At 40.4% G+C, this 119,427-nt stretch overlaps 2 protein-coding genes and 1 non-coding gene across 3 annotated transcripts; 2 read left to right on the forward strand and 1 right to left on the reverse strand.

The window, feature by feature from the left end:
- The first annotated feature begins 20,039 nt into the window (after positions 1-20,039).
- On the forward strand, positions 20,040-33,051 carry tgm2l (transglutaminase 2, like). Its single transcript, XM_033635341.2, has 15 exons — positions 20,040-20,180; positions 21,846-22,016; positions 23,342-23,572; positions 24,087-24,205; positions 25,173-25,301; positions 25,545-25,722; positions 26,400-26,541; positions 26,648-26,751; positions 27,073-27,215; positions 27,332-27,431; positions 29,134-29,279; positions 29,479-29,608; positions 29,761-29,921; positions 31,629-31,765; positions 32,140-33,051. The coding sequence occupies exons 1-15, from the start codon at positions 20,165-20,167 to the stop codon at positions 32,294-32,296; spliced, it is 2,064 nt and encodes a 687-aa protein (XP_033491232.2). The 5' UTR covers positions 20,040-20,164; the 3' UTR covers positions 32,297-33,051.
- A 4,085-nt stretch (positions 33,052-37,136) lies between these two features.
- Positions 37,137-37,219, forward strand: trnal-cag (transfer RNA leucine (anticodon CAG)). Its single transcript has one exon. It is a non-coding gene; the product is annotated as a tRNA-Leu (tRNA).
- A 7,934-nt stretch (positions 37,220-45,153) lies between these two features.
- On the reverse strand, positions 45,154-101,646 carry cmip (c-Maf inducing protein). The gene is made up of 21 exons (XM_033635340.2): positions 100,712-101,646; positions 72,719-72,844; positions 68,363-68,413; positions 67,116-67,277; positions 65,017-65,058; positions 64,585-64,647; positions 64,387-64,467; positions 63,549-63,652; positions 63,099-63,203; positions 59,066-59,518; positions 56,847-56,912; positions 53,681-53,707; positions 53,527-53,575; positions 53,272-53,379; positions 53,042-53,158; positions 51,991-52,131; positions 49,197-49,244; positions 48,911-49,057; positions 48,695-48,800; positions 48,367-48,437; positions 45,154-46,070 (listed from the first exon to the last, which is right to left on the reverse strand). The coding sequence occupies exons 1-21, from the start codon at positions 101,036-101,038 to the stop codon at positions 46,017-46,019; spliced, it is 2,448 nt and encodes an 815-aa protein (XP_033491231.1). The 5' UTR covers positions 101,039-101,646; the 3' UTR covers positions 45,154-46,016.
- Between the last annotated feature and the right edge of the window lie 17,781 nt (positions 101,647-119,427).

Here is a 119,427-nt window from a genome sequence, read left to right on the forward strand (position 1 = left end):
GTGTAGCTCAGCGTGTGATGTAAACAGTGACGTGGGAGGGAAGCCGCGGCTGGTCAGTCCTTTGGCGATTCTCTCATAAGTCGGCCCGTTCTTCACCATTCCCGTCATCTGACGGTTAATGGCCTCGTCATTCGCGAGGGCAAGGAGGGCGCGCAATTCCTTGTCTCCCCAGTTGCTCATGCCTACAGTGTCTGTCAGGTTTGCGTTTCCCTCTTGCTACTAGCTGCTCGCTAATTCCTGCTATCAGCCCCTACCGTTGCGGAAGGCCGCCTCGGTCTGTTTAAACTAAAAGGGTTCCGCCAATATGACTACCCTACGAGGCGGAAAATTGGGCACCTCGGATCAACTCGCCAAGCCAGCTCTGTGTGTCTAAACGCTCGCAGCTTGCCGGCAAAACGGCCCAACATTCATGGAAAATCTGGCAGTGTAAAAGGGGCTTAGGGTTTTAGTTAAACCTGTCATTGCAGAGGTGTCAGAGAAGGCCTGTTCATGGGCTTATTATAAGAAAATGTGCCCCTGGGCCCCACCATGTCTTTCATGGTTTTGTGTCTCTTTGCAGTCTTGGGTCTTTTGAGGTAACTTTGTGTCTCTTTAAGGTAATTTTATGTCATTTTTGGTCATTTTATGTGTCCTTGAGGTTGTTTTGTGTCTTTTTGTAGTCATTTTGTGTCTTCTGGCAAGGCAAGTTTATTTGTATAGCACAATTCAACACAAGGTAATTCAAAGTGCTTTACAGGGACATTAAAAGCAACAAGACACAATTTAGAACAATAAAAACAGTCGATTAAAAAGGGAAATAGAAATTGAGAATGATAGTGATAATAATAAAATACACTAACATAAAATAAAAACAGGCTCAATACATTGAACAGTCAGGATAAGAAAAGAAGTAGAATAATAAAAGGCATAAATCAGCAGTGTGTAGTTAAAAAGTACAGACAGTATGGAGGCAATTTTGTTTCACTTTGAGGTCATTTTATGTCATTTTTGGTTGTTTTGTGTCACTTTGTGGTCATCTGTGTCTCAATGTGGTTGTTGTGTGTCTCTTTGCAGTTCCTTTTCATCTCTTTGTGGTGAAATTTTGTAAGTGAGGGCAAAGGGGCCCCCTGACACTTTGCTACCCTGGGCCTGTGCCCGGCTGGCTCGTACAATAATCCCTCCGTTGGCCTGTGCTACTCTGTCCCCTATGCAAATTTGGAGCTCTAAAGGCTGCTCCAAGCACTATGAAACAAAGATAACATTCAAAAAATACCCTAAATTGAGGCATCCTAGTGCTGTGGGGATGGCATAGAGTTTGGCGGGGGACCTTTTTGCTGCAACACCGCACTGCCTCTCCCGATCATTTCTGCCCAGCGTCTGTTTTATAGCCCAGTGTGCTCTCCCTGGATGCCGACAGTGCTGGAATTACACATCGGAGATGTTAGCATTGGACAAAATCCTGGGTTCACAGAAATGTTCAATATTGACATTTTCTTCTTGACTGTGGGCTGAGGAAATCCACTGTGGGTGTGTATTAAGTGACAAATGAGCTTACATGACCGCACACACAGCAGAAAAATGTCACACCAATAACTAAGTGATCTTTCAAGAATATAAGTATCCGAGTATCCAAAATACAGTTCATGGTGTTTTGCACTGATTGAAATTTGAAAAAAGGTTGGTAGTTAAGCATGTGATCTAGTAACGGTCTTAAGAGTTGAAAGACTTCTAGAGGGACCATGTCTTGACATTTTGGTGCCCCATTTGAGAAGTCCGTAATTTTTTCATTAGAATATTTGGGACATTCATAGTTATTCTATGCTTTATTCTTTGAAGAAAAGATCAGGACAGCACTACAATTTAAAATTTTAATATGATGGATGTTTTGGTCAAGACACCCAATACCACAAACATTGTGCACAGGTAGGGTTAATTATGGGTGACCACAAACAACACAAGTATATCCTCGTAGTGTTTTGGATTAGAGCACTAAAAAATGAAATGACACAAATATGTTCACTTCAATAAAAACACAAATATACTCACTTCATAAAAAAAATGATATTCACTTCATTAAAAACAATTAAATTAAATCTCGTTATTCCTCCTGTTGGGGATGAGGATATCAAGGAAATGAATCCAATATGCCTCCCTTTGGAAAAAGATTCTGTCCCTATTACCACCTCTCTGTGGCGTCCTCACTGTGCCTCACTGCCAGTGTAATGAAGTTTATTCAAGCTGTGGTTCTGGCTGTTAAAGTTGCAAAGCCACAGATGATTTATCATTGTGATTACAAATGGAAAACTTGCGTTCACAGATCCTGGTTTCTAATTCTCATTTTGTTTACCCAAAATAATAGCAAGATGGGTATAATAACAAGATACATGGACATTTTAACAGGTAAAACATACATTTTACATGTGATTCTGCCTCTAACTTTGATATCAATGTCAGACATAGGATGAGTAAAATGATTACATTTGATAATAGAATAACAGTTTATGAATTTATGACCAGGAAATATGAGACAAATATGAATATGAGATGACCTCATGGGCACATATGTGAGACGTCCTCTTGGGCAAATCTGACTTCACTAAGTAATCATGCAAGTTGGAAGACCTCTTATAAAAATTTTCAAGCAGAGTTTGAAATGAACTTGAAATTTGAGGGTCACTTTTCAAAATGTGCTAATATGTACCCACTATTCCTTTTACTGACTCAGATATAGGGCTATAAGTTGATACAAATGCAAGACCCTGTATGGAAGTGTCTCTAGAGCTAGGTTTTAGTAAATCAGACCGCTAAACTTGGCTGAGTTTATTGAGATGATTGTCCAATAATTCATTTCCATATCCCCTCTCTTTAAAGCTGTTAGAAAGTACTTGCTTTGTGAAGTTACAAATTTGTCTAACCGTTAGTAGCTGACTATACAATAGACTTCTTTTTAGTGCTGGTGCATGATGACTGCTGAATTGTAGAAAAGTTCCCTCTTTTTTTCACCAAAACATCCAAAAAAGAAACTTTCCAGATCATTACACGATATGAACTTGATGGATTCTTTTCTGTCATTTATGAAAGCATGGCACTCTAATAAGTCCTGAGCATTAGCACTCTTATATTTATACTTTATTCTTTTAAATGAAATTTTGTTCAAATTCACTCTCCAACAGCACTGGGACAGTTGCTAGTACGCACCAGCTTTAAACACTGGAGTGGCTATTTATAGCACCAGTAACCTTGAATTCATCACATGTACCTGTGAACCATCATTGGCTATGATATTTACATCACCATTAATAAACATCAGAAGAATGATCAATGATTGATTTGTAGCACTCATATTGCACCAGACTTGCTTCACAATTCAGGGTAAATTTCATCACATAATCATCACATAAATATCATTTTAAAATAGGTTTATAAATGTCTCTGTTTTCTTTTTCATATCATACTATGTACACTTACTACACTACCCATACATTATAACATCATAATATAATATCCTGCTTCAGCAGATTAGCTTGACTGAACATGAAAACATTGCATACACAATACTTAAAGAAGTCATCTTAGTTAAACAGAGACTGAATGTATTAAACATTATAAAATATTTTTAAATTGACATTAGAACAGTCATGGTTGTTTAAATAAATAAGCAGCATTAGCTGCTGCTGGAGCTTCCTCTGCCTCTGTAGCCTCAGCTAGACTGAAAATGCTGCTGCACATATTTGCAATTATTTTAAGAGTTTGGGAGTTTTATTTATTTGTTATTCATTAATCATTGTTTTTTTTTGTTTGGCTTTTTTTGTTTTGATTTGTTTTCTTCAACTCAGTAAAAATCTAATGAAATAGATGAGTTTCATTTTTAAAGGCACTTGACATGTTTGGATTCCTTTTTGATTTGACTAAACTGTGGAAGAAATGGACAATACAGATCTACAGAATCACTAACAGATCTAAGACCTGAAAGGACCTGATATTAGGGATAGACCGATATGGATTTTTTAGGGCCGATGCCGATACCGATTTTTTTCCATCACCCTTAGCCGATGACCGATTATGGACTGCCGATTTTCTTGAGCCGATATTTGGGGCCGATACTGCTTTTGCTCCCTCAATTTACATAAAAAAAAATGACACAATGATAACAAATATTACAGGTCTCAAGTTTAAAATAAGAAACATTTCTTGAACAGTAAAAAATACTAAAACAAGATGGAAAGTTGAGGTAGAACAGGTAGAATATTATTATTATTATTATTATTATACATTCAAATAAAAAAAGAGTTTAGTGCTCTTCCAGTCTTCCAGTAATGTCTTTATAAAATAAACAAATATTTAAGCTGAAGCATAAATAAAACAACAACTACTGTACACAGTAGGATTCAACAGCTTTGTTCAACTTAACCACATACTTTCAAATGAAAAAAAGTGCCAGGGAAAAATAAATCCGCGAACCCACGCGCGTATCGGCTGATGCCGTTACAAGTAAAAAACTCAAATATCGGCCCAATATGTTGGCCGGCCGATGTATCGGTCTATCCTTACTTGATATTGAAATGTGCCAATATGGCTGTTAGAGTTATCATTTTCTGTGGTTATAAGTAATTGTGAAGAAATGAGACTGAGTTGTTACAACACTGTGAGTCTGGGTAAAACCCATCTGAAGCCTCCACACTGACACTGATCTGCTGCAATCAGAAAGAAAGGTGCTGACAATGAAGCACTTCCTCTCGTCTAATATTGTCTGCATTTCTGTAGATGTGTTGACCCGCGCGTGTGTGTGTGTGTGTGTGTGTGTGTGAGCAGAGAAAGTTGGAGAAAAATCAATGAAGGGCATGGCACTTTTACTCCCTGCCCGTCAGTGTGTCACTCTGTTGACACTTCGGTGTGATCGGGAGGCTGAGGTCAGGCAAAGACCTCGTTTTCCCGAAACATGACCATCCCAGCATTCCACAGCTCAGCATCATACTGATACAAACCCTGTTTTCCGGTCAGGCAGATGCATTCTCACAAAGGCAAATATTTACTCTGTAAAATATCTGCTCAATGACAATGCTTGATCGGTCATGGGTATGTAACAGGAAGTGTTTCAGAATTAGAAACAGTTTTAGTTTAGGTTTAAGTACAAAAGCCAAAAGACACATAAGATAGAAACTTTTATAATGATTTTTAAAGTGAAGGAGCTGCACGGTTTTGGTCAGGAATGTGCAAAATAATGACCAGGTGAGAGCAAAAGTTAACACTATAAGTCTAACAATATGTGCATATGAGGAGATAGTGGAGGCAGCATCAGATGTTTAGGATGGTCATGATGCATCCTCGCACAACGGTTTGTATATTGATAAGTGGAGCTGGTGGAGCTTTATTTTCCAGCCTCACACAGATGCCCTTTGTTGAAAAGTATCATCATGCTAAATACTAACTCCTGTGTATTACATTTTGACTTCCGAGCTTGCATGTTAGCAGCTAAATAGCGTGATAATGAGCTGAGCTAACAAGCATGGGAAAACAAGAATACCTGCTTATTAGTGCTAATATATGAATAAAATAATAACAGAATGTTACTTACCGAAAAACTGGAGCACTGGTGTCTTGGACGGTCTGTTGGTACAATGATCTGTACAGCAAGCCTTATTATTTGTCTGATATTTATACAAAAAAAATCCCAGAAAAGTTCCGGCCAGCCGGGTCCAGCACCTCAAAACACGGCAGGGAGGTCAAGTTCAGTGGCCTGAAGCCAAACAGACAGCCTCAGTCAGTCAAAGTGACCACACCCTTAATTATGCAGAAGTTTAAGCTTTAATAACATTGAAACCGGATCGTTATAAAAAAATCACCCCCGTACAGTTGTCATGAATGATGAAATAAGCCATAGAGACCAAAATCATTTTTGAACCAAGCTGTAAACATGTTTGTTTTAGCTGTAAAGTCATGGGAGTCTACAGGGGTTTGCTCTGTTTTGGAGCCAGCCTCAAGTGGCCAGTCGATGAATTGCAGTTTTTGGCACTTATGCATTAGCTTCAGTGTCCGCCCTGGAGGTTGCCGCTTGGTCATTACCAACATTTCCTGGCTTCCTCTCTGCTGCAATCGCGTCTTAATACAACTCATTGCAAAATCATAATTTCTATTCAAACACATGAAGGAGGCATGGCACCCTACATTTCAAAGTCAGTTTAGCATTCATGGGACAAACCTACTGACTGTGAGACCAGTTACATCATATATTCTGTTAAGAAATTATTCATGTCAGTTCAGGTATCTCAGGATGGGCTTGTAGTATCCAACTCCAAATCATAAACACTGAGAGGACGGAGTTGCTTTGTGGGAAGTTTAGTATCCACCTTCAAATTTTATGTAAGTGCAATTCTACCTTGCTGGAGTATTAAAACCATATCAAATATTGTTTAGTCTGAATAGACAGTCTTTATCATCAGAGGACACCCTGTGTCTGTGTGAGTGTTTGTGTGTAACTTCAACATGTGTAAATTCAAATGTTGTCTTTCCACTTCCATCAAATTCATCTCAATCTGTTTCAATTAGGACCAAGTTTACACTAAACAGCCATACTGAGGTCATGTGGACTTGTATCTTCAGTTGAGTTGGCCACCTTCTAGTTCGTATACGTATATGGTACATCACTTTATCAGTGAAAGTATGTGTGTGTGTGTGTGTGTGTGTGTGTTGCCCTCAATGAAATGTAATGTGTCGGTGTATGTCACTGTTATAACACTATAGTGACAACCTTCAGGTAATTACATGTCTGATTATGCGTGCACTTGGTGCTTGTGTTTATCGTCTAGGCTATTTATTGTACTGTTCTCATTGTGTGTGTGTGTGTGTGTGTGTGTGTTTATTCTTAGTTCTATCAGTCTGTCACAGACCTCATTATCTTCCTGTTTCTGCTCTGAGCCAGACAATACAGCTGCCATCACCAGCTATCTGTGGGAACTGAGATATGTGACACAATGCAGTAAGCTCTCGAGTCACACCAACAGACTCTATTTCACTCAGTCTGCAATCTCACAGTCTAGTTTACAATTTATATTGGAGCCAGGCATCACAAAACAAAAAGGTACACTGACTATATATATATATAGTCAGTGTGCCTTTTTGTTTTGTGTATATATATATATATATATATATATATATATATACACAGGGTCAAAAATTAACTAGCCAAATGCTAGTAAAATAAGCAAGTGGCCAGTAACCTTGCTTCACTCACCAGCCAAAAAAAAAACAATGGTAATCTATTGAGTGGCTGGTAAAGTTTGAACATTCACAAGCCATTTGGCCGGTGAGTCAAAAAGTTAATTTTGGACACTGTATATATATATATATATATATATATATATATATATATATTAATTTATTTTTATCTTTTTAAAGTGACAGCTACATTTCAAGAATACAACATGAATTACCGAATTGTTTTGGAAAGGAGGACAGGGGGCTGTGAAGTACAGGATTAACGCTGGAGGAGGAGTCAGTCTCCACAGACCCCCATGTTAAAATGCCCACATTTATAGCAGAAATAAACATGTTTACAGCCTGGTACAAAAAATGGTTTTGGTCTCTATAGATAATTTCCTGGATAATGACAACTGTACATGGTCTAGATTTTTATATAACTCACCTGTCTACATGATATTAAGGCTTAAAGTTATGCATAATTAAGGGTGGAACACTTTTAGTGATAAGCTGTCTGCTGATAGTGTCCTCGGGCTCTCAGTCAGATCCACCCCTCGCTCCCTCACAGTGCCAGTCTTGTGTCCAAATATAGTCATTTCTGGCATCAAAAATTCAAGATGGCAACTGCCAAAATGCCGAACTCGAGGCATCAAAAGTAGTAAAAAAAAAAAAAAAAACAGTGGGTGATGTCAAGGTGGCTACGTCCATTACTTTTATACAGTCCATGGCCATTACACACAAAGTTTCACTATGTTTACATTCATTACATCACTAATGTCAGAGGCTACAAATTTATCAACATTATGTGTTCTGTTGCCTTCAGAGGAGACGGTAACAAACACCAACCATTCCCACATGCAAATGGTGACAAATAGGTTCCCCATGAGGGTTTTTTAATTAAATTAAATTACATTTTTTAACTAGAGTTTGCCTCTTTATTAGGAAATGGATGTGCATAACATACTGACACAGTCAATTAATTCATAACTTAGTATAATATTGCAGTATTGGATTGGCACCATGGCACACCAGTGTGCCACTACACACTATTTCAGAACCACCACTTTACATGATGTAAAGGAGTGCACTCATTCTTTTGGTCCGAAATAGTCATTGACTCTTTGACCCAAAAATCCCATTCCCACTTGGCTTTCAGGTCATCATCCAGTTAAAGCTAGGCAGGGCGTCTGGCTCACTAGACTTCTTATCATAAGACAATGTGAAATATCTCTACAGCCATCCTAGCAGCTGCTCTAAGCTAAATATGAACATCAGCATGCTAACATGCTCATAATGACAATGCTGACATACTCATGTTAAGCACATATGTTTGCCATGTTCACCATCTTCCTTTAGCATGCTAGCATTTGCTAATTAGCACAAAACACAAAGTGCAGCTGAGTCTGTAATGTTTTTAATTTGGCTGGTATTTGGTCATAAGCCAAAGTATTAGAACTTTAACACAATGATGGTGTCAGAGGAAAAGTTAGCAGTTCACCTAAACCATCAAGAAGTAGCATTTGGCCACCATGACCAATGCTCAAGGATAGGGGACATTGTTGATGTGCTGGTAGTGGAAAAGTCAGGAGATCACCAAGGATTCATCTTCTAGAGATCATGAATGTCTGTATAAATTGTCAAAGTAATTATCTAATAGTTGTTGGGATGTTTCAGTATAAAGACCTAGAACCTCAGAAAGACCAGATTGTCTACCATCCCAGAAAGGTTTTATTTTCATGCAACCTCAGAAAATGTGTGTGTGGTTTGGTTCCATGTGGTTACATAATCTCCAGCATGGTTGTTGAAACTTTCTTTGTTTACTTTAAATTTTAGGTGTGATAAAATACTGAATCTGGTTCTTCCAAATAAACTCTCTCCACCCCTGTGATTGTGCTGTGTTCAGTTGAAATTTCCATGTCATACCACATCTTTTCTGGGATTTCCTCACCCATCTCTCTTTCCCATTTGCTTTTTACATATTATGTTGAGTCATTGAGTCTAGATTCCATCAGACAGTGGTACAGGATTTACACTACTCTGGGTATGGCCTTACTATATGCTTATACTTATATCGTAATGATTGGCTGAATTTCCTCCTCTCCTTTCTTGATTTTTTTGTGTAATAATCCCTCATCTGTGCGTTTCTAAATAAGTCCTGATTTACTAATTGATATGGTTTTTTTTTATATTGAAAGCTTATCATTCCACTCTTTTTAATTACTTTGCATATGACTGTTATGCCCCTTTCTGCCCATTGCTTAAATCTGGTGTTGGTTCTTTCTAGTTTGAATTTATCATCAAATGCTCTCCATCTTAATAGACCAAGTTCATGTCCCAGTTTTTGTTGTTTGCCAATAGAGTTTCAGGAGTAAATGCTGTTATCAGGTTTATGTCTAGTAATCATTTTTTTCACCTGTAATTGTTTGATTTGGGTATTTATTTGCAGACATTTCAATATCTTTCCATCGAGCTACATAAGCTGCACTGCACCAGTGAATAAGTGGACAGAGTTGTGCCACATGAAAATATTCCTTCAAGTTCGAAAGAGCCCTTTCTCCGAGAGTGGAATAACATGTTTTAGGTCTTTTACCTTCCCAAATAAATCTTGATATGAGCTTATTCCATTTAATAAATTGAACTTATGGTATACTCAAAGGAAGAGATTGAAACAAATCCACATCCATAGCTGCATTTATATAACTTTGCTAGAGTTTTTGGTATTTTAACTCTCAAGTATATGATTGATTATGCATCCCAGTTTATTTTTACTTTAAGCTTTTGAGTTGGTGAGCAGTTAAACGTTCGTATTTTTTATGATAGCAGGTTATCTAGCCAGAGCTGTGGATATATGTCCATGTACTGTAGAGTAGGGTACCGGCACATTCTAATGAAAGATACAGACAGTCTTGTGTACACTGTAAACATGCAGATACAGCCATGACAGGACAAGTGCCAATTGAAGAATACATAATAGGCAGGTCTAGAGAGACCGAGATCCCATGTCCAGAGGGATATAGTTTAGATAGGGATGTTTATGCGAGTCTAGAGAAAGACTGCACAGACTTTGTCAGGTTTGAGTGAAACCTGAGGCTTCTTGCTATTTCCGGCAATTGGAGAAATAGCCTCCCCCACTTTGACAGTTTTGAGTGAAAACTGTGGCCAAGGTTCGGGCAATCGCAGAACTAATTCACTGTTGAGCCGAGTGTCGGCAGTAACGATTAGTGGCACAAATTGATGACTCTAAATTCAGAAAGGGTGCCAAGAGATAGGAGCACCGAGAGAGGCAGTTAAGCTCCTATGAACCAGGAGATGGTCTGAAGAGAAGAGATCATAAGCTGATATAGACAATAAAATATAGAAAAAGGCCTATAAATAGAGAAAATATAAATGAATCCAGCTGGAATAAAATACGGATAACACCAGTATTATTAAGAAAATAACAGGAAAATTACAATTTGCTAAAAAAAAGAAAAAAAAAAAACAGGAAAAGGCTGCAGTTGAATATAGTAATCGCCTCATGCGCATGAATCCAAATTGAACAATCTAAAGATACAAATTTCAGATAAGGCAAAGTATTTTTTGTGTGTGTGGAAAACTGTCTAGCTACTTGGAGGTCATATGAAATACTGTGTAATTGTTTGAACGGTGTGTTGAGCTCATGCGTGAATGTGTGAATTGAAATATAAAAGCACGGTGTTTGAAGCATAAGTGTGATAACTGAGTGTATGGACTGCAGTATGTGTATGTGTCTGTATATGTGTGTGTAAGAGCGCTGAGCAGAAGGGTACTGTTAACCCTTAGGTGTGTGGTATCTGAGAGAAGCGTAGGAAAGCTGTGTCCAGAGTGTGAATGCGTTTGTGTTGAAGTCAGACAGAAGAGAGTGTGCCTGAGACAATAGTAAAGTTGGAATTTGCGTTGTGTTGAGAGGTGAAGATTGGTGTGTGGTGTCCGAGCAGAGGCTAAAAGAGAGAAAGGAATAAGAAAGTGTGTTGTTTGTCCAAGGCTGAAAGAGAGAAAGAGAGAGAAAGTGAGTTTGAGGAAATAGTTGTATAGTGAGCTGGTCTTGTGGAGAGAAGTTGTCCCATAGACAGCTGAGAACAGAAAGAGACAGTAATAGATCAGTAAACTAAGGGGGGAGGAGCCTGGGGACACAGACACAGGCTTTCTAAAAATAGTTTAGGTGCACTACAGTCCCCTCCCAGCCCCTCCTTTCGAGAGCGCCAGCAAAAGTGAAAAGTTTGAGGTTTGATATGGTGGTTTGTGAGAGTATGGAAACTAGAATAAGAGATTACAAACCTAAAGACAAATCAAGGAAACGTCAAGAAAAGAGAGAATTGGAATTGAAACTTCTGAAGATGTTCAAAGCTGAAGGTCAAAACTATAGGGCAAAGTTGAGACAGGGACTTATGAAACTAAAAAACAACATGGGGAAAGAGAAGGGTCAGGAAAACAAACAACTTAACGTGGCGGAGGTCGCAGGGTTGTATCCAAATTTGGAGGGTTGGCTACATTTTAACGGTAATGTTAAAGAACCAACAGCAGAAGAAATATCCCAGATCATTTCAAGTGATGAGGCTAAGGATGAGGACAAGACCACCACACTTAGGGAAGATAAGAGTCCAACCCCTAAAAGTTCAAAAGACAGTCCTTCGGGCACGAGCGACTCACAAAAGTCAGTAAAGGTTGTGATAGCAGAGAAACGTAGAAGTACTGAACACAATTTAGAGAAACAAGTGCATGGAAACGCAACTCAGAGTACAGATACAAAAACTTCAGCTAGTGTAAAAGTACTGAATCCAAAACATTGTAGCACTGCCAGGAAAGTGAGATGTAGCTAGTATGCCAGCCATGCTGGATTGTTATGAAGGAAGAAAGAGTGCAGCAGGGGAGCAATCATACAGTTATTGGCTTGATCTGCCAAATGTAGGAATAGACCTAAGATGTGAGCTTAATCGGTCTGCCATTATGAAGTTTGAGGAGGAGATAGACAAACAAGCAGCTGAGTTGAGGGGCTGCGAAGATGAGGAGGAGATAGAGGAAGAGCAAAAAATAAATCTTAGAAATAGAGCACTACTTAAAAAAACAGACAGATATAATAATAAACATTATATGGCTCCAATCTTAATAAAGGGGACCCAGGGACATTATATGCCGTGGCAGACCCTCAATCTGACCAGCCTGGTCTCCAGACTCCCTGATATTCATGACGGGGCCTCAAGGTGGATTAGAGCTTTTGAGGAAGCTACTACTGGCAAATTGTTGGCTTTGGGGGATGTGAAGGCGGTGTGGGCTCAGACTATTGGAGCCTCGACAATGGAGAGCATGCTGAAGCACAATGGGTGTGAGTGGATGATAAGTCCCATGTGTTATGACTGTGGTCATTTACTTGGTTGTTAATGTTGTCTGTACTGACGGCTCTCTCTCCTCCCCTCTTCTGCAGTAGCAATCAGCCTGCCTGTGCGTGTGCGATGAGCTGCAGGTGTGTGTGATTCCCCAATCAACCACGTGATCGGGTTGCTCCCGCTGATTGGCTGACTGCTCAGTTTTAAACTCCACCTGATGCCAGCCTTCGGCCTCTCACTCTCCCCAACATGACAGCAGCCGGTATTCTGTGTTATGATCTTGTGTGTTGCAGTAGCATTTTTGATTTAGAGCATCTGCCTGTAGAAGCTGTTACCTTGAACTTTCGTTTTGTGTGTTAAAGCTACCTGTGGCTGTGGTTAGAACAGCTTATCGTAAGCGTTGTAAATATTGTAAATAATCTTGCTCAATTCAGTAGCAACCTTAAAGTAGGAAGGAGAAGCCATTTTTGTTGATCCCTTTTTCTCCTGTTTATTTCAGTTGGGAGGTAGGTTAGTTTGATTGTCTTTTGTTTCCACATTTATTTTCTGACAGGTAAGGCAGGGATCTGGATTTAGTTGTTTTGTTTGTTATTTTTGGCATTGCTCCTCTCTGAAGCTATAAAAATAAAACTGCTACTTTGAACTTTTGACATGGAAGGTGGCTGACCTTCTTGGGAGTGGGAAGAGTGGGGGCACTTTATCATGTGTGGCCCAGGTGCCCCTAGGCCTGGGTCATAACACATGGCTGATGGAACTGAGTTTGATGCCTATCGTGGGAAACTGTGGGCAGCACTGAGGACAGAGTACCCTACACGAGTTGACCCTAAAGCATTGCAGGGTGAACCTTTCACAGAGACTGATAATCCTGTGACATACATAAACAATCATTTGAAAAGATGGAGACAAGAGACTGAGCAAGACATCGGGCAGAGGTGCTAACGACTCTGTTCAGAGACTCAGTCACTGACGCGCTCCCCACCCCAGTCCCAAGCAAACTGAGAGACGTAGTGGCACTAGCAGCGATGCCACACAGACAATTTTGTGACAATGTGATCCACGCAGTGGAGAGACACAGAAAAGATGAGAAGAGGATGAAGGAGCAGGATAGAGAAGTCCAGAGGAAACTAGCACAGCTGCAACTAGGCGAGCTGCAGAGCAAGGGCAAGGCTAACACCCAAGCGCCAATTACGGCTGAAAAAACGAACCACACGCTAACGAACACACCCACCGCACAGCCAACACAACCACCGCAACCACCCCCAGTTGTCAATGTCTACATGCAGCCATACACACAGCCATATCCACCGCCTGGAGCATGTTGGCAGTGTGGTGAGCTTGGCCACAGAGCAGTAGCCTGTCCACAGGTGGGCCCCAGACCGGTAGAAGGAAGGGGGGATTCGGAGCCACTCGGAGAGGGGGAATGGCACCAGTGGTGTCCCTGGAACCTATGATTACACCAAAAGACATTATACTAATATGAGAGGAAGCAGGTCAGGGTGAGCATAGTCTATGGCTCAAGAGAAAAGCAGCAAAGGACGAGAAAGGTCTTTGGAGGTCCCATGAGGGACTTATAGTTGCACCAGTGGCTCGGTTAACCATTTTGATCTGAGAAACCCTCGGTGCCGCATACATTTATGTATGGACTATGTAGACATGATAAAATCTGTAACATGACAAACAATACATGCTGGTGGTAATTGATCGCTTTAGCCGAGAACTGCAAATGGAACTGTCTGAATATATAAAACAAATAACTGCCTTCCATAGATCTATATATTTGCAGGAAAAGGTGAAGGAGCCAAAGGGCCAATCAGGAGGCCGAGAGACAGGTGGTGCCAGGCGATCAGGTGTACGTGAAGGTCTTCAGGAGAATGTGGCACAAGCCAAGAAGGGAAGGGCCATAGTGAGGGTGAATCCCACAACAGTCCAAGTCAAAGGAAACACAACGTGGTGTTTTCTGAACCAATCACAAGGCAAACTGAGGACGAAAGAGACTGCTCCAAGGAGCCCGAGTCAGACTCTGAAGACGAGGTGCACGAGACATCTGCTGGAGTCACAGCCGCTCCAGGAAGTAATGCACAACCATGTTCAAGATAAGAGTGATGCAACCACCAGGGCTGACATCAAAACCCGGAAGTTTAGCATCACGCTGGTTCCCGGAAGAGAAAGTGAATGTGATTTTTGCATTGTGTTTTGGATTATGTCAGAAAATAAGCTCTGCGGCTAACACAAGTTTATGATACTTACAGGTTTTGTTCAGCGAGATAATCTTCACACATGCTAAGCTAAATAAGAAGCTGTAATGGCGGACTGCCAGCACTCTCGCCTGTTCAGGGGTGATGACGTTTAATGTCCCCGACAGGGTTTGTAGTCATATTGAGCAACTTCTTAGCAACTGCCTTTTTTACGACACGTAAAAGCTTCAAAATTCACAAGTAGGGTATTTACTGACGTGTTTTATGTCGTAGAACAAAACCTGAAACTCGCTTAAGCTTTTGTTAACCACAGACCTTATTTGAGGCATTTTACTAAAATCCCATTCAACAAACATATTGACTTGTAGACCAGAGAACCGGAAGTGCTAAAAGCGCTAACAGAGTTCCGGGTTTACTGGCACACTCTATTCGGACGGGATTAGTTTTACATAGGTACGTGGGGTAAAGTAATAATTACCAGAGATTTTAGTCCCGTCCAAATGTGCCATGTCAGTAATCATTACCGCACGATGTCAGTAAAGATTACTGCAACTTTTACCTTCTGTAAAAGGGTCCCGGACAATTACCTCAGGTAATACTAATCCCGTGCGAATAGACCAGCAGTAAACATGTGTGTTAGGGCTGTCAACAAAAAATCGAAGTTAGAAATATATTCGAATATATATATTTTTTTATAAGTTCTAACCTAAATTTGATAATTCAAATATCATTAATAATTAATTAATACTATTAATACTGTTGTATATCATGGCGAATCCCGTTCGGGCGGAGATGGCTCGCGCACGAGCCGGGCCAGAGAGGGATGCAGCAGGAGGGAGAGGTGCCGACGGAGGAGCCCGCTGCACCAACACGACCCACTGCGCTGTCCGCGTTGTGTGACCTGTTCGGGGAGACATACAGGGAGAGTGTTGCACCTTCTGCCTCCCTGCCTACCCTTTTTGATATGGCTGAAAATAACATCACTATTTTGCCACATTTAGCTTCAAACAATGTTTAAAAAAGTATTGTGAATTTTTTAACGTCACCTTTTACCACATTTACAGCAATATTTGTTAACTTAGAAATATATTAAATAGTTAAATCTAAATATTAAATGTGGCACCTAAATGTTAAATGTTAAATCTAAATATTAAATCTAAATATAAATCTAAATGTTAAATCTAAATGCTAAATATAAATATAAATATAAATATAAATGTTAAATCTAAATATTAAATATAAATATACATATAAATGTTAAATCTAAATGCTAAATATAAATATACATATAAATGTTAAATCTAAATGTTCTGGGTCAAACTAAATATTTAGCTAATATGCAAATTCACACTGCCGGTCACCGGAAGTACCAAAATAAAAGCTCGAGATGGTCAGACTGTGTTTATAGAATCAAATAACGAATTAAAACCAACTTATCGGGGGAAGTGAACACTTGAATATACATTAGTGTGATAATAACTACCTAAAATAACAAGAAACATGTTTGGAGAAATTTTATTTGACGTGTACTTTGAGTTGTTAGTGTCCCTTCGGAGGGACTAACAACCTAAGCTAAGCTAACAACCATTAGCTCTTAGCACCGTTAGCAGTGTCTGTAATGACTCATTAACTCTCATTAACGGTCCGTGAAAAAAATATTTTTTTTCCAGCGGATGTCTTAGTTACAACATGATTAAGCTAGCAAAGCAGTTTTGTGTTGCGATGTGTGGTATTTATTCAGTTTTGGGAAATCACGATGTCTAGAAAGCATCAGTGGCTGCAGCAGCAGCAAAGCTAACATCAGGACGTCATCTGTTAAAAGCCTCCCGTTGTCGGATACGACATGAAACTACTCCAGTTAGCTCAATCATGTTGTAACTAAGACATCTGCTGGAAAAAAATATTTTTTTTAAGGACCATTTAGAGTTAATGAGTCATTACAGACACCACTAATGGGGCTAACAGCTAACGGTTAGCCCCGCTAATCTACGATAACCATGTTATTAATTTCAGAACGTGATAGTAATGTTTGTTCAATCATTGTGTTTATAGACTTTACAAACACCAGATTAGTCTAAACGGTGATATAGTGACGTGAAAAATGTGAGATATGCATATATATATATATGTAGCTAAACTCTGCTGGTTTTCTACCCGGAAGTATTTGTAAACAACAAGGTGATTCCCTCCGAATAGACACTAACAATTCAAAGTACACATCAAATAAAATTTCTCCAAACACGTTTCTTGTTATTTTAGGTAGTTATTACCACGCTAATGTATGTTCAAGTGTCCATTTCCCCCGATAAGTTGGTTTTAATTCGTTATTTGATTCTATAAACACAGTCTGACCATCTCGAGCTTTTATTCTGATACTTCCGGTGACCGGCAGTGTGAATTTGCATATTAGCTAAATATTTAGTTTCACCCAGAACATTTAGATTTAACATTTAACATTTAGATTTATATTTAGCATTTAGATTTAACATTTAGATTTAGATTTAGATTTAACATTTAGATTTATATTTATATTTAGCATTTAGATTTAACATTTCGATTTCGATTTAATGTTTAGATTTAACATTTAACATTTAGGTGCTACATTTAATATTTAGATTTAACTATTTAATATATTTCTAAGTTAACAAATATTGTTGTAAATGTGGTAAAAGGTGAATTCACAATACTTTTTTAAACATTGTTTGACGCTAAATGTGGCAAAATGTTGATGTTATTTTCAGCGTGAGCCACTTTACAAACGGCACCCCATATTTTGAAGAAGAGATGAAACGTTACCAGAATGAGACACCACTACGAGCCGACCAGGATCCACTGTTGTGGTGGGAAACTACCGCACTGAAGTATCCAAACATTGCTCAGACAGTGAGGCAGAAGTTGATCATACCTGGCACTTCAGTGAGGTCAGAATGGGTGTTTTCATCCGAGTGTCCCGTTCATATTGCGTCTGCAATAAGCGTCTTATTTTTTGTGTTGTTTTTTTGTTGTAAAAAAAAACAAAAAAACAAATAATAATAATAATAATAATAATAATAAATTCTAATATTATTCGAACTCTACTAAATTCATTCGAAAATATTCGAACTCGAGCTTTTGACAGTCCTATCATACGCACATGACGGCAGGAGGGGACGGCGTGCGTGAATGGATTTACCCCTCCCACTTGTGGTAGATTTACTTGCGAATCGGCCATTAATATTACTGACGTCCCGTGGTAAAGTGACATTACCCCACATGCCCATGTAAAACTAATCCCGTCCGAATAGTGCTTTATAAAAGCATTTGAAGGGTGACTGTCCAGGGCTGTTTCCATCTGTTTTGCTGTGTAGACTAGTATACTGTTGTATGCTGAGTTCTGCGGTTAAAGTAACCCCGTTGGCTGTAACTTTTCTCCGTGGTTCTCCGAGTCTCTTCATTTCAGTGTTTGCTGAAGTTGAGCATTTTCCTTACATTTACAGTTATAGTTAGGATTTCTCAAGTTAAGACAAAATAGGTCTGAGATAGGAGAGGACACGGCTATGAGTTTTGGAATTACTTGTGTAATAGGAAGATAGGTAGATAGATAGTTTTTTTCTATCTTTGAAATTGAAGTCAATATAAGCAGTTATTTTTCTGTAATGATGTTCCAGAAATAGATGAGTTAAATACTGTATAAGTAAAAAATGAAAAAATAAATAGATAATACTTACCCAAAAATATTCCTGATTATTAGCAAGTATTCATAAAGGAAGGGTTTTTCTACAAAATTTGTGGAAAAACCCTTCCAGTCATCATTTAATGATGACTGGAAGGTAGTTTTAGGTCACACTGTGTTGCAATTGTGATACTGGCATTCTGCAAATATTTGGGTGATAGGGGTATGTGTGTGTGAACGATAAAAATAAAGTGAAAGTAGGTGGTGAAAAGAGAGGTGGCCCAGACATTGGTGACATCAATTTGCCCAACCTAACAACTGCTCCAATTGCATCATTACTTTATTAAGACTCTGATAAGACATGTTACTTCTCTACTGTGCTGGAACAGTGACGAGGCCACATTCAATGTCAGATAGATAAGATAAGATAAGATAAGATAATCCTTTATTCGCCCCACGGCGGGGAAATTTGCCATAGCCCCAGGGGCAACCCTGAGTGGGGGGGTACAATTGCTATAAAATTGCTTGTCCTCCCACTGGTCTTCTATGCTGCCTGTTCAAGGAGGGAATATCATGCGTGCTGTTCTGTATATAAGGTAAGGTATGATCACGGAATGGTTGGATAGAGAGATCTCACCTTTAATTTGCTACAGGAGGTAGTAACAGCGCCACAACTGTGTCTGTATAAACAGGAAAGTTGGCGGGACGGAATCATGGGTAGGATGGGTGTGACGTTTTGACGATCTGTTATACGTGTGACCCACCGCGGGAAATTTAAAAATTAGCAAATAACAGTTGGCGGCTAACTCAAAGAAGAAGAACTGCAGTTGTAAATGTCTGCAAATTGGGAAAACAATGACGTCTGGGAGCTCCTTACCTATGAGCAGAGGAAGAGACCAGCTGCCATATAACGGAGAAGGTAAATGGCCTATAGTGCATTCTCTGTTTTAAAAGGGGCTTTAGAGGCTGTGGCATGCCTGTTTGTTGAGTCTCCCCTAAGCTTCAGAAGGCTTGTTCTCAGTAAACGTTTAATTTATTTTAATCAAAGTGCCCCCTCAAATTAAAGCTGAAATCTGCAGTATATGTGTCTTATAGATGACATGTTTAGATACATAACACATTTAAACAGGATTGTTGTGGAACTCAAAATGTTAATGGTACCTGTATTAGTCAGTGCACATCAGATAGGTTAATTAGTAATATTAACTGTAAATTAAGAAACCAAAGTATATCAGTGTGGTTCCTTACCTTTCCATACTGACATAGTTTTGAACTAGCTAATATACTTCAACAGCATTATCAAATTCCTGAAATTTAATTATGGCTTTAAGTTTTCAAGGGCCACCCCAAGATTTTCAGAGGCCCCATCTGGCCAACACTGTGGAAAAACTGCGCCACTGCACAGCCCTCTCTCTCAAACACACAGGCATGCACAAATACAGACAGACATGCAAGCAGCAACATTCACCCTTCATCACATAGAGCAACAAAGACCCCAGTGTCTTAGAAGGGGCTAAGGAATTCACTTTAAACTATCACTCACACACTGCAAACACACACACACACACCCACAGAGAACTGTGGGTTGTTGGTAAGTGATGTCAGAGTTCAGCGAGGGAGATGAGGTGGAGTGAATGTTTTGGGGTGAGTGTGTGTCAGAGAGGTGGGAGGGACAACCTTGTGTGTATAAATACAGGACTGTGATGGACAACAAGCATGAGAAGAAGAGTGTGACGGACACTTGAGGGCACTTGGAGCAATAATTTAGTGGACTTGAATAAGATACGATAAAATCTACGATGGCCAACCACAACGGTAAGTGATTTTCCTTGTCTATCTATCTATCTATCTATCTATCTATCTATCTATCTATCTATCAGTCTGTCTTAAATGTTTGTTGTCCACATCTCTTGCTCCCTTTCTCTCTACAGTCCATATAACAAAATTTATGGGAGTTTGTGATGCATGTAAAAAATGTGCTGATGCATGACTCAACACTTGGATGCGATATGACCCATCCTAATTCCTGCAACAAGTACAAATCTGGCTAGGACGAGGACCAGACTGGCCAAACAGGGCTACATAGTTCAACATTGCAGGAAATACATTTATTCCCTTTGTTGCAGCAAGGTAGATGAGAGGAGGTCTAAATAATTATCATGAAGCAACAGCACGGAAAAATAACTACCGTGGCTCTGTCCAGAGGTAACAATCTGCCTACCAGCACCTCTAAACCTCAGTAATTACTGTAACAGGTCTCTTTGGGGTCTCCCCTAGTTGTCTGGCAATGTCATGGTGACGACAAGATTTTCTTGACCTGGCCAAAAAAAAAGTCTGTCACATAAACTCCTGTAAAACCACAGCTTGTCCTTTTTTACAATTTGGTTTTTGTACAAATTAAACAAACAAATAGTAGCATATTAATCAGTGAGCTTTGCAGGCAGATCTTATACCTTTGCTGAGAGCCAGACGAGCTGATTCCACCTCTTTTCAGTCTTTATGCTTACCTAAGCTGTCTCCTGGCTGTAGCTTCTGTACAGAGTTGTATTGATCTTCTTATCTATTTGTCTATCTTAACCAAAATGTCCAAGTATTTCTTTAAAAACACACTCAAAAAAAAAAAAGAAGATACGTTGGATTTACTTAGGGTTGCACTTTCAGAGCATTCTCAAAACAGTCCATACAAAAAACAGTACAAAAACTGTACCACAGATTTAAAGAGCACCCTTACAGTTAGTACAATTTTTTAAACATAACATTATGAAGGCTAGAGCCACAAGAAATTTGTTAAATCGTGTTTCTTACCATCTCATTAAACATATTGCCAATAAACAAACATTTTTGGGGCTCCAACCAAGTTTTAGCTCCAACCATGGCAGGGGCTATACCTCAAGCAAGGGTTACAAGCTTAAACACCATGAGGTTAACCAGAATCTTTTACCCAGTAGGGCCGACAGTGGCTACATGAGAGGCAGCTTATACCAACCCAAACTGTTGTACACACAACAGTTGGGAGAAAACAAAAAATCAAAACAGTTTCATCATGTTTGTGGGCCCAATTAACAAAATCTTACTGGGGGCCTTTACAAAAGCATCAACAGGTCAGGTCCCTGGTCAGTAGTTTAATACCACTGCTTAAGAGTTCAATTTGAAACTTCTACCGTAAGAAATGACAAAAAGGTTAACAGACAGTCAAACTCACAGCTCAGGTGAACAGGATAACAACACCACACATTTCAGCACATTGAATAGCCTCCAGGACACAACACTGCAGCGGGTTAATGCATTCATTCCATCAGTTTGTTTTTGAGTACCTGGATTTTGGCTGACAGCCTGTGTGCAGCATATGTACCGAAGACGATAACTTAGTCCTCAAGTCCAACTCGGGACATGTGACAACCAATATTTTATTTAACACAGCGACAGACATCCCCTGACATACTTTATTGCAGACTGATTGTTTATGTTTGTGTCTGTTAGGTTTGATTTTTGATGTGGATCTGAGAAGTCATGAAAACAACTTGGCTCACCGCACCCGAGAGATTGACAGGGAGCGCTTGATAGTGCGCAGGGGTCAGCCCTTCTCCATCACTCTGCAGTGCTCTGAGTCTCTGCACCCCGAACACCACCTGGAACTTGTCCTGCACCTTGGTGAGTACAGCCTCTCCTGGGTTTCTGATGTTAATCCAATGTAAGTGATTTACTATTTACAAAGGCATGGTGCGCCCAAGCAAGGAGAAATTCACAAAAAAAAACTTACCTGCTAAGTAAACACACACACACACACACACACACACACAGAGTCAGTTGTGGTGTCCAGTCCTGGGTCCATCTAACATCGACCCAATACTTGTTAAAGTTTAACCCATGAGCATGAAAAATTGGGGGCGCCAATCGCACCCAAAAAATTGTTGTTTTGAACCCGTTTTAGTGTTTACAGTGTTTCTGCTGACTAATCCAGCCCTACCAATATGTGGTTATTTTGAGCCAGTAACAATGTCATATTTACAGTTATGTAGGGTCATATCATAAGTTGAACCAAAAAGTGTGACTACTTTTACCCATGTAATGTTATTTTTAATCTTTTTGTTAGGTCATTAATTAAACTAAAAGTGTGCAATTTTATGACCCAGTATTACTATTATTGTTGTATTCCCACTGGGTGAATGACCAACAGTAAAAAATGGTTATTTTGACATCATCTTTATATTTCTGCATCTTTCTACCAAAAAACTATTGTTGTTTTTACCAGTACTCTTTTATCTACATAAAAAAAAGACAGTTCACTCTACATACACTTACTATAGAGACACAATATGTCTTCACTTGGGACAGATCATCCCAATTTGTAATATTTCCAAAACAGTTAAGAAAAAAACCCCAGACACAAACAAACAAACATCTAAGAGGATATCTAACCTCTCCTAAAAAAATTTTTTAAACAGCAGGAATGTAATGAATTTTGTCAGGAATCTAACACTGCAACCTGCAAAAATTCCCAGACTGGGGAAAATTGCTTTGGGTATTTTACGTCAAAGACATAAAAACATTTAAAGCACACATCCACTGCTTCAAGCAGAAATTGACAATCCATTCACAGAAGTGAAAACCTGAGAGATGTTGGTCTTACCTCCAAGCAGAATGATGGAAGGTTCAGACGTCATGGTCTGGACTGTCTGTAGATATATAGTGGCTGGTTTGTTCCAATCTGTAGAATGAGTAACAAGGGCACAAGTTTTGTTTCAACCTTTTGGGGGGGGGGGGGGCATATGAAACAGGGGGTCTGCCCTCAGGTAAGATTTTCTGCACCAATTTGTGAGTTCTGGATCAGTTTCCCTCACAGACTACTAATGTCATTCCAAGACACCATGCTGATGTCACACTACTTTGTGATGCTGAATTAGATAAATTGCAAGAACATCAAGTGATGATACAACAATCCGTTTTATAAATCAACTTTTTACATATTTCTTCAGGTAAGAGAGACGAGGTGATGATCAAGGCCCAGAAGGGACGTGGAGCTGGAGACAAGTGGTGGTTTGACCACCAGGGAGCGCAGGATGAAATGCTGCTGACTCTGCACAGTCCTGCAGACGCTATCATTGGCCACTACCGCCTTGCTGTGTTGATAATGTCACCTGACGGACGCATTTTAGAGAAGACCGACAAAAGTAGCTTCCACCTGCTCTTTAACCCGTGGTGCAAAGGTAAAACAGAAAGCACAGTGAACACACTCTTTGTAATGTGCCTTCTCAATAAGGTCAGACTGACTGCATTCACATGCTACAGCTTGTATCCTTAGTATGTGCCTAATTTCAGCAGAAACAAAACAGACTGGATGTGAATTCTCCATAATTTACATTCAGAAGATGTTTCTACCCACAAAAGTTTTAACAATACAACAGGTCCCCCGACATCACTTTTCAACCCATTTGAGCATTTATCGTCATCATTAGTAGCATCAAAACAAATGATGAAACTTTTCTCATTGTCATGTTATCTAATTGAGGCCCTCGCACACTTTAAAAAAATTATATTCACAGTTTATGTTTATGTTTCTTCTTGTTGGTTTCTTCTGTTTCTGTGTGAATGTGTCACTCTTTAGAGTTTCTAATGTGAAGCATGTTATAAGGAAACAAATCTTTTTCATGAATTAATGATACAGGATGTAAGTGTGCTCATGGTCTTTTGTGTGTCCGTGTGTGTGTGTGCATGTACCAGATGATGTGGTGTACGTTCCTGATGAGAGTCTGCTCTGGGAGTATATAATGAATGAGGATGGAGTCATTTACATGGGCACCTGGGATTACATCAACAGTATTCCTTGGAATTATGGACAGGTAATTCTCTCTTTCCCTCTCTCTTTCACACACACAGACACAGACACACACACACACACACGCACGCACGCACGCATGCATGCACGCACACACACACACATGCACACACACACACACACACACACACACACTTATTTTGTGTACTTTTTGGGAAATCACATAGTCTTACTTCAACTTCTAACCCAAAAATCAGCTGTTTCTGAAATGGGGATGTAACTTTTGTCCATTGGACAAACTGTTTTGAATTAACTGGTCTTTAATCTGAAATATGTCCCTAACGGTAGCCTAATTGTTTTTGTTACGGACCCAAATTGATAGTTATGTCACAGACCCCCATTTGATAAGATTTTGCTTCAGGGACTGCCATCTGAAAATATATTGTTTGTTAGATATGATTAAGACCAGAATTCTATTGTGGTCAACTACAGCTGAGGAGATAGCTGTGGAAGAAAAACCTATGACTCTTACTTACATTGGGCTCACTTCTAGAGTGAATTAACTAGAACTATTCCCCATTTTTCTGGGGAACCCTCGGAACTCCCTCAAGGACTCCTACAAACATACATACACACACACTTAAGTGAATGGGCTGAGTATGTGTGTGTCTATCTGGCCAGGTGGCCTGTGTGAACTGTCACAGCAGTGTTAAAGCAGAGACTTGGGAGCTTCGGCTGGATCAGGAAATCTATTTGTTGGATGGAGAAGACTTCTGGACAGGAGGTGTCAGAATGTAACCAAACCACACAAACAAGGGCTTGTTCCTTCACAGCTCGCTGGGAGGACAGAGAGGAAGACAAACAGATAGATAGACGGCAGAAAGACAGTCAGGAAGTGGTATAACAGATACATACACAGACCGACCAATGGGAGACAAATATAATCTCAAATCTGTTTTCAAGAATGGTTGCAAAATATCCCCTGTTCAACAGCCAATCTTTTCTTTTCTTTGCTCCTGTCTCTGTCTCAGTTTGAAGACTATGTGATGGACATCTGTTTTGAAATCCTGGACAACTCCAAGGATGCCCTGAAAAACTCAAAAATGGACATCGAGCACAGATATGACCCCGTCTATGTCAGCAGGATGATCACTGCGATGGTGAATTTATCTTCTACTCCTTGCTCAGACAACACTGACAGTTTGACAACAGAACAGAAAATAACATCTGCATTTAGTTATCTTTGTCACTGTGGTAGCACATATGATACTTTGGTGATTTATCAAAATACAGTTCATCAAAGCATTGATATTCAGTGTTTTAAACACTTAGTATCTTATAGCTCTTTCCCAGTGATACAGCTGTAAAGATGTCTCCTCGACGTGTTGTCTCCACCCATCCAGGTGAACTCCAACGGGGACAGGGGTGTGTTGAGTGGTCGCTGGGAGGAACCGTACACTGACGGAGTCGCACCGCACAGATGGACTGGCAGTGTGCCGATCCTCCAACAGTGGAGCAAGGCCGGGGTGAGAGCAGTGAAATATGGCCAGTGCTGGGTGTTTGCTGCCGTTGCCTGCACAGGTGAGGCTTCCACAGATTTCACTGCTGCATGACTGAATGATCCCAAAGGGTAACAGTAATGAAGATAAAGGAAAACAAATGTTTTCTGGAGTAATTGCTACCGCTTGCATGCTTTTTATAGGAATAATTCAACATTTTGGGCTATACACTTATTTGTTAGATAAAAAGACTGATAACGCTGTCTGTATGGTAGACATAGCTGCAGCCAACAGCCAGCTAACTTAACTTAGCATAAAGTGTGTCCCCGTTTCTCCAAAAATTTAAAGGAATATTTCACCCACCAAATGGCCATAATGTATATTAAACACCCACTGCATGCTACCTTAAATTTGTGAAGAAAACTTTGTTTTTCTTGCATGCCTCCAAGGAAAACCGAGAATCCAAAAAAGTTGAATGTTCTTCATGAATTGAAGTCATTGGGGACCACGTCTATCAACAGCAAAAAATCTGTTTACAAACCCTCAACAACTTGCAGTGTAATCCAAGTCTCATTTATTAAGTAATATGCTCAGTACACTCCCAAACACATGCTTTTTCGCTAAAATGTTACAGTATAAAACTTCCCAGTCCTGGGTATTCCTCTAATATTATCAGACTCAAGCCAATTTGGGTAGGAAGTAGGTAGAAAGTGGGTGAGAACAAAGGAATGAATTGTCTGATGTGTGCTATCTTCACAGTGCTGCGCTGTTTGGGAATCCCAACACGCCTCATCACCAACTTTTCTTCAGCCCATGATGTTGATGGAAACCTCTCTGTAGACTTCCTGTTGAATGACAGACTGGAGAACTTTGACAGAGGAAACAAGAAAGACAGCAGCTGGTAGGAACACATGCACACACATTGATTTTGAATAAGATTTAGTAGAAGACATCACATCAATTAATGTGACGAATGATTGCCTTCTCTCCTCTTCTTATAATTTTAGGAACTTCCATTGTTGGGTCGAGTCGTGGATGAGGAGAGATGATCTCCCCAAAGGAAATGATGGCTGGCAGGTTTTGGACCCCACCCCTCAAGAACTGAGTGATGGTACATTCCTAATTTTGAACCTAATCTATGTTATTCACCTCTCTCGTTAATTTATCAGTCTATTCATGCTTTACAAGACATTTCTCACCTAATCCACTTTGAAAACTAAAAAATTGCACATCCTACCTGTTGACTGTCATCTTTCATCACTATAAACTACTGGATTCCCTTGGTATCATATAAATGTGATCATCAGACAAAATTAGCTTTTTTTTAAAAAAAAAAAAATCAAGTTTATTTCCTGTCACTGCGTCAACTATCTAATGATGCAGGAAGTGCTTAATAAGAAACCCACGACAAGATGAATTTTTGACTCTACAGGTGAGTTTTGCTGTGGTCCGTGTCCAGTGACAGCCATCAAGGAAGGAAATCTGGGGGTGAAGTATGACGCTCCGTTTGTATTCGCTGAAGTGAATGCTGACATCATTTACTGGGTTGTCAAACAAGATGGACAACGGCAGAAGGTTACTGACTCTTGTTTTGTCTTTAATATTTGCTAAAGTTAAAAAGCATCTGCAATTTCTAAGAGCAAATCATTAAAATGATTCAATGATAATGTTGATTGTTATTACTGTTATAGATCAGAGTGGACCAGCGGACTGTGGGGAGGAACATAAGCACCAAGAGTGTTTACGGTGACCACAGAGAAGATGTCACTCTGCACTACAAATATCCTGAGGGTTAGTTTGAAACTTGAACACAGAGTAGATAAAATAGCATCAGTGTTTACACAAACGTATTGCAATTATAATGAAAAACTTGAGTATAACACATTTTTTTAGTTCAGTTTACAGCATTTGCCAACAATATGTAGCCTACTGATGTTTATTGTAGGTAGGCCTGTCACAATAATTACATTATTTTCTTATTGTACCATGTACAGACATGACCTTGATCATTTTGATGACCTCAACATTGCCCGTTGTGTTTATGTGGGTGTTGACTTATATGAGAATGTCACCATTTTAGCCAACATGAGAACAGCAGGGTTTTCCCAGCCATTGTAAGACTTAAGCGCAGTGAATCTTTCTTATTTTTCTCCCCACCCCTGCCTACTTAAGCCTAATAAAACAACACTTCAAAGATGTCACAGAGTGGCTTAGCGGTAGCTGCACTTTTGGAGTGGAAGACATACAGTCCTGATAGTTGTTAGCTTGCCAACCGCTGGCAATACTGAAAGCTTTTTCCCCCCCAACAACTTTATCCTCCACTCCATAAATCCACCAGCAAACTGCCCAGCTCTTAGGCTGGCCTTGGGGGCTGACTGCAGCACACTGGCCAGATTATGGAGGTAACTGCTGTGTCTATTAAGGTCCAGACACATCAAACCGATTTCAGAGAACTAGCAGCAATGAAAGCCCCCTGCTGTGTCACCTGACGTCGCCGTGTCTCAACCAAAGAGTGGCGCATGAACACACTGCAAAGACAGAGCAGACAGCCAAGCAGCATGTACATCCTGTGCCTGCATGAATGAGAGGAAATAATTCTCCAAACCAGCAGATGGCCGTAGTCGTAATCGTCATTCAAAAAGAGATCCCGGAAGACCGTCTTGATGCTAGGTAGCCAGTTAGCACATTAGGAACACAATCCAGTGTTGTAAGAACAGAGCATATTTACCGTGCAACAGTCAACAATAACATGAACCATCACAAAACATTTCTACTAAGAGCTCAATGGCTAAAAGAGGTAATCTCACCTTGTGTCACAAGTTTGTTTTTGTGTCATTTCCTCTGGACTTTAGCTCTTTGTTTACTTTCCTCACTTAAATTTCTCTTCTTGTGCGCTGAGCTGAACTGCCAGTCGGTAATTTCTTTCACCGACGGGCTCTGCTGATTCAACATGCTGAATTGACAAAAAAAAAACAAAAAAAACAGCTAATGGGTGCCAAAAAGGGGCAAAGGTACAGAACACGCTGCACTGACTAGGGCAACAAATGCTCACCTGACACTCCAACAATGACCGATGGCCAACCGTCGCTTTGGTGTGTCACAGCCTTTAGTTGCAAGAGGAATTACTTGGGGTTTTTTTGTTGGCCAAATTTTGCATAGTTTTGGGCTACTCCTTTAATGGTGATTTTATGTATACTTTATTGTATATATTAACAGGGTATTATATTCTCATTATATCAGTGGCATAAAATGGTCTCAAAATGACGATAGTATCGTTTATTGCAATCAGTTCTGGGATAATATATATTGCCCAATCAAAGTAGTTATCGTGACATGCCTAATTGTAAGAATTTGTTGTATGTGATATTAAAGAAATCATACAACTGATTGAGCATGTTACTGATGAACACTAATTTGTGTAATATCTGCTTAGAGTAATCTGTTTAGACTCATGATTAGGGTTAGTTGACATGGACCAACATCTTCTTCACAGGCTCCAAGAAGGAGAGAGAGGTGTATGAGAAGGCGGGACGCCGGGTCACCGAGCCAACCAATGGGAGCATAGAACCAGGACAACTGAAGCTGTTAATCAAGCATGCTAAGCCTGTTTTTGGGACAGACTTTGATGTGATTGTTGAGGTATGCCATGGTCAGACTGCAGCTAAATGAACTGATGGATGGATGAAATGATAAAATGAGTAGATTAATCACACAGTGAATTTTCTCATGCGTCCTCTTGAAGTCTGTTTGATTTACGGGCATTTAATGGAACAAGATCAGAGTGATCATCTATAGTGGTTAATCCATTCATCCAGTCATGCATCTATTCTGTCTACAGGTGAAGAATGAAGGAGACAGAGATGCTCATGCTCAGCTGACCGTGCTGGTCATGGCTGTAACTTATAATTCTCACCACCGGGGAGAGTGCGAGAGACAAACAATCAGTGTGACTGTACCCGCCCACGGTGGTTAGTAGCTCAAATAAACCTACAAAAGTCTCTGGTGCAGAGTAGTGTAAAACATCAGTGATCAGATATCTGCACACTTTCTCCTGTTCTCATATTGCAGCAACATGATGTAACATTTTTCTGTTTAACACTGTGTGTGTATGTGTGTTCAGCGCACAAGGAAGTGCTACGTCTGCGCTATGACGACTATGTCAGGTGTGTCTCTGCGGATCATCTGATCAGGGTGAAAGCCTTCTTAGAAGCTCCAGGGGAGAGCGAACCCCTCTTGACTGTCGCCAACATCCCACTGAGCATGCCTGAACTCCTCATACAGGTAGGTGAACACTGACCACAGCCAGAGGTCATAGTTGGACCATGAAAGCATTTATAAGGTTTATAATGCTTGTCTAATTTGTGTCTACTATTCACTATTCAAGTGTGCAGGTCCCTTTCAATCTCAGTTAAAACAAGGTATACGTTAAGCTAGGAGAGCACTGACCTAAAGAGTTTGATGTTTCTTATATGAGATTTAACTGCATAAGAAACATCCCACAGATCATCAATAGACAAAGATTCAACAGCCATATGGAAAATAAATAAATATGTGACTACAAATTACATAAGTTTTAGCTTTTAAAATGTTTTTCCATACCCATACCTAGATTAGGTTAATGTGTAAAACAACACCAGGATGTATTCACAATCACCTGAAAGCTCCTTGGAGTTCTAAGGTAGTTTCCATCACAGGTACCATTTTAAGAACTCAGGATACCTGGAATTTCCTAGCCCCAAAAATTTCCTGCTCTGAGAGAAGTATTTTTAGATTTCACAATGGCTCATGTTGTTTCCTTATACGTGACATTTGTGTCAAACAGTGCTGTTGTTTTTATGTTACTGAACTAATTTGCCAGATTTTTACAGTTCTTCAGATGCAGACATATAAGGACATTTAAGGCATTTCTGGACTGGAGGAACTTTTTCAAAGTTCAAAGAACATAGTTCTAAGAACCCCACTTTTTATTGTGTTCACACCACAAGAACTAGGAACGCTTGTAGTTCTTAGAACACCGTTTTGAGGAACTTAATAGCTCCTATTTAAGAGCAAGTACTCTTCCAGCACAAGAGAAACTATGAATGACGTACGTATATGTTGATCAGTCAAACCCAAGCCAAAGCAGCACCGGAAACTGCCATTTTTAAGAACCTGTTAGCCAGATAAACAACAGACAATACAAAACACAAACAACAGTTTGGAATGAAAAAGAAAATGGGTCTAGAGTGATCATCAAAGCCAAAAAGGCCAGCTTAGGGTACACCACTTCACTAGTACGACTAGCAGTGTGAATGCATATAGAAAAAAGCCTTGAAGGTATGTCGTTGTCAGGGGAACTTCCCAGTGGGCCGTTCTTCACAGGGAGTCCCATAGATTTAATACCTAGATACCAGATGGCAAGATGGTGCCTAGTCATTCCAATAGAATTGCTTGCGAGTTTCTGGGTTTACTTCTGTGGTATGCGGCCCCGCCCACGAGTCTCGCTTGGCTCATAGACTTTACTTTGCAATGATGTTGTGGATTTTTAAATCGTTTTTTCTCGTCTCCGGGAAAGTTTTACAAATACAGAACGTCCATTGAACAAAAATTCACAATAGACAGAGTCATAATTGATCTTTGCAGTTCGACATGTCCTGTCAACGGTTTTACAGATATCTTTTTTTATAATAATAGTCTATGGGGAAAATGCTTTTTGGGCCATAGAGATTTTTCACTGCAGTACCGTGAGTGACCACTGGCAAGACTTTGTTGCAAGGCTGAGCAGCGTTCCTTGGGGCCTGGGGAGTCCCCAGAACTGTTTGGTTCAAAGACGACTTAAGTTCTTGTTTAAGTCCCTGTGGCTGTGTAATATCTGAAAACAGGCATTGTCCCCACAGAATCCACCAGTCTCTGGAAGCCTTTTAATGTTTTGTGTTTCCAGATTGGAAACTGTGATGTCCTACACTGTAACTTGTAATGTGAGCATAGAGCTGTCTCCTTTTTCTTCAGGTGCCTGGAAAGGCTGTTGTATGGGAACCAGTGACAGCCTACATCTCCTTCACCAATCCTCTACCAGTTCCTCTGAGGGGTGGTGTGTTCACTGTGGAGGGGGCTGGCCTCCTGTCGGCCACTGAGATTCCTCTTAAGTAAGTACTGAGTTAGCCACCTTCACTATGATGCTTGTGCAGAGAACTGACAGGAGTTAAGCCGACTTAAAATATCTAGCATACATTAAAAAATGAAGTCTAGACTGGCCTCCAAAAAGTGTCAAGTCTATGTTGGAAGCCCAATGAATCAGAATGGGAATTTTCAGTTCAAGAACTAGCTTTTGTAGACAAACTAACAGTGTTTGATCAGTTGGTCTTGTTGTCTGGCACCTTCCAGAGTGAAACAAACAATTAACTGTTACCTTCATTGCCATTCATGCTCCCCTGAGGATGACCCTCAATTTGTCACTTAGGTTCATGACAGAACCTCAAATTAATACAATAAAATAAAGCATTGCTGTTTTTTCTTTCAGTGGTAATATATCTCCTGGCCAGAAGATTTCTGTCAAGCTCTCGTTCTCACCTGTGCGCACCGGGGTCAGGAAGCTCCTGGTGGACTTTGACTCTGACAGACTGAAGGACGTAAAGGGAGTCGCCACTGTGGTTGTCCGCAAGAAATACTTCCTGTAATTACTTGACCTTGTATGTGAGATAAAGTGACATTTCCCAGATGTGAGAGGAGGAGCTCTGTTCAAATGCAAAAGTATTTCAAGTATAAAAGTGAAATGTTTATGCACATAAATTCTATTAGCTGTATTGTATGTATAGTTGTATCTTCCAGGATGAATGTGACCATGTCCAAAAAAGAAGTACCAAGCACAGTATTAGTTTAATGACCTTAAAGCCACTATTTTTCAGATCTGAACATTTCTGACTTTGCATTATGCCTGGCACCACAGGTTCCCACATGGAAATGAATAAAACACAACAGGTGACAGCCTCTAGATGGCAAACAGAATGGTTTTTATTTTTTCATTTTGCTCCTTTGTACCATTTTATTTCTTGTATTTCTTACTTGCACCAAATTTAACAAGTTTCCCTCTCTTTGTACCCTCCTCCAAATCACTGCTGTTATTTGTGCCTTGTGAAATGAAATGAAAACCATTAGGACCCTCAGCCATGAGATGCAGGGTTAAAAAAAGTGCTATATGCTTTATGCATACTTGTTGAATGATTTTACAGAATCTGTTGTTGTATGTTTTGTTACTTAATTACATCTTTGCACTGTTTCCAATCCCATTTTAGTCAAAATATGATTGGAAGAAACTACATTTTTTTCATACAATTTAATGCTAATATGTATGCATTTTTTGAATAGTTCTGTGTGTTCAAGCTGATATAAAACATTTGCGCATTATGCTTTCAATAAAAAACATTTCACCAGTGTTCATTTGACCTGACATGTTATTAACGCTGATGTCTGAGCGAGATGATGTGTTGGCTGTCTGCAACATTATTTAAACTGTACAGAGCAAACTATTCTACTAAGACTTTCATAATGTCAGTTGAAGAGACGGAATTAGAAATAAAGAGTCTAGAAACATAAGACTTACAAGTACACTGTACCTCTGTGATTTAAAGGATGCGTTGCCATCATCTGCAGGGACTGGATTAAATTAAACTGTCAGTATTGTTTTCGCAGTGAGTAGAAAAGATTGTCGCCATCACAGTGATCATCCTCCTGACATAGACAGGGTCAGACCTGTGCTCCATGTCCATTTCTGAGCATTTAAGGGCATCCTCAGAGCTGTCTAGGACTTCAAGACAGACACTGCATGGTCTCATAGGCTTCTCAACCTTTTTTAAACAGATTTCAAATTACATTTATTTCCCTTTGGTTGCTCTGTGAGTATGTGTGTCTGTTACGCCGCCTCCTGTCTGTCTGTCTATCTGCCATCTATCTGTTTCTCTGTCTCTCTGTCCTCCCAGCGAGCTGTGAAGGAACAAGCCCTTGTTTGTGTGGTTTGGTTGCATTCTGACACCTCCTGTCCAGAACTTTCCTCAATCCAATAAACAGATTTCCTGATCCAGCCGAAGCCCCCGATGCTCTACTGTCACACTGCTGTGACAATTCACACAGGCAACCTGGCCCTGACAGATGCACACATACTCAGCTCATTCACATAAGTGTGTGTGTGTACGTGTGTGTCTGAGTCTGTGCATGTCTGTATGGGGTGCCGTTTGTAAAGTGGCTCATGCTGAAAATAACATCAACATTTTGCCACATTTAGCTTCAAACAATGTTTAAAAAAGCATTGTGAATTTTTTAACGTCACCTTTTACCACATTTACAGCAATATTTGTTAACTTAGAAATATATTAAATAGTTAAATCTAAATATTAAATGTGGCACCTAAATGTTAAATATTAAATCTAAATCTAAATATTAAATCTAAATCTAAATGCTAAATCTAAATCTAAATGTTAAATCTAAATATTAAATCTAAATCTAAATATAAATGTTAAATCTAAATGCTAAATATAAATATAAATATAAATGTTAAATCTAAATGCTAAATCTAAATCTAAATGTTAAATGTTAAATCTAAATGTTCTAGGTGAAACTAAATATTTAGCTAATATGCAAATTCACACTGCCGGTCACGGGAACTACCAAAATAAAAGCTCGAGATGGTCAGACTGTGTTTATAGAATCAAATAAGGAATTAAAACCAACTTATCGGGGGAAAGGAACACTTGAACATACATTAGTGTGATAATAACTACCTAAAATAACAAGAAATGTGTTTGGAGAAATTTTATTTGACATGTACTTTGAGTTGTTAGTGTCCCTTTACAAACGGCGCCCCATATGTCTGTGCAGAATTACCTGTTCACAATCCAAGGGAACATTGTTGATGTAATGCCAGGTGCCCAAGTAAATGATTCCATTTTTAATTATAATATACTCCTAAAGCAGAATCTCATCAGGGAGACACACCACCATCATCTGATACACAAACACAAACACACACCAAAGAATACCATAAGTACACTTTTGTTGTATTGTTGCTTTCAGTTTTCCCAAGAACTGTTCATCCAAACTTTACTTTCGACACTGCTTATTTGAGTCCTGAGCAATATACCTGCCATAACATAGTTTTGTCACACACCCAAATCGTGGCTACTTGTGTTCAGAAACACCACTAACACACACTCTTGTTCGCTGGAAAAATTATAGGGGCAGACTTTATCATTAGGCAAGGTTCACAACTGCTTGGGGCCCTAAACAAGTCATAGATTTATTATCTTTAGATGCAAGAAATATTAAATTATGTTACTACTATAAGTTATTGTACCCCAAAATAACATACAAAAGGCCCTCACGGCACTTTAAAAAAATGAAACTCAACTATACATACTTACTGTGCACTTCTACTTCAGAGGAAAACATTGTACTACATTTACCTGACAGAGACATATTACTGGTTACGTTGCAGATTCAGATTTTACTCACAAAATATAGCAATTAAAATATAATACATTATTTTTTATTAAACTATCCAGCATTTCATTAGAGATTAAAACTCCACCTTAAACAGACACTAAGTAAATGTGCAAGTCAAAATGTGGATTCATCAGACCACACACCTAATTCTCAGGGGACATAGTCTTATGTTCTACAAATATAAGGGCTTAACTAAACTAACCCAAGAAATTAAGTTTGCAAGCACAGGGTGCTACCTATTGGAAAAGGTTAAGAAAGCACTTCACATGATAAAAGTTTATAGTGTATTTTAGGCCCTGAATAAGATCAGTGAACATGACCAAATCTTGTATGCTTACATTGTTTTAGAGACTTTTTCTTGGTCAATTTTGTCCTCCTCTGTTTCTACTGAGCATACAGTATACAGAATTATTGTGGCTAAAATATGGTATCATGAAACAGAGATGAGAACCAGGAGAAGCAGTACTTCTGTCTGATTATGGGGGGCTCAAAATGGACCAATAAATATTTCTATCTTCTACCAACAGGCTGGAGTAGAAACTAAGACCACGAATTGAACTTCAGTCAAATGATCAGCTGTTACCAGGACACTCTAGTTATTATATGTTTTAAAAAACACATTATTGTCATATGTCATATATATACCTACTTGATTATAATTGTCCCTTAAATTGATGAGTAATTGCTTGAGGTTTTAGTGAATCACCACCTCCTCAGTGTCACTGCTCATGATCATTACTTTGCTCTTTCTCCAAAAAGCGGAGAGAATCTCCAGTGATCAGAATAAATTAATTTGTTGAAGCCACATCAGCTGGCTAGATTGTGTGTGGGGTCACACTCTGAACTTGAACTCTCTTTACCAGCAGCACGAATACAATTCAGGAAGTTGACTGCACCTCTCCCTTTTAGTAAGAATTAGGTCAGATTCCTGTGAAATGCCGACTGTCCATATCACCAGTGGTTGGAGAGCAGTAGTACAGATTACTCATGTAATCTACAAGAGAACATTGTCTCCCTTAGCCTTCTCATGAGTTCACATGTTTATACTGTCTGAACCTAGTAAGGGCTGAAAGTGAGTTCTGATGAACAAACCTAAATCAAAATATTGAATTGCTCACTTCTAGGTCAAAGTACTCTATTGTGCCTGATAACTGATGAGTGAGGACGAATCACCATTTCACAGTGCACAACAGAGTCCTGCTAACTCAGTGTAAAACTATTTTTTACTATCTATTAGGTATAGCTACAAGTGAGATATATGGATCACTGTATATTTATTATGTTGATCTATTCTGTACACACCACATCTATTGCATTTCTATGCATCCGGGAAGAGGGATCCCTCCTTAGTTGCTTTACTTGAGGTTCCTGCCATTCCCCCCCCCCCCACCCCCCCTGTTAAAGCATTCTTTGGGGGGAGTTTTTCCTCATCCACTTTGAGGGTCCAAAGACAGATGGATGGCAACTTCTGATTTGTGATACTGGGCTTTATAAATAAAACTGAATGGAATTGAAGAAGGAAATCATTGGTTTCAGGCTGATTGGACAAAGAGGCCAGCTTGTCTTGCATGGTTCTTGCACACTCAATACACCTGCATTAAACTGCTTTGGAGACAAGCCTCAGCTAAATAAATGTAATATAATATAATAAACTATACTGTCATTTCCTTCTAAAATATAAGCCACTAAAAACAGTCAGACTATTCCAGAATATGATGATGCTTTCAGAAATCAAGTTATTGTTGGCAACAATCGATTACTGTAGGCAAGTGTTTGTGCAACTACAGCTAAATCACCAGCAGAGGGAGTAAGAGCGCCATGCATAAAGTTGAGCTGCATATGTTACTAAGCCACAAAACAGAATAACCCTGCCTTCCCGCTAAACAAATGACGTGGTAGTAGTAAGAATACATAAATACAGGATCACAATAAATAGACAAAAAAAAACAAAACAAAAAAAAAAACAGGAAAAGTACAACTGCAGTATCGACATAAGTTAAGGTTTTGACATACTCTATACAAGTCAGGATGGCCGAGCGGTCTAAGGCGCTGCGTTCAGGTCGCAGTCTCCCCTGGAGGCGTGGGTTCGAATCCCACTTCTGACAAATACTTTTTACAGTGACAGTTCAACATTGCTCCGACAATTTGTTGATTTTTTTTTTTTTTTTTATTAAGAAAACATGCCTTTAATGCCTGCTTGCCGTTCGTGGAGTTCAGAGGCCATTAGACCAAGTACACAGGACCAGGCTCACTGTCAGGGGCAAAGGGTACAGATGGTCCCCGCCAAAGGCCAAGGAGGGGCCCATTAAAAGGTCTATGGTTGACCTTTAAATGGGATCAAGTTAAGCAATTTACTTACTGACTTAAATCACTGGCAATAGAAGTTATGTGTATTTATATGATAAATAAATGCAATTTTATAATCAAAACACATTTCATGTGCCATCTGATGCTCCTACCCCCCCTGCCGGTACTGTGTAATGGCACTGTCCATCTGACGTGGGACAGGTGCATGATGCACAGAAATCACAAGGACTTCTGATGCAAACACATGAGGCGGACTGCGGCCTGATTAGCTAAGTCAGAATGCCTCACCAACAATCAGGGACTCCTAAAGGAAAAGTCAGGGTACAGAGTGAACAAGAAAATGAAAGGAGCAGATGGGCACTGACCAAATATCCGATAAAAAAATGTAAAGCATCAGCAGGTATGGCAGGCAGAGCTGAAGGTGAGGAATGTGTCAGTCAATTTTAGAAAATAAATAAATAAACAACTACGGTATGGGGCTCGGTTTTAAAGTTACAGTGATCATACAGTTATCATAAGGACCTAAGGCATCCATTGGTACCAACCAAGTTAAGCTATCTTGTCAGAAAGGGTGCTAAATAATGCTCAGAACAGTCTTGGAGTTTCAAAATTGGTATAATTGGAAAATTGAGTGTTTACAACCCTATTCTCTTTACATTATTTCAGTCCTGCACACAATTTGACTAATATATGATTAAAGTAGCCCTCAAGATTGAATGAATAAATTAAGAAAAAACATATTTGTTCACTCCTGATTTGATCTCCTTGCTCGTTGGGTGTGGACAAGGGGCACACTTTGGCACACTAACGGCTGGCCTGCATCATTCTAGTGAATGGATTTGCAATGGTGTAGGGCCTCTCTATTTTTCTGACCATTCAACAACTTGCACTACTTGTCACATTCACACACTGGGGGCCAAGGCTACTCCGTTAAACATTCACCCACACTTGCACTCATACTTAATTGAAGCAATTTGGGGTTCAGTTTGTTGCCCAAGGATACTTAGGCATGTGGACTAGAGGAACCAGGAATGGAACCACTGATTTTTGGTTTAGTGGACAACCCGTTCTACCTCCTGAGCCACCACGGGCCTGATTTCTTCTGGTTTGCAGGATTTATTATGGCAAAATGTCCATTATTTGTTTTTTTCTTCTTCTGGGTTTTAAATATTAATTATGTGCAAAGAGATCTAATCTGACTGGCTCAATCGACGGGCCGGAGTTGGCCCGTGGGCAGCCAGTTGAACAGACCTGCTGTATGGGATCTGTTCCCAGTGACTATATGAACACTTAACTGTAAGGGGAAAAAAGCCAGAAATAAGTGAACATGCAGTATTTAAATACAGAGCAGAAGCCAGAATATTTTAAAACAACAGATTGGTTGTCATAATTTTCAAACTGATGTCAAAACAGCCTTCACCACCCTACTCGTCAGTGGTTATTTTTCTCATCCCCTTTCATTTATTGATGAAAACATTTTTCCAGTTCTACTTCTGTCTACCTTCACTGGCTTTTGCCAACATTCTGCTTTGATAAGAATGTAGAGATGTAATAAGCAGCATGGAGTCATAATTTCACTGTACAAAAAACAGTTGTAGACCTTGACTTGCTTCATTACTTCATTTATAGAGAATGCAAATGCTTATGACCTTGGAGTCTCATGTTTGAATACTCTGCTTAGAGAATATTATTGCTTCAGTTAAGTTGGCTTGCACAGAATTGGTATGGTATCAGTCAGTGACAATGTAGAGTAAGATGCTTTTAATAAAGTATGTAAAAGGGATACACCAGCTATTTAGACAAATAAAAAGAATGGTCAAATCAATGCAACAGTGCCCAAGATATCCTGACCTATAGCCCCTACCTTGAGGATGCTTTCAGGTTTTTGTTTTTTTTTTTCTTTTTAAAGGTTGAATATACTGATGTACAGAGTTAAAAATATAGGATCAAATAAAATTAAAAGTATAAATATAGCCTATACATACACATAATCTGTAGATGAGAATGGTAGCACCACTGGTAGTACTGGTGCTACTAACTTTCTCAGCTGGGCACACCCTTATTTTGTTACTATAAACAGTTAAAAACAAAATTATATGATAGCCAATAAAATAAAATAATTGAAAAATGTAATACTCTGTCTGTTTTCACCACTCCTCGCCTCCCTCAATGCCCAACCCACAGCTCCGTCTGATTGGTTACATTTCATGAATAACAGCCTAATAACACTAAAGGCTGCCGTGCCACAGACTGGTCAAGAGACTGGAGTTGCTGCTCGGTTAGTGAGCGGAGCTGTGTGTCGAAAGGCAGCAGATATCACAGAAGTTGTGATAAACATCATAACCCTCCACAGTGAAGCTGCAATAACACCCAGTGTTTCCGCTGGTAACATTCTGCTGTTAGTAATAGTAGTTATTGGGTGTAACTTCAGTTGTGTGAGTTTGAGAACTGCAGGAAGAGGAAGGAGTGAGATGGCGTCTGGATGCAGTGACATTTGACTGTAACGTTACATCTTTATTTTATTTTGCTTCAATTCAAATAAACACAAGTTTGTGCTCTAGAAATGGATCAGCACTCAGTGAATAACCTCCTAAGCCCTATGATAAGCTATTATGGCAAGGCTTAACTATACAGACCAGTGAGCAGCGATAACTATCATGTCTTTGGGGTCATCAGGTGAGAACCTCCTTTCACCAGTGTTTAGTCTAGTTGGTCCCACGACACCTCCAGGAGGCTAGACAGTGATCTCTGGCGTCCCAGAGACACTCCCCTAATGCCAGGTCTCACTGCTCCCTGCACCAACCCAATATCCTCCTTTATCTTACTTACACACGGCTTTCTCAGCCCAAACAGCACTGCCACCTTCAACAAACCCAGGCTACGTTCATGCGAGCTCCAGGTAGAGACAGTGCCGATACTACCTATCCTAGCACATTCACCATACTCTATTTCATACGTTAGATAGCATAACTCCAATTTAAGCTAAAGTTAAAGGAAATAGAGAAGATAACCTCACAGGATCAGTAAACACACTCACCTTGCAGAATGGTCTCAAACAAAAGGGATTCAAATAGGCCACTCCCACACTTAAATAACCTACCTCTTCCTGGATTTTCTCCTGAGAGGACAGATTGGTGAATCTCTCCACCTGATCTCAAGGAGTTATGCACCCTGCTTGGTAGTTCCCCCTGCTGGCCCCCAACTGACATTATTCTTCCTCATCCAAAGCCACTGACTAGCTCTGGCTGCTTCATCTAACATTTCCTTCACTTTCTTCCTCAAACTTGAGATGAGTGTCCGGATAATCAGAGTTTATACAAATGCTGTGGTGGCCGTCACTGTCTGGAGACATTATTTGGTTAGTCCGCTCTGGGCTACTGTAGCAACATGGCAGTGCAACATGGCAGACTCTGTAGACAAGGATCGGCTTGTTGACGTGACTCTTATTTTCAGGTGATTATACACTAAAGAAAATATACTTACAAACATACTCCCACACACTGGACCTAAAAATGGACCTTAAAATGTTTTACAAACACAACAGTTAAACTTCGGTGGTAGTACTGTGGTGATCACTGGTGTCAGTGACAGGAAGGTGGATAAATACTGTTCGTAAAAAGATCAAACAGAACACATGCCACACACAGCTGAAACATATTCACAGACAATTTATTTTTGATTGAAATTATTTCACATCATAGTTGTTATTTTTCCTGTTGAAGATCTTTTGTATTTTTATTACAACAGCCACAGAGCAGCAGCAGCAGCAATAATAATAATAATAATAATAACCCAGCAGGAGAAGCAGATCAATGCGGAGAAAGACTGAAAAAGAGAGAGAAACATCATGGGCGCCCCTTTTCCAGCTGCCAAAAATATTTTTACTACAAGAAATTATGGGAAATAGAGTTGTTGTTGTTTTTTCAGTCAGTCAGATTTGTCAGGCTGTGTCACATCTGACCCTATTCCTTCCATAACAACTGTTAAGACTGGAGCACAGCTGTACACATCTTGGACATGGTAGAAACTCTTTACAGTTTGTGTAGAATAAAAAAACATCAGAGATAATAGACAAAAGGGAGGAGTCAGGATGGGAACAAAAAGCAAAGCACAGTGAGCTCCACAGGATACGGAGACATGACAGAACAGAAGAGGCGTTTCTATTCAACCATTACATGTTCTACAGTAATACAAAACCTTCCATTATAACCTCAACATGCTGGGCCCCAGGCTCACAGACTGGACATGTGGCAGCTCATCATGGCCTAAAAACTATGGGATGAACTCTGTGACAGGAGTTCCCCAAGACTACCCATTTCTTTAAAGGAACAGTTTGCTTTCATGCAAAGTTAAATGATAAGATTGATGCCACTGAAGTTAAGTATAAAGCTACAGCCAGCAGTGAGTTGGCTTAGCTTAGCATAAAGACTGGAAATAGGGAACCAGCTAGCCTGGCTGCATCCGTAGGGCAACATCGACCTACCAGCACCTCTAAAGCTGACAAACAAACTTAAAAAAATGACTTATTGTGGTTTTAGGGTGTTAATGTGCTGGACTATTCCTTGGCTGGGTTATTGACTTTGTGGAATCTTGTCATCACTGTGAGGTTGCCAGGCAACCAGCGGAGACTTTAGCCCTTTTTACACAGAGATGGCGCAATAGGGCTGCTACAAAATCCCTTTTTCATACCACCATTGCATTTTTACAAAGAGCCAAACAACGGCGGCATTATGCTGCTCCAGTGTGTGATTTTAGACAGCATGCCAGCATCCTGGAATAAAAAGAGGGATGGCGGGCATGATGTGTAACACAACAACTGTGGACTCTGGTGTGACATATAACAAACACATCGGCAGCACTTTATAATGGCACAACATGGCAATAACAATGATTTACCTTTTTGGTTATACAGCAGCTAATCTCGCCCTCTAAGGAGGTCCCAGACCTCATTGTTTCCCAATTTGCAGACATTTTTGTTGTTCTTTTTAGCGTTAGCTGCTAACTGCTATCAGCTACTTTTTTAAAAGTCTTGTAGTGGGTTGTACGTATAACATGTCGTCGAAACAACACAACCGTGCAGCCCATGATCCCATCTTGCCCACTGTCCCATTCATGGGACGGACACCGTTTCAACCATTGCTACTACTAATGCCGGCTCAAAGGCAAGACAACACTGTCCCCCCCCTCCGCAATTGTACGTTTATACAGAATCGCCAGGCATTAAATTCCCGCCTTGAAGAGGCAGTGTAAAAGGTGCTTTTATCCACTTTGTCATTTGTTAAAGATATACAGTATTACAGTAGTTTTAGAGATGCTGGCAGGACTGTTACCTTCGGATAGGGCCATACATGCTGTTTCCAATCTTTATGCTAAGATAAGCTAACCTAGGACGATACTGACAGTAGTTTCATATTACATGGACAGACATGACATAGGTATCAATCGTGTCATATAACTTTCATCAAAAAGCGGGTAAGTCAGTTTTCAAAAACAATTCCTTTAAAACATTCAAAACAAAGGATAAAACAAAACTACAGTAAAGTTACACCAAATGATCAGTTTGCTGATGTGTGGAAGCGACAACTTTATTTTTTTAAAAAAAAAATGATAATGGTCGGCTAGTCAGTGTGGTCCACCTCTAATATGATTATCTGGCAGGATTAACCCAAAATTCCTGGGCAAACAATGACTATTTGTTTGTAATTTTTTCATATGAAAATGGACAAACTTAAATGATGAAATCTGAACTAGGGGCAGCTTCAGTCCAACAGTACCAGTATTGGTATTGGCTTTTTAGAAATCAATGTCAATCAAACCCTAACTGCCTCGACCAGTAGGATCTGTCAAGACTCATGGGTAAATCCTGGCAACAACCAATCATAAAATTAGATGAGATCTCTCCATTTCAGTCCCTAACTTCAGTAAGATAGTGATCAGACCCTTTATCATATTTCAAACCTTTTATAAAACAAAATTACAAAATAAAAATACCAGATGACGCAGCAACATGTACATGCAAAAAAAAAAAAAAAATTAAACAACAACAACACAAGAAACAAATGTTTGATTAAAGTGATCAAATCGCAGATGCTGGAAACTTAAAAGATAATATGAAAACATAATTTGTTAGATTACAGTGCACTTTGTGTGAAAAAAACAAAACAACCACACACACATAAGATGAAGGCAACACCAGCCTGCCAATGAAAGGAGGCTGAGAGAAATACAGAAAGGGATGAAGAAGACAAAACAGGGGGGGAAGGATTCAAAAATGGTTCAAAGAGAGGAAAGGAGGAGACGACTATATACACTCGTATATACACCTTACAGGATATGAAAGAGAGCTTGGGGTCCTAAAGCCAGACCCAAAGATGGCCGTACACAAACTGAGTCTACAGGCCAAACAGAAAACTGTCATGGCACCCAATAAATAGAAAACAAAGCATCTCATAGTGGACGGCATCCTGTCCTCTGCTGCAGCTTCTGCCTCGATTCAACAAACAGCCCGAGCAATCTGGAGGTTGACACGAATAAATAAAATGGATGGATCAGTCAGAGCGAGGCTGACTGGAAAAAAGGTGGAAATCTGACTTGTGTTTTCTAGGGTTGCTGGCACAAAAGAAAGCAGCCCAAACCACATCTAGACAGTGAGCAAAAAGAGATTCTGACAGACTTGAAGTGTGCTAGGGCAGTTACCACATCATATGAAATGTTGCCACAATAAACAGGCAACATTTTGAGGGAATGTAGATGGGCAAATATGGCTGAAAGATGCCTTTTTTTTCCTCCAATCTTTTGTCACTTACAGCCCATTGTGAAAGAATATGTACAATAATTTCATCCCATCCTTTGATGAGAATGATTCATCCCAACAGCCTAAAAATGTCACCCATGTATTATGGCGAAATATAAATACAGCAGAACAATTCAAAACAGATGGTGTGACAGAAAGATAACAATAGGCAACTCATCCACAACACTAGAGGCACTGTGACTCTTCACCCTAACCTCAGCAGGGGGGTTTGAGACGTGAACCCAAACAGTGTCAGTGTCCCTCCACAGGCAGTTCATAACAGGTTCCACTTGATAAACTCGACCACACTCATGTTGGCCTGAAGAGACAAGTGCACAAAACAAAAATTTAACTCGATGACAATGTTTGGCAAGTGTCCTTTCTTCTTTTCATAACCGTCTCAAAAAGAGCCAAAAAAAAAAATAGCAGAGGATATGAAAATATACAACTCTCAGCTGGTGATGGGTCTTGTTTACAGGTCCACTTTAGAATTACTGCAGTCCACTTTACAGGTCTACGTTACCACCATGGCATGGTACAGAGAGATCCATGTATAGGTGCCCTCTTGGTTGGCTTCTTGTGTTGTATGTTGCAAAAAAAACAAAAAAACAAAAAAGACAACAGGGCCTGTGTACTTCATTATTGTCAGGACAAAATCCAGAAGAGACAGAGTAAAGGAGGCTTTAAAGACACAACTTATAAATATTAGGCAGTCCCAGACCACCCAGCTACTGCTACACAACTGTCCTATTAAATAGTAACGGGAGATCATCAGTATGTACACTGAAAACAAATGAAAAATTGCCATCGCCGTTAAACTTTCCTGCAGAGTTCCCGAAATGTTTCTGAAATGTCATCACTGGGGGTTTTCTTCATATATATGTTTTATATAGAAACACACAATATATGAAAGCACAGATGTCTGGAAAAATATGTTCATTCAAGTTAATAAAAACCTTTTTTTTTTTTTTTTTTCTTTTTGAGTGTGACGTGTCGTTTAGGAGGAATAGGCACAGTCTTGCAACCCTTATTTTCTCAGAGGTAGCACCTCATTTTCCCAAATGAAAGACTTAAAGATCGGAATCTGAACCTGAAAACTGAAGCCAAAGAGCGCGAGAGTGAGGACTGAAGTGATTTAACAGTTCGACATGTCTGTTTGGAGAGCTACATCGTGGATCAGATTGGAGAAGAACTGGAATGTGAGCTGCTGTATCCAGCCTTCGTGCGAAGGCAGGAGAGAGAGAAAAAGAGAGGAAGGCTCAGGTTTTCCTCACGACACAGACACACAGAGGTGTGAGGGCAAAGGCTGGAGAGCTGGACTTCGACTGAATATGAAAACTGAGGGACAATATTATGAAAGACAGGCCAAAAGATAAAGACAGAGAGAAAGTGTCCTTATGTCACAATATAGTGGCTCCTTGCATGTCCTCTGATCACAAGGTCCTTGGAACATTGGTGACAGAAGTAAGGGGAGCGGCGAGGTCCATAAAGATTTCTCATTTAGAAAAAAAGTGACACTGACTTAACAGTTCCTTCCTGGTGATGGTGTCACTGCAGGGGTTGGTGATGACGTCTGAAGCTGATAAAGGCTCCTGTTCTGATGTAAACGCCTCAGAGACGCTCTGGTTACATCAGGTGATCCTCACGCTGGGATGATGTCATAGTTCCTGGTCTAATGATGGGCGACGATGGAGATGACATCACTACACTATTTTCATGTAATGTATCTGAGCCTGTGTGCAGTGTGTGCATGTTTTATGTGTGTGTCTGGTTATGTATGAGGGTCATGTGAGGGTGGTTGATCACCAGGCCTCTGTGTACCGAACATCAACTTCTTTCAGGTTGGGCAGTTTGGCCTGCAGAGAAAGACACAGACAAAAGGAAACTACGTCAACACCATGAAACATACACTTAGTATCAGTTTGAAGGCCAGCTCACATTTTGGATAATATCCCTTTTTTCCCTTACACCGCGAGTCAGATCAAAATTTATATCAATTTTGTTTGTACCTGGTAGAGTTGGGTCTAAATGGGGTTAGCCTCGCTTAGCACAAAGACTGGAAGCAGAGGGGCAACTGCTAGCCAAGACCTATCAAACGTCCACAATTCAAGATGAGTCTTAAACCCTGTTTATACCTGGTATCAACATGTGTCTCGGGTGATCCTATCTCAAGTAGAAAGCACTAAAACAAGTGTAAGCCACCTTTAAGACACATTCACTCAAACCACTTGCCAAGGTGGCTACGAATCTTTTGAGGTGTAAATGGTAATGTGTCTTGATGTGTCCCCAACATGAAGCTGCGTGTCCTTGGATGGCTAAGGCATGACCCACCCTACTGTGCCTTACTCTGCCTCTGATTGGCTTACCCTGACATTCTTACCCTAACCCTAACCCTAACCCATTCTTACCCTAACCCTATCCAACCACTCCTCTTGCCTAAACCCAACAAATCCAACCAATGAAGGCAGTGAGTACTAGCTGATCAAAAAGAGAGAAGGGTGGGTCATGCCTTTGCTATCCAAGGAAGCGCAAATGCAGGATGATGTGCCTGTTTTGGTGATAGTGTGCTAATGCTCTATAACTGGCACATTTTATGATGGGTTGGATGAAGTTTTGCATGACTTTTCGTTTTGCCCAGTGGAAGGTGACGTGTTAAAATTTGCTGACAGTAATATCCTCTTAGCTGGAAAGTCAAGATTATATCCAAGGGTCATCTGGACAGCATGTCTAAGATTCTGCATGTAGTCATGCCCCATATTTAAGTTAGTCCTGATACAGTTCCAACAATGATATAGTTAACCCTTCTCAAAGTGCACAAAAAAGCAAATTTCCCAAAGCATGTTTTTTATATTACAGGTCAGTAATTTTCAAATAATTGCCCTGATCATTTCACAGAAATTCCATGGAAAGAACTATGTAACTTTTGTAATTATTTCATGGAAAACAGGGGTCCCTGAAAGCAGACAGGTAGGAACATTAGAATTTATTTGGAATGTTTCTGACTACCTAACAAACGTGAGGCCAATATTCACTCCACTTTTGGCTCTGTTTTGGTCTCCACCAACCTCTTAGAAAACCAAAATTAACACCTCACATTTCTATGCCACCACCAACCAGTCAAGTTGCAGTTAGTTTCACCAATACAGTATTCGACCAAATGTCCCCTCAGTTATAGCGTTAAGTAATGACCAGGAAAGTGTTTTTGCAGAACACGATGATGTCAGAGTGATGTTAACTGTCACCACTTTATCATCATCACCCTATTAGATAATTTTGTGAGGTTTTGTCATTATAAGTGCATTCATCGTTGAATTATGGCCAAAGACCACCAAATTCTAATCAGTTCATCTAAGTCCGAGTGAATATTTGTGTCAAATGTGAGTAAATTCTCTGAAGGTGTTCTTGAGAATGGGGTGGATTGACAGACAACTTTTAAACAATGCCTTTGGCTACAGCTGTTGCTTGTGCATAGGCATAACCATCTAGCTGCTAAATGCTCCATTATGTTTACCAGCTGTTTATTGACGGGAAAGAGTGAGTTCATCAGAGCTTACTGTAAACAGCTGCGTACTGCTGGGAATGAGGTAGTAAAGCTGTGGGCTGTAAAGCCAAAAACAAGATCTGAGAGACAGTCCGATGTTTTGTAAAGCAGAGGGGAACTGCATTGTGAGGTGATAATTGTGGATTCCTCACTACTACTAACAACTGTCACATTACACACAGCCTTTGAATCCAGTGTAAATATAAAAAATTAAAAATATGAATTAGTGCAGCTTTAAGTAAACATTAATTGAACCTTATTGTATGAATGAAATTGCACAGATAGTCTTTTCAGGAAACTTGGAAATTTTTAGAAAATCATTTGGATAATACAGACCCATAAAATTGCTGTAGGCCCTTTCTATGTGATATGGCAGACAAAAAGCTCTGTGTTTAGGTTTTTTTCTACAAACCCAAGGTGACAGTGTGAATAGAGTCCCTTTTGTCTTCACTAGTTGATGCATGTAAATTCATCTGACAATATAAACATAAATACAGATTAAAGGCACAGGATAGATGGAAGGTGTAGATGGTGGGCCAAAAAAGAAAGAAAAATGTGCATTTTCATAGTGTGCAAATGTGCAGTTAGTACTAGTTGTCTTGCAGTATTACCTTGAGGTCCTCATATGTGTCGGCTGTGAGCTTGGTGCTGTTCATGTTCAGACTGCACAGACTCTTCATGGCTGAAGGAGACAAACCATTACAACTAGGCAAAATTAACTTAATACACTTAAAACACTTTGACCCTTAACAAAGTTACCACATTGACTCCGAGCTTGTCCTTCTATTCTGTCTGTTTTATTACTATAACACCTGTTCTCAAGCCATTCTTGAAACTGCTCATTGTCATTAAGCAATAATAATATTTTAATCATAACTGTAATGAAATTACTTTCTAGAGAATACAGTAACATGATTCATTTTGTGTGTGTTTTCTTACAACTGAGAGCCAGCAGACCAGCATCAGTGACGGGAGTCTCACACAGGTTCAAGACCTGAAGACAGGCCAGATGCTCGGATAACAACCTTAACCCTGCATCTCCAAACTAAAGGAAGGAAACACAGAGAGAGATAGGACACACATTAGACATCGATTAGATCATAAGTGATACCTAGTGTGTGTTTGTTCTTGTGTTGTGTTCCTGTGTGTGTATACCTGTGTGGACCAGAGGTTGAGCTGTTTGAGTGAAGGCAGCTTGATGAGCTGCTCGGCACAGGCACTGGTGACGTTGGTGAAGGCCAGGCTCAAGTTCTCCAAGTTCCCAAAAGAACCTGAACTCAACAGACGGGCCAGGTCTGCATCCTAGATGTTGAGGAAAAAACATTCAGGATTGAGAAACAAGTATTTTAATGCACTCACAATCTTAAAATTGACACTTGCCAGGACAGAAAGGGTTAAACAGTTTTTGTGTGCAGCAGTGAAGGCATCAGCATAATCTCACCGTGGACTTTGAGGGCAGAGTCAGCCGGGTGGGGCCTCCTTTCCTTTGCTGAAAAGAAGACAGACAGAAAAAAGATGGCGCCTGAGCTTAATGCCTTGCAGGATCCTTGTCAGACAGTAGATGGTGTGTGTGAGCAGCTACCTGCATGCTGCATTCATGTCATATTGAGGAGAAGGGACATGCAAGGTCTCTAACAAAATACTGTTTGAAAAATAATGATACATGGTTGAGACGTTGAGATGTTACATCTCTCACTGTATTTAGAGAGAAGAATCAAACAGAAACACAAACAAAAATCAATCATTTATTTTACCACTAATTAATAACTCATTAGGGAAATCAGGTCATAAATGATCATTTGTGAGAAATGTATCATTGTAAATATTATGCATAAAGTGTATGAATTGTCTTCATGTTTAAGTGTGTACAAATTGATGTTCAGCGGTTGCTTCCTCAGACTACCTCTACATATAACTGAAAAGCTCAGTTCTGCAGACAGAGTCAAGTGGCTGTGACTCAGCGTGTGAAGCACGCAGACTGAGCTGAGAGGGCCAGTTACTGTTACTCGTCTGATCTTTACTGTTCCAGCATTTCAGGTCCAGACAAGCTCGGGGAATTTTCACACTTCAGTGTTGGAGTTTGTGACAAAGCCAAAATTTCCAGTTAACTGTACCCCCCTCTGGATGTGACAAGAGTGGAGGAGAGGGATACAGCTCCTTCAAGTCACAAGACAGGCTCTATGTGTGCCAGTAAGGCCTCAGCAAAAGAGACGGGGAGAACATTTGTACGGAAAGAGTATTTAAAAACATAAAAACATTTTTTCCCTCAACCTAGGCTCACAGCAACATACTGCATATTCTCTGAGAGCATTGCCTAGCCTATCCATCCATCCATTTTCATCCGCTTATCCGAGGCCAGATCGCGGGGGCAGCAGGCCTAGCAATGCATCCCAGACATCCCTCTTCCCAGCAACACTTTGCAGCTCCTTCTGGGGGACTCAAAGGCATTCCCAGGCCAGATGATATGTAATCCCTCCAGCGTGTTCTGGGTCTGCCCCGGAGCCTCCTACCAGTGGGACGTGCCTGAAACACGCCCAGCAGGCACCTTAATCAGATGCCCAAACCACCTCAGCTGACCCCTTTCAGCACGAAGTAGCAGCAGCTCTACTCACAGCTTCTTCTTGATGTCTGAGTTCCTCATCCTATCTCTACGGCTGAGCCTAGCCAGCCCATGGAAGAAACTCATTTCGGCCGCTTGTATCCGCGACCTCATTCTTTCAGTCACTACTCAGGGCTCATGACCAACATTTTATTGAGAACATTTAGGAACAGTGCTGCACGTTAACTTTTGTCTGCACATTGTTTTTGTCGCCATTGTTGCTGAGTCTGAGGTGCGAGTCATGCGCTCTCGCCGCCTCCACCTCAGGTACCGAAATTTGGCACCGTTTCATTTTAAGTGAATCGGTACTCGGTAGTACCGACGTGAATCAGTACCAAGTACAAAAAGTAACGAGTTTCGGTACCCAACCCTAATTCTATGGATAGCTAGAATGTACCAGACTACACATGGTTTACACTTCAGAATCAAATCTTTATTTGATTAATTAAGTTTCACATATTTGATTAAATTTCAATTAAACAACTGTCGATTAATCGTTACCATCCCTAGTAGGATCTGATGGACTACATTGGCACATAAAGGTAGGTGGGCACGTAATCATTTAAACCAGCAACTGAAATATGATATCTAACCACTGCCTTAGACTGAGCGCACTCCTTTAAAGTCTTGTCAACAAAATCTGAGTGTCAAAGATGGTTCCAGGAACATGACCCTATTTTTTCACGTTTTTGTGTTGAAGTGAAACAACTGCTGCAGCTGGCAGTGGTGAAATAGGCCACAATGTAACCACTCTGGGCTGGTGTGCCCCACCAGTTTACGTCATTAGAGCAGGCACAGATTGTCATTTTGAGTGTCTGACAACATTCAGAAGGGATCCTTACAGAGAAATGAAACTTTCTTCAGTACCTTTAGCTTGGTCCATTCTGTTTTGTGTCCAAGTCTCACTAAACTTTTGTTCTGACATTTTCACATTGTGGAAATCAACTAAATATTCATCCAAGACACTGAAAATCTTTTAGATAAGAGTAAGATACACTTTCTGTACTCCAACATAGAAAACTATTCTGCCCTCCTCTCTCCAACTCTCACCAACATTTCCACCATTTTCTTCCTGCAACAAGTAACCTCCCGTGACATTTCAGAATTATTTCTTAGCTCTCAAAGAGTAAGGGCTCAATGCCTTCTTCCAGGATGCTACAACATGTGGAGGAGCTCCGGTACGATGAAAACAATGCTTTCTGTTAATGTTCGCGTACAACAGAGCTGTTCCTACACAACACATCATTTTTCTAAATGAACGCTGTATCCTCCCTTTGTTCTCATCTTATCCAGTGCATGCTTGGTTTTTCACTTCTGGGGCCTTTAACAGTTGCTGTGTTGGAATTGTGGATTGACAAGTAGGTCACATGCGTCACTGAGGACACAAGAATTTGTATGTAATGAGAAACTGGTGATCTGAATTTCATGCGGAGGCTTTCTCTCCAACAAGCTGACCCCAACAGAAATGTGGGATGAACTGGAACAACATGTTCTTAGTTCAGATCTATGAGAACTGCAGGGCGCCCAAGAGTACAGTGCTATGCTCACTGCAGGCCTCACAGTACCTAATAAAGTACTGAGTTTGTTACTGAGACTGATTGTATGTATGTGTGTGTGTGTTGGAGCAGTAACTCACCAGTTCTTTGAGTTCTCTCTGTCGGTCACAGAGCTGCTCGTACATGCGTAGTCCCACCTGGGTGCTCTCCAGGGTGGAGATGATCTGCAGCTGGGTGTCTTTGTTCTCAATGATGTTGTACTCCAGCATCAGACACAGGATCTGGACACACATGGAAACACATACACACTGTAAAGGGGCAGTCCACTAATTTCATGTGCTGATCAGTTTTACAGCACGTTTACATGAGGAGCACTTTTAAGCCTGTGAAAACATTTGGAACATGTCTTCTATGGCTCTGGAGGAGCTTTGTCGAGGCTGACAAAATAACTCTGATGGCGTCATGGTGATGTCATCAGGGTTATTTTGAAGAAGAAGAATAGATGAATAAGTGGCTCAACAATGATACAAAATGGCAAAAAAAACCTACCACACATCAAGAAACAGACTATGAGAAATTATTAAAGGGGAGCTATTATACTTTAACGTATTTTGTGTTTTATATACAATTACAATGAAGAAAGTATGTATCAATTGTGGCCAAAATTAAAAAAAAAAAAAAAAAAATTAGATAAACATATGTGGAATTAATCCCTGTGAGCCAATACCTCAGGTCATACTGTGCTGGTTTTATTTATTTATTTAGTTTTTGTATATATTTTTAAATTTACATTAGCCTGAATAGTTTATACTGCTAAATGAAGCTACATGCTAACTTCAGGGAAACATGCGAACTTGGTAACCGATGTAATTTCTCTGTAATTTCGGATCAGATTCCTGCTGGAACATGTCTGGTTATGTTTAAAAGCTTTTTTCTGCCATTTTTAACTGTATCATTCCCCCAGCTGCAATGGTAGTGCAGAAAAGTCGAGATACAGAGGACCTGGAAATGCTGACCAAGTAGAAATCTTAAATACAAGTATAAACCTGAAAATTTATGAATGAAGGAGGAGTTTTATTGATAAAAGGATTAATAGAAACACACACATGGACATACATAGATGAAGAAAAACATTTATAGAAGTGATTTAAGACGACAACAAAAAAGTGAAGTGGTGTGAATGCACTGTACCTCCACCATGGTCTGGTTTCCACGTAGGGCCAGCAGCATGCAGGGACCCAGCTTGTTTTCAGCCAGCGAGAGTAGGAACTTCTTGGTCTTATAGCAGGAGCCCATCAAAATATGAACCTGGAGGAGATGAAGAGGTGGGGAGGGTCAGTTGTAAGCAACCACGATCATGAATTAATTAGCAGACATTAATTGTTGAGGTTGACAGTGTGTGCGTGTGTCCATACACTCACCATACTGGCAAACAGCTCTCCATCATCATCACAGGCCACACCTCCTGGACTGTAGAGCTGGAACCAGCCATCTTTACCTGAACGCACACTGAGTAGGCAGGAATGGACCTGAAAAAGAAAAAAAAACAAAAAAAACAAAAACAAAACACACACACAGATTATTTTTCTGTTGGTAAATCTCAGCGAAAAACTCTGGCGGCTCTGGAGCTGCTAAAAGGTTGAAACAGTGGTAAACATGCACAAACACACACTCACCTCCTGCCTCGGGTCCTCTGCAAACCTCTGAATAACATATTTCAGTTCCCTATTTAGAAAAGAGAAACATAAGACAGGAACGTCAGGTCGTTTTCAAACTGGAATCTAACTGAATCTGTGAAGCTGAACAGTTTATGACCTCTGAGTCACTTACTTTGTGAATTTGGCATGTGCAAGGGCCCTGCAGAGAGAGAGGACAAAGACAGATATGAGATATGTAACAGCCCAACACACTTGGAGCTGAGCAAGATGATAAAAACAAAACAAAACAAAAAAAAACAGGCAGCCATAATTCATTATGTTTTTTTTCTAATACATATCTTTAATTAATTTAAAATGTATATACAGTATTCACTAAATGCCTCATTTGACATCTTGGGAAACAGGCTTATTTGCTTGAGAACGGTATCCATCTTTTACTCTAACTTTTAGAAAGGAAGTCATTTAGCTTATTTTACAAAATGTTGCACTAGTCCTTTAACACTGTAAGGAATGATTCATATTTACAACAAGGTCCATTCAAGAAAACTGCATCTACTGCTAGCTCACCTAGCACCACTGACCTCGCTAACCTTACAGCTCAGATGAGGAGGACGCTGGCAATGTTTAAATCTGGCTCTATCACAAGCACAAGCTTCTTGTCTGTGTGTAGATGCACACTTCTTTCTGCGCTGTGATACGGTTGTCGGGTATAATTTGGTAAAAAGAAAATAGCTCCCACATGAATGTGCTCACAACAAGGTCTGTGGATTATCTTGAGTAAGGGGGCCATGATTTCTGGAAAGAGACATTGCTGTTGAGTATTTCAAATGTATATTTTGGCACTTTGAGCACTACAAGCTGGGCGCCATCTAGGTTTATAATATCGGAGAGAAGCCATCTTTACAGTTGATATCTCCAACACTGAGCAACTCACACCAAAACAATCTAGATTGATAAGTAGCACAACAGGTAAGGGGAAAAAATATATTTTTATATTTGAGGTTAACTGTCCTTTTAACATCAATGTGTGTGTATGTATCTCTGAATTTGTGCATGCGCTGATGCAACTCATTATGTCCTCAGCTACAGGGTGCTGGGGAGTATTGTTGCCTTTTCTAATGACGCCTGAAGCCATTGACCAGGCAACAGTGGCGCAGGTGAGATACAGGTGTGTCCCAGAGTTGGAGGAACAACAAGTTGTCTGCCAGTCAATGCTAATGAAGCTCTGAATCACCCAGCCAATTAGGAACAAGACTCGGGGCTGGTTTTAGCCAATTAAAATAGGCTCTCTGGGGAGAGAGCATCCGCCTCCCTCCAGTTCATGACCCACAGAGGCATGTTGAGGTACCTCATTCACGTCAGAAGCCAGGCCCCAGGAGGACCCTCTTAGAAACTTGTATACATCCCCAGAGACTGTGATGTGAGGGACTGGCAGAAAATGAGGAAGGAGGGTGATTGAGGGAAAGGAAGTGTGAGGGGTGGCGTGTCGCTCTAGGGTGACACTGATGGTTACAGTATATGATTATGGGTTATGGCTACACTGGTGTTTCTGGACTGGAACCAAAAGTGCTCGATTCCTCATTTCTCCGAAACAGCATTTAGACTGTTATAAGTCACCAAAACTCTCCCCTGACACACAGAATACTACTGCAAGCACTACCACTACTACTTTTACAGTTTAAACAATCCCTTTCTTCATCTTGTCTATTTTCATCTGTTTTACACATGTAGATAGAGAGATAGTTCATTGGGTTCTGAGCCCTGACATAAACTCAGTACTGAGCCTGAACACATCCTTCGTCATCACAGATGGAGGACTGAAGCTGCAGCTCTACTAATGTGCTGCTGTAACTACGTATGCAGGCTGTCGAGATATTGTGCAACTCTGTGAAACTATTGCGTGTTCACAGGAAAATAAAAGGCCAGCTGAGGCCTCGACATGGGCGCTCTGAGGCTGGCACAATGAAGTCAGAGGTCCTTTAATCAAGAAAGCAAAAAAGGGAAGGGCTGTTTCACTTTTACCATTTGGCGGAAAGTAACTAAGTATAATACACGGACTCAAGTACTGTACTTAAATACAACTTTTAGGTTTACTTGAGCATTTATATGTTATAAACCGTCAATTCATGTTTATTAAAAGTGCTTGTTTTTGCCACTGACAGGCTCAGGTTGTTATAATGAGAGAGAAGTTAAACTTTTTTCTATACCATTTGCTTATTCCAGTTTGTTTTTGTGTCAAAGTTTCACTGAAGGAGAGAAATCTCACGAGAGGTGACTTGTTGCCAGAAGAAAATGGTAGAAATATTAATGAGAACTGAAGAGAGGTCGATAGGAGGAGAGGTAATAGTTTGTTGTGTTGAAGTACAGAAAGCCTATTTTACTTCTATCTAAAAGATTTTCAGTGTCATGGCTGAATATTTAGCTGATTTCAACATGTGAAAAAGCCTACAAGATTTCAGAACGAGACTTCTCCAATAGTGAGATTTGGACATAAAACAATGGAACAAGCCAAAGGTACCAAAGAATCTTTCATTTTTTTCTGTAGGGTCCTTTCTGAATGTTGTAAGACACTCATAATAACAATCTGAGCCTGTTTGTGGCAAAAACAAGCACATTTAATGGACGTAAAATGACAGGGCGCACCTGCATCCATTAGTTGCATTGTAGCCTGTTTTGCTGCTGCCGACTGCAGCCCTCTCCCTCAATACTGGACCAAAAATTGTTGTTCCCACGAGTGACTCAGACACAAAAACATGGGGAAATAGTGTCCAGATTGGAAAATACCAGAGTTGCCCTTTAAGAATAGCCTCTGAATACTTCATCCCCCACTGCCTGTAAGTAATTGTTTTAGAGTGAGAAACATACAGAAGGGTACTTTTTAATCACCGAGTAGCGTTTGCAGTTGTCCTCTCAGGCCCCGACAACCTCCCCCAGGGTTACCGCGCCTTGTTAAACATCAAATTCAAGGACTTTTCAAGGACTTCAGGCCAACTTTCCCCAAATTCAAGGACCCAACATAGTTTGAGAAATGGATCAAGGTTAATTGCTGCACTGACAATTTTTATAATGAGAAGGAGCAAGCTTTAGAGAAGCTCAAAGACAGCAATTAAAAAAAAAAAGAGAGGGAATGTCATTATTAATATTTTCATCAACTCTGTTCTCTCATCAGAATTATGGCGGCTGGACATTCAGGGGACACATTTTACAGATTGTACTGAGCGTATGAAACTGAAGCATTTTAAGATATTTTGGTCGTTCCAGGTCACTTGTATGAAAGATTAGTAGATAAATTAATAACATATGATTGTTAGCTGATGTGTGTATGTGTGAATACTTACTCTTTAGGGAAGGGGATGGGCTGCAGCAGGCTGGCGAGTGCAGGTCTCCAGTCATCGTAGTCGGACCTGACAGTTTAAAAAAGAAAAGGAAAGAAAAGAGAGATGAGGAGAGTCAGTGTAACAATGTAAAGAGGAGGGTGTAGCCTGAATAAGTGAGGCTGGAGGACAAAAAGCTAGGGGAGCAATTGAAACATGAGCAGCGCTGGGATGACGCAAATTTGCTGCGTCGATTCAGAGGCTCCAGCAGCATCACATTACTGTGAGTTAAGTAACACTGGCTTTGTTACAAATGCTACAAATGCACAGACACAGTATCGCTTTTTTAGGCCATCCTGTTTGGTTACCACACCTACACACTGACAGAAAGACACACACACGTAACTGCTGCTCTGCTTTCACAGTGGGTAATCAGCAGCCGCCTCGTACATTCATTCATTCACTCAGTGCTGTTTAACCCATTTACACTGACCGGTTCTTCAGGCATACACACACACTCACATAATGTCACCTTTACAAACTGGGACACCTCCTGGGTTGTTGATGTGTCATTTCTTTAATTTGAAATTGATTTGAGGCTTATGTAAGTTTAAAGTGGCTTCATGAAGACACAGATGTTTGTTCAAAGGCTTTACGAAACCCCTTTCTTTTTTTTAAAACTCATAAGCAGTAATAGATTTCAATCATTTTGTTTCATCTGCTCATGTATCATAATTAAATGAGACTGTGTGTGCCTCATGTGAATGACTGGAACATTATCTGTTTATTTCACCCACTGCTTATCTTAATACAGGGGACAGGCTGAACTGGTTAGGTCTGGTTTCCGCATCATTTAATGTGTATCTTCACATTCCATCTTTGAAAACGAAAGCAGATTTGACAAAACTGAACTCAATATGCAGCAGTTACTTCATGGTTACGTCCTTATTGTGAGCAAAAGAGCTCAGAAGACATGTGAGACATAAAGCTGAGAATCTTTCACACTTAACCGTTTGCTATGTCAGGATCTCTACAGGTGTTAGACACTTTCATTTAATGCTTTGGGAGATGTTTTCAAATTTAAGACTGATTTTTGGACAAATCTTCTTTTTTTAAAAATAAGAATTGCATGTAGGTATGAAGGTAAGTTGCATACATGTGGTCCCATGCAGACGTAGGTTTCATGTAGGAATATGGATATTAGAATGAGTAAGGTTAATATACGTATTGCCAACAGGTAAGTGCAATTGTAAGGCAAGTTAAGTTCAGTGGTAGGTTTGTACCATGAGGGATGTGGACTTTCACGCAGAAGAGCTTGACTTATTTTGACAAAAATAAAAGATGAATAAATTAATTTTGATGAAATATGTGTGGCAATTTAGACCTCACAAATTCAAATTTAAGACCATTCAATGACATTTTATTTGAATGTATGACATTTTAAGAACCTACAGAAACCCTGCATTGTTATGCAAACAATCATGTGACATGTGCAGAAGAAGAAGGGCTGAGAAAATGAGACTAGATATCGTAAAATCGCAAATTTTGTCTTTTCCTATATTTTTGCCTTTAGATTGGTAAGGCGAGCGTGAAATGGGGAGAGAGAGGGGTGACATGCAGCAGTGGGCTATGGGCTGGAATCGAACCAAGCATGAGTGCAGAATTAGCTGTTTGTTGCATGCAGCGATCAGATCAGAGCCCTGGATTTCTATAAAGTGGCAGATAGTTTTGCACAGAAACTGGTGACAAAGAAATGCTGAGTTTAGAAGTTTACTTTTACTGGTCTGCACCAAACTGCTGTATGATCTCTAGTTTACTCCTTCCCATCATGTGTAACCATTATTCATATCAGTTCAAGTGCATCATAGTTCAAGGGGTTGGTGGATTTCACAACAGTACAACGTACTATCAACAGAGCATTATCATCTGTTAAAGGTACAATCTGACATTTTGGGAACTAGCCTTGTTTGCCATATGAGTCATATGAGAAGATTAATAGTAATGTCATGGTTAAGGGTCCAGTACAGAGGAAGGTCCAGGGCATGTTTGGCCGAACTTAGCACAAAGACTGGATGCAAGGGAAAAGTGCTACCCCCCGTTTTGTCTCTGCGTAAGACCTAGAGTTTAAAGTGATATTGATCTTCTTATGTGACTCTGGGAAAAGGGAAGTGGGAAGTGTATCCAAAATGTTGGACTGTTTCATTAATACTCAGCAGCAATGACAGTTTTCTCTGTAAACTCACAGCATCTTGAGGATGAGAGCGAAGCAGCCCAGCACTCGGTCAGCCTGTGCTGGCAGCTGGATGGAGAGAGTGTTGACGGCCGGGCTGACAAGCAGACAGTCGATTAGGTTGGGTTCGCTGTCGCCCCCCGACGGCCCGCCCTTCCGCCTGGCGTTGGCCGAGTTGTTGTTCCGCTCCAGCTCCACCAGGATCTCGCTGGAGTTGACGACAGAGGGAGGAGGAGAGAGGGGCAGGGAGGGCGTCGGAGAGGAGATGGGAATGGACGGGGCGGGGTTTGAGGGGGCAGGGGGAGGCGGTTGAGGAGGACTGGGGTTGGAGGAAAGGGGGAGGAGGGTGGCAGGAGGCGGCGTAGGAGGCTCAGGGCGCAGCAGGCGGAGCGGCATTGGGGGTTTGCGTTCGTTCTGCTGCTGGCAGCCATTTCTGATCTCCTTCAGGCTGGGGGAGTTGTCCCGACTGTGAGGATGAGAAGAGATGGAGGAAAAGTGATTAAACCACGTACAAAAGCCACACTCAATGCAGGGAAATACAGTGTCAAAGCACAGCGGTGATGCCAATGAAAACACAAGCAAGATGTAATGATGTAAGGGAAAGAAAAAAAGGTAAGATGTGGTGAGAGCCTGGAGAGATGGGTACCAGAGAGATGGTTCCTTTGTGTGCTGGAGTTTTGGAAAAATTAACTAAGAATGATCATCTCTGGGGAAAAGGAAACCAAGGAGATGATGCTAATGAGTTAAGATAGCCTATGTCGTACATCTGCAGTCAACAAAAAGCCCCTATGGAGCACACAACAAAGAAACATGACCATTTAACGATAAAATCACTACAGTGAGGTCAATTAGGAAGCAAACATGCTGTAACTTTTATTTGGTAATGAAAAAAAAACGGCTTTGTTTCTTTGAAACTGTTTTGTTTTGTAATGTACCATGACTTAAGTGTGCCAATCTATTGATAATGATGAATTCTAAGATGTTGTACAAACAGTTAATAAAAAAAATTCTACTTGTTCAAAAGAAGCTTTTCAGAGTTGGTACATTCAGTGGCTTGAAGTTGCTTCTCATTACCATATGTGAAAGTATGATGAAGGACTTTTACCCCATAAACAATGTGAACATTTAAAACTACATTTACTTATTTTACCAAGAACCTAGAACGCAACCGTCAAAGCCAACACATGCTAGCCAGTCAGAGGGAGAATAGGGTGGGCCATACCTTTGCTATGAAACACAAAGTCAAGACCTGTTGACTGCTGAAAAAGCAGTGTGCATCAAGGAGCTCTTTTTTTAAAGAAGGGAAACAACCAATTACCATAAAAACCACTTATAACACCAGGCCTTATAAGCAAGTTTAGGGTTTCACTCTTAATAAATAATTTTATTTATTCAATGAATTGCTATTGTTTGTATTTTATATAACTGCTTGTGTATTTTTTTGGGGCTGTAGAGGTTTCTTTCTTTTTGTTTTAAATAAAAGCCCATGTTGGGATATTGCTAATCAGTTTATACTATAAATGGCATAACGTGGTCTGATGATGGTAATCTGATCTGCTTTCCCGGTAACATCTGCAAATTACTGTTTGTATTGTTTCCTTCACATCAGTCCTACAAGACGTGGGAAATGATGATCATGAGTTTGTCAAATCAATGAAAAAAAATTGGAGTAAGGTCGTAAAAGAATAACCCTTCTACCACAACAGCAGAATAACCAGGTATTAGTCCACTTTAAACTCCCCCTCCAGACACAAAATAATCTGCTACGATTAATGTTTTGTTCAACATGGTTTTCCCACATAAAAAGTTAAGACAAACTCTGAAAAGGGTCCAGAAGCACATCTACTCTGGATCTGGACGTCACCTCGCCTACCATCATTGCTTGCAATAGGATTCATTATCTGCTTTCTCCAGCACTGACACAGCACCACTGGGGCTCAACAGCTGACCATTTGGCAAATTTGCATTTCTTTGGATAGTGAAGGCATGACCCGCCCTACTCTCTCTTGCTCTTACTCTGCCCCTGACATTCTTACCCTAACCCTGACCAATTTCACTCCTCTTGCTCAAACCTAGTCAACGCAACCAACAAAGCCAACACATGATAGCCAATCAGAGGGAGAGTAGGGTAGGCCATGCCTTCGCTATCCTATGAAACAAAGTCAAGACCTGTTGACTGCTGAAAAAGCAGTGTGCATCAAGATGGCTAGCATTAGCATTAGAGGAAACATCGGAGAGATTCAGCCATAGATGTTTAAGCCTCAGTCGGACCTTGACTCAGATGAGGAGTCTGTTGTGCACGAAAATCAGCGACTTGAGTATTGGCATGTTAAGTGTAGTAAGTATCTTTTATTAGTTTATGTTATTTGTTAGATTGTAGGCTAACTGGCAGTGGCAGACACAGCGTTAGTGTTTGTAAAAAAAACATACAGTAATATCTGCTATCATGGGTCTTTGGTAGATAGTAGAAGAAAGCTTCAGGGTCCAGTTAACATCCAAAAACTGCACACTCTACCATGTTTTCTGTCAAAACTTTCACTATGTTAACTCTGCTGTCTCTAGATCTACTGACAAGTCTGCTCTGTGCTGGAGGTTTCAGGTTTCTTTGCTGGTATTGTGTCGAAGTATGTTCCCCTGTCAATATGTGTTTCCTGTATGAGACAGCGTTTGGCGTTCCTATTAGTGATGTACCTGATAGAACTTGCCTGGCGGATCTGAATCTCAGATCTCAGTAGAGGAATGTGAAAACACCTCTGCAGTGACAAACTTTGCACAGATACAAATCAGTATGGCCAAGGTCAGACATTTAGGGGACACTGACAGAGGACAAGTGGAGGGGAATTTAAGAAAGGAACAGCAGCTGTGGCAAAACTTTTTTCTTACACCAGCTATATATTTTTGTAGTATCTGAAACTAAATGTGTGGAGGCCTCTTTATAATTTCCAGGCAATGCAACACTCATTTATTCATGGTTCGGAAAAATAAATTAAAGGAAAATTAATGACATGACATTTCATCCTGTAATATTTTTGAGGCATTTATTGGATCATCTACACTTTATTTTATTTTATTTTTTTAAAGATATTTTTTTGGGCAGTTTTTGCCTTTAATGGACAGGACAGTTAAGTGTGAAAGAGGGAGAGAGAGAGGGGACGACATGCAGCAAAGGGCCACAGGCTGGACTCGAACCCGGGCCACTGTGGCAACAGCCTTGTACATGGGACACCTGCCCTACCACTAAGCCACCGACGCCCTAACACTTTAATTTAACATGCTTAGTAACCAAAGACTCGAATTATTGTGCACTTTTAGTTCTTATGTTACAAGTAACTAATTAACAGAGGGGTGATAAAGAATACAGTATCATATTGTAGAGATTTGGGGATTATGGCTCAAAGTTGTCATAGGAACTGATCATTTCTAAATAAATATTGTCCACACAATCAAACTTCCACTGGTGAGTATTATCTAACGTTTTAACTTTCCAAGATGTTTGCCTAAAATATAATGACTGCATACATTATGCCCGTAAATGACAATATACTTCTAGCACATTAAACTCAAGTGGGGTGTTAGATGAACCTATCAACACTGTCAATAAACAGACTATGATGGAGTGAGTCATCTCTAGCATAGAGACAACATAAAAACAGCTTTTACTCATGCTTCACTTTTGACTGTTTTGTCGGGAATGCTGTCATTAAGTGACAGAAAGTGCACTCAGGTAGCCATTTTGTATACAAGCAGTATGGCCGTATAAAGCCCTAGGGGAGCTGTAGCTTGTCTAGCCTTCCATGCTGCTGACCTTCAGGCCCGACAGCTCTGAGCTGCTCAAACTTCAGTGGGCAGATAAACAAGATGTCCGGACATGAGTGGAAAGGTAAGTGGATAAACTGAGGATGCAGCGAAAAATCAATCAATCAAGTGAAAGTGGTGAGGCAAGCCAAGAGTTTACAAACTCCATCACGCTCTGGAAAAAGACAAGAAGTTACAGTGTGCGTGTGTGTGTGTGTGTGTGTGTATGTGTGTGTGTGTGCATAACTGACCTGTTGATGAACTCCTCATAACAGGAATAAATGGCGGCGAGACACACTGCCACCAGGTTTGGCAGGACACGTGGGTGAGGGCACTGCCCTGTTGGCCCATGCATGCTGCAACACACATGGGTACAGGTGAGTTACTATGGTCTGTACTATCTACTGCAGGATCAGCATCTGTTACGGCACACCTCGTGCCTCATGCTGCTTTATGTATTTCATGTTGTGCATTTTAAGTGAAAGTCTATATGTTATTAAGAGGCTTTTTATCTAAGAGGAATAAAGATTGAGTATGAAATTGGTCAAATGTATATAAATATGTAACATACCAGCACTCATTAATATAAATCCAAACCTTTCACTGATACTTAATTACATGTCTAATTGTAACCCAGCAGGACATTAACAATTTTATAGGACCAGCTGACATGGACTTGTGCTGCTGAGCATGACACTCACCTGTGGACGAATTTCTTGACGACCTCCATCCCACCATTCAGCTCGTTGAGAGCCAGGATGTACTCCTGAGTAAAGAGTCGCAGTCGAGGGCACTTTCCAAAATCCTGTCAAAGAGAAGCACAAAAACAAGCACAAAGGTTAACCAAAGTGCAAAAGAGAAAAGCGAGAACTTGAGGATCACATTCAGAGACATAAAGGTTTCCCCCTTTGTTTTTGGTACTGTATAGGGAAAGGATTGTATTTTATTTTAGAAAAATCCCGGGTAAATAATAAAAGTTCCTGCTGTGGAAAAGGGGCATATGACTTATCTGGTACTCGAAACTCAAAGTTCAGGACTTCGGACTTCATTTGGGACTTGAGTGCAAAGACTGTAGACTCACTTGTGATTTGCTAAACAAGAACTTGGTCCCACCTATTGGTCTGTTTCTCTTTCAGTATCCTCATTCATCACTTTATGATTATTTGCTTGGTAGAACAAAACACATACACATTTTACATTGTTAGCTTAGTTTTACTGTTTATATACTATTGAGCAAAAACTGACTGAGTGAAAACTGAGAGAAAAAACATTCACCTCACACAGTGACACATAAACTATACAACACAAAACTAAAAAAGCTAAAACTTCAGTTAAAATTGGAGAGAAGGTGGGTGGGGGCGCTGATTACACCAACTTGATTCAAGGAAGCAACCTGCACATAAATGACCAGCAGTTTGAGATTGCCTGCAATAAACAGGCATCTGAAGAGGAATCACGCAGTGTGGAACCAGCACTAAATGGGAACTGATTCCCAGTTCTTATCAACACTTCTGAAAGTTCTGTGCAGAGCACTCTCACCATGTTATGTTTGAGGATTCTCTGGACCACAGGAGTGAACACTTCAATCACGACCATCGACCGCGGCCGCTCCCGACAGTGCTGCAACACACAGGAACGACTATCAGCAGGAAGCACTTTAAAATGCTAACAACTACTTCACTACAGAAACTATATGTTCAGTGTCGTTCCATTTACTACTGCGGCACATGATCTCACCTTACAGAAGAACTCACACAGGTCAGGTGGTGGGTGGTTGTTTTCCAGGAGAGGAGCAATGGCCTGAACACAGACAGACAGATAGAAAGACAGATGAACATTTCCATATCCTCTCTCTCTTATTTATCCTAGCCTGGAGCCAGCAGTACAGATCTAGGCTGTCAGGTGTGTGAGACTTAAATATAAGCCCACAGGAGAGCTACAAACATCAGAACCTCTCTCAGCATCCAACTCCTCTGTTCTGCCCGGATACCCCCACGTGGGCATCGATGACAACAATCGAAAACACACAAATACACAAGTGTAACATATATCTATATTTGTCTTCAGTTTAAGATCAAAACAACTGGAGGCTGAACTAAAGTGTGTTAATGATTGACTTCAGCCTGACATCAAATAACATTTACTATATAGTGCCGACTTCATACTCACCACTATGATGTTCTCATGATCCTGAGTGCTGAGATTAGAGTTCTGTGGGGAAGACAAAAAGAAAAAAGTTGTAGGAAAGAAGTAAATGGATTATAGTGTGTGTGTTTGTGTGTCTGTTCCTCTCAGGAACATTAAAAAGGTGAACTTGATATGAGCTTATCTTTAAACATTTAGGTTTAAGCTCAAGATCAGGATTAGTGTCATGTTTAGGTAAGAATTAGGGTTACAGACAGTTGTGTTTGACAGGGAGGTTCCTGCTTTATACTACGTGGTAATGTGTAGTGATCAGTGCCACGCCAAGAGTATCCAAACACCTACCTGGAATACTCCACCTTAGAGGAAATGACACCAGCATCAGAGCAAACATGAGGTGTAATCCCTTCATCACAAGCTCAGCCTACACCTTGGGGGATGCAGGAGCTTGTTTCCTCAAGGATATTTTTTCCCCATTCATGGTACCTTTATGCACAATTTTTCAGTCTATTTGAGATAACAGAATGCCTTAATGTCTGTATATCATTAAGGAGACACGTAACAGTTGCCAGGGAAAAAAAAATAATTCTGTAGAGCCTACATCCTATTTTGTAATTGTTCCCCAACTGTCTGTATCATTCTGAAACCATAACACAACAAATGTGGGGGATGACTAATTTTCACTTCCTCAGTCAAGGAAATGTACACTCCAGTACTCTGAATTGAATATTAGAACAATAGAAAAACATCCACTTAATTATATTGGATTTCTTCAGGGAATAGCATAAATCTGGGGCTTTTAAGGAAACACTTGGGATTGAAGCCACAGACGCCACCCCTCCACTTCGCCCCTGTAAATAAATGTAGTCAAGCAAAATCTAGTAGAAGTGTTAAAGGGCCAGTGTGTAATATTTGGCATGGTTTATTGTCAATCTGAATCTGAATCTGAATCTTCTACCCATTAATATGTTTATACAAGTGTATAATCGCTATAAAATAAAATTCGTTTGGTTTTCGTAGCCTTATAGTTAAGCTTATATATATATATATATATATATATATAGCAAGGGCCTTGCTAGCAAGGGCCTTGCTTTAGAGAGGTCGCCATCTTGCGCCGCCATGTATGTACGGCAGACCGAGCAGACAATCCAGCCAGCCAGAGAACGCGTTTCGCGTGTATAAATGAACCAACGAAGACAGCGGAAGGAAGGAAGTAGGAGGAGGAAACAGCAGAGAGTGTTAGTAGTTCGTCGATAGAGAGTAGTGAAAAGTTTTTTTAGTTATAAAGTTTGCGAATGGACCACACTTACCACGCAACAGGAGAGAATGAACCCAAACCGTCATCTGCGAGGAAAAGAAGACGCAACTTCACTCCTTGTGATGCACTCTCTGCGGCGCTTTTTTGTGTAAAGTTATGAAGTGTGTCTGTTACGCTAGAAGAGTCAGAGTTTGGGACGGAGTCTTTTACCCCCTGGAGTGTTACCGGAGTTTCTGGAGTGCTCAAATAAACGGGCCTTTTTCCCGAACGCTCCTCTGGTCTCCTGCTCGTGAGGGATTCATTACAGTATCGTAACATGGTTTAGATTTCTAAATAAACACACAACTCGTCGCTAGATAGACCTACTCCTGAAAAACTCGTGCGCAAGGCTTTTTGTCCCTACGAGGCCGCCGTCATTTACCCGACAGGAGGGGTGAGCGAGTGAGCCCTGCAATCTAGAATTTGGCCACTGATATCACTGTTTTCAACCCATTTTACACACTGGCCCTTTAAGTAGTATGAAATTGAAATACTCAACCAAACTACAAGTATATGAAGAACCAAAATGTTGCATAATCTGTGTATGTGTAGCCACGTATTATGTAAAACTCAGACATGAAGCAATAATTGTGCACTAATTTTAAAAGTCTTAAAATTCATCTGTTCTTACTTCTTAAAAAATCCCCTTTTCAAAAGTGTTTTAAATCATAATGTCATTGTTTTTTTCTCTTGTTAGTGTTAAACAGTGAAGGAAATGGAAAAGAAAAAAAACTTGAATTAGGCTTCAAAGGAAAAGGTAAAGGCAAGGGGAAGGTCCACACAGGTAATATATGCATGAATATGTGTGTGTGTGTGTGTGTGTAGCTACCTCAGCCAGCAGGGTGGAGATGATGTGCAGAGGAGCCTGGTGGATGGACTCGTCCTGTAGTGGTGAGGTAAGAGCCATGTCCACCAGCGCTCTGATCTCCTTCAGCACCACGTCCCAGCGACTGGGGTTGTTCAGGACCTTACGGTACTTGTAGATCTTTTTCTGTAGAAAAAAAACCCCACAATGGGATACCCCACAGTGATGACCAAGCAAGCATTAGGAATATATGAGGGGCTGTTTGTTATTTATGAGAGGGGAGAGTGTGGTGTACAATGGGGGAGGCACTTAAAAACTATTTTTAAGCCCTGGGGAGGGAGTTATGTTTTTTGATTTGGCTTAGGGGAGGGACATTCAACCTTGAATGGTCATATTTTGTATTTGTTTAATATACCCTCAGAACTATGAAACCCGCAAGTGGGTTTGAAGGGTGTGTTTTCTTTAAAAATCTCCAAAGTCACACCATCGATCATAGACAGAAACAGTGAAATATGTTTTTTAATGGTGAAAAGAGGGTCATGCGTTTCCCCCTAGTCACACCCCAGCCACCCACCTACTCTGATAAGTAAAGTACAGTCCCTAAATATAATATTTTCTGCGGCTGCTGCCTGCATTGTTCTGTGAAACAATCACTCCAACACTTCTGATATCTTTAAGAAGTACCTTTCAAAAGTGTGACTTTTGTCCTTGTTTTGGGCCTGATTCATGTCACCATTTTTTTCAATGCTTGTCATGTTTGCATGGGAAATTTCTATTCAAAATGGTGGAGTGAAAGCTCATTAACAGGAAGTGTTTGTAAAGGATCAGAGCTGCTTAAAGTCTTTCTGTCATGATACCTGTGTATATATATGGACAGTGCTTTCAGCTTTAGATTGTTGCTTGAGAAACAGTGTTGATTGTGAAGGAAATTAAACACAGAAAAAAAATGTAAACCATAGGAAGTAACTGTGAGCTCTACCTCTCTGAACTGCTTGAGGCATACTTCCTTGTATAGCTTTATTTAGCTCAGTGAGCACAGCACGACTGTAGCACTGACAGGTTTAGAGGTCTGATTCTCATAAAAGTCTGTAAAGTGGCGTGTCAGACTGTGAGAAGATTTGTAATTCAACAAAAAACGATTTTGGTGTTTCAACATTCTCATGTGCGATAAACTGCAATATGTGTGGTAATCTTTATACAGTAAAAAACAAAGGAAAAAAAAGAAACGATAAAGAACACAAACCGTGTGTGTGGGGTGTGTGTAACCTTACCTTCCACTGTAGGGAGTGAAACCACTGGTCCCTCAAGTAGCTGTTTGCAGCCTGTGGCAACACACACACACACACATACACACACACACACATATACACACGCAGAGAGACACAAACAATTTGTTAAATGTGATCTCATAGACAGCAAACCACAGATAAGGATTTCATGTCTTTGGCTTAGAGCCACTCAGTTGACGACATCCTGAAAGAGGAAACAAAGATTTTTGCATCCGTGTAAAAGATCAAATGCTCACGTTTTGTAAGTCAACATTAAATTAGTACAGTCATTTTCTGCAGCCCTTCCCTCTAACTACGTTTCACTTTTAAAGCCCTACAACTATCTGATTTGATTTAGTCATGAATACAAGAAAATATGTGGTTTCTGGATGAAAAGCACAAAATAAGTCTTGGCACTGTTTGCAAAAGAAAAAAACTAAAGTCAACAGACATGGTTAGATTTTTTTAGGATAAGTTTTTAACAGTAAAGCTGCACTGATCAATAGTTTTACATTAACAATAGATCAATATGTAATGTGGGAGTGGTTTCACATAGTGATGAATAAATAAAGAATTACCACCCGACTCCCCAGTCCAGCTCTGTGGAGCGTTTCATTGTGTTTAAGCCCATTGATTTGGTGGTATCGCTCTTACTGCTCTCACGTACCTCATTTCCAGCAGCAGCAAGCAGCTCTTTTCAGCAAAAAAACCCTGATAGACCCACTGCACACTACGTCTCCAGCACCAAAGCATGCACTGACCAGCATCTAGCTGGTGAACACAGTGAAGCATCTAGCAGCTACAGAGACAAATATTTTTCTCAGGATTTGATGGACACCAAAAAAAGATTAGCAGACACGCTGTTGCTGCCGTTATACAGGTTAGACCCAGTGCTGCTGCAGGCCACCAGCCCACTGTGACACCTGGTGCTGGCACTGGCCAAATTTTAGCCGGGAAGCAGTCCACAGTGGCGGGGAGCAAGGTGGAGGGACGGTAGGGTGGCTAGATAGCTAATTATCATTTGCGATCTGATAATCAGAGAGAGAGAGAGGGAGAGAGGCAAGGAGGGGATAAGAGGTTAAATAAATCACTGTATGGGAAACACAGGTTACTATATGAAACATTTGCATATGCCTGTGGTCGTCTGGTGGGAGGGGCTTGGGACAGAGAGGAGACAGCTGCAGGAGGAGGGTGTATTTTCAAAATTCTTTTTTTACCACTTCCAGATTTCTGCCTACTACAGCTTTAAACAAGACAAGATTTACACAGGAACAAAGGCAAGATGAAAAAACAACAACATTGATATAATGAACTGACGTCTTTTAAAAATGAACATCTGACTTCTCTGACACACACAGATAAAGCGCATTGTAAACTGAATTGCCAACAACTGCAGGGGTAGATTAAAAATGAACTTTGTCTTCAAGCAACGAACCAGGAAATAATACTCCTGTTCTTCCCATCTGCTTCATGTGTGTTTGCACTTTTTACTACCTGTCCCAATGTTTGTGAACAGTAAAATAATTGATCGCCAGCAAAACAAAGTGTAATGACTTTGAGGTCAGACCAGCGTAGGCGGGGCTGGTATTTAGAGTAAGAAATGGAACATGATAGACTGATTAGAAGGAACAGTGCGCTCAGTACAGTAGGTAGCCTGCTGCTTTCAATAAGATAGCAGAAAGAAGATTCAGAGGGAGTTTTAACTGTTTGGGATAATAATCTTACAAGAGACTGGGAATGTGTCAGGGTAGATACTAAAACTGAGTCTTACTATTCTCGTCTGCTTAGAATGATTCTACAACCCTTGATAACAAGCCTCCTGTCTTCCCCCGTGTGAGATAGGAGCTGCGCTCATGAGCAACATTTGAGGACCTACAGAGTCACTTTTGTCCCCAGATGGTGAAAACTAAATGACCTCAATAACCCACCATTACAAAATTAGCAATAAAGCTCCTGCTGACTCAGGAGTTGACTGTTGTTGTCCTGTTATGAAAAATCATTCGTTATTACTTGCGTAAATGCAAAATCCAAATAAGGGTGAGTGACTCTTTGAATAAAGTTCAGATGGGAATCCATGATAATGACCTGGCTTCTATTCATCAAATTTATACCCACAGGAAACAACAGCAATGAGTCAAGAGGAACAGCAATCATATTCCCTCAGCAATTTAATCATATTTATCAGTGTTTTTTATTGCCATAACCCAAATCAGCACGTTGACAGATTTGGATTTTAGTGCCCACTCTGTTTGCGTTTTTTAAGTTGACTTATGATCTTGATCTCTAAACATCTGCTATCTTCAGTTTTCCTTGACATTTATTTATTTTTCTCTCTTTTTCTATGTTCCTTTAATAGCTGGAAAACTACACTGAATTTTCTGGTTTTCCGCCACTTGTGCAGGAACCCTGACTGATCTTGGCTTGTGGAGCTGAGCTTTTCCTCTAAAGCACAAACTGAATCTGTCTGGCAGTGGTCCAAACAGCTGGCAGCAGGCATAAGCAAACACCACTGAGGAGGTGGGTATACACTGTTGACCCTCACCACCCATAATGGGTTGAATTGTGTATCAGAGTTAATTGGGCTAATGGGTAACAGTACCAAATGTGCTCACTGAATGATTGAATGTTCAGCAGTTACATGGTGTAAGGTGTCCAGTACAGGTCTTGGTGCTGTCTTGAGTTTCAAACATTACAGCCACTAAACTACACAACCAAGTCCAGCTGTTTTGATTGTTGACTATTATCATGGGAAATTAATAACAACCAAATTCACCACAAATGTACTTGTATAAAAATAAATCCCACCCGGGGAGCAATCAGGAAAGAAAGTTCCCACAACATCGAGCATCAAAAGCTCAGTCGAATCATTTATGACAGGACACTAACCAAATAGTTATCTGCTAGTTATCAGACAGTGCTCCACTTTGTCCCCAGACATTTAATCTGTTTATACAAGTGGGTTTAGAAGTTTTTGTGATACATCATACATGAATAGATACAAAGACTTTGTCAAAGCTTTGAGTTTGATGAACTGATGCCCCTAAATCAACACCAGAATATATTGGCTGTTTCAGACAGAGACAGGGATCATGTTCCTGTGTACTTTTAAGACAATTACTTCCATAATTAGTAACCATAAACACCACATGAGGTGATATTTTTGTCATTAACACTGAATCAAATGACTGCTATATTTTGGAAAGACATTCAGGACAGGTGATGACACTCTCATTAAAAATTATTATAGCTACATTATTAATAAAGCTGTTTGGAAAACCGTCGCAGCTAGAGCCTGCTATACAACATTAGCATGCCAAATCAGAGTCAGTTAAGGCACTGAGAAGGTTACAGAGTGGTGCATGGAAGATGTTTTTTGTAGGCAAACCCTATTAGGGTTAGGGTATGATGCCATGGTTCCCTCAACAAAAAGCCAATGGGATTTCTTGATTAGATTTTGGATTATTGCAGAAAATAAGCTCTGTGGCAGGCAAAAGTTTATGATTCGTTCATGTTTTGTCCAGCAAGATAATCTTCACAAATGAACACCACTTTTATGATCATTGAAGCGTAAATGAAATCGCCAGAAATAAAAAGCTAATGTAAGGCTAAAAAGGGAACTACACTATGTTCTCATGACTTTGACGTCGCTACCACAACAAGGCTATATAACGGAGTTCAGCATGATGACATGCTGTAGCCTCATTCAGCCACTTCTTAGAAACCAACTTTTCAAAGATATGTAAAAGCTTCAGAATTCACGAGTGGGGTATTTAATGACATATTTTATGTGGTAAAACATCATTGATGAACCTGGTTATAATCTCTGATTAACTTTTCCAACATGTTTTTTTCAAATTCCTCAAATTCTTGATTGTCATTTTAAAAGATGCTTTACACATGGGATCCTGCAAGGTAAGTTCATGCTGCAGATTACACTGCATGTGCATTCAGTGGAGATACAGTACAAAACAAAAAAAACAACAATAGCAAAACACAATTAAGGCTTGTTCTTTGGTTTTGGTTTAAATGTTTATTAGATTATCAGTCCTCATCATTTCCCCCTTTTTAAAGCCTACCAAACCTAAAAAAAAAACCCACATGTATCCTTTCAGTGTTGGACCAAATTGATTGAACTGATTGGATTTGAATAATGAACTTTCCAACACTTGTCTTGTTTGTAGCCACTGCTATTGCAAACAAAATAAGCTGCTACTGTGTGGAAACAGCTCCTATAGCTACCTAGCTAGCCTACAAAAATGTCAAGGTAGCTTGTTGTTTTGTTTCATTGTCACCAATTTATTCCAAGCCTGTGTTATTCCAGCCTGTATAAAGCCACTGGCTTGTTTTTACGTGCATTACCTGCAAGAGGACGGTGCCACCAGGGAAGCTAAGTTGGACACAGTACTTCGGAGCATTGTCCCATGAAAGGAGCTGCAGGTCTTCTATAGAACTGTAGGACAATGACGTCTCCATGTAACCGGTGGGCTAGAGAGAAGAGAGAAAACAAAAGGATATTAGTCTGCCACTGTCAAACATTTACAGTACATACTGTATATTTAAACAGAGCCGGTGGAGAAAAAGGCATTTATTTTTACTGGCAGTCAGCTGGAAAGACAAAAAGAAACATATCCTGGGCTAACCTGCCCTGGGTAAACACAACGACCAAACAAAACCTCCAAATACAGCAGAATGGCAAACGCTGTTACAGAGTACACAGGGTAATCTTTATCAGCTGTGGTGACATTTGATGTAGTTCCAAGTGAATAGTCATTGAATGCTGAAACAAACTGGAAAATCAATTTAGCAAAAGCCATTAATCACACAAATACACAAACATCACATGGAAAGACATTGTTCATGTAGCTTTGAGTCAACACACACTCACTCACACACACACAGAAAACTGAGTCTGTGATGGCAGAGTTCAGATCCCAGTCTCATCGTTGTGGGAGCTGGAAGCAGATGCAACTGAGTAACAGGCCACAACCTGTTTGCTAGTCTCAAAATGATTACAGAAACGCTGACAAATTACCACAAGTTTCCGGACTCAGGAACAGAAGAGTCTTTAGAGAAAAAGAAGGGGGGGGGGGGGGGGGGGGGGGTCGAAAAAAAAAAAGAATCTGAACAGATAAAAATAACGAGACAGAGTGAAAGCCACCAGGAAACCCGAGCCTGTATATATTCTAAGCCCCAGGAGAAGTTTGAAGAGAAATGTTTAATTTCACAGTGTGTCTATAATAAGACATGTGTCTGTCAGTAATGCAGAAATGGCAGTAAATGAATCACCAGTTCATTTCCCAGACATTAGCGTCACTGAATGACTTAGTACCAATTATTGTTGATGGGAGACTAACTGTATATCCACACAAATGGGCCCTGCAGACGTCATCTGCAGGGGCTTTTGCTGTGCCCTCATTAGGCTTTCTGGCATTTATCAGCAGTTTTTTCCATTTACTTTTTTATTTTATTCTGAGGCCATTTTCATATTTTCATGTTGAGAACTTGAGATACTCAGAGCATGCTGAGCATTCTGAGCAAAAGTTTGTTGTAAAAAGAGTATGGGAAAATCACATTCACTTTACGCAGCGATTGGCCAGGTGCACAGAGGTGAGAGCAGGTGGAACATCTTTCTCAAGCTCTCTTTTTTCATTTTTCATACAACTACTTCTGTCTCTTTTTGTGTCAACATCAACACCATGAATGCCTGGAAGGAAAGACTGTCAGAGAGTGTGTGCCATTATCTCCATTCAGTCAATGTGTCAGGGTGGGCAAAAGACAGAGTTCTTGGCCCCGCTTTGCGACCTTGCCCTCTGCCATGACTTAGCACTACATTACCCCTTTTCCACCAAATTAGCTCTGGTTCTTGAACCAGTTCAGTTCAAGACTCTTAGAACCTTGGTGCTATCCAACAAACCAGGCACTTTTAACTAATTTTGAGCAGAACCATTGTAATGAAGGACGCTTCATCAGCAGACAAGCGTTGCTCAATGCACAACAGAAGTAAACAGCAAGATGGCTTATTACATTGATTAATTGCTAACTTGGTTCTGTTAATACAGATATTTGTTTCCATCCACAAATCAAGCATGGAATAACTATTAATAAATAGAAGTAGAAGCCCATTATGTACAAGACTCAATTTTGTCTTTTCGACCTGTAGAGTACAACCTGGTCTCACTCTCAGGGCATCAAAATACCCCACTTGGGCAGTGCCGGGCTTTCCACCAACTCCAATGTGGACCCATTCGGATCGCTAGCATGTCAAAAGTCTGCCCTGGGTGGTCGGGAGGTGAGGTGGATGGGTCAACCAAACAGTAGACTCTGACCCAGGAGACCAACAAATAACGTCGGTTGTGGCGTTTGTGCCACTAAAAATAGGTTGTTTTTTTTAAGCAACATCTGGGATCTTTTCCTTATCATAACCAGTTAGTGTTGTTGCCTAAACCTAACCGCAGATCCTTCCTTACTGCTGACCCCTTATACATACATACATACAATGCAAAAGGCTGCCCCCTGGAGTCAATCTAGTTGTGCCTGGGGCTTCTGTCCAAGAGGCAAAATACAACGATAGGGGTGATGTTGTCACAGTTTGCACTTCAGATCAAGAATAACCTGTTCTTTTTGTTCCAGCTGGGAATCAACAAGCAATTTTGTTTTTGGTCAGAATTTGTCAGACTGGAAAAATCTCGGATTGATAATAATATTATTAATACTGTACAACAAAGAACATATTCACTGGTTCTGATGATTTCTGCACACATTTCTGCATGTTTCATGCATATTGCATCAATGTTTCTAAAGTGACGTCATGTATGAGCTGACTTTGTCATCTGGAGGTGGAGGGGATGGTGAATGGCAAGACGCCTGCCAGACCACTGTTTATGAGCTGTTCTGTTTTAGCATGTCATTTTTAGCATTTTTTTAGGCAGTAAACATGGGTGTTTTCTTGTAACCTGTTGCTGTTTTTGCAGCGGGGATAGTGCCACTAAAACCGGGCATTTTACACCAAAACATAACCTTTTCCTAACCATAACCAAACAGTTATTGTGCCTACACCTAACCACACTTTAACCACGGCATTGCTGAAATGGAAAGTTTCAGTGTATCTTCTACATAATAATGTGCAAATGTAATGTATCCATAGTTTGCAGAAACAAACAATGCCAACATTTGTCCTGGCGACTGGGTTGGATGGTTTGACGATCTGAGCAAACTGTGTCATTACAACCTGTTTAGAAAACATCAGTTCTTCAGTAAATATGTTGCTCATAAACATGATACAAATGTAAATATATAACCAAGGTGGATATCCAAATAATTACTGCCATTATAATGATAATGAATGAACTAGGACTGTCAAGCTACAGTTAATGTCTCAGGAGAAAAAGGCCTCCACTGCCTCCCTGGTTCTTCTTCTGCTGCTGCTTTCAGACAGATAAACAGCCTGTCTCAGGCTTCCACCAGCACACACACACACACACACACACACACACACACACACACACAGTCATGGCTCCACTCAACACAAACACATCTGAGTAGTTACATTGCAGCAGCAGCAGCAAAAGCCTGCTTTCGCCCTGGCGTCTCTCTGCAGTGGCGTCGAGCAGACAGGTGGTTCTCTTTATTTGCATCCATCTCACTGTCGTGCAGCCCCCCTCCCCTTTACTGTCGAACAAACACGCTATTCCTTTATTTACACCTCCCTCCGCGACTGATAGAGTGAACTGGCTCCTCTCTCTCACCCCCTACACACAGACACACACAGGATTTTCATTACAGACGACGTCCATAGCAAATATTGGTTCTGTGTGAGATGTCTCATTTCCTTGGAAGAGTAAACTTCAGCCCTGCTGTCTGTCTGTCTATCTGTCTGTCTGTCTGTCTGCCTGCCTGCACACTACCAAATAGTGTTTTACATCAGGTTGGAGCTTGAGTTGGACGCACATGCCGCACTAATAAGACGAACTGCAAAGTAAAGAGCGGAATATGAAATTGTGTGCTGAAGGGGGAGATAAATGGTGTTTCTGAATAGGCAGAGGCAGAGCAGAATGGAGACAAACAGAAGGGACTTCAATTTTCTGATAACCAGCCGAGGTTACCATAGATACTCCATCCTGCACAAGAGCATGCAGTGATTGCCTGCTTCCCTCTACCCTTCCTCTCCCTCTCTCTCATTCTCTCCGACTGTGTCTTTCCCTCTTTCTACTCGACTCTGTTTTCCTGCTCCCGGTCTTCTCTTTATCTCTTTTTTTGTCTCATTCTATCTCTTTCCGTTCTGCTTTTCATCATGGAGGAGGGTTGGAGGAGGCTGCAGCTCCTCTTGTCTCCTCACTGCTGTGTTACCATAGAAACAAGAGGATGTAGATGTATGTTATGTTTGTTTTTTGTTTTTTTTTTTGTTTCCATGGAGAGGCAGACAGGGAGCAAGGAAAACAAAGAAAAGAAGAAGAAAGAAAGAAAGCATGACCTATGCACTGTATTTCAAAAATATTGGAAACACCAATGCTGATCATATCGAAGCAAGAAACAATGAGGGGATATTATTCAGGACACATGGAGCATGAATAAATTTGTATCATTGTTGAGTGAAAACCTTTTATCTCCAAAATGTCAGCTTATATATTCTTGAGAGTTTTTTCATCCTTGAGCTGACATGAAAACAGAGAATTTGTAAAACATTTAAAAAACATTAAAACTTTTAAGGATGCCGTCGCCATCTTGGTTTTTTGGAGCAAAGGTAACTAAATTTGGATGAGAGGTTGGAGCTGTGGAGGAGCAAGGCATGGATCTGACTCATTGACTTTAGTAATGCCTCACAGACAGCTTGTCTCTCAAGAGGCCCTGCCCTAAAATATGCGTAACTTTGGGCCTTAGTAAAATGCAAATGGGTAAGTTATAAAAACAGTTACCCCCTGTACAGTTGTCATGAATGTTGAGGTTAGCATTAACATGTTTATTCTGTAAAGTTGGGCATTTTAACATGCAGGTCTATGGGGATTTATTGTTTTGGAGCCAGTCTCTACTGGTCATTCCATGAATTGCATTTTTTGGCACTTCCGCATTGGCTTAATTTTTCAGCCTTGAAGGCCGCTGCTTGGTTTTAAACTATTTAGGCTACCACAAATTATGTGTGCTGTCATACGTCATTGCAAACCATTTCTAAAAGTGCAACTTGCAACTTCCCAGCTTGCTACCAATGTCATTAGATGTTGACATTTGGTTGAATTTAGGTTGTGACTTCTGGTGAAACGTCTAATGCCAACGTCAATTTGACGTAGAAAACTGATGACAGATGACACTGATATTTTGTTGATTTTAAGTTGTGTTGTTAAGTAACCCAAATCCAGCCTCTTCCAAATGTCTCATGCCAACGTCATCTTGACGTAGAATAACAACATTTAGTTGTGAGTAGGCCTGTCAAGATAACAAATTTTGCTGAGCAATTAATTGCATCAGAAATTATTGCGATAAGTGATAATATTGCGTAATATTGTGTATTTAAGACCATTTTTATTATTGTTGTAATTTTGCTGTTTTTAGACCATTTTTTAAACTTATATAATGATAATAAAGACATATTGATGCAAGTACACCCTTTTAAAGATTAAAGACAAATAAACATTTATTTAACAAGAATATTTAGGAATGCAATTTTTTTTTTTTTTTTAAATATCCAAAATAACATTTAAAAGTATCTAAATAAATGTCAGTCTGTCACTCTCAGGTGTGCAGTTAAGTTTGTCATATTCGCTCTTTTTGTTGAGACGGTTTTAGAACAAACCCAGCACACCGGCTCGTCCAAATTACTGGGCTCCCCTCTGTCATTTGGTTTAAATCCAAAATACTCCCACACAGGGGTCGTGCCATTTGGTTTAAGAAAAAGTTCTCTGTCTTTCTCTTACGCTCAACTGTTTTTTTCTCCGCCTCGTCTCCCCCTCACGAAGACCGCACTGCGTGTGTGTAGCCCATAGCCCCGCCTCCCCCACAGAGACAAAGACACTCGATGGCAAGAGCTTTCCCTCCGTTCATTATGCTAATTAACCAACTCACCTGGCTGCCAGACGATGCACGGCAGTGAACGCTCTTGTCGTCCAGTCTCTTTGGTGGAGAGAGACGAGGGAAACAAACACACATGAATATGGCAATTAATCGCATCCAGAAAAGTTACCGTCTCCCTTTTAATTTACCGTGCAATTAACCGACTTATTGCATATCGCGACAGGCCTAGTTGTGAGGTATGGAGAACAAAACCCAACATCTGCAAAATGTCATAATGTTAATGTTCGCACAATGTGAAATTCTTATTGTTAGGGTCTTTCTGATGTCACATTGACATCTGGTGCCAGCTGGGGTGCCAGCATTCATTTATGTATTGTGAAAAAATAAACTTGATTCTAATTAGCTTCACAGTGACCACAAGCTGACTTTCATACTGTATGGATATAAAACCGATGGAAGGATTGAAAGACAATACTGGTGTAGTAGTGCTTTAGTCATTTGAATACTGCTGAACACAATGTTGAAAAGTTAAAGGATATGACTAGTGACATTAAAATTTTTTTTTACAGTCGAGAAATACCGTGATAAGACCAAAACCAACAATGAATGCATCCTGCAATTATTACAACAATTCTTGTGTGAGTGTATCAAAGCCATCATAGCAAAGCAATCATATCTTATCTCTGCCGTTGTCCAAAAACTATGAAATACACACCAGTGAGCCACACTGTTGCACTGGGTGACATGTTCCCTCATTACCATGAACATACACACACTGTAGTTTATTTTGACTCAATCCCACATACACACTCCTGCTGCCAGAAATACTGTACTTACTAGAGCACCATAACATGTACATTAATCCACCACAGATGAAATTAAAACTACAATGCTCAGCTGTTTGAGAAATGTACCAAGCCTTAAAAAAATGTGACATTTGTGATCATTTATTGTACATATGTGTCACCATCAGTATGTGAGACAAACTTTTCAATAAGAAGTATATAGAAAAAGGCCTGTCTTTAACTTTCAGGTGCGGCGTGACATTGGAAAGCCAGAGGAGTCACTGCATGTAAACACTGAGTCACTGATCAACAACCCGTATCAGCTCCTTGATATGTTATGTTCACAGAGCGCTGCAGGGCAGGGAAAACATACTAATTTTGCATGACTCAAAGCAGGAAACCCATCAACAGCCAGAGAGAGTGGAAGAAATTTAAAATCTACTTTATTTCCATCCTTCCCTCCCCCCTCCACTTTTATTCTCCTCCTCTTATTATCTTCTGTTGATTTCCCTGTGTCCTTTTCTTTCCCTTATCTGCTCCCTCCTGTCCTTTTTTAACCCCTTGCTAATCTCTCCTTTTTTCTTTTCCTCCTGTTTTCTTCTTCCTATCTCAATCCTGTTCTCCACTCCATCTTCTCTTTCTTCTCTTTTTTCCTTCATTTACTCACTCATTTTACTTCTGCTTTCCTTTCCTTCCCCTTTCTCCATCCTCACACCCTTATCTGCTCCCTTTATTCCTTCTCTCTACCTTCCCTCCTTATCCCCCTTTCCTCATCTTCTTTTATTTCCCTTTTACTTATTTTCATTGCTTCTCACCATTCATGTTTTCATCTTCTTTTAAGCCTTCTGGTCCTTCTTTTTCCTATCTTTTTGAACCCTAACTCCAAATGTGTCCTTCGACCCTTCCTTTAACAATCTGCTTTCATTCTACAACTCCTTATACCCCATTTTCTCTCATCTTCCCATCTTCTTCTTTTACTTCTCTGCGCCCTCTTCTCCTTGTCTCTCTCCTCCTACTTTGTTTCCTTATCTTTTATTTCTAACAATAAAAATGGAGTGTCACAAAACACCACATATACATAAGCACCTGTGTAATGAACAAACTATGTAAAAAAGCAGGATGGTAAATGTGTAGGCATGTCAACCAAGACTTAAATATTGTGGACAGTGAATCAACTTTGGTTAATATGAAACCTCTGTGGTCTTTTGCAGCCTGTGTGTTTGCTTGTGTCTCACAGAGTGACAACAACAACCCTGCTACTGAAGACAGATAGTGAGTGAATAAGAGGGCATTTGAGTGCATATTTCTTGGTCTTCCCATCATCAAGCAAACAACGTCATTACACATCCTGTGTTCCCCCGGTTTCATATTTACCAATAATCACACAACATTAGCTCTTAAACAAAAGGACATTCAGCGTTTGCTCAGATTTGAGGAGTGACCAAGGACATATGATCAAAGACCCTCGCTTTGACCAACAGATTGATCGCACGCTAGCATAAACATGTCAAATACTCCACTTAGGGACACACACTGCGGAAGTCATGGGAAGCTACTGGACTCGTGTGTGACGTCACCGGGCATTAAAGAGTCACTTCCCTGAACGATAAGCTGCTCTACTTCTCCATTTGCTTAGGAACAACCAAATTGCTGCTCGTAAACTTGCAGGACGAAAACACACAGCTGGTTGATCTGCAGTGATCTGTCATCAAGTCGTGCAGGCATTCACAGAGAGGAGGACAGAAAGCAGTACTGTTGAGTAAGCTGTTTGGTGTCAGGGTCTGTGGTTTGTCACTGCTACTTTCTGTGAAAACACAGTTCCAAGAAACTTTTCATGCCAATAATAAAAGCGTTTAAGTCTTGACTCAAAATTATCTTGAAATTAATTACAGCTCCTACAAATTATGGCCATGTTTGTTATCAAGATGCCAGACTGCGTGAGAATGCACATCACATACAAGACAAACAATGTAGTAACTGAGCACTGTGAGAAACTAGCTCAGTATAACTAAATAAAAAGTTGATTTTATGATTAGTCAACAGGTCCACAATTTTGAAGCAACTTTTCATGTCAAACTTTTGTTTTTGTTTTTTACCTCAAAAATATAAGAATTCGTTTCTTTCTAACACTCTGTCTCATTTCCATGGCCAGATTAACCCACAAAAAGGGCCCCAGGGTAAACCTGACTGGGGGGCCCCACCAATTTTTGTTAAACGCGATTTATTCAGCAAAATGCACCACGTAAATTTTGACATAGGGCTCTACAAGACAGGTAAAGACATAGGACCAAATTTAAAGGGACACACTGGAATTTTCAACCACTAGTTGTGCTATAAAGCAATGTTTTTGAAAGTGGCTCCCCGTTTTAACTGTATTTTGTGCAAACAGATGAACACTCAGGCAATCCTTTCATGCTGTAGCAACTAATCAGCAGATAGTGGTGGTCATGTGCCAAGAAATGTAGCACAGTGCACATAAAAAACAGCGAGGAGAAAGACTCCATGCTAGCAAACATGGATGTGAACAATGTTTTAGATTCCTCCAAAAATTGGCTCGACAAATGTTTTATGAAGAATGAAATGCATTTAACACATTCATAAGGCCCTAAAGATAAGAGCACATTTTGGGGCACACGTAAGAAGAACTCCTGGTTTCCAAAAACATGTAATGGTACACATCACCAAAGATATCGCAAATACTCAAATTACCACACTATATTGGATCCTATGGGGCCCTGGGGGCCCAAGGACATCTGTCCACATTGCTTGGTTTTCAATCCAGCCTTCCTTATATCATTATACACTGAATAAATTTGTGTCTTAGACTATTGGTCAAACAAAACAAAACAAACAAACAAAAAATGAAGATAACTTGTGACTGGCAATAGTCATAACAATTGAAGACTAAATGATTATTTGATCAATTACATAAATTGATTAAATTAAAAATGAATAATGGATGCTTGATGCTAAAAATAATTGTTCACTGCCCAATACAACATCAAATAAACATCAGGTAATTCAATGCTATAATTACAGCTAATTTAAAAAAAACAAACAAAAACCAACAGATAAAAATATATACTGGGATAAGTCCTAGAAAGCTGGTGGCTTTAAGACTTTGGATATACGTTTTTTCCTTTGTTATTCTTACTAACAGACTTGCAGTGGAATGTGGTCAATACGTGACTTTAAAAGCTTGATAGGTTAAGTATCCCAGGCCTTTGAATACAAAATAAAGAACTCTTGGATTGTGAACAAAAGAGTCAATACTTAGCAACTTTACAGAGTGACATCAGCATGTACTAAACACACAAAAATGGCGACAACTAACCACAACAAAACAGCAAAAACAACCACAATACGAAAAAACCTCATGCCCAAAAATGGCACCAGTGAAAATCAGGAACAACCAAACAGCAACCACTGCCACCAAAAATCGCAGCAGCAAACTAAACCATGTTAACAACACAACAGCAGCAAGTTAAAAAAAATGAGACCAGTGACAAAACCAATGAAACAATAATAGTGGGTGTAGAGGGAGTAGCATCAGCTCTCTTAGGCCCAGTCCACCACTGGGCCTAAGCGAATGGGAGTGCAACAGCTGGAAAATGTAAGTAACTCCACACTTAGATCCAAATATAATGTTAGCTCAAACAAAACTATAAATCAGATTGTGGAAAAGAACCCTGCATGTACAGCTCTGGTTATCAAGGAAGGTTATATTGGGAAATGAGCCTTAACATTGTACTGCTGTGAGCCATGGTTATTCTCTGTAGTAGCAGGTCAACGTTCAGTATTTTGACACGTGGCAGATGTGCACAAACACAGAGTGAATCACATGCCTAAATATCTTTCCACTGTTCAGTTATTTAAATCAAAAGTAAGTAAATTGTTTACCACAAAGCTCTAGTTCTAGTGATGTAAAACTATACGTACATGTTCATGCTTTAACATTCCACAGACACACAGTCAATCTGCAACTGAACTGCTGAGTAGATATGAAACAACAGGAGTTTCACAAGGGCTAAACACAACTAGAGTTAACACTACCAGATGGAAGGAAAAACAACTTGTCAGACCAAAATATTAAGTGCAGAGATACTGAGGAGTAACTCCAAAACTGTTCAGCATGAGTCTGCATGAGCACATCATTTCATTCATCAGACTGATGTTGCATTTTAACAATTTAACCTTAGCTTGACTGCATTTCAGGGACACATTTGCATTCCTTTTTCGCATTCTAAAATACTGAAAACTGGACAGATGAATGCCTTTGTTGCGTACCATACAACTTAAAGTCAGCTTAAAAGTATGGCTCACAAAAAGAAAGAGAAACCTTTTTTTAAATAAGAGTCTGGTTTGGCCAGTGTGACATTTAAAGGGTGGCTCCTCAAAGTTAGGCCATGGTTTCACATCTCATTGTGGTCTGGCAGGGCCACAGATGAATGAGCTTAAGACGTCATTATAAGGAGGCAGGACAATACAACACTAACAGTTCTCTTTTGAGCCTTTTTCAACAACTGACTTACACTCCAATTTACACATTTAAAAAACAACAACAAAAAAAAAACATGGCAAGTGCTTTGGATGCTACAAACTAAAACTAAAGTCACTTTTGGAACACATTTGAGGCCAAACAGCCATGCAGCTAGTGTTAACTAGCTAATAATAGTGGGTGTATTTATGAGGCCTTTTTTTTTTGACAAAACAGACTTATATTCAAGTTTTTTTGTATACATTTATTTTACATGTTCTCGTGTCCTGATTTGGTCCTGTTCTATTTGCTGTAGCTGCACCTTGCTGTCAACGCACAATCTTAAGATAAATGTAGAGTACAAAACACTATCAGTACACTCATCATTGCTGCTCTGTGTGTCTGTTTTTATAAGAAAGATGCAAATACTTATGCAACTTGTGCTACACGACTGGAGAAAACAGAGAAAAAAGGCTGTGGCAGGTAGGTAAAACAACAACAACAACAAAAAAAACTACAAATAGAAGAATGCATTGCTCCGCACCACACCAAGAGACCGAAAAACAGTGTTTGTTAAAAATAACTTATGTGTAGAAAATACCTGCATCACGTACATAAAATTAAACAGCACTAAGCATGCACTGCCTTAATTGGCTTGTTTTTAGCCACCTATAAGAAGAAGGCAAACGTAAAACAAATTATATCAGCTAAGGGTGAGCTATATTTTCAATATTTTCACAGCTTTACCTTGCTTTCAGACAGCCCTTTTCAACAGGGGAACCAAGGCTGTTATCTCAAAGCCACCAGACTCCACTGACAAAAACAATTTGGAACACAGGAGTTACTGGTCTATCGCTGCCTTGATCAGTTAGCATGTAAGGTAAAGTGGTGAAAATAGTCCAAATATAACATACACTTAAACTGATAATAACTATTTTAGGCAGGTCATTGAAAGTGGCTGAAATATGTTTTGCTGTGCCCCCCCATCCACAGCAGTACATTGCTTAGCTTTTAATGCTGGTAAATTTGGTTTAGTAAAGACGCTAGCAAAGCAACACAGTACATACAATAAACACGGCAGAAATAGGAGAAAGGACAGTCCACAATGTTTAACTATATATCTTTAAATGTTACAGTCAGTTCTGAAAAGACAACAGAAATAAACAAGTTTGCCGATTTTCCACATCTCCGCAGTTCAAAACAATTGACAGTTGTCTAGAGTGGCAATTAGCATGATGTCATGGTGATTAAGTCTATAAATGCTCCCACTGGTGGGGGATGTTGCTCATCTGAAAACAATAAGACAGCCGGCTGGTTACAAACACTCTCTTATTACAGTTACACAGTACACTAAAATGGTTGGTTCATGGTTTGGTTCATTTTTGATCAGCGCTGCCTTGTTTCACAGTTTAATCCAAGTTTGAGAGAGAGAGAAAGAGAGAGAGACAGAGAGAGAGGGGCAGGTCTCTCTCTTGATCCACTTCTATGCTTTTTGTGTCCGTGGTGGCCACAGGTGTAAAAAAAATGAGGAAGTACAATCTGTCGTTCATGCAACAGCCCTTGAGCCAGCTGAGATTTTGGTTGTCAAATGAGCAGGAAGATTTGGGCACTGGCAAGATGAAAGCAAGTGTAACACAGTTTATTTAAACAAACTACCCACACTGTTATAGTACAAACCTGCCTGTAAATCAGCAAAGTATCCCTTTAAGCTTCTGTCGATAAAACTCAGTGCTTCCTGCACAGATATTTAACATCAAAAGCCTTCAGGATTTTAACTTAACACATCTGTAGGAAGTGTTGAGTTTTATTGACAGTAGAGCAACATGGATTTAAATAAACAGCAAAGAAGAAATCTAACAAATATTCTAAATAGTAAATTTACTGGTGTCACATGATCATCTTAACTTTTCCCATACAGTGGGTCTGCGATTGGTCTGATATGTAGCGCTGAACTTCTGAACTCAAACAGGGTCACTGCTAATGACTAATATCGAAGCCTCCACCAAAGGTAATGACAGACTGTTTTAAAAGACAGCCAATGAGACGAGAGCAGTGTTGACTTAAATGTGTCACGTACGATGAACTGTGGGTTCACATAATCTAGTTCTGGTTCCCACATGCAGGCTGAACATCATTTAACCTCTCCTTGACTGTCTTTCACCACATCACCCTCTCATTACTAACTCAGCTCTTCCTCCACCCTGACTTTCTCTGTCTTTTTCTTTTTAGTTTTTCTTTTATCCACAGATCTCACACATTGTTTATGACAACAGCTTGTTGGATTAATGAGGCTAAAAAAAAAGCTAGAACCTCTGACCCCTGTGTGAACGTCGAATACTTGTTTCGTGATCTTTGTCAGTTTCTGTTGTATACATGCTCATTCTCATCTCTGAAGACTGTCTTACTGTTCTGTTGACTGTGGTCCAAAACAACAGTGAGACGCAGAATGGCTTGTAATGGAAAATAGTTTTCCAGGACTTTATGACTTCTCGTCATCCACTTTATCGCTTGTTGGCTCTCATGCAGAAGAGTCAACAGCTATAGCTACTGCTGAGGATGACGAACTAAAATGTAATACATAATGTAATAAGTCAATATTCCTGTTTTTCCACATTAAAAGCTAGGGCTGAGCGATTGCGACTAATATGATAATCATGATTAATCATCAATTTGAGGGACAAAATATTTTCATTGCACTTTCACATTTAAATCAGCTGATCACTGCTGTTACTTTCACGTTTTGCTACATGATGTACTAACCTTTGCATCCAAATAAGACTTAAAATAAGGTTCTTTTCACCTTAATTCAGTGCATCTCCTAGAGGCAAAATAAAGATAAAAGTGTTTATTGGACATACATCTTTGGCCAAATGGAATGTAACTGCACTGGTTATTTCAGTCCGCCTTTGGGAGCTTAATGGATGTGGTGACACGCTGTACAGTGCTGCTTATACGGATGTCTGAGCTGACCATGGACACGGACGGGCATTCAGTGAGGTGACGTGATGTTCTTCTTGGCCCTCATACGTTCATCATACTGCAGTTTGTGGTGTTTTTTCAGGTGGTTGAACATGTTAGCTGTGTTGTGGCGCAATCACAACCCAGCTAGCACCGCACATTGATATGACGTCAGAAAAACGTTGGATTCTTTCATCGGATTTGGGTTGCAATGAAAATCAGGTTGACGATTATTTTAATGTCTAACAATGTTAAAATTTCACATTGTATGGGCGTTAACATTACAATGTTTTGCAGACGTTGGGTTTTGTTCCCCATACTACGACTAAATGTCATTATTCTATGTCAAGATAATGTTGACATGAGATGTTTGGAAGATGTTTGATTTTGGTTACTTAACAATATAACTTAAAACAATTAAATATCAATGTCAGCTCTCGTCCTTATCCTACATCAAATTGACGTTGGCACTAGATGTTGTCCTGACATTGAATTTTGGTTGCAAAACATCACAGCCTAAATTCACCCAAATATCAATGTTGAACGGCATCGGTGGCCGGCTCAAAGTCTCATGCACTCTTTGCATATTATTTGTTCTTGCTTAACATCACTTGTGCTAAATCCAAAATACTGTACTTTCTAACAATAAATGAAGATTCATTTTGAGGGAGCAGTTTTTCACAGGCATCCACTGCAGGGTGTGCACGCAGCTGCATAACAGCTGCTATGGCTGTTGGTTTTGGAAGAGCTTGATTTGATATGCAGTGGAGTTTTGTCAGTATTGCAGTCAATAATGTTCATTTAATTGTGGGAAGCCAAAATTGTGATTGAAATTAATAGTTGAGCAAATGTGCAGTCTTGGAAAAAAAAACATTTCTTTGTGGTCTTTGTTTCATTCTAGTTTGGATTTAGTTTTCTAATTTCAACCATTTTCTTCTTCTGTATTTATTCAGAAGCCTGTATCACACTTGTAAGCTATAGCTTATGCTACATAAGCAAGGACAAAGAAATATAATGAAACTCCATGGCAGACCTAATTTGTGCTTTTAAAGCTGGTGAGACACATGCACATAAATCACCAAATCATACAAACTAGTAGGCACAGCGCAACCATACCACTCAACTATAGAAGGGTGCTGTGTGTGTGATTTCTCACTGCCCTGGCTGAATATGTTTTTTTTCATCATGGTCAAAAACAACCCACAGTTTCCCTTAAAGACATGACTAACGAGAATCACCACCTCGCGGTTGTATGCCTCCGCCAACCAGTCAAGTTGCAGTTTACATTCATGTCTGTCCAGACTCATTGAATATATGCAGTGAGGACTTTGAAGGCATGAAGGATATTTTTGGTGCTATGGAAATTATCCCTATATTGTCAGGTATGAAAAATTTCCAATGACAAACATGCTGTCTTCATTTATTACTATTTTTTACAGAGGAGTCGGAGAGCTTTGTTACATGGTGCAACAACAATCACCTGAAGCTCAGTATCAGCAAAACCAATGAGCTTATGTTACAACCAAAGGAACAGGATAGGACAAAAAGTTGTTGCCATGACAGCAGACAGTAATTAATAGCTCTGGGGATCAGCGGTATCTCACCTTTAAGCCAGCATCAGAGGTAGTAACAAAACAATGTCAGTGTAAAGGGGACAGCTGGCAGGCCGGGACCATAGACAAAATTGATGTGTCATTTTGATGACGTGTTATGTGTGCAACCACCCCCAGAAGATTTAAAAAGTAGCTGATAGCAGTTAGCAGCTATGTCAAAGAAATAATAACAGCAGCCATAAATGTCTGCTAATTGGGAAAACAATAAGGTCTGAAAGCTCATTACCCTGAGTAGAGGACGAGATCAGCCACCATATAACAGGGACAGTAAATGATTGTTATTACCACGTTAATGCCTTTGTTACTGTTTGTTAATTTCAACATACTGCCAACACACAGGTTATAAGTCATACTAGAGTCTGGCATGTTGTCTTACATGTCACGCCTATCATGCCTCTTATGCTTTCACAATGCCAGCATGCTGTCTAAAATCACACATTGGGGGGCATGATGCTGCCACTATTTGGTCCTGAGTTAAAATGCAAGGGAGGCATAAAAAAAGACCTTGTAGCGACCCTATATTCTGATCTTTGTGTAAAAAGGGCTTTAAATACAGATATTCCTGCAAAGAAAGGTGGATGCTTCATGGACATCTTCAACCTGGCAGCAGATTTATACAATCAGCATAGTTTCAAGGTGGATATCCAAGATTAGTGTCACCAATTCAGTATCTGACCAAATGTTTCCCCTGCTGTTCCTGAGATATGATGTTGAATAATGGCCAGAAAAGTGTTTTTGAAGAACATAATGATGTCGCAGTGAAGCTGACCTTTGATCTTTCAGATATAAAAGGGCTTCACATCATCCTATTAGATATTTGTGTAAAATTTTGTCAATATTAGCTTAAGAATTCTTCAAGTTATGGCCAAAAACATGTTTTGTGAGGTCTCAGTGACCTTTGACCACCAAAATCTAATCAGATCATTTTTGTGTGTCATTTGTGTCAAATTTGATGAAATTCCACTAAGGCGTTCTTGAGATATCCTGTAGACAAGGATGGGAGGGCGGACAAACCAAAAACATAATGTCTCTGGCCACGGCTGTCGCCAGCATGGAGGCATAAAAACAGTCACAGAGTATGACACTGCAGGGCTGCAGTCTCCCTTCCCTGTCAAGAGTTTGTTCCTTGCAAACTCTCTTAGTTTCTCTGTTTTCCTTCACATTATCCATCACTCGCAAACACACTAACAAGGCAGAATGAGGGGAACGAGTCCAATTCCAATCTATTCTAAATATCGTAAATCAATATGGCGGAGAGCGCCATCATTCCTGACTATAACTCAAATCTTTGCCAAATGGCTGCATTGTTCAAACAAAACTGGGAGGATCCAGTATTTGAATATGAACATGCACTGCAGTCTGTCCTGGAGGCCTGCCCAGGACCTTTCAGAGCCTTGTATATGTATATGTGTGTATGTGTGTGTGTGTGTGTGTGTGTGTGTGTGTGTGTGTGTGTATGAGCTCATAGGTTGTAGTCACCGCATGTCATTTCTCTTCCCTTTACTTTGCATTAAAACAATACCATCACTAACAGTTATCTTGTGCTGCTTCTGCTTTGAGGAGCAGCGTGACATGCTGATCTGGATCTATACTTTATTGACAACATCCTTTAATTCTGCTTTAGCACACACACACACACACACACACACACACACCGTGTGTCATGGTTTAGAGATGACTGAGATTAAAGCCCTTTTTAAATAGGAATTGTGCAAATGTGCAAGAAAGCCCAATCAGTCTTCTGTCAGCATTGGCAGTATAAAAACAAAATTGGGGAGTGCGGCAAAATGCCGGCTGCCTACTTTTGTTCATACAGAATGTGCCTTTTTCAGGCCAATGGGGGGCGTGAGCAAGTAACAAAACGTGTAGCTCAGCATGTGACGTAAACAGCCTTGCTCTGAGGGAAGCTGCAGCTGGTCAGTCCTATGGCGATTCTCTCATAAGTTGGCCCGTCCTTCACTGTCCCCATCATTTGATGGTTATTGGTCACGCAGCTTACCGGCAAAACGGCCCAACATTCGCCGAAAATCTGGCAGTGTAAAAGGGGTTTAGGATTAGGGCCAACTTTGGCATTGAGGCCTAATAGGAGACCAAGACTGCATGCTGTGTTAGTTAACCACAGTTGTATAAACTTTAAATACTTTCTTATAGAGGTGAGAAGAGCTACAGAATGCTCCAGGGATGACGTTTTTTTGTAGGCCAAGTGGAAGTTAGCGTCACCCTGGTTCCCACGTCAAAAACCCTATGGGATTTTTCAACTGGATTTTGGACTATTACAGAAAATAGGCTCTGTGGCAAACAAACGTTTATGATTCACGTTTTGTTCAACAAGATTAATCTTCACAAATGAACACCACTCTTCTAATTTTAGAATCCTAATTGCAATCTCCAGAAGTAAAACACTAATGTTAGGCTATAAACAAACTACAGCCATGTTAGCAACCACCTTTATCAGACACATAAAAGCTTCAAAATTTACGAGTGGGGAATTCATTGACACATTTTGAGTCGTAGAACAAGGTGTGAAAGTCTCTTTAGCTTGTGTTAACCACAGACTTTATTTCAGGCATCTGACCCATTGACTTTAAGACAAGGGAACTGGGAGGGCTAAAATGCTAACTAGTTTCCGGGTTTCAGGATTCATCACTTCCTGACAGCTTGGTTGTAGCACTACATTTATCACAAAGGGTTAAAGTAGCTGACTTTCATTGGCACGTAGTTGTTTGAAGCAAGACTATGTCAATTTGGAGAAAGGAATTAACATATTCTTCTTCTTACAAATGAAAAGTTTAATTCATAAGCGATATATCGTGCCATTGTTCAATTCAGTACCCTCAGAGGTTTTGATGCTACAGGCATGCTTGGTCTGGTATGAGCAGTAGTTTATGGTGGCTAATATTAGCCAATGTTAGTAAACCTTTTACCCTAATTTTCACCAAAAATAGCTCAAGCATGCAGGTTTTTGAAATGCACTAAAAATAGGCAATATTCCCATTGCCAGAATACCAGATTTGTACACAGCTCTACAGTAAACGAGTATGACGATTATTTTTTTTGTTTTTGTTTTTACTATGTGTCACATTTAACATCACAGACGCTTCAGAAAACAGTTTTAGTAAACAGTAGAAAGCAGCATGGAGGCAGTAAAAATGTTACAGTGGTTAGTTCTTTTCCTTTTCATTTAGTGTCTCTTTTGAACTTGGTGCCGGCCAGTGTTGGAAAGTGTTGAACTACATGTAATTAAACTAGTAATTTAACTATCTTTAGCTGTAGCCTGCTGTTGGTTCAACTCCATTCATATTTGCATAGTGATTGAGGTTGGGAAATTACCTTTTTGGCATTTTTTATTTAGTTTACAAGTGAAACTACAAATAATATTGGCCCATAACATGAAAGACATTATTTTACATTATACATTTTATACATTATTTTACATTATACATTTTACTTTTTTTTTTTTTTAATTTATTTTACCATTACTTCTTTACTGTAAATGTATGCCATTGGGCCACAGTTATTGCTCTTTATTAACAAATGTTGAGAGAAGCTGTTGCATGCTATATTAGAAGTTATCTGGCTAACAAAGTAATCCTGCTTGGTGCAGTACTCCCACCTGGACTGTGGAGTAGTTTAAGTTTTTGGTTTATGTTTGCCCTGTGAATATGTGGGCTTTTTTCCTCCCATGTGACTTTTTGTGTTATATTTTGTTATAACTTTTTTTTTTTTTTTTTTAACAAAGTAGTCTGAAACAAAGTAGCTTTGCTTTACCAAACTAGATTTTTCTTGAAGGTAGCTCAATTTCTGTAGTTCAGTTTCTTACAGTGTGAAGTAATTGGTAGCTATGCTTTTAAAGTAGGTTCCCCAACACTGGTGCTGACTGATTTTCATGTTTCCACTGCTGCTGGTCTGAGCCTGTCAGAGCTGATGGGAGTGAATGCCAATTGTGCCCTTTCCCACTTAAGACAAAAGCCAAATGATGATAGCAGATTTAAGTGTTTTGTTTTGTTTTTTTGTCCAGTGGGAAAGGAGTATAGATAGATACTGCTTACTTTTCTCTCAACTTGTGCTACTGTTACATTATATTTGAGCTTTAATCATTTGCCTGTAAATTCACATGTGGCCTCTGTGTGCCTCTGTGTTCAGCAAACATTACGCCGTGTCACTTTACATACTCAGCTCCGATTAGGCAGTTTGGATGTTACCACTATACTGGCACACGACAAAGCAATTCATTTCCTGCTGGTGTTTAACTCACACACAGAATAGCTTCTAGCTTTGCAGGATGTTTTACTAACCACTATGATCAGTTTTAGCTACATCTGGTTAAAGCTCCTTTCGTGATGTGGAGGACAACTCTGTGCCCTTTGCAGTGGGGGAAAAAAGTGCTCTTGGTTGTTGTTCCCATACGTTGTTACTTTGAAACTTTCACACCTCCCACACATCAAGCCACAAAAAAGACTTGCAGGGTAAAACCAGTATGCTTATCAGATACATAAATACTGTAATAACTGCTCTTTCCTTTCAGATACTGCCAAATGTGATGGTGTGGATAACCTTGAATTGAATATTCCTTGTAAATTTAACACCCGAAAGATCTACAGTGAAAACAAAATGGACACCGAGAATCACACCAACCCTGACTAAAAAAAGTCCCATCTTTAAAATAGCTTGGTGGGGCTTCTTACGTAATCATTAGGCACTGCAGATGTGACCAGAAGACACTCAAGTTCCCCTGATTGATTTCTAAAAGGCTCCCGTCTCTCGCCTTGCTACCTATAATGAGCCCTTCATGCTCACAGCACAACCAGATTCCTTTCATGTCAGGCCTTTTGTGAGCGGGGCGCAACACAGGAAGTGCTTACTTGCACTAGCGCCCTTCTTACGCAAATGTGATGTAAGTTAGGTTTCTGACTACAGTCCTGGCAGGCAGGTCTGTCAAATGAGGAAAAGTGAGTCACAATTCTTTCTCTCATACACACACGCAAACACACTACTACTGTCTTCACGTAGAGAAAAACACTTTGGAAGCACCCATCAGTATGTCCATTACTTAAATTATTCAAAGTCAAAGAAATTAACACTGACAATATGATTTTCAACACAAGTCTCATAATAGGACAAAACGATTTTGTAGGAATTCAGATTTGGAAAAACGAACATTGCTTTAACTGAAACGGGACTCATGAGGTTTTTGTTACTGAAACTAATGAAACCCTCTTGGCAGCCACGCTAACTTTCACAAAGCTCTTTTCTCACAATCATCTCAATTATTTGCTGTGCGTGGGGATGTTGTTGGAGACGCAGAGTCAACGCTCTTTGCCTCCTTTTTGGAAGGAGTCTCTCTGTAAGAGAGCAAGGCAAATGGGTCAGCATTGTTCTTCTGCCCACATAACCGCTCTGTTCGACAGAGAGCACAACAGCTCCACTCAGGAAATGCACATTCATGCTTCAGCCTGAATAAAACCCTCTTCCTCATATTTCAGCCTTTACAGAGTGAAGAATATGTGACATCGTCGACAAGCCAAGTCGCAGACACATGATCGCTGTATACGGGTGTCACCATCCACACACAAACACGCAAGTCAAGACAATCTCTGGATAATTCACCCACATGACTTGATTCAAAACACAAGAATTAGCATTAGCATCATCTACCACTGAGGTCAGATTCAGTTTTCTGTCATAAATACAAAGCAGACTATGGTTCACTAAAGGGCAGCTTATGATAAATGACACCATTCTGAGTAATGTTCATACTCTCTGCTATGTTAATGAAATGCACAGTGCTTATGGCATTCACTTGATGGTTTAAAAGCATTGAAGTGCATTGTTAGCTCACAGAACAACAACATTTCCATTAGTCTGTGGGGGTTTAGGGTTAGAGATAATTTATGACAGCCAGGCCCCAAGAGTCAGCGACTGTTAGCATTTGTCTCCTTGAAGCAATAACAATAAAGCACCTCCTTATAAGCATGCGAGATCCTTAGAAAGATACTGATAAAAAAGACTATACAGTAGCGTTAGGCAACAAAAGTAGGTAGATAGGTAGGTAGACCCCACATATCCACAGCTAAACTTTTTGACCTCAAGATTCGCTAAAGAAAAAAAAAAAAAAAAAACCTAAAAAGTGAACTTTGAGTTAAGATTTTTTTGGGGGGGTCAAACTATTGTTTCCACAGTCAAGAATTAACTTTCATTCTCAATGGAATCATCTATTGCCAGGCAAAATTAGCAATTAATGGTCTGCAAAATCTAGGATTTGTTTCTTTTTTTTTTTTGCTCCACTCATTACCAAAGTTCTTGTAATCCTTGCAAATACAATACAGTAAAATGTATATTTAGGCTTAGATAACTACAACTCTTAATAAAGTTAGGTAAAGACTGTGCTTACAGGAAAAGGCAAATGTAAAATGCAGATCTGTGACATCTGCATTAAAAGTGTGATGTGCTACACCCCTGGTTGTCACACAACTTTCTGCTTTGGCACTGAATGTTGGCACTGGACCTAACTCGTATAGGCTGCAGAATCGTCTCAAATGGACTGGGGCTGGCCGATATGGAGAAAATCAAATGTCGCAATATTTTTAATCAAATACCTCAAGATCAATATTGCGACGATATTGTATGGTTGATTATGGCGGCCTTCACAAAATATTTACACAATGAGATTTTTGATAAATAAACATTGGTAGTGTGTATGTAATGACTAATTGAGTAAAGAAACACTATAGAAAGGTTAAAACAATCTGGTAAGTTCAGAAAATGTTATAACTTTAACTTTGTAATGCAGCCTCTAAAACCAGGGAAAGAAACACTTACAATATCCAAAATGTAAGGCAGTATCTAGTTTCATATTACAATATTGATTATATGGATATAATTCCCCAAGAATATTGGACTGGAATTCAAATGATGCATTAAAGTGGACACATATTCATAGGTAGGGCTGTAAAGAATGTCTTTTTTTTTTTTTTTTTTTTTTTTTTTACATTTGAAGCTTCTTTTGAGGTTTTCAAATGAAGAAAGACAAAATAATCCTCAAACAGAATCCTTAATACATACAGTGATTCAGCGGATTAAGTGACTTAGTCTTTTTTTTTTTAATCACCTTTCTTTAATGAATAAATGTAATTTATGGTGGTGTTAGATTGCTGCTATGCCACCCTCTTAATACAGCTGCGTGCCTCCCTTTGTGTGCAGCAAGCGGGAGAGCTAACAATTTTGTGACTGCAGTGAAAATGTTGTTTTTGAAAGGCTTAAGAAAAAAAAATATGGGTTGAAGCAGAATATTTTATTAGATAAGAACATGTTGTACATGTTGGAAATGATTGCTTCTATCTTTTATCAATACATTTTTCTCTTTAGACCTAAAAAGGCTGTGGAGTTATTGGAATGTTTGGATCACACAAGTCAGAAGCAATCCTACGTAGCCACCACCGGAACAGTATAATGTTATTAGTATAACCTAATCATCATCAACTGTGCAGAAATACCAGGTTAAAAAAAAGCACAGCACTTGTTGATTTATATTTTTAATAACAATTGTTATGAGTGGATCTTTGACACCTCCAGCTATTTGTTACAGCCTTATAAATAAATATTTAGGCCACACTTAATGGTTTAATAGATACACCTGTAAAACATGGGTAACACCTCTAATGCAATCCAGGATGACCACACCACTAACTACAACTTCAACAATTAACATATATGAGGGATGGGAATCCCCAGAATACAATTTTATCACAATACTTTTTTAAACATGTTGTGATATGCTGAGTATTGCGATACATATGTTGCAATACATTATCATGTTTTACCTTTTTTCAACTGCAAATTATGTTCCCGATGGAAAACTTTGTCAACATCTGTTCAGTTTTCAGTCTGTTTATCTCACTTCAATCATTTTTATTGCAGCAAATTGTATCTAGTGGACTCTGAAAATCGATATTATTATCTAGTAGGCTACAAGAAGTTTAATTTGTGTTTGTAATATTTCAAATTTACATAATAAAAAAAATCTATGCTTAAGAGTCCCTGTATTAAAACGATATTGTGATGCAAAAATATCGCGATACGTTGTTGTATCGATTTTGTCCCCCACCCTTAACATACGTGTGTGTGTGTGTGTGTGTGTGTACCCGAGTTGACTTATTAATACCTCTGTTACAGTATAAACACAAACTGAACATTGCCAGCCTCCTTAAGTTAGAAGTGATGGCAGAGCTGTTGTGTTGGATTGCATTAGACTACAAAGGTGTGCCAAATAAAGAGCTTACTGAGCTACCTTCTCGACTGACAATACACAAATAGGATGTCCAGTCTTTGAAAGCTTTTACATTAGCTGCTTGTGACACTGTCAAGTAGCCATTTCAGGTTTGTTTCGGAGTAAACAGATGAGGTAGTTTAAGCTTCAACAATACAAATTCACTGGAAAAATACACCCTTCATTGTTTGAGTGACAAGGGACCCTGGGGAGGGGCATTACAAAAGCACCACAGCAATGAGCGTTTAAGGCCAAAAATGCAAAATGCTTTCCATGAATTGTGACTTAAGAGATGTAGAAATAGGGTTTTGCCTAACTCCTGCTCCCACAGGGATGATTTCCTGACTGTCACTGAGGGCTGCCGTTGACTGTCCAAAGTTCGAAGGCTTGCCCTGTTTCCCACTGCAACGACAATCAATAAAGAATCACTGATATGTAGTGAAGCTCACAGCACGCCACTTGAAACCACATCGAGGTAATGTGACCAGAGAAATACAAAACCCCCAAACAGCGAGTTGTTAAGCCACTGGATGTTAATTAGAACTGTGAATTCTTTCAAATATACACAACAGACCCACAGATTCCGGTCAAAATAGTGTTTAACTTGAGTCTAACTTGGTCTATAACACACATGTAGATCATATGAGATGAGAAATGGCGGAATGGATGGTAGCTGCCTATAGGCCTTGTCTCTGCCAGATGTGACTCGGCTGCATGTTATGTCTGACCAATGCAGACGCTGACTGCGTTGACATTCAACATCATCGGTTTCATACAAGCTGATTCCTCACAAAAGTGAAACTTGTTAAATGTACAATAGCTGTACAGAGAGCAGCTTCTTCTTTCGCTTCTCAAGCATCCGTTGTGTATACTTGTCTCCCTACTGTGGAAGGCACTCCTGCAGTTGATCTTTTCATCAGCCAACATGTCGTACACAAAGTTGAGTTTTGGTGTCATGCGTTCTACTCAACACTGTTAGCTGTATGGTTTGGTCTGAATCCATAATACACAGCCAATCCAAATTATCCTACCAGAACAATCCTTGAGAGAACCAGGAGAAATTATAAAATTTCTCTCCATAGAAAGAGAAGCTACTGCTAAGGTCATTGAACATTGGCAACTGACATGAATAAGCCTTGTGTAGAAATGCTTAGCAAAATATAAAGCTCCAATCATGATGATACAACAGCATACACTTTTGACCATATAGTGTGCCTTCTTAATTTAATATTTTGAACATTTTAACACTACCTGCTCAGGCTGAAACAGCAGACACAGTTAGAGACTGGCTAATGACATAGTGAAGTATTTAGCAGCTAAAAGGCTTGATATTTCCTTTAGGAATTGGAAGACACCAAAATCAGAGCTAAAAAAAGAGTGAATATTGGGCTTATATTGTGGCCAGAAACACATCTCCAAATGCTCCATATCTGCTGAATGTGTTCATAAACAAGTGTTTACTAACAGGTTCGGCATTTAAACTTAAGACCTAAAACAGGTGTATGGCAATGTTGTGTTTACGATTTGTTTCTGCTGCACCAAACAGATATGGAAATCAGTCGGCATTGTACCTTTTTTGGCAAATCACGGATACGTTACATTTGTACGTTTCAGACGTATGATATCAACATTCCAAGGTGACACTGTTGGGATTACATGTAAATGAGCTGACTATGTCATCCGGAGATGGAGGGGATGGTGGATGGCGTGACACCTAGGCACCACAGCTGCAGACTACTGTTTGAGACCAACAAGACCAACAAACAACAGCACTGGTTGTTTTTAGCAAGCTACTGCTGTGTTTCCAATGGTGATTGTGTCCCCAAGAGTGGGTGTTTCTTAGTGAGCCATCAATGCATGTCCAACGGCGGCTGTGCCACTATATCGGGTATTTTAAGCCAAAAAATGAACTTTTTCTAGTTTTTTGTGCCTAAATCTATACCCACATTAACCACAGCATTGTTGAATTGTGAAGTTTCAACATATCTGCTAATAATGTACAGTTACATATCCATGGTTTGCAGAAATGCCCAATGCTAACAGTTATTCTGGCAATTGGGGTTGATTTATCACAGGTTTAAATGTACTCTCTTTTTGAATGCTAGGAAGAAATCTGGTGTACTAATTGGTAATATCGAAGTCATCACTCAGCACTGGTCATTTTAAAACGTTTACATGCAGTCTACCTTATTAGCCTTAAATAATATCCCATTAGTCATTAAACTAATCAGCAGGCTGTGTGTTATTACTTTGAAAGCGATGCAAAAAAGTCAGCAGTAAAACTGAGCTCGTGATGTGTGTTATCAAACAGGAACTACAAGAAAGCAATCAGCCATCGGGTAGTTTAACATAAGCTAGTGTGTGCTAACAAGCTAACATGGAGCACCAGAGCCAATATACTGCTGGGGACAAATATACCAATCGGCTTCTTAACATGCAATCTGTACACCAGAAGAATCTACTGAAAACTACCTCAAAGTAAACCATGTGATTCATAAAGCAGTATGGTGTGTTTACACTGTTATTTAGTCACCACAATGAAGCTTCCATGACCTAATGCCTCATGATCAAGTGTTATCTACCAAGACATGTCTCATAGATTCATTGATTCACAATGAAATAGCCTTTCAGTGCATCACTGACTTACATCATTGTGTTACACCCACAACAACAAGCACCTGTATACTAGTGATCAGAACGTAATCATGGGTAGTGAAAAATGAAGAGAAGATGAAACTGAACTCCAGCCAGGGATCACTGTGAAGGACCATTGAATCCATTTATATTTTAAGAAAAGCATTTTCCCATAAAAGGTTCCTTTAATAACTTGTATTATTATTCATAATGTGTGCAATTAACTGAGCTAAATTATTGAGATTTACAGTGGACTAAAATGCCATATATCAACAGCAGACAAGCAGGTAAACCACATTTGGGTGCAATGACCCTCAACTATGTCCACTTTTCTGCAATAATAACAGTCTCCGAGACATCACACACTGCAGTAAGCAGTTCAGCACACCCCGCTTGGGTGTGATAGGCACACATCCAAAAAGCCTCTACCAAGGTGTGTTGATAAAACAGTGGGCCTGGCTTTGTGGAAAATGTCAGAGGTGTTGATAATAACAGAAGGGGAAATAAAGGCTTTTATTATTTTGGTATTATTCTGCTCAATTAATAACAACTACATTTTATTACGATAGACATGGCTCCTTTTGTGGTTAATAATTACACTGTGTCTATTATTCCTCCAGGCTGGGGCATGTGTATAGTTAATATGTTCAAATAATGAGGATATTGTATGTTGAGGGGAAAATGGATCCTGATGTCCTGAAAAAAAAATAGATAAATAGATAGATAGATAGATAGATAGATAGATAGATAGATAACCAAGCAGAGTTTAAGTCACTTCTCCTTTGCATTTATCACTCAACTACTGTTTAAAATATCCATGCATATATTTATGCTGACATATAAGCCTGTTAGCATTGCAGGGATGCATTGAGTAGCCCAACAGCTGATCTACAGTGAAAGAATGCACACATTAAAGCTAAACTGGCCTCTAAGATTGTAAGAGTAACAATAATACCAGTATCATTGAAGATGGCACATTCTCCTTTCTCAAGACAGGCAGGGAGCAACACATAAACACCAGTTTGGGCTGGGGATGCAGGCTGCTGCTGCAGTAGGGGTTCTCAGCTGGTTTCATGTCACACACCTAACAGGCCCATCAGACCCCCTGCTGACAGGTTTTATTTCCAGGGACTAATAAGAGAAGATCTTTGTTGTTTAATAATTTAGATGAAGAGTTTAGACCTGCTAAAAGCCTCCTGGGGCCAAATAATAGTCTATTGGGGACACATATACACATGCACACACTTTAGCAACCTCCACTTCAAGGGATGTTGTGCATCCCCTGCACCCCAGTGTGAGAACCAAAGGGCCGCGGGTCACAGGTACGGTGAGAAGGTGTTGCACATGGTAGTGATGGAGAGGAGGGGATGTGGGGGCGGAGGCCTCGGCAACAGCTATTCTATTATCAGCGGAGGGGAACATAAAAACAATAACACGCTGCCTTCTTCTTATAAACTGCGTCAACAACAGACTGTGCGTAATCTCAGCGTGCGTCTGTTGCGTCCAGACAAGAAAAGACAAACACCAAAGTTGCCTGAGGAATGTGAAACCCAGCATATTATACAGACACACCAAACACACATACACACACACACACGAGGCTAGAAAGCAACTCACGGTGGCCGAGGTCAGGCTGCTGTCTGTGAGCGTGAGGTGGTGCGGCTCCCATCTCCGCAGGAACTTGGAGGTGAGGATCTTGCTGAGGAAGGTGCGGGGGTGTTTGACCACGCATACCTGGATGTCCCCCTCGTGCAGCAGCTTGTATCGCATCCCGCTGCTGCTGCAGTGGTGCAGGGACCTCTTGCACGGCCCTGCGCTCAGCTTGGTGTTATTATTCCCCTCCGACATCTCCCCCAGCAGAGGCTTGTTCTCCTCGCACTGATAAAACTGGTTGTTGTGCAGCTCGTTGGCCCCGCCGCCGCCGCTGCCGCTGGTGAAATCCATAGTTCAGTAATCCAACAGTTTATTGTTTCCAAATGTTACTCTCAGGGAGGGGAGGGCGAAGGCGTCGAAAGGACACAAGAATCCTACATGTATATAAAAAAAATTAGAAATGGATAAGGACGTTCGGATCGAGCTGGAGGGGGGGTACCTACCTACCAACCGCTATAACACGACCTGAGTTACTGTAGACACGGCCGAGACAGGCGCAGAAATGCCACAAACAGTGTCTTATGGCAGGATATCCAAACGGAGGAAGGTTTTTATGATACAGTGCAAATAATCCACCATTTTCCTCCTCGCACAATGCCCCATAAATTGTCTCCACGGTGCGCGTCTCGCCTCCACCCCCCCACCACCAACGAGCTATTCAATATGTTAGGGCCATGGCCTTATCCATTCCGTCCGCCCCAGTGCCAAACAGAATAATCCACAGCCAGGAACGCATGGGAATAATAAGAAAACGGGTGAAAATATCCAATGGCGGCGGCTCTAGGCTCCTCCGTGGGGTTTTGTGGTCAGTACAGGCTCACTGGCACGGTTTCCTTTTATTCAGTCTTTTCCCCCTATCTTGGTGTAAAGGAGCCAGCACTCTCCGGCAGCGCCGTGCCGATTGGTCCCTGCTCGTTCATGTGATACCGGACTGACGTCAATGGGGAGGCGAGCGGATGAGCCGTGTGTCTTTTGCGCTTGACTGTCTGCCGAGGGCGCACGCTCACCCCACCCCTCCTTCTCCACCTCACCTCGCCTCCTCCCCTCTGCGCTCAGAAAAAAAGAAAAAACATGGAGGAGGGCGCAGCGACTTCAAGAGAATTCGTCTTTTTTTATTGCACTGGAAATGATGTAGTTTGCCACCATCCACTCCATTTTCCAAGGAAAGAGTGAATAGGAGATGATTACTGACAAGGCGTTGATGCAACGTGTGGGTGAGTTTGTTAAGAGGGAAGAAACGGGAAGTGATGTCACTCAGGTAGACTGTAAGGGCTGATATAAAACCGCATAACCTGTAATTTATGGTGTGCATCATAGGCTATTAGTATCAGGCGAGACAAGGTATTCAAATAACTCATTGTACGGACGAGAAAGAATGATTAATATACTACTGATTTTACCACACGCCTTTTTACTTTATAATTAGGCCTCCTACTGACTGATGTTTTACCCTACTCTTTCATTTACTACATCACTTCAGGCCGTCCTGGACAACAGTATATGTAATGTATTTAACTGGATTTTAGAATTAGTGATGTCAAGTGTCCCCCAAATTGCTCGATTATCGTTACTGTGTTTATTTTACTACAGCCTTCTAAACACCAGGATTTTTATTTTTAACGAACTAAAAATTAAAACTAGGTTTGAAAAACCATTTTTGTAACTGAAATAAAAATAAAAACTAGACTTTAGAAGAAGAAAAAAATACAACTAGTGAAACCGATACTGTGTACTTGAAAAAATAAAATAAAATGAAAACATATGGGACATGTTTTAATTTTATTTCAGTTCGAGTCTTGTCAGCTTGGATTTTTGAGGCTGTGATGTCTACATGACTGTGAGTCAGTTGCCTTCACAAAACGTTGTGTTTGTATTGTTATATTTATTCGAACTACCTAAATCTTGCCCCTGACAAATATCCCCATAATACAATAATGAAAAAAATCCCTCTACAATTGGTGTCACCTATGACACATTTTGCTATGATGACACACACACACACACACACACACACACCGATGAGGTGAAAACAACACCAGCCATGGCGCTGTTGTCGCAGCAGTAAAAACTAAACTGAAATGAGCAAACCCACTCTGGAAACTAACTGAAACTAAACTGAATTGAAAACAAAAATTAAAAAAGAAACACAAATAAGAACTAATAAAAAGTACAAAACTATAATAACTCTGCTCCACATTGCCACACTGTAGTTGAGTTTAAACATATTAAGTCTGACCATACTAGAATCAGCTTGTAAAATATCTACCATATATGAATTTGAAATTACAGAATGTAAACTGCACCCAGAAATTCCTGATGAAGTGGCATGGACGTGTCTTTCCATTGTCTTGATATTCAGTTGTGGTATGTTTAAACCTTTTGTCTAGCACTACCGTTTGGGCTTCAATATGTTATGTGTTTGGTCAACATGTTCATATCAGTGTGTAATATGTATTAAAGCCTTCGGGGGCCATTAGCTGGTGTTCAGTCTTGATAAATTCCACCAGATCAAGTTTGGACTCAGGTAGGCTGAGTTACTGCGAAGAGAGAGAAGCACACCGTGCCACACCCTGGTAGAGATTTACTGTCTGTGTCATGGATACTTCATCGGGGCGGATGTTGAACCACACAAGGCCCTGAAGCCATACCTTCCACTTAAAGAACCTTCCCAGCACTGACACTCATGGGCCAATACTCATATTTCCATTTACTGAGAAATATCATCGGGCCACAGGAAGTTGGGTTCTCTTGCTATATTATTAGTGACATTTGTTTAATGCTTCCCAGGTAGTCATTTTACCTGTTGGCATTAATGTAACTAACTACACAGGCAGAAGGGAATGATAGAATTTATTTTCAGTATAGTTTCAGTCTCTTTAAGTGTCTACACTCTGCTGTGAGCAGCATAAAAAGCCTTATCACATTTATGTATGCTTAACATTACTTTTCTTACTTTTCTAAAAGCTTCAGTCCATTTTTACTGTTTCACTGCCTTCCTTGATCTCTGGTTCCCATCTCGCCTTGATAGCCACAACCAGGTCGCTGCTGGCCATGCCCACGAGAAACAATAAATTGTCAAAAATATCCGCATCCTTATTGAAAAGCAAGATTCAGGCAAACAAGGTTGTGATTTCATTTAAAATATACAAAACCTATTTCAACCAAGTTTTACGTGCAGGTTTAAAGATATCAGGGCAACATGACCTGTTTAAAAATAACATTATGACCTGTGATGGTTGCACCTGCTGCTGCACAGCTGATCTAAATGTCAGTAAACATCCTGCACGTCTATATCTCTAGTTTTCTATAGTTAACACTTAATCATTCTTCATTAAGTCTGTTGACCTTTTAACCTCATGCACATTACACATATCAACAAACAGGTAAATTAAGACAGATACTCAGTTTATTAAGTATTGGCAGTACATTAGATTTTATTTGCAGTGCTCCATCCTGACTGCCTGCCAGATCAGCAGACTTTCTGTTGCTGCTGTCTCCCAAGCTACTCTTCACCTGGTAAACAGTTAATGTCTGTTCAGTTAGCATGAGCTTACACAGCAGCAGCAGCTAACACCCAACTGTTTAACGGTCCCAACAAACTCACACTGACACCGAAATGGCTCAGGTCTGTCATGAAACCTTTTAATAACCATTAGGTAATGTTAGCTGTGTGATGCTAACAGTTAGCTCTGTCACTATGTGTGTGCTACTGGGTAGACTCTAAAATTGAATTTCCCCTCAGGAGATTATTAAAGCATATATTTAAAAAAAAATATTAAAAAACTGTCCTCAGCACGGAGCTCACATTCCTGCAGCAGCAGCTACAACCCATACAATCTGTGGTCTGGTGAAGCGGAGTGTTGTGTATTTGACTGAGGTGGCAGTTCAGTGTGCCAATATGCCACCAAAACATTCAAAAGTATGAGTGTACTACACTATACTCCATTCACATAATTGGTATCAAAAAATGACTCTATTGGCGTCACTATCATTGTAAGGTATACTGAAGGTATATTATGCAGGAATTGTCAGTTACTGTTTGTAAACAATATCGCCCATGAAAGTGAAAGTGAAAGCCAAGCCCCAGATAAAGTCTTGCTATATTCCCATTTTTTCAGCACTGTGTCCCTGATTTTGTGGCTTGCTCTTGGAAGCGTGCTCCTTACTGTCTGGCACCTGGTCGCTGCCTTTTATTAAGTCCCAACCTGACCTGCATGCAGTGACCAGGAACATCTATAACATAGCAAAATAAGAAAAAAATAAGAACCCATTATATGTTTCCCTTTTGTCCTGTTAGGTCGGATTTTGTCCCTTTGGTCAGTTAGCTTGCGTTAAGTTCTGTTTTAACCCAGTCACCAGATAAATGTACGTTATTACATGGCAGATACATTGAAACTTTACATTTCAACAACTCTGATTAACATGTGGTTATGTTTAGGCATAAAACCCACTTGGTTATGGTTAGGAAAAGATCATGTTCTGGGTTAAAATATCCACTTTGAGAGACACAATCGCTTCTGGAAACGCAGCAATGGCTCATTAAAAAAAAAAAAACATGGTTGTTGTGGTTCTCTAACAGTGGTCTGCAGGTTGGCAGCACTCTCATCTCGGCATCATATCATCCACCATCCGCACCAACACTTGAAGTCAGCTCATACAGTATACATGTAATCAGAACTACTCACTTTACGTAGAAACATTGATATGATACGTATGAAATGTACAAATGGCATGTATCCATGGTTTGCAAAAATGTATAATGGTAAAATTGTCACAGTATTCACAATATTAATATTACATTGGAGTATTTGAATTAAAGGGAAATTTCGGTTTATTTCAACCCGTCTCCTATCGTCCTAAATTTGTTTCAAGTCACTAGTGACATAGAAATAATAGTTAGCAAGTTAGCCGTTAGCCTAGATACAGCCGTAGCGTCAGACCTGTTAAAACTTAATTGAACGGGCATCCTTTCAAGTGCAAAGTTAGTCCACTAAACAAGCTTTTTCTCCACAAAGACCGCCTCATATCGTTAGGATAAATGTCAGAGAACATATAGAAAATGACATGTAAACGTGTTGTCTTACCTTACCGGTGTGGTGCCATGTTTGTTGTTTACCATTTGGCTAAGGCTGCAACCGGTCCCATTCCTTGCAACAGAGGTATTCCTCTTCTGTGGGCATTGGGTTACAGCATTCACAGGTAACGTTACACCACCAATCTCCAGAGCTAAATCCTTCCAGCAGCCATTCCTCCTCTGTCGTCCTCTACATGTTGTGCCTCTCTCTCTCCTCCTTCAATTCTGGCCCAAATAAATAAGGGCGGCCATAAAACTCTGCAAAATCAAATTCCGAAGTCTGGCAAAAAGTCAGCCATTATTCTATAAATCTTTCTTAAAATAAATGAATGAACCTTTCAGGCTACTGTCCGGTTCTGCCTTGCAGCTGCTGCGGCTTGTTCTCGCGAGATTTCAGGCACGATATGAGATCGCTGATTGTTCTCGCGATATTTCGGCCGCGCTTTGGGAAGCAGAGGTAAATGGTAAACACACCGTAAGGTAAGACAACAACTCTGAAGACCACCTAAATGTGGAATGTTAGTATATAGGCTTTCCACATCGAGAGGCAATGGCCGCCCTTATTTATTTCAGCCAGAATACACTGACGAAGAGCTTCGTGAAATTGAAGAATGGAGGAGGAGGAGAGAGAGAGGCGCAACAGGTAACGTTAGAGGACGACAGAGGAGGAATGGCTGCTGGAAGGCTTTAGCTCTGGAGATCGGTGGTGTAACGTTACCTGTGAATGCTGTACCCCAATGCCCACAGAAGAGGAATGCCTCTGTTGCAAGGAATGGGACCAGTTGCAGCCTTAGCCAAATGGTAAACAACAAACATGGCAGCACACTGGTGTTTCGGATTTACTTGCGACCCTGTTAACTGGCGACCTTCAGCCGAATGCGTCTGTGGTTGTCGTAGTGACAACAGCTGTTTTCAACCAGGAAGAGAACACGTAGCTGTCCTCGCGAAGGCCTCTTTATTCAGTTTTTCATAACAATATCAAAACATAGCCAACCTGATCCGTCTTTGGACTCTTGTTGGAGGAACCCAGTCACGGACCGACACTCAGTCGCGGTTTGAATCACACTTGTTATGACGGAATGTTGAAAACAGGAAGAGGCCAAGTTGCTTTTCCTGTCAATCTAACTCCTATCTCGAATAAATTTTCTAAATAGGCCTACACAGTTTCGTCTCTGGTGCCTGCCTAAATAAACATGTGCCATATTAAAGAACCGTTCAGCCCTGTGAAACGTAAAAAAGAATATTTTCACGGGATTCAAACCCGCTTCATTATGGGAAAATAAATTAAAAGCACACCATTAACGTGATGCGCCACTATGACAGCGCCACTATGACAACACCACTTCATTGACAGATCCATTAAAAATACGACAACATACAGCCAGCTATGTCTTCAAATTGGGATGTAGCCAGATCAACTTGTGCCCACAGTGTCCATGCACTGAGGAACATTTTACAATCTCACTGCTTTCCGATACAAAAACCAGCGGTTTTAAATCCACTTAATTCATAAACCTAACGTTTATTGTTGTGCTACAGGCCGATAAAGCCAATATTCATATACTCACGTGGAAATACTTTATTTTAAATTAAGCAATAAAGCAGCAGCTGTATAATAGATTTATCTCTAAGATAAATTAGCTATTTATGTTGTAGCATTAAGGCGATTAAAAGCGTACAAATATGACAAACACTAGGCTGTAGGCTATGTGGTATTTAAGTCTATTAACCCCTGCAAAGCGTTTTAGAGTACCGAGGTGAAGTTAGTTTGACTTTGGATGTTCGGATATTCATTTTGGGTTCAACAGTGATTTCCTCTCATAGGCAGAAATTAGTGAGCAACAAAGAGAATGGCTAATACCCCCATACCCCATTACTGGACCCAGACACTCCACACCAATGTAGAATGGTTTTGCCAAGTGGGCCTAATAAGGCACACCTCTTTATAAATGGGTTTCATGCTCTATTTTATCTATCATCCAACGGCAAACTAATCTGAGAAAGTCCCTATTTGTGTAGAATATTAACTTGACTTTTGACACTTTCACTTAGTTCCGATGTCATGTTTCCTACCAGCACAATGCTACCGAGTAAACAATGATCTGCTGGAAACTACAAGCACAGCCACATTAATAAAAGGTGAACACTGAATGCAAGTTTAGTTACATGAATGACAGCCAGATGAGTACATCAAATCTACTTGTGCGTCATCTCAAGGAAATATGACCTTTTGGCCAAAGGAGTTGTGGTTATGTTGCAGGATCTTACTTGTTTCTTCACTGTACATGTTTGGTATACCATATAGCCTACCATGTGTTTTTTCTGAACCACCCTCAAATGTATTTATTGTTATTTCTAGGTTTACATAAAAGATGTGATCTTCAGTGTTGCCTATGAAGGCTACAACATGACGTTATCTTGCGTTACATTTATGAAGTAGGCCTAACTGGATTTATACAGCTACTGCTTTATTGCTTAATTTAAAATAAAGTATTTCCACGTGAGTATATGAATATTGGCTTTATCGGCCTGTAGCACAACAATAAACGTTAGGTTTATGAATTAAGTGGATTTAAAACCGCTGGTTTTTGTATTGGAAAGCAGTGAGATTGTAAAATGCTCCTCAGTGCATGGACAGTGTGGTCACAAGTTGATCTGGCTACATCCCAATTTGAAGACATAGCTGGCTGTATGTTGTCGTATTTTTAATGGATCTGTCAATGAAGTGGTGTTGTCATAGTGGCGCACCATGCTAATTGTGTGCTTTTAATTTATTTTCCCATAATGAAGCGGGTTCGAATCCCGTGAAAATATTCTTTTTTACGTTTCACAGGGCTGAACGGTTCTTTATTATGGCACATGTTTATTTAGGCAGGCACCAGAGACAAAACTGTGTAGGCCTATTTAGAAAATTTATTCGAGATAGGAGTTAGATTTACAGGAAAAGCAACTTGGCCTCTTCCTGTTTTCAACATTCCGTCATAACAAGTGTGATTCAAACCGCGACTAAGTGTCAGTCCGTGACTGGGTTCCTCCAACAAGAGTCCAAAGACGGATCAGGTCGGCTATGTTTTGATATTGTTATGAAAAACTGAATAAAGAGGCCTTCGCGAGGACAGCTACGTGTTCTCTTCCTGGTTGAAAACAGCTGTTGTCACTACGACAACCACAGACGCATTCGGCTGAAGGTCGCCAGTTAACAGGGTCGCAAGTAAATCCGAAACACCAGTAAGGTAAGACAACACGTTTACATGTAATTTTCTATATGTTCTCTGACATTTATCCTAACGATATGAGGCGTCTTTGTGGAGAAAAAGCTTGTTTAGTGGACTAACTTTGCACTTGAAAGGATGCCCATTCAATTACGTTTTAATAGGTCTGATGCTACGGCTGTATCTAGGCTAACGGCTAACATGCTAACTATTATTTCTATGTCACTAGTGACTTGAAACAAATTTAGGACGATAGGAGACGGGTTGAAATAAACCGAAATTTCCCTTTAAGTTTGGTAAAACTGGTAAAAACAGCTTTATTAGTTGAGTGAAGTGACTGAGTTCATCTGCGTGCTTGCATGGGTGTTATATCTAAACTGCTTAATGTAGGATCACAGAGGATGATCAGTGGCCCTCTCCCACCAAAATATCTAGAAACTAAAATATTCTGCTCAAAGTAAAGAAGAATCAACATAAAATCAAAATTTCTTGAAGTTGCTTCGCATGTTACCTACCTAGCTGGCTTACTCGCTAGGCTGGCTTGTGAGTTTGGATTATTACTCAGTATCTGCTCAGCAATTGTTGGCCAGCATCTTTCATGGGAGGTTGCTGCCACTGGAGTGTGAGTTTGTGTGAAGTGGTGAATGAGAGGCAAACATTAGAGAGCACTTTAAATAAAAGCATTGTATCACTGCAGTCCATTTACCATCTATGACAATGGACCCAACCAGGATAAAAAGAATAATACTTTTTTTAGGTTTAACTCAGTTGTGATTTTTCATAGCAGACATTTTTACAATGGTTCACATCTGTTTATGTGTCCCAGTAAACAATGACAGTTTGACAGTGAGCCAGCACACACAATGTCAGGACCCTGACAGTGATGTAGCTAAATGCAATATAGCTATCACTGATTTTATTATTCGCACTTGTGCTTTTCCTACTGTGACAGGTCAAAATGTCTTATATGAGGAGGGCCAATTAAGGCAAGTACTATAACTTCTTCTACGAAGGTAATTATAAATAAAAATAATAATAATAATAATAATAATAACAATAGGCTTCCTCCCACAGTCCAAATACATGCAGATCGGGGATTAGGTTAATTGGTGACTCTAAATTGTCCGTAGGTGTGAATGTGAGTGTGAATGGTTGTCTGTCTCTACATGACAGCCCTGTCCAGGGTGTACCCTGCCTCTCACCCAGTGTCAGCTGGGATAGGCTCCAGCCCCCCTGCGACCCTCAAGAGGATAAGCGGTTAGAAAATGGATGGATAATAATAATAATAACTCAACTTCAGTGGCACGATGGTGCAGTGGTTAGCATTGTTAGCACAGTCTACTGTCTCACAGTAAGAGGGTTCCTTGTTCAAACCTGGGGCAGGGGGCCCCTCTGTGTGGAGTCTGCATGTTCTCCATGGGTACTCCGGCTTCCTCCCACAGTCCAAAGACATGCAGACTGGGCACTAGGTTAATTGATAACTCTAAATTGGGAGTAGGTGTGAATGTGAGTGTGAATGGTTGTCTGTCATTACGTGTCAGCCCTGTGATAGTCTGGCGATCTGCACAGGGTGTGCCCTGCCTCTCGCCCAGTGTCAGCTGGGATAGGCTCCAGCCCCCCTGCGACCCTTAATAGGATAAGTGGTTATGGAAAATGAATAAATGAACTTGACTTGAATCTCATAGTTCAAAAGTAGCATCTGAGTAAAATATATCATTTTTGATATAATAGAGCAACTTCTGATAAACCTACAACCATTTAAGGCTCAAAGTAATATAACTCCAAGTACAGATACGGATACAGAAAATTTAGTTGGTTGAACAGATGCAGATACAGAAAATGGTGTTCTTATTCATCCCTAGTCTGCATATAATGAGTAACTTTAGAGACTCAGGTCATTCAAATTACAGAAAAGAAAAGAAAACCATTACCTTCTGGCTTTGTTTATCCAGATTGTAAGATATCTGCCTCTCTGCTTGTGCCTCCACTCCAATACAGTGAAGGTTTTTTTCTTGTTTTATTTTGTTGCCCCCACATTATTGAATTTTATTAAAAAAAACATCAGCAATATGTTTTTTCCAGGAACAAGCCCCAGTTTCATTTCATAGGAACTATTTGTTTGGTAGTGTCTAAAGAGAAAAATAAAGCAAAGGTGATTGCTATTTTTCAATTCAGTGCACTTCACAAACTAAATTCCATTCATATTCATTATATTAAAGTGGAGGCATTAAACTCAGATGTGTGTATAAAAACCTGGACATATGGAAATGACCATTTGCATTCCTCAAATACAAACTGAAAAGTGCACTTCAGGTCAAGCGTGGCTTATGTTTAAAATACAAAGGGAATGATATCATTTGCCAAATGCGGGCGGAAAAAAATCCTGCTTAATGACAACACTGTTTTGAAACTCTGGGAGGAATGAGCCAGAGGGAGTGAAGCTTTAGTAACACAGGTGAGTGTTAGGGCTGAGCAGCAAGGTGCAACAGTCTGTACTAAATGTAACTGTCAGGGAACAGAGGCTTCGCAGCCTCCCATCTCAAGGGTCCTGAGTCGCAGCAACAACCACCTTGGGGTTGAGTGCTGAGGTTTTCACGTATTCCCAACAGGACATCCCGCAGTTCTTCTAGAGCCTCTTTTTTTCCGTTCCACCCACAATCTTCCATCAGCTGAGTCCTTCCTGCCACATCACCACCCAGTCACCCAGGCACTCAAGCCAGTATTGTTCCGGAGACAAGTTACAACACGCTGACCAGTTTGCTGGCAGACTGTCTGCTGTTGTGTCAACAGTCAATGAAGGCCAAAGGGGAAAGAAATAAGTGCAATAAAAATGTCTCACAGAGCAAGACTGATGTGTTGATCAATACAAAACAGATTGTTTGTGGAAAGGAAGCCCTTAATCTGAAATGTAATGTAAAGAAATGTCATACCAGTTATTAACATTTCTAATTCTGCATTTTTTTTTGGATCATTGATGCTCTGTTATTGTTTTGTTTTTTGTTTTTTTTGTCATTGCATTAACCCTGCTTTGTATAAAACTTTTTCATTCAGGATCCTCCAGATAGATTGTGAATCTGCAGTGTCTGTACTTGCCGATAAGATAAAGAATTTTTTTGTTTATCATCATTTTTGAATTTTTATTTTATTTTGTTTTTCATGATTTTATTTATTTTTCATTATGATTACTTATCTATTTTCAATTCTTCATTGTTTTTTAATTGTTTTATTTATTTTCTCCAATTTTCCAGTGTGTGTTGCAACTGTGTGTTTTTATAATGCTTTGGATTTCATTTACATTGATTACCCCTCCAAGAATCGCCGCCTTAATGTGTTGGAGGGGTTTGCGTGTCCCTGTGATCCTAGCTGTGTTGTCAAGCAAATAGGGCAAGTAGCTCCTGGTAGGGTTTCCCAAGGCAAAGTGGTCACAGAGGATGGACCAGACTAAACGATATTCAAGAGACTGATGAATTGTCCAAAAACGAGCTTGGGCACCTAGTTGGGTACAGGAAAACCAGGGCCCCCTTCTGGTTCCAGACCTGGGAGGGGAGCTGGCAGACAAGTGTCTGGAGGCCAGGCCGTGGGCCATGGAACCTGTCAGGTTCACTCAGCCTGCCTGTGAACCCTCCATCTGTAGGGATAAGCATCAGGTTGGGCGCAAATGTTCCGGGCAGTAGGCAGGGATGGGGACCCAGGTGTGCTGACTGCTTGCCTCACAGAGTGGTTCAAGGAACTTGGAACATCACCCCTCTTTGGTGGGGAATGAACCGGAGCTGGTGCAGGGAGGTGGAGCAGTAGCAACAAGATATAGTTGGGCTCACTTCTATGTATTGCACCAGTTCTGGAACCAAATTCCTGTAGGGCGGCTTGACTCTCACCTTTTCAGGAGTTGCTCAGGATGAGAGGCACTGGATGGACATGGGGATTCTTGTGAGCACTCAGCTGAGCACCACTGTATTGGAGTTCTCCTTGGGGTATAAGAAGGTCGCTTTGATGAGACAGCAAGTTGCTGTGAGGAGGTCTCTGACTGTTGTTTGTGCTAATGCACCAAATAGCAGTTCAGAGTACCCAGATTTCTTAGAGTCTCCAAGGGTACTGACCAGGGAATCTATAGCTCTGCTGGGGGACTTCAATGTTCATGTGGGCAATGATGAGGAAACCTGGAGAGGGGTGATTGGGAGGAACAGCCTGCCTGATCTGAACCCAATTGCTGTTATGTTATTGGACTTCTGTGCTAGTCATGGATTGGCCATAACAAACACAATGTTCGGGGCGTTGGTGGCTTAGTGGTAGAGCAGGCGCCCCATGTTGTTGCCGCAGCGGCCCGGGTTCGAATCTAGGTGACTAGGTGTCGTATGCTTTACAGCATACGACATCCCTCTGTCCTTATGACCCTCGCAGCGGATAAGGAAAAACTCCCCCCAAAAAAACCTTTAACAGGGAAAAAAAACCCTGTAGAAACCTCAGGAAGAGCAACTGAGGAGGGATCCCTCTTCCAGGACGGACAGACGTGCAATAGATGTCATACAGAACAGATCAGCATAACAAATTAACAGTAATCCGCATGACACAATGAGACAGAGAGAGAGAGAGAGAGAGAGAGAGAGATGCAGGTAATGACAGTAGCTTACAACAACATTATTGAAAGTAATAATATTATAGTTATAGTTCTGGCTACTGTGGTACAATATGTTGAAAGTATGTATTAATATCTGGCAGTATACATGTGTGACAATAGTCATATGTGTATAATAACAGTAGAAGTATGACTAATGACTAATGATGGCAGCAGCAGCAGGAGGCATCTGGCAGGACCACGGCAGCAGCACAACCACACACGCCATGCTGTCCAGGCACCGCTGCGATATGAGTTAATCTGAGAGACAGTGAAGCACAAAGGCTCTGGAGAAGAAGCCGAGTTAGTGACATCCAGAATGGCCGAGTTAGCAAGATGCAGTAATAGAATATGAGAGCGAGAGAGAGAGAGAGAGAGAGAGAGAGAGAGAGAGAAGGAGAGAAGGTGCCTGGTGTGTTATAGGGGGGTCCTCCGGCAGACTAGGCCTAAGTCAGCCTAACTAGGGGCTGGTACAGGGCAAGCCTGAGCCAGCCCTAACTATAAGCTTTATCAAAGAGGAAAGTCTTAAGTCTAGTCTTAAATGTGGAGACGGTGTCTGCCTCCCGGACCGTAACAGGAAGATGATTCCACAGGAGAGGAGCCTGATAGCTGAAGGCTCTGGCTCCTGATCTACTTTTGGAGACTTTAGGGACCACGAGTAACCCTGCGTTCTCAGAGCACAGTGTTCTGGTGGGAGTGTCTTGGACACTTGGGTGAAGAAAGGGGCAGAGCTGTCAACTGATCAGCACCTGGTGGTGAGTTGGATCAGATGACGGGGGAGGATACCACGCAGACCTGATAAACCCACACATGTAGCGAGGGGGAGCTGGGAACATCTGGCTTGGACCCCTGTCCACAAGGTCTTCAACTCCTACCTCTGTAAGAATTCTTCGTGCATCCTGGGGCTGGTTGGAAATATGGAATCTGAATGGGCAATGCTCAAAGCCTCCACTGTTGAGCCAGCTGCTAAAAGTTGTGCCTGCCATGTCGGCAACCTAAGAACCCACTGATGGACACCAGCGGTAAAGGAGGCTGTCAGGCTGAAGAAGGTCTTTCTGGCTTAGTTGGCCCTGAAGTAGCAGACAGGTATTGGTTTGCCAGAAGGGCTGCGGCTGTCATAGTTTTATGGACAGGTGTGAAGTCACTACCGCAGAAACTTAGGCCCCGTTTACACGACAACAATTTCAACTGAAAACAATAAACTTTAGTTGCGTTTTGGCCGATCATTTACGTGACAGCGGCGTTTTGGGTGCCTGAAAATGCAACGTTTTGAAAACGGCTTCCAGAGTGCAACTTTTTGGAAACGGCAGCGTCTCCGTTGTCATGTAAACTTGCAATATGCAGTTCCTCTGAAAACGGAGATTTTTCGCACATGCGCGTTACGGTTCCAGTCACTAGGCATGCCGACCGTCACAACAACAATGCAGAGCTCTGTTTATGCTGCTCACCCTGTTGATTTGAAGTGAAGTGTAGATCTGTTACTGTAGCAACTCCACCACGTCGTCCATCCAGACAAAGTTTTCTGTGCATGCTTTCGTCATTGTGTCTTCTTTGTTTTGGTATGTAGCACGTTCTAGAGGAAGGCGCTTCAGCGCAGGCGCATGGTGTCATGCCATGGTGTTGCTTTGCAGATTTACACTGCCACCCACTGGCCTGGCGTGCATACTACAGCGTTTCCTGTAGATTTTGCGGCTCCGTGTGAACGGGGATCGGTTCAATAATGTCGTCATATAAATGCAGAAGTTTTTTAAAACGCAAAGGACAGACTTTTCCATTTTTAGAGAAACCGTTGTCGTCTAAACAGGGCCTCAATCTTCATCATCTAGAATTAAGGATCTCTCCGTTCTCTGTCCTAAGCCCCTCCCACCAGATGACCACAGGCATCAGGCACATGCACATGTTTCATGCAATAACCCAGTGTTTCGCCATACATTGATTTATTTAATCTTATTTCACTGTACAGTTAAATACGGCTCATTTGTTCAGCCCCTCCTTGCCCCACTCTCTGTCTCTGTTTAGACCACAAATTAGACAACAATAGCTAGCTAGCAACCCCAGAGTCCCTCCACCTCCCTCTCCACCGCTGAGGACTGCTTCCCTGTGGGGAGAGTGAGCAGTTCACAGTGGCAGGAACTGCTCACTCTTTCTCCACTTTAATTTTTTTGAACAGCAGCCTCTGACCCCATATGAGGTAATGGACAATGGTAAATGCTAAAAAGTAGAGTAATAGTAGCACAATCAGAAAAGACTAAAAAAAATAAAAAATGATTGAAATGCTTAAAAAAATAATTTTGCTAACATGAGCCAACATAAGCTACTGATCAGTCTATAGGTCCAGAACTCCTAAAGGCATAGTTTTTGCGTCCACATGTCTGCAAGGGTCCATTTAGGTCCATATGAAGTAAATGTTGTCACCCACCCATGTCTGCAAGGGTTTGCACAGATGCTGTGCAGACATCCGTGTGCAGCCTATTTTTTGTGACAGTGGGGACTGTATGCTTATGAGTATGCTCCAATCTGTTGTTCCACACTCTAGTCCAGTCCAAAGTTAGTTTTATGTTAGATATTGGACAGACATTAGCCACTTTTCCACCAACATTTCCAGGAACTTTTATTACCAGGAATTTATTTACCTGGGTAAAAGAATTCCTGGTAATCTGTGTGGTTTGCGTTTCCACCACACCTCAAAGTTCAGGAAAATGTATTCAAATCACGCTGATGACGTAGATGATTCGGCGTGTGAGCCTATATTTAGCTCCGCCAGCTTATTGGCTGATAACATGGTAAAAGTAGTGCTGGTAGAGAAAGGATGGGCAGTTTGTTTCAGCCAGCAGCTAAGTTTAAAAGTATATTAAGATAAGTGTCAAACTAAATTAATCTACATACAGACAGCTGTCATTTGAGCTTATTAGTGACAATTTGCTAGTAGCTGAACTAGCGTGCTGTCTAAATCAGCGTGTAAGACATAACATTAGTGACGGTGGATGAGAGACTGTGGACAGAGTATATTGAATATCACTGTCTACATGTTTACATGTTCATGCTTGCTGAACACATGTATTGATAAAGTATTGGCTTCTTACTTGCTAAGGGTTAATGTCACTTACAGTAACGAGTGTAGCTGCCGTCAACTCAAGTCATTTTCGAGTTATCTTCACTTTGTTTCCACCGGGGCTGCTCGGCTGTTCACCGGTTACCGTGCCGTGTGTGTGTGTGTGTGTGTGTGTGTGTGAGTGGAAGAGTTCAGCGCCGGAACAAAAAGAACCGATACCATTAGCGCTTATCAATACTACAGTCTTTGATAATTTAACCCTGGGGCTAATTTAGTACTGGGTCCATCCTTAATCAAAGCTCAAACGAAGTGAAGCTTGTAGAAATGAAATAAAGTTTGCAGCCACACTGGCACGGAAGTGCGGAATGCTGCAAGTGTGTGTTCCACCAATCAGCGTTCTTTGGCACACAGCCCTGACCCTCAAGAATTCCGGGGAAACTGAGAAGTCCTACCCCCCTACTAGGTACTTTTTTCAGGGAAAGTTTGGGGTAATTTCAGTGGAAACGCACTAAGGTTTTTCAAAATCCCGGGTAACTGATAAAAGTTCCTGCGGTGGAAAAGGGGCAGTTTTACTTGATGCTGGCCGAAGGAGAATGGTAAGCTCACCTCCCAGCCATCCTGCTTACTACTGGGGGCTGACATGGATCGTCAGTTGTTCTATGAATAGCACCAAATGCGTGACTGTGGATGTCCAAGCCTTAAGTGTATTAAACTGAGAAAAGCTTATTACTTGCAGAGTTTGAACTGATTTGTTAAAAGAAGATTATGTTATGCCCTTTCTCAAAAGTTAGACTACATAGTCCTGCTTCAAGTGGAAGAGCCCCTGGAGCAGATTTTACATCATGTTGAGCAAATCAACTGAAACTATGTTGCATGTAGAGACTGAAAGCAAATGTTTTTTTTCTATATTGTCTGGTGAGGAACAATTACTACACCACTGATTTCTGCACTGTACCACACAGCTGACCATTGATTAAACTGATCAGCCTAATACTCAATTATTATAATTGCCAAACACTGTAGCATTGATCAGTTTTGTTTCTAGCCATACACAGTATCTCAACCAACCTCTGGTCCAAATTCCAAGGTGCCATGTCAGCCACCCCTCCCCCACATCAGTCACAGGACCCAGGTTAGCTGGAATCTGGGAGTGGTCACGAGAGCTGTTTTAACTGAACTCCATCCTGGTCATGCTACATAGTCCTGTTGGTTAATCCCCTGTCTAGACCTCTCATAACTAAAACACAGGTGCAACGTATACCACTCATACAGAAAGACCTGGCAAACACTAAATCTACACTCTACACATTTTTACCATGTTCACATGTAATTTTTAATTCATTTTCAGCATACATTCAAATGTTTACTAATGGAAGGAACACTGACATTTAATGAAGGTCTGAACTGCTGGACTGAACACAGGATGAATTCTACCCTTGCCAGCCACAGAACGAAAAGTCAGCTTGTAATTGGGACCATCCATCCATGTATCCATCTTTTTTCTGAACAAGATACCTCTACAACTAATGGCTGAATGGTTGCACATTGAGTTTGTAATAAATATTCATGGTGCATTTGATCCCTATGAGCTTGAGCTTTTAATAAGGTCAGATTTTTACTTTGGACCATGACAAGGTTGCTTGAATTGTGTGGTTTTTGTGACATTTGTTGTCGATATTCATGGTCCCCTTTGGATAGACCCTCATTCTGACCTTTCCTCAGTTACCACCATTAAATCCAAATTTCCCCTTGTTTAAAAGAAGTATCAAAATCTAACAGGTAGTTTACCGTAACAGTTTATCCCTGATGATAAACCTTTTGCATTCTGAACACTCATGCAGTCCTCGTGGCACCATCCTCGTGTTAGGTCATCATTGCCAGTAGTGTATCTCTAAAACTCGCCACGCAAATGTGTGGTGCACTATTTTATCAAACCTGTTCCTATTCCGGGTCGTCAAATACCGACGCTTGTTATGCCCACTGGAGTCTTATAGCGACGCACGGGGCACTCCTTACGGTCTCCATGTGAAGCACATTAAAACATGTGTTACTGCTGTGAAACAGTTGCAGTTAGGTTTAGGCAACAGAACTACTTGTTTAGGTTTAGAAAAAAGATCATATTTTGGTTAAAATAGGTTCGTTTGTGATGTAAAGTAACGTGATGTAAAAATGTCAGGTGAGTGATGCCAGTTGTGCGTAAGCTAAGTTCGGTTACTTTGCGTTATGTAACATGACTTTGTGTTATGTTAAAACAACACTGGCTTTTTGTTTCACACAGGACAAGAACTGTGCACTCCTGGGTGAAAGCCTGGTTTAGTTTGACCCATCCACCTCCCCTCCATCCTCCCTACTCAGACTTTCTCGCTCTTTATACCACATCACTTGCTGTCAGCATCAAGTATTGTCGTGGATGTGTTTTGTGGACTTATTTTATCACAGAGGTTCAGCTAACAAGATATTGTTATTGGTGTGTTAAAAATGCTGGAGAGAATGTGATGAACACCGCACCCATTTAGCCATAGTTTTTGTTTTTGCCCAACTTTGAAGACTTTCAGGGAGAAAAAAAACCAAAAACAAAAAAAAAACAACAACAACAGACATATAAATAGCTAGTATCACAATCAGGTCAAACTTTGAATTTTTAGCCTCACTGCTGGTAAGAAAAGCTAAATCATCTGTCTTCAATCCTAACATCAACCACAGAGCTACAATGATAACTAGTTTGCAACT

This window comes from Epinephelus lanceolatus, chromosome 5 (genome assembly GCF_041903045.1).
Source record: "Epinephelus lanceolatus isolate andai-2023 chromosome 5, ASM4190304v1, whole genome shotgun sequence".
Lineage (NCBI taxonomy): Eukaryota > Metazoa > Chordata > Actinopteri > Perciformes > Serranidae > Epinephelus > Epinephelus lanceolatus.

Excerpts from the sequence above, each read along its gene's own strand:
- tgm2l (XM_033635341.2), top strand. Across the intron at positions 23,573-24,086 it reads CTTTAACCCGTGGTGCAAAG|ATGATGTGGTGTACGTTCCT; the intron begins GTAAAACAGAAA and ends TGCATGTACCAG. Across the intron at positions 25,723-26,399 it reads TGCTGCCGTTGCCTGCACAG|TGCTGCGCTGTTTGGGAATC; the intron begins GTGAGGCTTCCA and ends CTATCTTCACAG.
- cmip (XM_033635340.2), bottom strand. The coding sequence starts at position 101,038 with ATGGATTTCACCAGCGGCAGCGGCGGCGGCGGGGCCAACGAGCTGCAC. Across the intron at positions 64,468-64,584 it reads TGTGTGAGTTCTTCTGTAAG|CACTGTCGGGAGCGGCCGCG; the intron begins GTGAGATCATGT and ends TGTGTGTTGCAG. Across the intron at positions 48,438-48,694 it reads TGGTCTGCTGGCTCTCAGTT|CCATGAAGAGTCTGTGCAGT; the intron begins GTAAGAAAACAC and ends TGTCTCCTTCAG.